This window comes from Antennarius striatus, chromosome 16 (assembly GCF_040054535.1).
Source record: "Antennarius striatus isolate MH-2024 chromosome 16, ASM4005453v1, whole genome shotgun sequence".
NCBI classification, from domain to species: domain Eukaryota; kingdom Metazoa; phylum Chordata; class Actinopteri; order Lophiiformes; family Antennariidae; genus Antennarius; species Antennarius striatus.
The window spans coordinates 17,849,418-17,992,290 of record NC_090791.1 but is presented as its reverse complement, the minus strand read 5'-3'; the positions used below and the strand labels follow the sequence as shown (position 1 = coordinate 17,992,290).

The 142,873-nt window shown below is 42.5% G+C and overlaps 9 protein-coding genes across 14 annotated transcripts in view; 7 read left to right on the top strand and 2 right to left on the bottom strand.

The window, feature by feature from the left end:
* The window catches only part of hspb9 (heat shock protein, alpha-crystallin-related, 9), a 1,525-nt gene extending 1,410 nt beyond the window's left edge, over positions 1-115 (top strand). Inside the window, exon 2 of the mRNA XM_068337971.1 lies at positions 1-115. This exon is cut by the window's left edge and continues 568 nt beyond it. The gene's annotated coding sequence lies outside the window, so the exon portion shown is untranslated.
* Positions 116-24,569: 24,454 nt separating this feature from the next.
* pyya (peptide YYa) lies at positions 24,570-31,769 on the top strand. Its single transcript, XM_068337895.1, has 4 exons — positions 24,570-24,688; positions 26,588-26,775; positions 31,233-31,313; positions 31,401-31,769. The coding sequence occupies exons 2-4, from the start codon at positions 26,588-26,590 to the stop codon at positions 31,423-31,425; spliced, it is 294 nt and encodes a 97-aa protein (XP_068193996.1). The 5' UTR covers positions 24,570-24,688; the 3' UTR covers positions 31,426-31,769.
* Positions 31,770-38,835: 7,066 nt separating this feature from the next.
* On the top strand, positions 38,836-49,848 carry LOC137610251 (MAGUK p55 subfamily member 2-like). Of its 2 annotated transcripts, none has more exons than XM_068337767.1 (14): positions 38,836-38,915; positions 41,329-41,375; positions 42,252-42,352; positions 42,449-42,598; positions 42,786-42,947; positions 43,177-43,284; positions 43,707-43,826; positions 43,908-44,039; positions 44,189-44,291; positions 45,240-45,308; positions 45,472-45,633; positions 45,794-45,996; positions 47,309-47,437; positions 47,519-49,848. In XM_068337767.1, exons 2-14 carry the CDS (start codon positions 41,345-41,347, stop codon positions 47,693-47,695), a joined length of 1,647 nt encoding a protein of 548 aa, XP_068193868.1. In that variant the 5' UTR covers positions 38,836-38,915; positions 41,329-41,344; the 3' UTR covers positions 47,696-49,848. The 2 variants fall into 2 exon arrangements, with proteins under 2 accessions (XP_068193868.1, XP_068193867.1); XM_068337766.1 differs by having other exon boundaries at positions 42,443-42,598.
* A 2,238-nt stretch (positions 49,849-52,086) lies between these two features.
* LOC137609927 (all-trans-retinol 13,14-reductase-like) lies at positions 52,087-59,758 on the top strand. The gene is made up of 12 exons (XM_068337288.1): positions 52,087-52,419; positions 54,402-54,584; positions 55,161-55,299; positions 55,407-55,509; positions 56,062-56,257; positions 56,342-56,539; positions 57,029-57,148; positions 57,239-57,377; positions 57,655-57,764; positions 57,948-58,114; positions 59,136-59,295; positions 59,487-59,758. Exons 1-12 carry the CDS (start codon positions 52,251-52,253, stop codon positions 59,633-59,635), a joined length of 1,833 nt encoding a protein of 610 aa, XP_068193389.1. The 5' UTR covers positions 52,087-52,250; the 3' UTR covers positions 59,636-59,758.
* Positions 59,759-67,119: 7,361 nt separating this feature from the next.
* LOC137609419 (suppressor of SWI4 1 homolog) lies at positions 67,120-75,791 on the top strand. The gene is made up of 14 exons (XM_068336430.1): positions 67,120-67,300; positions 67,483-67,653; positions 68,071-68,172; positions 68,259-68,309; positions 68,483-68,653; positions 68,869-68,945; positions 69,091-69,198; positions 69,279-69,402; positions 69,489-69,567; positions 69,741-69,870; positions 69,955-70,109; positions 70,196-70,570; positions 70,932-70,935; positions 74,217-75,791. The coding sequence occupies exons 1-14, from the start codon at positions 67,286-67,288 to the stop codon at positions 75,169-75,171; spliced, it is 2,517 nt and encodes an 838-aa protein (XP_068192531.1). The 5' UTR covers positions 67,120-67,285; the 3' UTR covers positions 75,172-75,791.
* Positions 75,792-76,295: 504 nt separating this feature from the next.
* Positions 76,296-79,136, top strand: eif3g (eukaryotic translation initiation factor 3, subunit G). Of its 2 annotated transcripts, none has more exons than XM_068336988.1 (10): positions 76,296-76,478; positions 76,563-76,609; positions 77,038-77,126; positions 77,575-77,634; positions 77,729-77,833; positions 77,945-78,140; positions 78,222-78,332; positions 78,433-78,569; positions 78,811-78,917; positions 78,998-79,136. In XM_068336988.1, exons 1-10 carry the CDS (start codon positions 76,456-76,458, stop codon positions 79,011-79,013), a joined length of 891 nt encoding a protein of 296 aa, XP_068193089.1. In that variant the 5' UTR covers positions 76,296-76,455; the 3' UTR covers positions 79,014-79,136. The 2 variants fall into 2 exon arrangements, with proteins under 2 accessions (XP_068193089.1, XP_068193088.1); XM_068336987.1 differs by having other exon boundaries at positions 78,222-78,338.
* Positions 79,137-80,542: 1,406 nt separating this feature from the next.
* Positions 80,543-93,403, bottom strand: dnmt1 (DNA (cytosine-5-)-methyltransferase 1). 2 transcript variants are annotated; one of them, XM_068337352.1, is made up of 35 exons: positions 93,194-93,403; positions 92,721-92,757; positions 92,053-92,160; positions 91,729-91,966; positions 91,566-91,638; positions 91,378-91,459; positions 91,247-91,287; positions 91,111-91,165; positions 90,937-91,020; positions 90,693-90,802; positions 90,497-90,615; positions 90,275-90,367; positions 90,035-90,186; positions 89,700-89,887; positions 89,232-89,246; positions 88,321-88,504; positions 88,144-88,241; positions 86,327-86,474; positions 86,123-86,238; positions 85,840-86,041; positions 85,633-85,766; positions 85,377-85,556; positions 85,065-85,289; positions 84,794-84,986; positions 84,378-84,468; positions 84,152-84,292; positions 83,788-84,070; positions 83,538-83,679; positions 83,225-83,391; positions 82,965-83,142; positions 82,320-82,515; positions 82,078-82,241; positions 81,238-81,354; positions 80,944-81,037; positions 80,543-80,861 (listed from the first exon to the last, which is right to left on the bottom strand). In XM_068337352.1, the coding sequence occupies exons 1-35, from the start codon at positions 93,238-93,240 to the stop codon at positions 80,824-80,826; spliced, it is 4,533 nt and encodes a 1,510-aa protein (XP_068193453.1). In that variant the 5' UTR covers positions 93,241-93,403; the 3' UTR covers positions 80,543-80,823. The 2 variants fall into 2 exon arrangements, with proteins under 2 accessions (XP_068193453.1, XP_068193454.1); XM_068337353.1 differs by lacking the exon at positions 89,232-89,246.
* A 1,858-nt stretch (positions 93,404-95,261) lies between these two features.
* s1pr2 (sphingosine-1-phosphate receptor 2) lies at positions 95,262-109,804 on the bottom strand. Its single transcript, XM_068337299.1, has 2 exons — positions 109,389-109,804; positions 95,262-98,281 (listed from the first exon to the last, which is right to left on the bottom strand). Exon 2 carries the CDS (start codon positions 98,136-98,138, stop codon positions 97,023-97,025), a length of 1,116 nt encoding a protein of 371 aa, XP_068193400.1. The 5' UTR covers positions 98,139-98,281; positions 109,389-109,804; the 3' UTR covers positions 95,262-97,022.
* Positions 109,805-134,345: 24,541 nt separating this feature from the next.
* The window catches only part of icam3 (intercellular adhesion molecule 3), an 11,821-nt gene continuing 3,293 nt past the window's right edge, over positions 134,346-142,873 (top strand). For 2 of the 3 annotated variants that reach the window (XM_068337324.1, XM_068337323.1), the window contains exons 1-8: positions 134,346-134,475; positions 135,425-135,700; positions 135,788-136,111; positions 136,265-136,486; positions 137,136-137,363; positions 137,476-137,739; positions 140,295-140,555; positions 140,653-140,814. In XM_068337324.1, the coding sequence (XP_068193425.1) occupies positions 134,418-134,475; positions 135,425-135,700; positions 135,788-136,111; positions 136,265-136,486; positions 137,136-137,363; positions 137,476-137,739; positions 140,295-140,555; positions 140,653-140,814 (1,795 nt within the window). In that variant the 5' untranslated portion in view covers positions 134,346-134,417. Of the gene's footprint in view, positions 134,476-135,424; positions 135,701-135,787; positions 136,112-136,264; positions 136,487-137,135; positions 137,364-137,475; positions 137,740-140,294; positions 140,556-140,652; positions 140,815-142,873 lie in introns of those variants that run through there. The other variant, XM_068337325.1, reaches the window with a different exon arrangement.

The window sequence follows — 142,873 nt, the reverse complement described above, 5'->3', positions numbered from 1 at the left end:
TCAATAATGAGTAACGTTTACTGTTATATTTTGAAAGGAATATTTATTTTGTAATGTTATTTGAAATTTGTATAATTTATATAAACTGTTAATTAAAGTTAATTAGGAGAATAAATTCTGTGCCTTATGCATGATATGATACAGGAATTTATTCAACAGAGTGTAATTATCGCTGTCACCACATGAGGGCGCCAGCATCCAGCTGGATACGAATAGAAGGAGGGGGAAAAAAGAGAACTACACGCTGGCATTACGTCTGATAGAAGTCATTCAGTCTTTCTCGAGGGTTCCAGTGACGTGTGGTCTTCTGGGGAGAAGATATTTACTGCTCGGTAGGAACACATGACAAACACAACCAGCAGCTTAATGTTTTATGAGTCCTGCCCTGAAGGTGCCACATCAGAGGAGAGGAAATAAAGACACCAGAAGAGAAGACAAAGAACATAAAAATCTTTCTCCAGAAAACAAAACATATGTTCACATTTCATACTATTTGCTGGTTTCCAGCCATGCAAATATGTTCATTTTACCAACTGGTGTACGTGTGGAGGTGAATGGATTGACGGATTTCTGTGTATCGAGCTTATAAAATGCTGTCTGTAGACCAGAGGCTTCAGCTGTCGCCACTGACCATGATGATGGTAGAACCTCGATATAAGGATTGTTCCCGTCAAACACAAACATATAACATTGCTTGCTGTGGGTTCTTATTGTAGTTGTTATTTCTTTGTTTGGTTTGTTAGACAACATTGCACAAAAACATTTTATATTTTCACAAACTTTGTAAAAGGGTGGGACACAGGGATTTTTTTTTAAATATCCAATGATGACATTTAATGAAGGCTGAGATAAGAATGCAGTCAGTCAAGGTGCTGATCCATCAACTCGATTAAACAGATGACAGGAATCAATTAGATTTTTAGTGCCTGGAGAAGGGTGAAATGTGCTGTAATAACCAGAGTCCAAACCAAATGTGTAGTGGATGAAGAAATCTCTGACTGGCAGCTCTTCCCATTAGGGTTTGTTTGAGTCTGGACCCAAAAGAGCAGACTGATAAAAGTAGGGAAAAATCAACAGTTTATTGCTCAGGCTGTAAACACAAGAGAGCAAAGGGAACCAAAAGTAGCAGAGCAAAAAACATGACAAAAATCCACAAACTAGAAAGAAGGACAAGCAGCAGAGAGACCACTAGGAACACTAACATCACAGAAACTGGACGGAATTATCTGGCACCTGCCATAGTAGCATAGTGGTTAGTACTGCTGCCGCACAGCAAGAAGGTCATGGGTTCAAACCCTAGCATTTCCACATGGCCTTTCTCTGAAGAGTTTGCTTGTTCTCTCCGTGTCTGAATGGGTTTTCTCCCGTTTCCCCCCCATCCTCAGGTAAAACATGCTTCTAAGAAATATTAGGTCATGGTGGCCCATAGTGGGGGTGCACCCGGGGTGCAGCAGCTCTGGACCAGCTCTCCATTTGACCTTCTAATTTTGTTGTACTATCTATATAATGAAAAAATAAAGATCTTTCTTTCCCTCTTAGGGGAAGGCCAGACCTTTTGAGAAGAGGCTGATGAGCAGAGTGGGAACTGGCGTGCCCTGTCAGCTGCTAGGAGCCAGCAGACCTCCTGCCACACCCTGACCTGTCAAGAGAAAATGAGCTAAAAAAAAAAATAAAATAAAAAACAGACTTGCCAAGCATACAAAAAGAACAGAACCATGACACTCCCAGCCTCTATGCCCAGGGAACTCTGGATCCAGTGAGGTCCACGCCACTGATGAACTCTTAATTGTTCTGGTGTCCTGGAGGACAAAGCACAGACATGACACCAACACAACAGACTCCTACCAGAACACCGTCGGAAAAACACACAGAAATACCCGAAATAAAATAGCCATCCATTTATTTTCAGCGCTGATTTTGACTGGGTTGTGATGGGACTTCAGTTAACACATCTGACGCTGTGTAAAGGATAAGATATGATATGACAAGACAAGATAAGATAAACCTTTATTTGTCCCACAGTGGGGAAGTTTACATGACTGCAGCAGAGAAGTTCAGTCAAACATACATACTTACAGATATACTGTACATATTAACAATGTGCAATTTACAACCTAAACTGGTCATAAAGATTGTGCAGTGATTGTGTGTGATCGATTGTGAGGTGGGGTGGGGTGTGTTTATTTTTACTTTTATAACTAAAAGTCAAACTGTGTGGTGTTCAGCACCAAGCCAAAACAGTGTCACACCTGGAGGTGCTCATTTAAGAGGTTGTAGACCCCTAGTCCTGGACATCCAAGATTATTTTAATTTTACAACATATCCCAGCATTCAACAATGAAATACATCTGTGTCATTCATTAATTTTCTGTACTGCTTTCTCCACTTTTGTGGGTTAGGGGGGTTCCTGGAACTTATACCAGCTGACTTATGGGCGGGGACCACACAAAAGACGAACAACCTCTCACACACACTATGGATAATTTGGAAACGACCAGTTGACATAAGGTACATGTGTTTGGAGGTGTGAAGAAAACGTTAAACCCGAAGAGAACCCACACAGCGTCGGGGAGAACATACAAACTCCACACAGAACAAGACTCGAACCTGGAACCTTCTTGCTGTGAGACAACAACGCTACCCACTGCAGCACTGTGAATATTGTAATTATTCATTTTCATGTACCACCGCTATATCCGCCGTAGCGGGTCACTGGGAGCTGGAGCCTATCCCAGCTGGCATAGGGCGTGAGGCGGGGGATACTCCGGGCACAACGCCAGTACACCGCAGAGCCACATACAAAGACATACAAAGACATACAAAGACGCACACACACTCTCACTCCTATGGGCAATGTGGGACCGGCCAATCAACCTGAAGCGCATGCTTTTGGAGGTGGGAGGAAGCCGGAGAACCCACGCGGACATGGGGAGAACATGCGAACTCCGCACAGAGCGGGACTCGAACCCGGACCTGCCGTGTTGTGAGGCGACAGCGCTAACCTCTGCGCCACCGTGCCGCCCGTGAATATTGTATTATGTTTTTCAAATATTTTTTTCTATTTTTAGTTATACAACAATCCACCAAAGTGACTTCCTTGTATTATGAAGCCAACTTGGCATTGAAACCAAATATGAGTCTGTCATGCTTCAGACGTTTCTTAATTGTTGTCCAGCCTTTAAATGTCTTCACAGACTCCGCGGGGGCCGTTGCATGACTGAATGTGACAGTGACTGTGCACGCAATAATTTGTTATGTGTTATTTATGTGAATTCTTGCATTGCTACAGTCATAAGGACACCATGTGCTCATGGATGTTTGTCCTGTTGGCTGAGGTCTTTGTGTGTGTGTGTGTGTGTGTGTGTGTGTGTGTGTGTGTGTGTGTGTGTGTGTGTGTGTGTGTGTGTGTGTGTGTGTGTGTGTGTGTGTGTGTGTGTGTGTGTGTGTGTGTGTGTGTGTGTGTGGAGAAAAGCATGTAGGACTTTGAGATGACGATCCCATGGCATCACAGAGATGATCTGATGCACACACACTTTGTGGGAAATGACTGCACATTTTCCGCGGCGACAGTTATGAGGTCATAACGATGATGGATTCTGCAGCTGGTGAGGTGGTAAACTTGGTTTCTCCAGGAGGCAGATTCTTCTCAGAGGAGGATGCTGTTGACACTGGCAGCTAGTTCACCCTGAACATTCTCTCATCTCAATAATGTGATTATTGCACGTGTGTGCCTCACTCTGAGCATCCCTTTGACTGATTTCCCATCTAGTAATAAAAAAACAGTGATTTAAGCATGAAAGGTGGTAGAAATAAGAGCACATCAATTTATTCCTGTTTCGCTCCAAGTAGGGAGGAATAAGAATAAATTGTCTTTCCTCTTGATTAATACCCACTGTTGATGTGGAAGTGTTTCGAAATGTTCATGAAGAATCACGATGAACTATTGTGAGGCATCAGCCAAAAAATAATTATTGTTCTATCGTTGTACTGGGAACTTACACTGGTTCTAAATCACTTTTACATCTGAAAAGAACCGTTCAATAGTTTCTTGGGTACTTGGGTAAAATTGATGAACAGAATGTGGCTCAATGTATTTCTCTTTGGATTAAGTTAATAAAAATGACTGAGCTTTACCCACACACTAAGCTCAAAATGATTAGCCACAGATGGATATACTCTACTTGCAAATATTGGACTACTTGGAATGTAGGGAAGTCAGGATTAGGAGTCTTTAAAGTCAAAGTTGACAGTAAAGTCACAACTTTCCAAAAGACATTCAGCTTTTTTAGCCTCAGGCTTTTGTCAATCATCATTTATGCAACCATCATGTGCACATTTTTATAGTTGTCATTTTAACCCTTAAATGAACATGTGGGGTCAGGATTACCCAATGGGTTGTTTTTCTTCAAAAGCTTCCAAATATAAGTAGGGATGAGTGAGTACACCACTATCTGTATCTGTATCTGTATCTGTTCAACCATTTAAATTATCTGTAGCTGTACTCGGAATGGGCGGGACTTAAACAAGAGGTGGGTGTGGTTTGACCGGAAATGGGTACGGCTTAAATTGGTACATTATTTTAAGTCTGAAATTGACATGGATTGATCAGAAGATGCTTATATTTATTGGGTTGTTTTTTTAAAGTATTTGCAAAACAGCCTCACAATTGAGATTCAAATCAATATTTTTGATCCCAAAAGTAAGAGAACTATTTACAGAACAAGTTTTTTATTAACTCAGAACATGAATATTCTTAAGTGTATGAATGTTTACAGAAGAGCCTCAGAATTGAGATTTAATGCTTTTCGTCACAAAAGTAAAGGCCCCTCCGAATACCACCGGAACAATCACACACATTCACACACCAGCGAGTGCCCCACTAGAGGCAAGGACGGTAAAGTGTCTTACCCAAGGATGCAACGACAAATGACTCGGCAGGAGCCAGAATCGAACCGCCGATCTAGAATCATTGGACGACCTGCAATACCACTGAGCCACAGTCTTCCCAAAAAGGCTTTCGATTTGTTCTATATCTAAAGCGTTTGAAAACCAAGGTTTGCTTGTATTCAGTTTAGGACTGTCTCCCTAATAGCTGCATGGAAGGGGTTCATGTCTGATGATATAATAGGTGGTAACATACACAAACAAGGAAGGAGAAAGAGCAGCCGCAGAGATGGGGAGAGAGTGGAGAAATGTAACCAAAGATGAGCTTGTGGCCTTCATTGGATTAACCATTCTTGCAGGAAGTGAGAAGAACTGAGATGTGCCAGTCTGTACGCTTTTTGGGAGTCCTCTGCACAACCCATTGTACAACGCCACTATGTCATTTCGAAGATTTGAAGACGTTCGCCGGTTCTTTTGCAATGATGACAAGTGGACCAAAGCCGGCCAACTGCAATCAGATCGCCTTGCCGCTTTTCTTCACATTTGGGACCTGGTCCTGGCCAACTGCAGGTACAAATTCGTCCCCAGTGATTGTGTGACGGTGGATGAACAACTCGTGCCTTTCAGAGGGAGGACCCAGCTTCTGCAGTAGATGCCGAGCAAACCCGCCAAGTATGGCATAAAGATGTTCTGGGTTTGTGATGCACATACCCCATATGCAATTGGTGGGATCGTGTACCTTGGGAGACAAAGAGGGGACATTGTCCAGAAGAACCTGGGGGAAAACATTGTCCATCAGTTGTGCAGTGGATTCAGACACACAGACACACAACATCACCACTAACAACTTATTCACCAGTGTGCCTCTTGCTGAACATCTCCTGGAGGAGGGTCTGACTATTGTGGGAACTTTGTGACAGAACAAGCCAGACAATCCTCCATTCATGAAGGCTTCCAGGTCCAGAGAGGTCCACAGCACCGAATTTGGGTTCAATGGCAACATGACCATGATCAGCTATGTAAGAAAGAAGGGAAAGGCTGTTCTGCTGCTTAGCACAATGCACCACAGCAGGACAGTGGATGAAAACAGCCCAAAGAAAAAACCAGAAGCGATCCTCTTCTACAATCAGAAGAAAAGAGGAGTGGATATAATTGACCAGATGGTTGGCAACTACACCTGCAAATGCCAGATGCAGAGATGGCCCATGGTGCTCTGGTATAACTTGACTGACGTCGCCACTCTGAATGCCTATTAACTTTTCAGGGCTCAGCACCCTGAAGTTTACACATTACCCATGGACGACGAGACGTCCTCACAGAGCTCTCAACGGAGCTTGTGACACTTCATATGAAAAGTCGACTGGAAGATACCTCAAACCTACCAGCTTACATGACAACAGCAATGGAAAGGGTTGGACTGATAAAGACTGCTGCAACCCGTCCACAGGGAAGAGATGCACGGTTTTTCTCCAGCAAAACCGCTAATTGCTGTGTCAAATGCGGTAACCCTGTGTGCATCGATCACAGCCGGAAGCAAGTAATTCGTGACAGATGCACACAGTGAGAGGAGATCTTTTTTTTATGTAGGTGTGTGCAGAAATACTGCACATTCTTCCAGTAAATGAAAAAATAAATAAATTATTCAAATGGTTTCATGTGACAAACATGTTTTATTGTGAATACCTGCAAAATGAATGTATTACAGCTTTTCCTTTTGAAGCTGTTGAAGAAAAACAATCCCTGAGGCCATGTTTAAACTATCCTGTGGAAGAGTGGATGTATTGGTAACTTGTGCATCCAAGGGTTAAAGTCCCCCTTGTAGCATTAACTTCTAGTCAGTGACTGTCAGTGTTATAACAGTGTTGCGCTGGAGGTGGATGTGTATTCACAGTACATAATGGGGATGTAGTTTATTAGAGAATCCAATGTATTCTATTTCCAGGGATGAATGTGTGCAGACACTTGTACCCAAAATCATATTAAATAAGAATCTACTGTGTCACAGAGACACAATAGATCTTCATAAGTGTGTGCCTTATGCCGCTTGGCTCTGAGCCCTTCTTTAAACCACTGCATACAGCTCCATACCCCCAACAAATGCACTAATGTCTCTACAGCTGTTGTGTGAGCAATTCATCCTGAAGGCTTCATTTTCTGACTGATAACTGAAATAAACGTTGGATGGTTGTACCTGACCTGAGGAATTGCTTCATGGCACACTCACTACAAGAAAGCCTAATTCAGACTAAATGTGTGCCCTGATCAATCATTCTGACAACTGATATTAATATCCCTTGTATATATTTGTCATGCTGCTCTGCAGAGACGTTTATGTGGTTTCAGTTCTGTGTAAAGAAGACATTTTTGCCAGGGGTTTGTACCTGTGTACTCACAAAGATAAACTTCTGTCAGCTTGAGTGAGTCATTTAAGATCAACATGTCCAACAAATGATGTGAGCATTACGAGGAGCTGGCAGCTGAATCAGCTGCACAAATGTAGCACCACCACAAATTAATGAACACAATATAAACCGAGTCGGTTTGGGCTGTCTCTGAAGCTGCAGCTCACTTTGTAGGGGGAGGTTTTTTTATAAAATGGATGGAAGTGAAGTGACGGATAGAGGTGATAAAGTGGGTGGAGCTGAAGTGATGGATAGAGGTGAAGTGATGGATAGAGGTGATAAGATGGGTGGAGCTGAAGTGATGGGTACAGGTGAAGTGCTGGATAGAGGTGAAGTGATACATAGAAGTGATAAGATGGGTGGAGGTAAAGTGATGGGTAGATGGGAAGTAATGGGTAAAAGTGATAAGATGAGTAGAGGTGATAAGATGGGTAGACGTGAAGTGATGGGTGGAGGTGAAATGATGGGTAGAGGTTAAGTGATGGTAGAGGTGAAGTAATGGGTAGAGGTGATAAGATGGGTAGAAGTGAAGTGATGGGTGGAAGGTTAGGGTAAGGGTTAGGGTTAGAAGGGATGGGTAGAGGTAATAAGATGAGTAGAGGTGAAGTGGTGGGTGGAGGTGAAGTGATTGGTAGAGGTGAAGTGATGGGAAGAGGTGATAAGATGGGTAGAGGGTTTTTGTTTTTTGTTTTTTATATTCTGATCTGATCCCCAAAGGAAAATTAAGAGCACACTCTGGGTAGTACATACTTCAAATACATGCATACTTGTTAGTTTGTACAGGTCCCTGTAGCACACACACACACACACACACACACACACACACACACACACACACACACACACACACACACACACACACACACACACACAATGGGGCCTGTAGGCATGCGGGGGGAGGTAGAGTGGTGGGCAGCCCCTTTGTGGAGTGCCCAAATGAGCAACTTGTTAAGGGGGATGGTGCCTTGCTCAAGGGTGCCTCGGTGGTGCTCCGGAGGTGCTGGCACCTCCCATTGTCAGCTCGCATTCCGGGTGTTCAGGAGCAATGGACAACCTGCTCTACTGCCCCCTCTACCACTGAGCCACTGCTGCCAGGTGAAGTGATGGGTGGAGGTGATAAGATGGGTGGAGTTTCAGTGATGGGTAGAGGTGAAGTGATGGGTGGAGGTGAAGTGATGGTAGAGGTAAAGTGATGGTAGAGGTGAAGTGATGCGTAGAGGTGAAGTGATGGGTGGAGGTGAAGTGATGAGTAGAGGTGAAGTGATGGGTGGAGGTGAAGTGATGGTAGAGGTGAAGTGATGGGTAGAGGTGAAGTGATGGTAGAGGTAAGGTGATGGTAGAGGTGAAGTGATGTGTAGAAGTGAAGTATTGTAGTGAGTATTTGATTGTTTGATTGATTGATCTGCATTTTACACCATTGATCCCCAGTGGTAAAGATGCAGGGACCTAAACCACCAGGAGCCCACTCTGCCCCTTTGACCCCATGCAGTTTTTTTGTACTCACTGTGCTGTGTGTAGTGCGATGGAGAAATTAATTTCCCTGACGGAACCTCCTTAAGGGATCAATAAAGTCCTACTCTACTCTACAAGCTCACAGACGAAAAAAAGATAGGGAGGCCCTTCCAGGCTCATCCTGGGTACAACCTTCCTCAACTAGTTTAGAGTTTAGGCTTGGGGTTATGGTTGATCTTTTAAATGGTGTCACATTTGTAAGGGACATGCTTTTGTGTGATTATTAGGGGCAGGGGACTTAAAACTGCTAGTACAGAGATTATTGGGAGGAGCACAAACTAACTCATTAACCTAGAAAGCCTGGTTGATTATTTCCGACAAATTATTATTTCTCTGTTTTCTATTTCCTGGGGAAATGACAAGTTTGGGATTGTAATTTTTATACCACTTGACACTATCTTTACCCTTTTTCCTGTCTGTCTGTTTCTTTTGCTATCATTTCTCTTTCTTGTGTTTTTCTTTTACATTTTTCTCCTATTTACAAACAGAGCAACAGGTGTAGAAGATCAATGGTTGAAATTAGCTTATTGATTGGTAGAAAGGCTGAGCCCTGGAGCTCCTCCTCCACCTCTTCACCCCAGTCATTTCTGTCTGATTCCTGATAGCCGCTATTCAACCTCCATTCTTTTCTACATCATTCTCTTTCTTTCAGTCCCTTTTTTTCTTTCAACATTCACGATGATGACAACCTTTTTTCAGATAAATGACAGCAGACCATGAGACACTGTTAAAGCTGTGCTTGTCTTGTCATAAATATCAGCAATAGCGTGTCATTGTTGGGTGGGGTTCCAACCCCAGGGGAAAAACCCAAGGCTATCCATTAAATCTGGTTGATCCCTCAGACCTCAATAACGCAGACAAACATTTCTGTCAGGTGTGGTAGGGATCTGCTGCAAACAAATGGAAAAAGGACACACACCTGGTCTCTATCCAATTTATAAATTGTCCTTCCTCTAGCTCCTCCCACTTCCTGATCCTTCAGCTCCTCCCTCAAACCTGCTCTTCACAGGTTTGGAGGAGTATGACTTGTGGAAGTGATGCATCCATGAAAAGTTAGGGGTCACTGGATCAGGATCAGAGAATGGCTGGGGCATGGACACAGGACCAGGCTGGGGTCCGGTTGCGGAGACGGGGACCAGGCTGGGTTGCCACCGCAGAGACAGGGACGCAGGCTGGGGTGCCGACGTGAAGACAGGGACGCAGGCTGGGGTGCTGACTTGGATGCAGGCTGGGATGAGGAAACAGGATTAGGCTCGGGTGTGGAGATAGGATTAAGCTCGGGTGTGGAGACAGGCGCAGGCTGTGCCCGGACTTGTGAAGTTTTAATCCGAGGTGGGGGGTTGTGTATCGGTTGATACCATCTACTGTGACATGCATTGCCTTGGAGGTACACTGATCCAGAGCTTCAAGGTCCTGCTTGGATCTAGTAGCAGGTTCACTGCTCTGAAAGGGAAGGACGTCAACTTGCCACAGATTCTCCACATTGTGGCAGGGATCGGACTGGACTGAGTGGCTCTCAAGAAACAGGAGTTGGACTACATTTACCGATTCTGTCTCAGCAGCAGTAGAGTCTTCAGGAGTCAGGGGAAGCATAGTTGGACCTTGAAGGGCCCAGCCCAGGAGGGCGTGTACAGCAGTGGGGCCCGTCACCAGGACCAAGAAGCACCCTCTCAATGGGGCAGAGAAGATGGGGATGGTCCGACCCAATAAGCATAACAGGCTGAACCCGGATGATGGCTGGATGGGTGGGCCTTGCGGATGTCTGAAGCGGCGGAAGATCTGAGCAGGGTAAGTCTGCTCAGCTAAGCCAAGATCAACAGATGTAAAGGCTTCCTTGGTTAAGAATTTCTTGAGGGGTTTGGAAGCAGAGGAGATGTTGAATGTGACTTTTTTCCCCTCAAGCATTTCAGTGCCTTGACGAACAGTTCTTAGAGCAAGGGACTCTGCCGCCCCATATAGCTCAAGGTAAAAAGCAGCTGTAGGCAGTAGCATTGTCCATTGGAAACCATCATCAAGCATGGCATAGGTTTCGAGCTCTTTTAATCTGTAACTTAAGATCACTTTCACAACCTTCAGGAGGACTTTGGAACTACAGCTGGAGCGGATCAGGTAAGATACTTCAGTGGGGGCTTTTCTCCTCTTAGGTTCATGCAGGATGCTAAGGTGCTTCCCATTACATTTTGTGCATGGCTTCTTGAGGTCATAGTCCAGTGCTCTATGCTCACGTGCACATCGCCTGCAGCGGTTACTGGTGATAATCCAATTCTTGATATCGTCAGGGTTCAGATGGCAGAATTCAGGGCATACACTTAGGTGATGGTCTTTGGTGCCACAATGTGGGTTTTGGTTTGCTGCCTGTTGACTGAGAGGTGGTAGGTCTCAAGGTCTATGGAGCCGGATGTGGCCGTACACTGCTTGTGCCATGTAGTATTGTGGCCATGGGATAATTGGCTTTGATTTGTGGCTTCCTCTCCTTCCAATATTGATTAGTTTACATCCGATGGTTGTAACTGACTTGTGATGTTAACATCTGGCACTATGCCTCAGTTTCCAGCCAGGTAGCAAAGTCGACAAGGTTGTATGGGTGGTACAGACACGACGAGCATAGTTGGTAATTAACTCTGGAAGCAACTTAGCCAGAAGGTTCTGCACATGGGAAGCACAAGCTAACTCTGCTTGTCCTTGAACACTACCTAGAGACTGTAGCATACCAACAAGTGCTCTAACTCTGCTGGCAAAATCACTGAAGCCTCTTGAGTCACCAGTTCGAAGGGAGGGGAGAGCTTGAATTGCACTTATCTCACTAAGTACCAGCTGATGGGGCTGGCCATAATGTTGCAGGGCAGCTAGTGAATGAGTGTAAGGATATGGGCTGTTTGCATAGGAGAGTGCAAGGTGGCGAGCAGAATCCAACTTTAGATGGTCATGCAGTATATTATATTTAAACTGTTCAGGTTCCTTTTGGGATAGAAGGTTATGGAGGGCCATCTTGAGCATAGAGAATTCCTGTGGGTCATCATGAACAAAATGAGGGAATGAAGGGGCTTCGTGGCGGGACCGGTAAGCAGTCGTCTGGTAAGCTGGCCATGTGACCACTGACCCTAAGGTTGCTGTAGCACATCAGGATGGAGGGGAGCAGCTGCCTGTGGGTGTGGAGGCTACGGAAGGGCACCAACTACAGCGGGTATGTGGTGACTCGAAGGAACAGCACTATAAGTATGCAGTTGAGGAAAAGGACAGACACCAGCGACGGCTTGTAATGGTTGAGGATGGAGAGCCCCAGTGGCAGGTTGAGTCGGTTGCAGAGCTGCCACAGTAGATTGAGACTGAGGGAAAGATGGAACATCAGCAGTAGCTGATCTAATTTGAACTGGAGGATACGGGGCTCTGGGGTAAGGAAGCTGCCAGTCGGAGGGCTCCATCACCACAGTCGGCTGTGGTGAAAGTTGTGTCAAACCAGGGGGTGCTACACAGGAGGCTAAGGAGGCATCATGTGGGAGAAGGCTTGATGCTAGAACTCCATATGAAGTAGGAGCAGAGATGGCGAGCCTCTGTAGCTGTGGTACCTCACAATGGGAGGGAGGCACATGCAGAGATGTATTACCCAGAGAGGAAATAGGAGATGCAGCCTCAACTAATCCCAATGGTATATGAGCTTGGGATTTAGGAATGGAGGTGCTTGGTACTGCAGGATGCATCAGGTTAAGTGAAGGTGCTACATTGGAGTCAGCAAGATATCCTAGGTGGGGGGCAGACTGGTTTAAACTCTGAATATGTAAGGAGCCCCAGGTAGGAGAGCAAGTCGGAGGTTCAGAAGGCTTGATGAGAGAGTGGGACCCGGATGATTGTGGTGGAGGCTCTGGTGGAGGCAACAAGGATCTAGTTGGTGGAGGGAGAGATGAGCGGCTTGGAGCAGGAGGAAACTGGAACCTATGGTGAGGATGTCTGGCTTGCAACTCATACTGCTCCAAACTATTGCAAATTTCCTCCACTAAAGACTGACCAACTTGACAAGAGCAATCATGCTTATGAGTAGGATGGTTGTTGGGGGCTTGAGAAGCATCTGTCAGGACCTCAGCTGAGGTTATAGAATTTAAGGGAGAGTCAATGGCATTCTGTCGATTTGTTAAAACTTGTACTGAGGCTGAAAGATGAATCATCATTCTACGAAGTTCTTCAACATCACATTGTATGTTTGCTAATTCAATTTGAGGAGGGTGAGCGGTTGTTAATTGGCTCTCCTTTGATTGGCTCTCCTTAATCTGGTAACGAGCTGGAGCTGCCCCAACTACTCCTTGGACTTGTGGATCTGCAGGTGGTTGGATAGCCCGGGATGTTGCATAACTATAACCAGTATACTGTGTGCTATAGTCAGCTAAATGAGAGGGGGGGTTGAGGATGTCTCCTTGATCTTCTTGGTGTTTCATCCATAGCATTTGTCGTATCCGGCCCAAGGACCATATAAAATACTTGTGTACGGAGATGTTGCAGGTGGGCTGATCACAGGGACTTTGACAGACACTATGGCTGTGCAGTCAGGCACATGGAAACACTCAAGAGTCCTTTTGTTGCAATTTATTATTACTTTAAGGGCAGCAGATACATCGATGGGGCTGACAGAATGAAGGCTGGTTTTTATATGATAGTGCAGACAAAAATTTCTGTCAGGTGTGGTAGGGATCTGCTGCAAACAAATGGAAAAAGGACACACACCTGTTCTCTATCCAATTTATAAATTGCCTTTCCTCTAGCTCCTCCCACTTCCTGATCCTTCAGCTCCTCCTCCAAACCTGCACTTCACAACAAGGTAGTCTCCAGGAGGCATCGGGCCCCTCCCTGTATTGGACTCCTGCTTAACCAAACTGTCTGAGCTGATTGCCCCAGCCAATGAAGGAGTACAGAAATCTGGTTCTCATGAATATCTGGTCTCCATAGCAACCCACAAGCAAAACCCATTTTTCTTCTTGTATCCCTGACGTCTGCATTACAGTTACCATCAAAGGTGACAAGGAAGATGAGTCGCCACACATTGATGTGTAAATTGGGATCTTCAGCTTAAGGTTCATCCCTTCACCCCGACAGCACAGCACAGCTTCCAGATCACACTGAAGACACACACATATTGATCCATGGCACTGTCACTGGAGACCCAGCAGCAGGATGATTATGTCTGAAGCTTTCAGACTTCAGACTTCAGACAGTTCAAGCTTTCATTGAACTGTTGTCTTTTAAAGCGTCTGCTGGATGGAGTGTGGAGATGGATCATCAGTTTGTTTGCTTTGTGAATAAGGATATAACTTGGTCACTCATCATTGGGGGAGGCTTCAGTAGGTTGAGAGGGGGTTGAATACAGATAAAGTGGTTTAGAAAAGAGCTCTTGGGTTGTGATGATTTGTTGTAATGATATCAGAGAAATAAAAAGACTTATTTTACTGCTTTTCTTGTGTGCATTTTTATATTCCTCCAATTGTATTATTTCGGAAGAAACTGCTTCAGTTTGACTCTGATTTTTGTAGATGCCAGAGAATCGAGTACGACATTAGCAGAAGGTATTTGGTAAATCTTATGTAGACATATCTGAATTTTGGATGTGATTATTAGAGGCTATGTTATTAGAATCACACTAGCTGATCTGAGCAGCTATAATGTCCTGTGTTCATTAAGGGATATTTCAGTCTCTTAAAATTGAGGTATTGGTATATTTAGTCAGATCCTCATGCCTACTTATGGAAAGTCAGAGAAATAGTTGTGGAAAAGAAGGGGGGGGCTTGATTGTTTTTTCTTACCTGAAAAAAATCTAATTCTCCCATTTTTGTTGTTCAAGTCTCACATAATAAAAAATAATAATTTCCTATAATAGTGTCGATGGAAAAGTTATTGCTCTTACACCAGGAGCCTGCTAATAATATAGTAATAATGCTAATTAAAACTAATAGTGACAACAATGTAAATAATAACAATAATACATCCTGATTCACCCACCTACACCGAAGCACAAGCCCCTGTTAATCACTACAGCATTTAATTTGGTCTAAATGAGTCTATAAGAGCCCTGAGATCCCCTCTGGAGCCGTGTGTGGGAGTGAACTCCAATCAGTATTTGACACTCTAAGCTGAAAAATTCTGATAAAACGGGACCTGAGTGGACCTACCATCAGGTCAGGGAGAGATATCGGACAGGTCTCTCTACCTCGATGACAGATAAAGATTGTTTCTTGTTGGAAACAGTTTCTGGAAGGATTGCATAAAAGCATAAATAACTTTATAAAAGGTAAGTAGCAAGACCAAACTCACAGCTTCTCAAAAAAAAAGAATTTTATATAAATGGCTTTCTTCAGTCAGATTCTTAACATTCCCTAACTACTAACTGGAGCATCAACCCTGCATTAAACCATAGATGTTGAGAATCCTCAACAAACAATATTTATTACTGTTTGAGGAACATTGTTAAGAATAATGTCTAGGTTTACCTGTTTCTAATAAATGGAGCCAGGGCTGTGTGTCACAGACAGAATAAGAAAGTCAGGCTTTATTCAAACGGGACTGAAATTTGTTTTTATCTTATTATCAGCTAACATTTGTCATTCATACATAATCGTGTGAATTAGGTCAGGCAAGTGTACACTCGTCTCATTTTCATTTTACTGTCATGCAGCATCCAGGGCTCAGAAAGTAGTTACTACATAGAGAAGATAGAGCGAAGTGGTTCTTGATTAATGTCTTTTCCAAAGTTCTCAAACTCACATTTTTCATTTTAAATGATTAGAGTTCATGACAAAAGTTTTTTTCCTCCCGTTTCTCTTATATTATTTTTCATTAAGAACTTTTGCTGCTAATTGTTCAGATGCTGATATTAAAGATGCTGTGAGAGACTGCACCAGCATCACATTGTTCATCAACAGGAAACGGTAATGTCATTAGCAGAGAGGTAGAATTTCATTTAGAGCATGGTAGGAAAGGAAAGAGAAAGTGTAATAATGCTGTCATGAAATCTGAGCTAATTCATCTCATCCATTATTATTATTATTTTGATTATTATCTGTTGTTCTATTGAATCAAAGACCTGAGACATGTTATTGTGGCATAAGATAAAAATTTGCTGTGATCTCACACACACACACACACACACACACACACACACACACACACACACACACACACACACACACACACACACACACACACACACACACACACACACACACACACACACATACATTAGCGTCCATTAGAGTGACATGTTGGTTTTGGTGTTGATATGAGTGTTATCAGTGAAGCCTGTCATCATTTTATTTCCATGACAGAGCGGAGATACAGATAGAAGAATCACAGACTTGAATAAACACCGAAAGGCTCCTGAACATCCACACAGGAGATGGGCGTTAAAAGTGTGTGTGTGTGTGTGTGTGTGTGTGTGTGTGTGTGTGTGTGTGTGTGTGTGTGTGTGTGTGTGTGTGTGTGTGTGTGTGTGTGTGTGTGTGTGTGTGTGTGTGTGTGTGTGTGTGTTTTCCTGTTTGTTTATGAATGCATACTCATGTTTTTATAGCAGCCGTTAGCTTTGTGTGTGATGAGCAGGGCGGTGAGGAGTGACATGTGGTGACAGTATCGTGGGTTTTATCATTTCTGGCTAAATGTTTCCTGCCACTCTTCCTCCTCGCTTCCAGTGACTCTAACCTTTACGAGGCTGCTGCTGATAGGATCAGGAGCAGATGTCGTCTATGTTTCTGTGTTGTTAATACATATGTTCACATTCGCAGCAGGAAGTGTTCTGGTAGGAGTTGCTCCTGCAGAAGGCCAGTATGGGGATTGTTGCGTGTACTTTAAATAGTTGAGGAAATATGGCTTAATGGTGATGTGAGGGTGTCAAAACAAACTAAGCAAGTTCAAAAATGTAGAAATGCCAGTTTTAAAATCATAAAGCTAATATATAGACCAGTGATTCTTGACCTTGTTGGAGGTACCAAACCCTGCACATTCACCAAACCCTTCTTTAGCGAAAAATTAAGGACTAAGTATATGTTTTACTGGTGCATTTAAAGAACTGTGCATTAAGATCACCTTTTTCAAAAGAACAAATACATGAACTCACATCAAATTACACAACTGCAAATCAGTGTGACTTCTGCTGTTGCCCTTGAGAGACCAATTCAGATATGAGTGGCTTCACCTTGGGAAGTGCTACTCTCATGTCATTTTCACTGCAAAGTCTGTTTCTTTTCTTTGTGTTTATGTCCAGCATCCTCAAACAGGATTGCACACAAAGATGTGTTGTAACAAATGGTATAAATGGTATAATGGAAGAATGGGATCTTCGCAATAACTGTGTACTTTTCCAAAAAGTTGTTGTTCTGAAGAGTTGCTGTTCAACCCTGCTCAGCTGAATTTCAATTTCGTCAAGGTATTCGTCATTGACATCTGCTGTCTCAATAGCAAACGTGAACGGCTGAAACTTAGAGCAGCAATCAATCCATCAATTAACCTTTATATACAGTATATAGCAATATCTATTACAGTTTATATCACATCATCAGACATTTCAAAGCGCTTTAATAGACAGAGAAACCCAACAGATCCCTCCAGAGCAAGCATAACTAACAGTGGCAGGGAAAAACTCCCTCATTGAGGAAGAAACTCTGGACAGGACCCAGACTCTGGAGGGCGGTTATCTGCCTTTACTGGTTTGGTGGGAAAAGAAATATACTGGGGATAGATAGTAATAGCATTATAGACTATATACTACCTGCAAGAAAACTCTGTTATAACCTGCCTGTTATTTCATATTTATTAATTATTGACAGGGTTATCTGACTGTAGGAACTAAATGATGTAGGCACCAATGTTTTCCAGTTAGGTTTCTGTCTAGAAGCATTAACCGACTGAACTCTGAATGTTTTGCTATTAGATGTTAACTATGGGTCGAGTTAACTGAGAAACTTATTGAAAATAAAACAGAGTAATCAAACATAAAGGGGCATGTCAGACTTTTGATGACCATGAAGTGTTAAAGTTACATTATGGTACTATATTATTTCATTTTATTACGTGTTGTTTTTATGTCCTGTAATGTTTTCTGGTAAGTCTTAAGGAATAGTACTTTAGTATTTAGAGTAGTACAGACATTTAAATTACCTCAAATGGTGATTATAGATTGGAGTTTAATGAATAATAACTTATGAACAATTCAACTTATGAACAACCTCTAGGAACTAATTGTGTTTGTAGGTTGAGGACTACCTGTACAAAGAGGCCAATTAAAAACAGGTGAAATAAGGTCAGCACATAGATAAGAGAACTAATATAACTCAAGGCTGATAAAATAAAACAGGAAGAGGCTAAAATCCCGGACCGTGAGGCTTCATTGGTTTCCGTGGGCCTGGAGTAACTAAATAATTTGGTTGCTTTTTTTTGTTTTTATTAATTTATTAAACCATAAGTTTATTCACAATCAAAAACTCATATATTTGAGTTTTTTAATTGTATACACACAGTGCACCCTCGGTGCACCCTCGCGATAACAATCTATTTATCTTACTGTTTACAGTAATTTAAACATTTATGAACCCTCCCCATACTGATATTAAACCACCTTCTATCTGTGTCACCTTTTCCCGAACTCTTATCTTAACTTTTAAAGCATGTTAAAACAGGGACATGATGACAGTTCAAATTTGAATTTCCAGCACTCACAAGCTACACTCCATACGCCTAAATCGTATCAGGGTGGAGAAGATGGATGTACAAAACCCAGAAAACAGGACTACACAATCATCCATAGGACTAGAAAAGCTACTTCACTCGTGCCTTTGAAGCTTTTAAAATGGGTTAAATTAATTTAGAATTAAAAGATAGTAAAAATAAATCTGTAATGTAAATCTATTACAGTGTATTTGTTTCTTCATCAAGCAGCATTACAGGTTTCTGATTAGATCATGTTAATGACAGGGCTATGTTCTTGATGTGTGTGTGTGTGTGTGTGTGTGTGTGTGTGTGTGTGTGTGTGTGTGTGTGTGTGTGTGTGTGTGTGTGTGTGTGTGTGTGTGTGTGTGTGTGTGTGTGTGTGTGTGTGTGTGTGTGTGTGTGTGTGTGTGTGTGTGTGTTTGTGTGTGTGTGTGTGCCTGGGGGCTAACCTCATAACCAGAATGCAAACAGACAGCCCAGGGCAATGAAAGAGAGATGAAGAAAGCTGTCACATTGAATCTGCAACCAGACCCACTAAAGACCACACTCTTCCTCACCCTCTGCTGTGAGAAAACACACCCTCATGAGGGTCATGGTCCCACGAACACTTGTTTCACTTGTTTCCACACCTGCAGTTTGGTTCATTGGATTTGGATCAAGAAAAAAAGTCAGTTATCGTTCCATTTTAGATCTGGTCTGCTTCTCCTTCACACAGATTTGTTTTGTGTATATTTTTACTCTACAGATTCATATCACCAGCTAAATTTGTAGAGATGGAATATCTTACATGATAAAATATGTGTATGCAGATTAATAGCCAAATATTTGAAGAATCTCAGAGGTGATTGGTCTTTAAATAACCTTCAGTTCAACTAAGAAATGAATCCTTATTGCCCCAGAAAACACTGATGTGGTGACAAACAGATGTTGCAGATGAGATCACACTGGTTGAGATGGTAAAAAATACATAGATTTTGAAAGTGGAAAAAATAATATTAATGAGATGAAACACTAATTAAAAAAATAAGAAATACACAATTTAGAGCGGAGGGAAGACACGTGGGGAGAAAGAGACAGGCAGAAGAATAATTCTAATGGTAAATGACTTTTGAGGATCTTTTATTCTTTTTTTGAAGTACACTCATTGATATTGTTTAGTTACTCCTGTGGAAATCAATTTTTTTTTAAAATAGACATGTTAGTGATTAAATGAGATTAAACAAGTGGTTTCACAAAGTTAAATATTAATGTATAATATTAAATAAGTTGTATTACTGAATTTGTACTCACCCCTCCTCTGTCTGACGCAGCCAGGTACAAAACAAAGACGTGATTCGATGGAAGAACTTGCCAATTGTCTGCATCACAGACGAGTAATCTGAAGCTTCTGATGGTCGTTTCACCCGACCAAAAAGGTTGATCTTCATAACTGGATCGATGTGGCGACCCAAGCAGGTAGATCTTGAGCACAGGATTGTGAGTCATCAGCAGTTTACTACTACTTATTATTGGTAATAATAGAAGTAATAGTATTAGTTCTACTACTACTATTACTACTACTACTAATATTACTACAAATAGTACTACTACTACCACTATTACTACTAGTTGCACGACTACTATTACTACTACTACTACTTTTACTACTACTTCTACTATTACTATTACTACTATTATTATTACTACTACTATTATTACTACTACTATTACTACTATTACTACTACTACTACTGCTGCTTTTACTAAAGCAAAGTGATGGGACCTGTGGTTGGACCAAAAACATACAGTATACACTGTCTTTTTTAAATAGATGAGCTGTATCTGTCAATGCCCACACACATCCAGGTGTCCTTTAAATTTATGCAAACACAAGAAGATGCTGAAGAGCTAACAACAAACAAAAATGGTGACAAACAGGAGAATGTAATAATATGCACTTGTTCCTCAAAAATAAAAACAGCTGTTCCTCAAGGATAATACACAGAAAAAGGATGTACTACAGCGTTAAGTCTGCATCAGTCAGCTTTCATAATACATATAAAACAAAACAGAATACTCTTTTTGTTCATATATCTATTTTCAACAGTGAGCATAAATGAGCTTAAAAGATTTAACGTAGAACTTAGCTCTTGATAGCCAATAGCTACATTTAGCCCATTCAATTTTAGTGTGTCAATCAATACTACATTATGACAGGTCATGAAGGTCATTCCAGTTTGATCAGCAGTTCATTTGCCTCTACATTACACTGGTCACACAGTGGGCTTTTCCACATCCTCTGTTTGGGGTGGATCTGTCTCTGTTCTCATCTCCTCACTATTTTCCAGTTCATTTGAGTTTCATTCCCTTGTCATTGGATTCTTCTCTCTTAACTGCCACTGATATCAAATCTCTTTCATACATCCAGCTGGATCCACGCAAAAAGGGTCACTGGCAGCAGAAATATTGTCTGATGAGTCAACACACACACACACACACATACGCACATGAACACCATTAGCAATTGCCCTATCGCTAAAGCATTATCTCAGGTAAAAGTATTTGTGGAAGGAACTATGGTGTGCTGGTTTTTTCAAACACACCAACATTCCCTGCCAAGAGGACACTCACACGCGCACACACACACACACACACACACACACACACACGCACACACACACACACATACACACAAATGTGCTTCTGTGTTTGGCTAGAGGATTCATTACGGTTGAGAGCTCATCTCTGACACGTTTCTACCACTTGAATTGACCTGTTGCATCGCTTGTTTCCACATCTGGTAAATCTTTTGCAGCAAAAGCTATGGCTCTTCCTTTTTATCCAGATATACTGAGCGGTCCCTTCTTTTGGATTATTTTCTCCCTACATAGTTTCAGAGCCATCTGTATTGTGGTTTAAGTCCAACGGACAAAAACCTAAAAGATACCATATGTTGAAATCCAAAGCTGTTTAAGTCAATCCACTGGACGTTAAGAAAGTTCTTGAAGACGTTTCGTCTCTCATCCAAGAGACTTCTTCGGTTCTGAAGTTCATGAAGCTGCCCTTAATGCAAATGAGTTGGAAAGAATGTCATACTTACACTTGCATGGAGGGCAGCAGGATGCTTTACTACGACTGGGGCCCCTAAATCTGTTCCTGGCATGTTAAATAGTATACAGTAATGTACTAGAATGAGTACCGACTGTAACACAGGTTTTACAGGTCAGCCTTTTTTTCCAGAAAGATGCATGTTTTGATCTTGTAAGTTCAAAATGCACTTTCTAAAGAGCATAACTGATACATGTCAGAACATACTAACAACATGGTTTACCCATCGCGAGAGCCAACCATCTTTTTTAATTTATTTTTTATTTCCAATAATATCTGTTTTGTTTTGTTCAACAAGATCTTAGAAGAGTGAGGTTACAGGGAGAAGAGATCAAGAAGGTGGAGGATTTTAAGTACTTAGGGTCAACAGTCCAGAGCAATGGAGAGTGTGGAAAAGAGGTGAAGAAGCGTGTCCAGGTTGGATGGAACGAGTGGAGAAAAGTGTCAGGTGTGATGTGTGATAGAAGAGTTTCAGATAAAATGAAAGGAAAGGTGTACAAAACTGTGGTGAGACCAGCGATGTTGTTTGGTCTAGAGACAGTGTCACTGAGGAAAAGACAGGAGACAGAGCTGGAGGTAGCAGAGATGAAGATGCTGAGGTTCTCTCTGGGAGTGACCAGGAAGGATAGGATCAGGAATGAGTACATCAGAGGGACAGCACATGTTAGAGGTTTTGGAGATAAAGTCAGAGAGGCCAGACTGAGATGGTTTGGACATGTCCAGAGGAGAGATAGTGAATATATTGGTAGAAGGATGCTGAGTTTTGAACTGCCAGGCAGGAGGCCTAGAGGAAGACCAAAGAGGAGGTTTATGGATGTAGTGAAGGAGGACATGAAGGTAGTTGGTGTGAGAGAAGAGGATGCAGAAGACAGGGTTAGATGGAGGCAGCTGATTCGCTGTGGCAACCCCTGAAAGGAAAAGCCGAAAGGAAAAGAAGAATCAAATCTGTTTTGTAATCCAGCCAAATAATTACATTTATAAGATTACATTACTTGATTTGTGATGGACACTAATATGTGATTGCTTTTTTCTCCACTGCTGTGATATTGCATTGCCCCTCCTACTAGATTTATTATGCAGTTATGCGATCCTTCTTTTACCAACAGTATCCTGATATAAGACTATGCTAACTAACTGAACCAGCCTTCGCTGCAGGAGACTGTTCATTACTTATAAGTGGAACATGATCCAACACTGAAATGATACATGAGAACAGCTAGTTCAACGCTGAATTTCAAGAATGAAACTGTATACAGATGTAAGTTAATGGATTGTCTTCGCTGGCCACCTTGTGCATGATGTTGTCCAAATACCACCAATTAAAACCAAACTAAGAGACTGAAGCTGACAGTAGTGCGTGTAGTTCTATCATTATCACAGTGTACATATGATTATTAGCTCTCAGAAGTTAACTGAAAATAAACAAGCAAAGAATTAGAAAGTATTGGATGAATTGAAATTTTACTAGATGGTGCAATCCTGATCTTGATGTAGATTATCACCAAATGTGTTCCATCTCTGGAATATGTTAGGGTCCATCTTTAGTGTAAAATTTATGTATAACTATTGATTAATACTATAAAACAAACATACCAACAAACCGAACCAATTAAAAGCCCCTTGGTGGAAAAATCTAGAGAGAAATCCAGAGAAAATCTACAAGAATGTTCAAAAGAATTCAAAAGAATCTTCTTTTAAATGGCAAAAGGGGGAGAGTTCAGATTGTCTCATTCATGTTGTGGTAATCAATCATGTGATAAGTAAACAGTTTTTAAAAGGGTTGTGGTGTCAGTCTGTGCATACATCAATGATCTATTTCAGACTAACATAGATCTAATATCTTTTGACTTATTATTATTTTGTATTGTTGCTCAGACAGTATCCGCCACCACCATGTGTTTCTGTGACATGTTGTCCCAACAAATCCAATATGACTACAGAAAAAAAAATCAGAGCTAAGGGTTAAATTTGAAAAACTTGGTATAATGTAAAAAATAATATTAGTTCAATTTAATCATAGACTTCCTTCGATTTTGCCTGAGCAATGGAGCAGTGTGGCTGATCTTCAAAGTCCAGGTTCATACAGTGAAACATCTACAGCATATTGTTGTGGTATAATAGTCTACCCAACCTGGCTCCCTAAGAACCTGGTGATAAAGTTACTGTCAAGATCACCACAAATCACAGCGTCTCTCCTGCTGGAAGGTGTTTTAGTTGATTTTCTTTTTCTTCTTTGAGATAGCTGTCAACTGTTATTGGCTGCTTTTCAGTCTCCTGGTTGAACTTTGCAGATTTATCAAACTCCTTTCTCTGTGGAATGACTGCATGACTGTGACTTTCTAGCATCTATATTGATCATCAAAGCGTAAGAGAAGTGGACCAGTCCCACCTTTTGATGATTTGTGTGAAAGGAGTTTCAGTTTTTCCATCTCGCTGCTGCAGCAGATCAGAGTTCTACCTAGTCGCAGAATCCGAAGCCTCCACTGAAAGGGTCAGAGGCTGAGACACTGGCTGGAACTCCAGCTTCTTCATTCAAATTGGTTTCACTATTTCTCCATATATCTATTACATGGAGTCACCCTGGCTCACATTCTCACGTTCTGGCTCACATTCTGTCTTCTTTAGTGGAGGTCATAGGTCAAGCTATAGCTAAGGTACTGTATGTTTGAGGACCCTGACAGCTGGAAACCAGTTAGGGCGTGGGCTTTTCACTCCGAGTATATGAAAACAAAGTAAAGAGTTTTTCCACTGATGAGTGTCACGGCCTGAAATGTCATCTTTTCACTCCACCACAAACACAAGCCTGACTGCGTGACCGGCGCGTCAGCAGCGTCTCCATCATGATGATGATGATGATCATCATCATCATCATCATCATCGTCACCGTCTGACGCACTCGGTCTGTTCACCCAACCCCACACGTAACACGCGCGCGCACGAACACGCGCATCGTGGCGTAGCCCCGCCCTCTCCCGCCGCTTCTTAACTATATAAATCAACGCTGTCGGAGTTTTGAAGACATGAGCAGCGACACGCAGAGCAAAAACTAACCGAAGAGAAGAAAACAAACACCTCTGCTGCTATCAGAAACCACGTGGGTCTCACATTTCTCACCTCTTCTCACAGTAAGTGTTTTTTCTTGAAGTTTATTCATTCATCGCAGGGTGGGACATCCGCACCTGATTCCATCAGAAATAAAATGTTTTATGCAAATTGTAGGCTTGAATGCATGTTAGATATTTGCAGAATATCTCAAGAGGCAAAATAAAAAAAACAAACACTTTTTTTTTCGACTTCTTGAAAACGTTGTTGAGTTTTTTTTCTTCTTCTTTTGAGCAGATGTTTTATTAGTTCAGAAATCTGTTGAGGCACAGCGCGCATTTAAAACTGATGCATAAAAAATGCCTCGGTTCGTGTGCTACTGCAGACGGACTTTTCTTCTGTGGGATGGCTTGAGTCAGATCACCTGTAGAAGGTGATGCGTTCACATCCACGGACAACACCCGCGCTTTTCATCCACATTCATCCATTCATGGCAAGCACTTTTTGCAGCCATAAGATTGTGGCGTGTTTTTGTTATATTTCAACATTAAATTACAGAGATATTCAACAGATGATTTGATCTAGCTTGAAATGTCTTAATCGGAAAAATTAAAGAAAATTAATTTACAGACCAAGTAAACTCAAAATTTTCATTTACCATTCTCTTTTGAATAGGGAGTCTTACATCCTATATAATTATTCAGTTTCATTGTTTTAGGATGCAGCTCAAGCATGACGTTTATATGATAAGCAATTTTGCTTCAGAGAGATTGAAACTATCTGATAATTAATTGTGATCTGTAACCGATCACCAATGGCTCCCGATGGCATCTGGTGACCTCACACGAATGACCCGAGGCACATGGTCCTGATACAGACTGAATCTCACAACACCAAGCAAAAAGTGTGAAAGAAAAATATGAGGGGAACCAATTTAAATATTTATTTTATTGGTGCTAGATGACAAAAATTTGCTTGTGACTATTAAGATTAACATAAGAACATTAAAATAGAATTAAGACAATAAAAACAAGATTGAAAAAAACACCGAAAGTAGCAGGTTGATGATGCAAATAGTGTGTGTGTGTGTGTGTGTGTGTATGTGTGTGTGTGTGTGTGTTTGTGTGTGTGTGTGTGTGTGTGTGTGTGTGTGTGTGTGTGTGTACGTGCATGTGTGTGTGCGTGTGTAATATATATATATGTGTGTGTGTGTGTGTGTGTGTGTGTGTGTACGTGCATGTGTGTGTGCGTGTGTAATATATAAATATACTGTATATGTATATATATATATATATATATATACTGTATATATATATTACACACGCACACACACATGCACATACACACACACGCACACACACACACACACACACACACACACACACACACACACACACACACACACAATTCATGGACCTGTGCCGTGCATACACAAGAAAATAATTCTAAAATGAATAGTTGTTACACTTGTATATGTCAGCAATCACACTTTATTAAATGAAAATAGTTTTTACACGACAGCTGTCAGAGAAATGATATTCACTGGAAAGCGTTTTTTTTTTCAGCTCTTCATTTTTGTTTTATTTGTTGTTGCACTGAACCCAGTTACTGTATTGTGAGATTCTCTTTTATTCTTAATGATGTTTATATTTTATTCCGGTTTGGTCATGATGTCTAGTGTTTAGACATCTAGAAGCTCTGCTCTCTTATATCTTTGCAGAGTGAACCCAGTCAGTCATAATAGTTATTATTGTCCATTCACTTCATCCAACCAAGCAGAATTCATACAGGTGAGTTAATAAATGAATTTACAGCCTGAAGACTTTTGTCTTATTTATAACGATGCACTAAATATTCCTGTGATTAGAAAACAAAGAATAAATGGCTTCAGCAGTTCTTGTGGCACCACCACTTTCTCGTTTGGTTATTTTGTCAGAGTATTAAAACTTCCTTTCTACTCCGCCCTCACTTCTCCTCCACAGATGGCCGTGATACTGAAGCCGTGGACGGTGCTGGTAGCCGTGGTACTGTGTGTGCTGGTGTGTCTGGGATCACTGGCAGATGCTTACCCCCCCAAACCTGAGAACCCCGGTGATGACGCCCCACCTGAGGAGCTGGCCAAGTACTATACTGCCCTGAGACACTACATCAACCTGATCACCAGGCAGAGGTGTGGACACACACGTACAGTACATGAACTACAGATTTAACAAATGTGTTGTCATCATCCAGATTTTAAACCCCACATCTCAAATGTCAATCTGTCTGTGAGGAGATCAGGAGGTTGAGCAGGTCATGACTCTGGCTCCCGGTTAGACTTCCAGGATTCCTGACTATAATGTCTATAAGGCATTCCTTCCAGTGTTTATCCACTTCTGTAAGAGTAAAATTTTTATCAGTGTATCAAAACTGTTTGGGTTTTTTTGTAATTAAAAAAAACAAAACGTGCAGCTGAGGTGAATTGATCGCTCCAATCTGTCAGTCGGTATGAGTGTCAGAGGGAATGCAGGACTCTTCAGGACTCTTTTCAGACTATTGTACCTTTGGACTAAAGAAAGACGGTGGTAACAGCATTTAGTTTGGTCACACGAGACAAAGACAGTTAAGCTAATAGACTAACTAGAATAGAGAGTAACTATTTTCTTCCATTATGTTTCACGCATGTTGAACATTAACAATAAAACATCTGCACACAATAAGATCATGTCAATAGCCTTTCCATTCAGATTTGACACCAAACTGAATCAGAAGTTTTAGCTACAATCTGATCTCAGATCAGTTTGACTCATTGTCAAAATCTCCTCATACTCAAGACATGCATGTTACATAATACTGCTAAAATTAAAAACATGTCCTACAACAACCTTTTACAGTCCCTGAGGATGAATTAAAAATTATGGCGGGTTGTCATGAAGCCACGAGGTCTTCTGACTCATCCTTCCTATATATTAAACCAACCCTTCCCCAAACTTATTTTGGTCTGTAAAACTGTAATCATAGCTAAGCTGGGTTTTGTCATGGATGCCTCTTTCCTTTCACATTGGTTTATGCAAGTCCCCATCGTGAATTTTATGAGTTTCCCGCTCATACTTAAGCTCGGAGCTCTCCTCCTCCTGCTCCTCAAACCTTGCGCCCACACGGGCGATTAGATTACCGCACTCTCCAAAACCTCCAGGCCCCAAAATCAACAAGAGCAGAGCAATAATCAACGCAGATGGACCCAAGAGAGAGTCCCAAATCCAGTTAGAGGGGCCTGAGCTGAGTCCTGCTGCTCTCAGGTATAAAAGTCGCTATGGAATTGTCAGAAGGGATATTTTTGATTTGAAGCAGTCTATCTCATCCGTTCTTATTCGTGAGAACCAAATAGGTCATTGATATTTAGATATTTGACTCCTAATGACATGAAAAGTCAATTTGTCTCAAGTTTAAAGTTTATACATCTCACCAGCTGATGCAAATGAAGACATATGTGATAAGAGAAGTCATGACTCTGTGAGGGTCTCTCTGTATTGGATTAAATGCTGGGGAAAGATGGCTGTGCTTCACTGATGGATCTGAGCTGTCAGCTGCCTCTGATCCATAACGTTAGACTCACAATATGGAAACCAGGACAAATAGAATGGAGTCTTTAATGGTTTGGTGCTGAATTTCACAATAGACTTCCAAGCTGAGCTGTGTGACAGTTCATCAGTTGATACCTCAAACCATTCAGTGCTTTAACCTTAATTTAACATTTAAACCCATTAGACATCCCAAACGTGAACAATTAAAAATATGACATTACAGTATTTGCTTCTGGATACTTAACATCTTACAATAAACCACAGTGTCACAGAAACTTAGAGATTAGTATAACATTTTCATACCAAATTCAAGTTTCAGTGGAGGTTTTCCTTAAAAGTTATGCTCAGAGTTTCAATAGAATTAGCTGAGAAAGAATTGAAGAGCTAATGATTAAAAATGCAAACAATTCTTACAATTTGAGATAAAATGAGGTATATGTGTGAACCGCTCCGTCAGAGGAGCAAAAACAATGGAGTTGGAATCAACATCAAAAATAAGTGTATGTCGTCGTTTACATTTACACAGCAAGTTGACAAGAGGGCTCTCGCCAAGATTACATTTTTATTTGAACCCTTTTTCAACTGGTCTCTTATCTAAATTTTACAACATATCACCAACTGAGTTTTTATTTGTCAAAAACTGTTTCCACCAACAATGCTGCCTGAACCTACTATCAACCACTTGTTGGATCAGCCAATCACTTCATAGTATTACTGGGTGGTAAACAAAACAAACAACTTGACAGCTGTGGTAGAACCAGTCAGAGGCGGATGTCAGTTATACCATTGGACTTCTTCCATGTGTCATGTTCCTAACTCCTGATGCCTGAGCCTCTCTCCCCACTGAAGAAAGGAGCTACTGTCACCCCATATATTTATTATTTAAATGTTGGAGACACTGAACTGGTGGCACAGCAGTGCAGTGGTTAGCGTTGTCACTGTCCAGGTCCCAGTCCTTTCTGTGTGGAGTTTATATGTTCACCCCATGTCTGCGTGGGTTCTCTTTGGGTTCTAAAGCTTGGATGAATGGATGGATGGAAGGATGGATGGATGGATGGATGGATTGATTGATGGGGGGATGGATCAAAGCAGTCATTCATTCAGTCTGGTTTTGTGACTGGATGTTGGACGGCTGCAACACTGGCAACTCTTACAAAGTTAACACAACTTTCCAAATAGATACTATATACTTATACTATATTATACTATATTTGCTTAACAAACCACAAATGCAGAATCTAAATTTTGCTTTTGTCACTTAACTAATATATTTAATCTTAGTGAAGTTTCACACGACATCCTACAGCTAAGATAATTGGACACACCCTTTAGAAAAACAGTGTTGTTAAATGGACCTCTATATTTTACAAATCCTGCCGGGTCTCCTTTAGCCGGTACACTAGAGATAGACAAGATGGAGAGGAAGACAGACACCGATAATAAGATAAGAGCTGGACCAAGAAATCAGCTGGATGAATGGGTGAAGATGGGCGATTGTCAGAGGGAAAAACATTTTTTATTCTAATGGGTCTCACTGTGTGACAGCTGAGACGGCGTGTATCCTACAGGCCAAACACAAACACACCTTCCTGTGTGTGCAATGAGCCATAAGATTGGGTGCTGGGGTGATATGGAGAGGTGGAACAGGTGGTTGATGGGAAAGCAGAGGAACTGCAGGTCACGTTGCAGGGGTTATGTTGGATGGCTGTTTCGTGCACACACACATTACAGCGTATGGAGTAAAGTTTGTGTTAACGCCTCTGTGGTTTTACATTTGTGGCTCACTTGGGGCTCTGGCTTCCTTATCAAGGGTGTCACAAGACCCCCCAGAGAGGCACACACAGTCTGACTGTGAAATGAAAGCATTAGAACAAAGTAGGGGAAGTGAACCAATGTGTCAATAGATAGAGAGAACAGTACAAGAGGGCGCAGATGACAGATGGAGACACAAAGAATATATAAGGGGGCTGCCACAACGTTCCAAACAAAACCCTTAAAGATTTGAGTTATGTTTTTTGAGGAAAAATGTGTTATATCTGCATTTGTTCCAAAAACAAACTTGTGACAACCTTGAATGTGTCAAAAAAAATCTCTAAGGGAGCGTCCAGCCATTCTACTGGGGAAACTCATTTCAGCCGCTTGTATATGGGATCTTGTCCTTTCGGTCATGACCCAGAGCTCATGACCATAGGTGAGAGTAGGAACGTAGATTGACCTGTAAATCGAGAGCTTCGTCTTGCGACTCAGCTCCTTCTTCACCACAACGGACCTATACAGCGACTGCATCACTGCAGAGGCTGCACCGATCTGTCTGTCAATCTCATGTTCCATCCTTCCCTCACTCATGAACACTCGTGAGGACATTTAACACATACATTATAGATGAAAATCTATCTGGTAGACTGAAAATATTTGTTGCCAAATATTGCACTCACTCTGTTAATTTACTACCCCAAGATAATTAAACTCCTCCACTTGGGGCAAAGACTCCCCACCGACCTGAGGAGGGCACACCACCCTTTTCCAATCAAGAACCATGGCCTCAGATTTAGAGGTGGTGATCTTCATCCCACTCGCTTCCCACTCAGCTGCAAACCACCCTAGTGCATGCTGAAGGCCCAGGTTTGATGAGCCCAACAGGACAACATCGTCCGCAAAAAGCAGAGATGAAATCTTTTGGTCCCCAAACCAGACTCCCTCCGGATCCTGGCTGCGCCTAGAAATTCTGTCCATAAAGATTATGAACAGAACCGGTCATAGAGGGCAGCCCTGCCGAAGTCCAACATGCACCTGGAACAAGTCTGGCTTACTGCCGGCAATGCGAACCAAGCTCTGGCTTCGGTCATACAGGGACCGGACATTAAACTCATGATTGCATTCATCCTCTGGGGCCCAAAAAGCACAAGTTCATGCCAATGCATCAGCAGGTTTTGAGGTATTTCATTGAATATCATTTAGCACACAAGTAGTGCAAGAGATTACCAGAATTCATTTTTTGTGTGCCAATCAATCCAGTGGTTTTGCTGCTGACGTGACTATATATGCTGTCGTCTCACTCTGGCAGGTATGGAAAGCGTTCAACTCAGGAGGACGTGGTTGCAGAGCTGCTGTTTGGTGGCGATAATAACAGAGACCAGAGATCAAGGTAAAGACTGTGACACGCGTACGATGAAAGACTGATCTGCAAGGACACGTAACACAGTCTCACATTCCTCCTTGTGTTCCTCCGTAGATTCGATGACTCCTACATGTGGTGACTCTGCCACCTCTCTCCATCCTCATTGGGCATTCCCTCTGGGTTCATCCCACAATGCACCTGGAGGGGCCGACATGTGCCTCTCACCTCTGACCCCTGAATCAATAACCATCACTGACTGGAACATAAGCTTTCTGCATCTCTCGTCACTGTCTCGCATCTCTTTCATCACAACAAAATTGTACATAATTTATTATTGAAATAAAATCTATATGTATAAGACCTGATCAGACGGTGGAACTGTGTCTGTGGATGTGAGCATTCATGTCCTCCTACTGTCCAACTCTGTTTAGAGCAGAAAAATCTTCTCTTATTGTTGCTTCTGTAAAAAGTATTGTCAGAATAAATGAATAAAAACTTTTCTCTGTCAATGAAATTTGTTGATTTTGAAAGTTTTTTCTTTTACTCAGAATGATTAAGCATCAATTCACAATGATGAGTGTTGATGTTTCAGAGTCATTCAAAGCTTTTTCTTGTCGATAATGTCAATGATAATTTTTACCACAGCATGACTGATACATTAGTTGTACATTTATTCAAAGAAATATAAAACCTGATTTGTCTTTTAATTGCTGATCAACCTGTTTGTGTGTGTGTGTGTGTGTGTGTGTGTGTGTGTGTGTGTGTGTGTGTGTGTGTGTGTGTGTGTGTGTGTGTGTGTGTGTGTTTCAATAAAATACATCCACTACAGTGTGTCACTCAGCTCAAAAACCCACACAGACTTACTTTTTTTAAAAGCTCTGGAATTCCATGAGTTTGTAGTTATTTAGTGAAAGTCACTCAAACTTTCAAACCTAGAATGCGGTTCATTAGTTGGGAATTGTTTTCAGCATTGAACTCATACAGAATTTCACAGCAGGACTGTGTATGTGGGACTGAGTCAGACAAACTAAATTACGACTGTTCACACTAGAGGAACATGTCACCCAGAGCTATAGTGTGACTCATGATGAGTTTGTAATAGTTCAGGACAACAACGGAGCTCTTTTGGGCTCAGATTAATAAGATAAATCAGGCTCTCAAGCTTGTCATCAAAGAGACAAATATATAAAGGAGGAATGCTCACTGTGCAAGTCTGTCAGCATTGCTTTTGTGGTTGATATTGATTTACAGTAAAAAATGTTAAATGTAAAGTTGAGGATTCCTCACCACCAGATTTTCACATTGAGACTCATTGGGATGCTTTTACGGAACATCTGCTGCACTGGTTTTCAGCACATAAAAAGAAAGCAAAGCTCTTCGTCCAAAGCAAACAGAGGAACAGTTGAGAGTGTTTAGGGTCAGGACAGACTGTAGAAGTCAGATGGAATTGAAATTGGAATCAGTTCCAGTACGTTTAGCCTCTTCAGGAAGAAAGTCTCATTGAACATAATGAGAAACCAGAAACACAAACATTACCACTAGTGTGAACTGGAAACTTCAAATGACATCACAGTTAATTAGATAAGCATGCTGAACCTGAATGCAGAGGTCTTTGGTCCTGGAGAACCTACGTCCTCTTCAGTAGCTCAGTCTAGGATCATCAGACAAGGAGGTAATCTTCAATGTTTATGAATTGTATAATTACCTGTAGCAGCAAAAACTGACACACAATGGAAACCTGATGGAGGTGTGCAATGTAGGCCAAGGAGACACCTGCTAAATTAATGAGTGTCAGCGGGAAGCAGAAATGATCTCTCACTTTTCTCAACACTAGGGTAAAATGTTTTGTTTTCACTGAAAATATCATACATCTATCTTAAAATTCTATAGGAGGTAATAAATATTAAAGACATGAAGGAGATGGGTGTTTTTATGGGAAAACACTGACAACTGGTAATATCATTAATGCAAAAAAACTCATTTCACTGTAATACACAACAAAACACAAATTACACAGGTAAAGTCTTATTATATGCTTTAAATACCTCACTAAAAAATATACAGTAGTTTATTTCACTGAGTGATTTGGCAAAAAATGGTTAAAAAATGTATTTGTTTATAAATTGTCATCATCCATACATCATTTCTAGTAGACAAGACAACCATGATTGTCTCACTTCTTCTGCGGGTCATGGGTGTTGCTGGGGTTTATTCCAGCTGACTGACGTACAGTACGCTTTGGAAGCATCTAAATGGTGAACACAGTAGATAAGACATGAAATGTCTTGGCCCACTACGTTTAGCCTCTTCAGGAAGAAAGTCACATTGAACATAATGAGAAACCAGAAACACAAACATCACCACCAGTGTGAACTCTAAACTTCAAATGACATTATAGTTAATTAGATAAGTAATCACTTTCATTAAATCATCATATGATCATACCCAGCTTACAGTGTAGCAAATTATATTACTGTATATCCTTTTTTGTAATTTCAACGATCATATATTATAATCATAAAATCATATATTTTTCATTTGTTCTTATTATTGTTATTCTAATTATTGATCTTAGTATTATAATATTGTAATGATTATAAATATAATCATCATCAACATGATCAGTCAGCATCATCATAATAATAGTCATAACGATAGAATCAAGTGTAAAAGTGGAGTCATTTTAGCAATGATAATCAGGTAAAAACTGAGTAATAATAATTTATTGGTATTGTCATGATTTAGTTTCTTCACCAGAAGAAATACCAGGGGAAATGTGAAATTATCTCTTCTTATCAATCTCTTCTTATTAAAATTACAGAAGGATTTTTTATCTTCATGTTTTTCATAATTAATTCACAAATATTGATGATTATCCAATGATTCCAGCATACACCTATCATTAAACTGTCTTGTTGTTATTTCCATATGAACTATTCTTACTGAGTAGTAACATCACCACGAGAGACAGGTTCGGATACATGTATGCCTGGTGTAATACACAAATGTCCCCACTGCATGATGCTGACGTGCTGATTTCACTGACAGGCTCATGTCTTGTGCTGCAGCAGCCTGCTGGATGAGGCTAAATGGTGACTGTAGATGTTCATGGTCAGTTTATTCAGGGTCTGTTCAAACAACTCCTGACTCTTTCAAGCATCGCACCTGTAAAATATGAGAATCTTCTCAGCACCACCAGTTTGATATATTTTTCAGAAGGTTGAATCAGAAACAAGTGAACTAACATGAGGAGTTTGAAGACATTTAATTCAGGAGAGCTCTTTAGTTCTGATTGACTGATTCAACCCTCAAGGATTGCCATGACATGGATAAATGAGAATCTACACACATTTACAATCAGGGACATTTCCAAATCGAGCCATTTCACTCAGGTCATTACAAGTGGAATAGACTGGACTAGGGATAAACCAGGATTAACATATTGGTTAAATATCTAGAACTCCCAATCAGTCATTATTACTTTAAGTTTCCTACAAGTCTGGTTAACTTTATTCAAGACAGAGACCTTGAAATTGATCAAGTCTACATGACAGATCACGCCTTACATTATCTACCTTGAGTTGAAATCACACATACATAAAGTTAACCAAAAGCTTATGGACATATCACTTACGTCCATCGACATGTAATGGAACTGTTTTTAAGTAGGAAGTCGGTTTTCTTGCTTACCCCTATTTCAAGAATAGACTGTGAAAATTTCTGAAGATATTAGTTGGAAGAGATGAGGGGGGATAACAGGAAAATTACACACACACACAAAAAAAGATTGGAAAGAGAGAGACTTTTACTAACGCAGTGATTGGCACTACAACTAAAATGGGTATTACTTGAATTTTATTTAAAACTGAATACTACTACTACTACTACTACTACTACTACGACTACTACTACTACTACTACTACTACTACTAATAATAATAATAATAATAATAATAATAATAATAATAATAATAATCTTCTTTTCCTTTCGGCTTTTCCCTTCAGGGGTCGCCACAGCGAATCAATTTCCTCCATCTAGCCCTGTCCTTTGAATCCTCTTCTCTCACACCAACTACCTTCATGTCTTCCCTCATTACATCCATAAACCTCCTCTTTGGTCTTCCTCTAGGCCTCCTGCCTGGCAGTTCAAAACTCAGCATCCTTCTACCAATATATTCACTATCTCTCCTCTGGACATGTCCAAACCATCTCAGTCTGGCCTCTCTGACTTTATCTCCAAGACCTCTAACATGTGCTGTCCCTCTGATGTACTCATTCCTGATCCTATCCTTCCTGGTCACTCCCAGAGAGAACCTCAGCATCTTCATCTCTGCTACCTCCAGCTCTGTCTCCTGTCTTTTCTTCAGTGACACTGTCTCTAGACCAAACAACATCGCTGGTCTAACCACAGTTTTGTACACCTTTCCCTTCATTTTATCTGAAACTCTTCTATCACACATCACACCTGACACTTTCCTCCACCCGTTCCATCCTGCCTGTACACGCTTCTTCACCTCTTTTCCACACTCTCCATTGCTCTGGACTGTTGAGCCTAAGTACTTAAAATCCTCCACCTTCTTGATCTCTTCTCCCTCTAACCTCACTATTCCACTTGGGTCCCTCTCATTCACACACATGTACTCTGTCTTACTGCGGCTAACCTTCATTCCTCTCCTTTCCAGGACAAACCTCCACCTCTCTAGCTTCTCCTCCACCTGTTCCCTGCTCTCACTACAGATCACAATGTCATCTGCAAACATCATAGTCCATGGAGATTCCTGTCTAACCTCGTCTGTCAGCCTGTCCATCACCATGGCAAACAAGAAGGGGCTCAGAGCTGATCCCTGATGCAGTCCCACCTCCACCTTGAACTCCTCTGTCACACCTACAGCACACCTCACCACTGTCTTACAGTCTTCATACATGTCCTGCACCGTTCTAACATACTTCTCTGCCACTCCAGACTTCCTCATACAATACCACAGTTCCTCTCTGGGCACCCTGTCATAAGCTTTCTCCAGATCTACAAAAACACAATGCAGCTCCCTCTGGCCTTCTCTGTACTTCTCTATCAGCATCCTCAAAGCAAATACTGCATCTGTAGTACTCTTTTTTGGCATGAAACCATACTGCTGCTCACAGATGTTCACTTCTGCCCTTAGTCTAGCTTCCACTACTCTCTCCCATAACTTCATTGTATGGCTCATCAGCTTTATTCCTCTGTAGTTGCCACAACTCTGCACATCTCCCTTGTTCTTAAAAATGGGCACCAGCACACTTCTCCTCCATTCCTCAGGCATCTTCTCACTATCTAAGATCCTGTTGAACAACCCAGTCAGAAACTCTACCGCCACCTCTCCTAGACACTTCCATACCTCTACAGGTATATCATCAGGACCGACTGCCTTTCCACTCTTCATCCTCTTCAATGCCCTCCTCACTTCATCCTGACTAATCTTTGCTACATCCTGGTCCACAACAGTCACCTCTTCTAGTCTTTGTTCCCTCTCATTTTCCACGTTCATCAACTCTTCAAAGTACTCTTTCCATCTTCCCATCACACTACTGGCACCTGTCAATAGACTTCCATCCCTATCCTTAATCACCCTAACCTGCTGCACGTCCTTCCCATCTCTATCTCTCTGTCTTGCCAACCGGTATAGATCAGTCTCTTCCTCCTTACTGTCCAACCTAGCATACAAGTCATCATAAGCTTCTTGTTTGGCCTTTGCTACCTCTACCTTCACCTTACGCTGCATCTCCCTGTACTCCTGTCTACTCTCCTCAGTCCTCTCAGTGTCCCACTTCCTCTTGGCTAACCTCTTTCTCTGTATACACTCCTGTACCTCCTCATTCCACCACCAAGTCTCCTTATCTACTTTCCTTCCAGATGACACACCAAGTACTCTCCTACCTGTCTCCCTGATCACATTAGCTGTAGTTGTCCAGTCATCTGGAAGCACCTCCTGACCACCCAGAGCCTGTCTTAACTCCTTCCTAAAAGTCATGCAACACTCTTCCTTTTTCAGCTTCCACCATTTTGTCTTCTGCTCTGCCTTTGCCCTCTTCATCTTCCTCACCACCAGAGTCATCCTACACACCACCATCCTATGCTGTTTGGCTACACTCTCACCTACCACTACTTTGCAGTCACTGATCTCTTTCAGGTTACACCGTCTACACAAGATGTAGTCTACCTGTGTGCTCCTACCGCCACTCTTATAGGTCACTCTATGTTCCTGCCTCTTCTGGAAGAAAGTATTCACTACAGCCATTTCCATCCTTTTTGCAAAATCAACTACCATCTGTCCTTCTGCGTTCCTCTCCTGGATACCAAACCTGCCCATCACCTCCTCATCACCTCTGTTTCCTGCATCAACATGTCCATTGAAGTCTGCTCCAATGACAACTCTCTCACTTCTAGGCATGCTCTGCATCACTTCATCAAGGTCCGACCAGAATTTCTCCTTCTCCTCCAGCTCACATCCTACCTGTGGAGAATACCCGCTAACAACATTGAGCATCACACCTTCTATTTCTAGCTTCAGACTCATCACTCTATCTGACACTCTTTTTACCTCCAGGACATTCCTAACAAACTCCTCCTTCAAGATAACTCCTACTCCATTTCTCTTCTCATCTACACCATGATAGAACAACTTGAACCCTGCTCCTAAACTTCTAGCCTTGCTACCTTTCCACCTGGTCTCCTGGACACACAGTATGTCTACCTTCCTCCTCTGCATCATGTCAACCAACTCTCTACCTTTTCCTGTCATAGTTCCAACATTCAACGTCCCTACTCTCAGTCCTATACTCTTGGTGTTCCTCTTCTCTTTCTTCGAGCGAACGCACTTTCCTCCTCTCCTTCTTCGACCAACAGTAATCCAATTTCCACCGGCGCCCTGTAGGTCAACAGCGCCGATGGCGGTCGTTGTTAACCCGGGCCTCGACCGATCCGGTATGGAAGTCATAGGTTTGATTCGCATCTTTGATTTGGCAAAAGTTTTACGTCGGATGCCCTTCCTGACGCAACCCTCTGTATTTATTATAATAATAATAATAATAATAATAATAATAATAATAATAATAATAATAATAATAATAATAATAATAATCTCAGATTTTATTCCATTTAACTCCAATTAAATTTGTGATTTTGTGTAAAAACTGTAAACCCGGGAAACGTGTCCACACTCTCCAACAAACCCAAACAACGCACTGCCCCTTTCAACACTCATAACAAAAGGTGCGGCAGCCAAGAGCGTCAAATTCGCACATTTATATAGAATTTTACCGGAAATATCACAAATTTGCCTTCAAAATAATATTCTTATCTTACACGTATTCAACTTCCTGACGCCTCATGAAGCTTATTTTTTGGAATGTGTCATGAAAGCGATTTGCTGTTTTATATGACATTAAAAATGTACTTTTAACTTTTTTTTTCATCATTGGAATGTCAATCAGTAGCTCACAATTATTTTAGTCTGAAATCTCAACGGAAGTGTGAGTCTATTCCCATGACGTACTTTGACTTCTCTGTCGCTGAAGACGAATAGCCAGACACCAACACGGGACGCACGCGTCAGCGCTGATAGCGGAGAGTCTACCTTCTTGTGCTCAAAGGTAGGTGAACGCTGTGTTATTCCGCTCAAACATGGCGGCTGTATTCACTGTAGTTACCGCTGAGCATCTTGTGCTTCTCCATCCTCGCTCGCCTACCGCTGAGGCTCGTTCCTGTTCTGGAGCGACGCGACAAAGGTGCGCGAAAGCCCGTCTTTGTAACGGATAGCTAACAGCGCTATCCCGACATCACTTAAGCTACACACACGAAATGTTTTGTTAGCGTTGTGCTTCTGAAGCACCCTTTGTTTGTGGTGTTCGTCACATTACTGTGTTTAATGTAACCCCTAAACGTACCATTAAGTGAGTGGCACACTTTGAGTAACACTAATTATTCAAAACCCAATATTAAAAAGGTTTAATAGCCTTAAATGCTTTACGTGACGTCACAAATCACCACGCATTTCACACCAACACGCAAACCCTGTGCGTTAAAGCCATGTCAGCGTTAGGATTGTGTCAAGCATAAATGTTGGATATTTACAGCTCAATGTATATAAAAATATTTGCCTCCTCAGCTCATATTTACAACAAATAGGTTCACTTGTAAATAATTGTTTACAAACTGAGAGGTCAGCAGATGGATGATGGTGTGAGATGAAGGGGGAGGAGCAGAGAAGGAGGGGGGGGCTGTGAGGAGCAAGGAGGCATCGGTGTGGATAAGGGCATCACAGAGGGAGAGAACAGGGAGAGGATGGGGCAACTGGGATGTTGGGGGAAAGTGAGGAGCGAGTGGAGGGGGGCCAAGGTGAGGAGGAAGAGATGGAGAGTAGCAGATGGAGCGGTGGGAGGTCAGCAGTGGCATCTGTGTATTTATGGGGCTTTGTAGTTTATTGCTCAGTTTCTAAATTCACATAAGCAACTTTTTTCTCCTTCATGAACCAAAAAAGTTCCTTTTGGTGCATATCAGATGATGTAATACAGCCACACCAATACATGCCAGTGTGGCGAATGGGCCAGGAACAGCCAATATATGTAATCGCTGTGGAAACCGTGATGTATGCTTGTAGGAACTACATGTATCTTAATTAAAAATGCACTAAAATACAGTATAATGTACTGTTAGATATCTCTTTATGACATATTCCAGTATGCAAAAAATGGAAATTCAGCATTTATTCACTGTATTTATTAGAAAAACAAATTTATATTATATCATGTGAATAAATTATCAAAAACTACAAAGGTTTTTGTCTGAAAGTCATGTGAGGCAGCAATAAACACCAAACAATAGTTCTATATACATAAAATTTTCATATAACCTTGTAACTCAATTCAGCTCAACAGTGGACATTATATATATATATATATATATATATATATATATATATATATATATATATAGTATTATACAGTATACATGTATTATATGTATATACACTATATACACTATATACACACACATGTACATATGTGTATATACAATATGTACATATATGTGTACATATATACAAATGTATATATGTACACACACATATGCTGTATATACAGTATATATATATATACCTGTATATGTGTGTGTACATATACAAATTGTCACCATCATATACAGTCATGTATATATACTGTATATATGTGTGTGTGTGTGTGTGTGTGTGTATATATATATATATATATATATAGTATAATACATACAGCAAAAATCGTCATCCATCCACCACTTTGACTTGCTGTCTTCAGTGGGATGTTGTGTAATGTCCACAACAACAGAAGGAAAAGAAAACCAAAGAAGAAGGATTTCCAGGTTTCCATGATGGATGGATGGATGGTTGGATGAATAAATAGATTTTGTTGAAGGTTTTGTGTGTATATTTCTTTGTTCTCTCTTTCTCATTGTATGGAGCCTGTCGTCATGGAAATGCATAGATTAGTCACGCCCCCACCCCATTTTCAAGTGTCTATTCTTCAATCGCTAGAGGTCCACCCTCCCTCACTGACGTCACTTGCTGCTCTGTATGTGTTGTAGTGGGAAAGGATGAGTTTGTATGTGATCGCTGTGACACGTACGTACCCACAGGGACTTTGTAATAGTAAACCAGCCATGAGAACGGTTTCCTTTCAGTCTTAACTCTCAAAGAAGGAACATTTTACATTCGATGCACTATTTCTTTACAAGAATTAATACGTCTAGAACTACAACTGGATCTTTAACTCTGGAATATTTAAATTACCTTCATTCTCAGTATCCTGTGTTATTGTCACTTAACCAATAATCCATGTGAAGCATGGATGAGCCACACCCTTGATAGTAACATGAAAGTTGAATTAATGATAAGGACAGCAAAATGCATAAAACACCCTCAGATTTTCTTGATGTTACTGATTAAACTCTGTTTCTTTAGCCTCAGCGTAAAACTTTTTTTTTCTTCATTCTCCCCTTCCTCTCCTTCTCCCTGTATCTGTCCCCTTCTCTCAGTGACTGAAGCTCTACCATGCCTGTGGCCTCCACCAGGACAGAGCCTGGTGAGACATTCCTCTCCGTTAGCTCCTACCAACCTCGTATTTATTGTGTGATTTATTCCCCATCAACTAATCTGCAGACAGACAACAGATATTTTTCTATGTGCACCACAAAGTTTTTTTTTGTTTTGATCTTCCATTGGAAAACTTGTGTGAGATTTGTTGTGTTCCTCCCTTCCTCCTGACAGGGAGCCCGAAGAGCTGAATTCAACACAAACTAAGAGTTTTTCTCCGGGACTCACTAGTCTCAGACTTCAGAAGGTTTAAAATAGTAATCAATTAATTCAGATTTCATCATGAACAAAAGCAAAAACACTGTTTCCTCTCTGCTTTCACGTGTTCACACGAGTTGTAAACAATGGGTGGTTTAGTAGTACACCACAGGATGTCAATCAGATGATCTTGGCAGAGGGAACGATGAGCCTCCTCATGATCTCGTAGAAATCTATCGTTGTGCAACAGCTAGCTTTACAGCTGTGCTTTACAAATGCAGAGTTGTAACACAGGTTGTCCCTCCTTCATCGACAACTGGAGGTTTGTATGTAGCAGCATTAGAATGCTAGCTAATATCAGTCTAAAGAGCCAAAGGAATGTTTACATCGTACTGAGTATGCCATTGGCTGATGTGGTCCACAGCAGGAAGTGCCAATGACTTTAAATCCAAAATATGCCATGTTATTAAAAAATGGACTGCAGCGGTGTTTTAATCTATAATAGTGTTGATCATAGTGTTAATGTCTCCTGTGAGATGATGAGCATTACATGGTTGCTGTTCATGCCAGCAGTGTGGTACTACCTCACTACCTCTCTACACTTGTTTGTCTGTCTTCCTGGCTGTAACTTACTCTTGTGTTTGTGCGTGTTGATGTGTGTCTTTAGCGCCCCAGGTGGTGGACGCCATGAGTGACAGCACTGCCAGCTCCACCACGGCCAATGACCTGGACCTCATCTACCTCAAAGGCATCATGGAGTGCCCTGCGGTGTGATAACCACACATTTACTCGCTTGCTTTTTATCATATATGAATTTGTGTTCATGTGAATGCATATGTGGAATGTCTACTGTGAAAGGAACAGGAGGAGAGCCTGAAGGAGCTACATCTGTCACCAGTAAGGGAGAACAATGTGGAGCTCCTGCAGGAGATCCTCAGAGACCTGGACCCCTTCACCCACCGCTCCAACACTGCTGCTGAGCTCGCACACATACTCACACAGCCTCACTTTCAGGTGTGCATCACGTGTATATGTGAAAGTCATTTTATTCTACCTTTGGGCTTGCGACTCTGTTAGAAACTCCATCTCAGATTATATGATTTTTTCTTTGTGTGGTTTAAACAACGAGCTGGAATATTTTCCAAAGCAAATTGGGTTGCATGGTTTAAACCTTTAGTATCTCCTTTTTTTTGGCTGCCAGTCTCTGCTGGAGACTCATGACTCTGTGGCATCCCAGACCTGTGACAGCTCACCCCCCAGCCCATGTGATTTTGTGGATCATGATGGTCCCAAACACAACCTCTGCCCTCCACCTGACACTATTCGTATGGTGGGAATACGCAAAGTGGCGGGAGAGCATCTGGTAGGTCATATGAAAGCATGGGCAAGAGTTCATTTAATGAGTTATAAATGTTCATTAGTGATCATAAGATACAGTCACAACTTTGATATTCTGGTGAGCTGCAAGTTGTCATTCCTGAATGCTGCTTGCTGACTTTAGATGAATTTAGTAATAAATAACTTAAAGCTGCAGATAATGAGTTCATCATTCTTCATCATGGGAACACTGATGTACATTAACTGTGTTTCAGGGTGTGACGTTCAAGGTAGAGGGGGGTGAGCTGATCATAGCCCGCATCCTCCATGGAGGGATGGTCGACCAGCAAGGACTGCTGCATGTTGGAGATGTCATCAAAGAGGTAAGGCTGAATATTAAGGAACCGTCACTGGAGTGTTGCATTCTTTTGAAGCGTCTCAGGATTCTTTATCTTTGGAAACCTCTGCAGAACCAGGTTGTCCTCAGCTTGTTAGTGTTATTAATACTATTAAATGATCGACTCCTCATTCATGTGATATTAACATGAAGCTGCTGCTGCTGCTTTGGATACTTCTGTATTTTATAGATGCTCTACGTTGTGACACTAATATCACTCAATTGTTTCTGTAGTGTGATCATGTCAAGCTTCAGTGACATTTGTAAACTCAGTGGTTTTATGTCATGTCCATTAATGTGTCAGGAGAGACATGCGCAATATTTATTAAAGAGATAATAAAAAAGAGACCATTCCATCAGTGCTGTGAAGTCCTGGGTGAAAACAGTTCTTCTCTTGTGTGTTGGCAGGTGAACGGGCGCGAGGTGGGCCAGGACCAGAGGGTGCTGCAGGAGGAGCTGCAAGCAGCCAGTGGAAGTGTGGTTCTCAAGATTCTGCCCAGCTACCATGAAGCCATAACCCCAACACAGGTGGCACAGTACTGCACAAATGGTTCACACACACAGACACTGGGAATTAAAAAAGTGTCATTAAAAAATGTGTTTCACCAGGTGTTCTTTAAGTGTCACTATGACTACGACCCAGCCAATGACAGCCTAATTCCCTGTAAGGAGGCGGGGCTAAGGTTTGAGACAGGGGACATCTTGCAAATAGTCAACCAAGATGACGTCAACTGGTGGCAGGTGCAGTGCCAAAGCATCATGCGTTCTCTTCCTCTTGAAGTTTCACATTTTATTCATTCATTCATATTAAATTTAATATTAAACTTATTAAATCATAAATGTTTTTGTGTTTTATCCCTCTATTGTCTCTGTGTGCTCGAACTATACAGGCCCGTCATGTGGAAGGCGGTAGTGCAGGATTGATTCCCAGTCAGATGCTGGAAGAGAAGAGGAAAGCGTTTGTCAAAAGAGATGTGGAGCTACCGCCTGCAGGTAACTGGAAATACACTCCAGGAAATAAGAAGACTAGGTTTTGATGATAGATGGGAGAAAGATTTTTAATGAACTATAATCAAATAAATAAAGTGAAGTTATTGTGTCCATATGTCTCTCCTAGAGTTACTGGTAATTCAGCTGTTATTACACCGATTGTTTTAGGCTAAGGCCCACCCACATTTTGACCCCCTCACTCTCCGCCTCATGCACTTAATTTTGTGTGTGTGTGTGTGTGTGTGTGTGTGTGTGTGTGTGTGTGTGTGTCATGTGTGATGTGTGATGTGTGTGTTTGTGTTTGTGTTGGTGTGTGTGTGAGAGGAGGAGGAAATACTCCCTGCATACGCTCTAGTAATTACAGTTAGTGGTGGGTTACGTGTAGATGTGAATACGCCATTGGCACCTACTGTGTCAGATGTGCAATCATACTTTATTCTGAAGTGTCAATGAAAAAGCAAACGGTAACTATACCTTAAACATTTCCTGGGGTCACACACCCCCCTATGCACCTCATCGTACCACACCTTTGCCCCCCCCAGGAGTGCACTCCTCACTATGTGAGAATCACTGCTGTAATGTAGGACTTGCATATACGGAAAAGTTAAAAAGTTTGGTTACTAGTGTTAATTAACAAACAAGTATTAATTTAACCACTTATAAATCTATAAATCCACCCAGATGACTCGTGCAATTTAGACATTAAATGACGTGAGTCGTCTTCTCACACTTCATTTAACTAATAAATTTGAAGTTTGGGGTCGGGCCACTGTATCTCTGATTTGTACAGACCAGGACTTCTGACCCCCCTCCCCCATATAAAACATGCATTTCTAGGGTTGGACGTTTAGAGCCAAGAAGAACTGATCTGCTCCTTGAGGGTAATCTTAAAATCATCTGATTCTTGGACAAATTGCATTCTACTGTTATTGTTGTACATTTCTGTGACAGGGAATCTCTGTACTGGTGTTGGTGTGAAGAAGAAGAAGAAAATGATGTATGTCACCACCAAAAATGCAGGTAAGGTCATCTGTCCTATGAAATGTTTTATCACCTGTTCGGTACTAAACTCTGACTCTCTTAACATGATTGTGGTTTTTTGCAACCATTTATGTTCTTTATTCAAATCTGCGTTCCCCTCCTCCCTTCTGTCCATCCTTTTTTATTTCCCTTTCTGGTTCAGAGTTTGACAGACATGAGATATTGCTCTATGAGGAAGTGGCAAAGGTCCCACCTTTCAACAGGAAAACCCTGATTTTGATTGGTGCCCATGGTGTGGGGCGGCGGAGACTGAAGAACAAGCTGCTGCTGAGGGATCCTCTTCTCTTCGGCACCACTATTCCATGTATGAAGTTTCTGTGGAAATAGCTAGCTATGATTAGGACTAGGAAGACGCTGGTGTTGGGTGTGAGAGTCTGTCAAAAATGATTTGAAGGTTTTGAGGGAAATAAAGGGGAAGGGATATGAGCCGTGTATAGAAATGACAGGGTTGTGTATCTGTCCAGACACCTCCAGAAAACCCAAAAAGGGTGATCAAGAGAGTCGGATGTACGCATTCACCAGCCGCAGCAAGATGGAAACCGACATCAAGAACGGCCGCTATCTCGAACATGGAGAGTATGACGGCAACCTGTATGGAATCAAAACTGACTCCATACATGAGGTGGTGGAGGCTGGACGCGTCTGCATCCTGGATGCCAACCCTCAGGTATTCACACAGACCACAAACACACCATGAAGCAAAGGTCAAAGAAGACCATAGAGGAAAACTAAGTACTGTGGACACGGAAAAAGCTACCATTCAGTAGGTTTGCACTGAAGACCCTTCTCCACACTGCCCTAGTGTGTGACTTTAGATAGCATCATAATATGTAAGTCAAATAATACATAATAATTATAACAATAATAATAGTAACAACAATAACAATGTTTTATTTATAAGAGCTGGAGGGAGGGACAAAGAATTGCGAGGGGGCACAGCTAGGTTTCCATATATCCTGCTGTGATCCGATATCTGAGGTGGCAAATGGAATCACTGGAGAGTCGGTGTGATCTAGTGTTCTAGACAGACGACAGCCTTTTTTATCCCAGAGGAGGTTATTCCTTCAGGAGGCCATTACAGTCCAGTCGAGTCCTTAATGTCTGGAGTATCGTCTCTGCTGCTGCATGAGAGACAGGATCTGTAGCCTAGAAAAATACTTTAAATGGAAAAAAGGATGACTGATATTATTCACATGTGGGTCAAAATAGATTAACCAATTTAATTAAATTTTCTTCAGACAATATACAATGTCCAACCTGAAGACAAACTTCAAACTTTTTTTGTAGAGACTCAACAATGTTTCACAGGAAACATTTTAACATGCTATAGATAAAGAAAATAAATTCAGTATCAAAATACAGAACTGCATAAGAGAAGAAAAATACAGCATATAATTTTCAATCCTGTATTATGAAACACGTCCTTTTCATGGATAAAATTTACTCAAGCACTCGTTACAGATGTAATAAACAAGGCAGAGAACAACCAAGCCTTTGTCAGGACCTCACCAATGTTTTTAACATAGTCACTTGATTCATTGTTAATTAATGTCTTAATTAAATTCATTTTTATTGCTCATTTATTTTTTGCCATGAAATTTTCTTCAGACTTTTCACTTACATGAAGTAGCGTCTGCCCGATAAAAACCACCAAAGCGAAGCTGTGAACTGTCATTCAGAGGCTGTGGTCATGTTCGTCAGTAATACTTCCTACCATTCCACATGTTTAGCCTGTTTATGTTATTTAGTCTTTATCATAAAGCTCTCCTGTGAGATCGGCCCATGCTGTGTGAACTGCAGTCACTTGAGCGTCATGTGCCTCGATCCAGAGCTTTTTACTTCAATGAGCGTTTGGGGAAAGCACAGCGTTAGTCATTCGGTGTGACCTATCAGGAATCTCCAGCTTGTTGCTTTATCTGATCTCTGACGTTGAAATTCTGCTTCTGATGTGTTCATGTGTTTGTGTTTCGTGACTGCAGTCTCTCAAAGTGCTGAGGACATCTGAGTTCCTGCCTTATGTGGTGTTCCTTCAGTCTCCAGAGTTCGAGGTGCTCAAGGCAATAAACCACTCGGCTGTAGAAGCAGGGGTGGTTACCAAGACGCTGACAGTAAGAAACAAACAGAAAACACATCCTGTGATCGAAGGAAAAATCCAGTGAGCTCACTGAATACCATCCTGTCTGTCTTAGGATGAAGAGCTGCATCGGACCTGCGACGAGAGCGCTAAGTTACAGGCCGCTTACGGTCACTACTTTGACCTCAGCATCATCAACGACAACCTGGATGAGACCTACCGCACCGTCAAGGCTGCCTTGGAAACAGTTTCGAAAAACCCCCAGTGGGTCCCCGTCACCTGGGTTTTCTAGAAATGCTGCGGAAGGGGGAGGAAGAGCAGGGGGAACGTAGGGAAAAGGAGTGTGAATTTGTAGCGCTAACAGAGATAAATTATTCAGATCTCACACAGGTCTCCTGGATAAATTAGAGGATTTTAGAAAACAGAACCCAAAATGTCAAACAGGTTTGTCCTCAACATGTCCAGAACCGTCACACAGACTGTTCTAACTCACAATACACCCTTAACTAAGACACCTGTTTGTTTACACTCAGAAAAACTATGAATGAGTCACTGGTGCACGGGCAAAGTAGTAGTGACGTATGACACCCCCCACCCACACACACACACAAACACAGACACATATAACCCCGTTATGCCTTTGTCACATTTACACAGAGCGGGAAATGGAATAAACACTGCATTTGTGTGTTTTGTATGGTCTTTTACATTAATTGTGCCATTCCTGATAAACATCAGCAGACATCATTGTTTACATGTCATGATCCGTCCTGATGGCTGGACTTAAGGTGTCCGCTGGACGACGAGCCAAAACTACTGGCAAAACTTGATCTACTGGTTAGTTCTTCGTTCAGCTGACCAGAAAGCTAAAAATGTGTGTGTGTGTGTGTGTGTGTGCGCCCATGTGAATTCCGCCTTTCATATTTTTCTTTTATTGTAGTCACACACACTCCTATGGATTCACAATGCAAGCAATTGCACAACCAATGAAAGAGCAGAACAACAACACAAGCTATTCATTGATTTTGAATCGATTTTTTTACAAATCTGGGATCTTCCCAGACAACCATTGATTTTTCAATTACATGCTAGTTGAACAACTTCAGACCACATTTTCAATACTAACTAAAAGGGTCAACGTTCTCTGTCTTTTGAAGCCTGCTCACACTCAGATTAGTCTAAGGTTGTGCCACATTAAATTGATCAAATCTTTTTAAGCTGTGTCTAACCATCCGCCATCATTTCTGACTGTTGCTAAAAGTTGTTCAAAAGAGACATTGTTCCTATTAAATGCCTAGCTAAATAAACATTCAATTTTGCTAGCTGACTGTTAGCAGCTTCTCTAAACCATTCTATGTCCCCATCAAACAGCATTTATGGTTTCATTAAGTAATTGGTGTGAAAGCAGAAACACCTAATTTAATGGGTTTGACACGTGATTGGTGCATCTCACCTTCAATTAGATGCAGCGGTTGAACTCGTAACTTTCACAAGTTCCTGTGATACAGGTTATGATCAGGACACATTCCTGCGTTCTTGAACACGTTTTTTTAGATTGAACAATTTAAAGGTGCACAATAGAACAGTAGAAACAGATGGTTAGTGAATTTGTAGTTAGTAACTTGTTTGGCGAATGTTTACAGATATACTCACCATGGAAATTTGCAAATACTCTACAGATGTTCACAAAGCTACTTCCTGGTGTACCACAGAAATGTACAGAAGCTCTCTTTCATTCAGTTGTGTATATTTTTCCAAGTATTAATTGTATCATTCATTATTTCAATCTTTTATTTTGTGGTATTTATATTTCTAAACACATTGTTTTAATGAACTCAATTGTAAATAGTTTGTAGATAGCTTGTAAATGCACATGGTAGAAGTAGCCACCGACAGCAGGTATCAGTATTTACCGTGACATTTTGTGATAATGTTCAGAATGTCATCAGTAAAGATGTTAACCACAGCCAACAGGTGAACAACAAAACACAAAGGTTAGAAAACAATAAGGACTTCAAAATAAAGTCGTGAAAGATGACAATTTCAATACAAGATGTGTCATCTTTGTCTTTCAAGTGTTGTGTCGAGCATTCCTGGTTACTGTACCCTTCATGTAACGCTGTCCATTGTAAACAACTGCAGAAAGCTTGTTTAGCAGCGTGTTTGTACTCAGATCATTAATTGTGGCAGCTACTGACAACTTTTGATGTACACTGAAATGTTTAGCGATAAATGAGCAACACAGTAATAAGACATGTTTTTAGTGGCTCAATCTTTGTAATATTACATTTGAATTTATGCTCTAGTTTTTCAAAGTGTTATGTGTCTGGCAGCTATATTTGAATCTCCTGGAGTGAGATCCTGTGTTGCTCTCAAGGAAATCTTTGGCTCCTCTGTCCCTTTTCAATGAAATTTAATGAATGCAATAAAAACACTTAATCATGATTCATTACTTACTGATGTACATTTTTAAGTACAGTAACAGCAAGTAGTTTGGCCTTATACATTTTTATTCAGTAATATCGCATACTGAAAACTTTCAAACATTTGTGCAAGTTTAAACTATCTAAAAGAAGTGGTATTTTATTGAGATTTTAAAAGTTAACATTAAGACGTGCTGTAATGAGTATCATGATTTGTTGGCTGTTTGTGGTTAAAATTAGACCATAAAACATGTTTTTGCAAATGTCACAGTTGGAGTAAAATGCATCCATTCATTAAAAACTACAGTTACACATACAGTAGCTCAGAGGTAGACAATATATTGAGCTTGAACTACTTAATATTGTCGAATTGAAGATTGTAGTCAGTTCATGTTTCTATCTATATTTAATAAATTATTGATTTGACTAAAACAATTTGTGATTGATTTTTTGTCCTGCACACCAGTAATTCTGTTGTGTATACCTGTATGTCGTTATGGTTGACATGACACACTATGAGCATGTGCAATGACAGGTGCCAATAGTGTGATGGAAAAAGTACTTTGGAAAATGAGAGAGAAAATGAGAGAGAACAAAGACTAGTCAATGAAGTTATGGGAAAGACTATTGAAGCTAGATTAAAGGCAGAAGTGAGCATTTGTGAGCAGCAGTATGGTTTCATGCCAAAAAAGAGTACTACAGATGCAGTATTTGCTTTGAGGATGCTGATAGAGAAGTACAGAGAAGGCCAGAGGGAGCTGCATTGTGTTTTTGTAGATCTGGAGAAAGCTGATGACAGGGTGTCCAGAGAGGAACTGTGGTATTGTATGAGGAAGTCTGGAGTGGCAGAGAAGTATGTTAGAGCGGTGCAGGACATGTATGAGGACTGTAAGACAGTGGTGAGGTGTGCTGTAGGTGTGACAGAGGAGTTCAAGGTGGAGGTGGGACTGCATCAGGGATCAGCTCTGAGCCCCTTCTTGTTGCTATGGTGATGGACAGGCTGACAGACGAGGTTAGACAGGAATCTCCATGGACTATGATGTTTGCAGATGACATTGTGATCTGCAGTGAGAGCAGGGAACAGGTGGAGGAGAAGCTAGAGAGGTGGAGGTTTGTCCTGGAAAGGAGAGGAATGAAGGTTAGCCGCAGTAAGACAGAGTACATGTGTGTGAATGAGAGGGACCCAAGTGGAAGAGTGAGGTTACAGGGAGAAGAGATCAAGAAGGTGGAGGATTTGAAGTACTTGGGGTCAATAGTCCAGAGGAATGGAGAGTGTGGAAAAGAGGTGAAGAAGAGTGTACAGGCAGGATGGAACGGGTGGAGGAAAGTGTCAGGTGTGATGTGTGATAGAAGAGTTTCAGCTAAAATGAAAGGAAAGGTGTACAAAACTGTGGTGAGACCAGCGATGTTGTTTGGTCTAGAGACAGTGTCACTGAGGAAAAGACAGGAGACAGAGCTGGAGGTAGCAGAGATGAAGATGCTGAGGTTCTCTTTGGGAGTGACCAGGAAGGATAGGATCAGGAATGAGTACATCAGAGGGACAGCACATGTTAGAGGTTTTGGAGATAAAGTCGGAGAGGCCAGACTGAGATGGTTTGGACATGTCCAGAGGAGAGATAGTGAATATATTGGTAGAAGGATGCTGAGTTTTGAACTGCCAGGCAGGAGGCCTAGAGGAAGACCAAAGAGGAGGTTTATGGATGTAGTGAAAGAGGACATGAATGTAGTTGTTGTGAGAGAAGAGGATGCAGAAGACAGGGTTAGATGGAGGCAATTGATTCGCTGTGGCAACCCCTGAAGGAAAAAGCCAAAAGGAGAAGAAGAAGATATGTATGAAAGTAAAGTAGAACCTTTGATTTGTTTCCATGTAGGATGGCTACCCACCCTCATGGTTTTTGGAAAGCACAAGAAAACTCTCCTGAACATGCGCCTGTTCCACTTGGAGCCAGGTTGTCTATAAATACTCCTTTTACCTCACGTCAACTTAGAGGGAGTCTATGTTCTTATTGATGCTCTGGAACTAGAGTGATATCAGATATACAGATACGTCTGTGGAGATAATATCCTCAGGCGTTTCTGTCCATGAACCACAGTGTGGCAGGAGTGTGACAAACATGTACAGCTGCTTCTCTCTTCTCTTCCAGTCCCATGCCTTGTGTGGAGATTGCATTATCTCCACTGTTTTTGGAAATTTGACAAAACTTCCAAAATGTCATGTGTTGCATGGATTTTCCTTTCCAGCCTTCATTTAAGTAGCCCCTTCCTCTGCAGTTTAGTTGTGTTGAAGGACAATTCTTCACTTTTCTCCTTTTCCACATTTGATCTCTGACTCTCACCGTTTCCTCCACCCACCGTTTTTGAGGACAGTGCACTTTTTGTTTCAGCTTCGTCCTTTTGTCTGTCTTTTTTTGTCACCAACTGGACATGATGTGGTGGTGGCTGTTGGGTGCACTCAGCTGTCTGTTGCTCATGGTGATCATCACTTACTTCCTGACCATTGGACAACGCTACAAAGTGTTCGATGAGAAGTGTGTGAAGGAACCGAAACCCCTGGTCACTGACAGCAGACAGAGGGATGAGAGGTTGAAGAGAGGTAAGAGATTGTTTCTCTCCACATGTATTCACACATTTCCACACACACAGGTTTTCATTCAAACATCAACAGAAATCTAGAAGCTATATGAACATTCCTTCTGAGACAGTGGCAGGGATTGCTCGCCCAATCAATAGGGAAGAAAAACATATTGTATTTGTTAAAGCAATAAGGTATCAGCATAGCATACACAGTACCAGTGAATTTCCATCCAATTGGGTGACAGCCTTCCTCCAAAGTCACTGCTTGTTCTATCATCACAGAGCTCATTAATTATGATCAGTTCTGTATCGATTTTGTAAGCTTGTCTATGGGTCACTCCATTCAATGTGTTAAGATTCAACCTTGGAATTTTTTCAGAATGTGATGGGCTGGAAAATCTTAATCAATATGGGAGAAATTCTGCATGTGCTAAACAAAAACACCAGAGTTAGCATGAAATTACATGAAGAAAAAACAGTATCAAAAATGTATTTTGCGTGATGGAGGTGTTATGCTTAACAGAAGTTTAAGAAGGATTTGAAGAGAAAATCTACTAAAAATGTTATACAAGAAAAATCAAAACTCACCATTGTTTGAATCTCTCTTTTGCTATTGTATTTTGGCACAAAATTAGATTAGTGTGATGGGGTGGAACATCAAATTTATGTGCACAGATAAATTGTGCTATTTTAAGCAAAATTGGGCTATTTTAATAAAATTAACACATTTTCTATTAAGAGGAAAGTAAGTAAAGTATGACTGACAGCTTTATTATGTTTCCCATTCCTCTTTGAGACCTTAAAGAGCATGCTGATATATTTTGACAATATAATAGCATGTGAAACTGTTATGCAACTTACTTGTTAATTCTCGTATAAACACTGTCTGCTGAAATAGGTGAATATGATCATTATATTGTTGTTGAGAACACTGGCAAGGTCAACTTCCGTTCTGAATATGTATGATGTCAACAAACCCTGTGTTCCTAGGACGAATGTAAACACGGTTTATGCTCTAGGTTAAAAGGCTAATATCTGGAATTGGATAAGAGTATGAACATTTGTCAAAATACAATGGATGACGTAATGTAATGAGAGAGATGTTTGTTGATTCTGGGGGACGGGAATATCACAAGCCTATTGGCTGCTACCCGTCAGACCTTTTTTTTTTTCGGATGTTGTTGATGATGTAAATGTGACGAAGGTTTGAAGTCTGTTATATTAACATGTCTCAAAAAGAATAAACTAAAAAAAATGTTGGGGACCCATTTAAGCCTTGTGCTTAATTTAGGAATGCCTGCCCCACCTCCTTCTGTTGTTAGGCAATTGAATGATGGTGAACTCTCTCAGTGCAGTCTAGTTACTAGTCTAGCTCCCCTCTTCCTTCAGTGTCAATCAATCAATCAACTTTTATTTATAAAGCGCGTAATCACATTAGCAGACATTTCAAAGCCCTTTAACAGATAGAGAAACACAACAAGATCCTCCAGAGCAGGCATAAGCAACAGAGGTGGGGAAAAACTTCCTCACGGAGGAAGAAACTCCGGGCAGGACCCAGACTCCGGAGGGCGGTCATCCACCTTGACTGGCCGGGTGGGAAAGGAAATACGATGGTGATAGAGACAGGACAAGGAAAAGAGAGAGAGATAGAGAATACTTCACAATATCTAGCCACATATGGCCACACTTATTTCATTAATTCAGAAACTGTCTCAATATGAGAGCAAAGTAAAGTGGAACATGGATATTACTCAAAGGGTAGGAACCTTTGACATTTTAGTCTTACTTCCTGTTAATTTCAATGAATGTATTCTCCTTCAGTACAACTTAATTTCCATAAATACAGTTCAGATGACAGAATCTCACACTTATATAACCAAGACATTATTACCATCTTGTCAGTTCAGTTGCTGCAGATGGTGTGAGTTCTGATCTGACTATGTCCCAGTGCACTCAAGTTCATCATCAGAGTGACAGAATCCAACATATGCCACGCTGCAGGTTTTCGCTTGGACCGTGTTCCCCCTGCTCTGGATGCGGTGGTGATTGGCAGCGGTGTAGGAGGTTTGACAGCAGCGGCGCTTCTGTCAAAAGCCGGGAAAAGGGTTGTGGTTCTGGAACAGCATGATCAGGCCGGCGGCTGCACACACACCTTTGAGAATAAGGGATTCGAGTTTGACGTTGGTAAGAATGTCCGGAGCGTGTAAGACCATCATAGCTTACTTCCCTGAGGATGTATAAACAGCAAATTTGCAAATGAACTGTAACTATGACGACGACAGGTCCAGTGTCTAAACACTGTAGACATGCTCCCACTACCATGTCAGTTATTCTAACCTATTTGTAACCTATCACTCTGTTCCTATTAAAGCCATATCCCACTGAGCTGTAACACAAGACACACAGTGAAAACACAAGAGCAGGTTTTAATCCAGTCATCTGGATATGGATGTGTATATACTTCTTGTTCCGCAGTTGAAGGATGCAGGACATCGATCAGTTAAATTTTGCACACGCCGATCATTAATCAAAAATATTACCAGCCCTTTAGTTAATTACCAGTTAATATTGATTCACACCAATATTAATGGGTTTTGTCCTCATCCTCTCAATAAGATGTGCAAAATTTCACAAAGTGTTCTCTGTTGAGTTGCAAAACTACTTAGGAATTACAGTATTTTAACAAAAGGGAAAGTTCATTCATTAGCCCATTGTGTAAAAGTATTGATTTTATATTCAACACTTCACTTCTGTTACCAGGTATTCACTACCTGGGCCAGCTTCATGAGAACAGCTTGCTGAGGGTTGCTCTCGATCAGATCACAGAAGGACAGCTGCAGTTCACACAGCTGGAGCAACACTTTGACACAGTGCTTCTGGGCCAGCCGGACCAGCGCAGGTAGAGCTTGCAGTCCTTTTCATCCGTGTCTCCGTTTTTACATACTGTAGCTACACCTCTGGTCTATTGACAGTATTTTCCCACCATCACAATACTTCCCTTTTCAGGGAGTATCACATCCACTCAGGGAAGACAGAGATGGCAGCTGGCCTGAAGAAGCAGTTCCCAGGAGAGGAGAAAGCCATCGATGAATTCATGAGATTGATGAAGGTAGAGAAAGAGAAAAAACATAAGGCAGATGACTTAAGTCAGGTTTTAATAAACTGTCTTTGGCACACTACAAGACTCATACCTGAGACCACTACTAAAGCTTTTCACAAAATAGATATAGGTATATAGGTATATAGAACATATATGGGTTCATTTGCATGCTAAACACTTTTTTTTAATGTGGATATCCACCTAAGTGCCACTTGCTTCTGCAATTTGAATGAATGAGTTTGAGTGTTCTGTCTTTCTCTGATGTGTTCAGCCTGATCACCACAGGCTGCAGTAACCTTTAACCTCACAGCTAAAAAGTTGCTTAAAACTGATCAAATGGTTAGCATTTCACTCTTTACCTGTAATCATGCCCCATACTGCCATGCTCACATGACAAGCCTCTGTCAAAAGATGAAAAAGGTGGTTTATCAAAAAAGAATGATCAAAGGGATATGCATTAAGTTACAAAAGATGACGTAGAGATGACTAAACAGTCATTAACATTTTTGACTGTCATTAAAAGATAGTTATGTATGTAAGCATCTTTTTATCCTTTAACAGCAAGCTGCAAGGAAAACGCCATTAGTAGCCATCTTGAAAATGATGCCGTACTGGCTGGTTAACTTCCTGATCCAGACAGGCCTATTAGATCGAATATCTTCAATCTTCAGACTAGCAACAACCAACCATTCGGAGATGATGGCGCGCCTCACACAGAACAAGGACCTGCAGGCGCTGTCTGCTTACCTGTTTTATGGTAATTAAAATACACACTTGCCTGTATCATAGATCACAAATGCTCTGCAACTCCTGTTGGTCAGTCTTTGTCATGTGATCACAGGTGTCCCTCCGAAGGAGTCCAGCTTTCTCATCAATGCACTCCTTCTTCACCACTACAAACGTGGTGCATATTACCCACGTGGTGGGGCCAGTGAGTTTGCATTTCACATCATCCCTGTCATCCAGCAGGCGGGCGGTGCTGTGCTGGTCAGGGCCCCCGTCCAACGCATCCTACTCAACCAACAGGGGAAGGCCTACGGTGAGAAGGGAAGGGGGAGAAAGATCATGATGTGGCTGTATTTTTGTATCAAGTGGGCGCCTTTACTGCAAAAAAAAGTAGTTATGTATGAAGTGGGCGCCTTTACTGCAAAAAAAAAAAAAGAGTAGCTAAAATACAAGAAATAACCACTGAAATTTAAGAGGAAATAGATTAAGACTGGTGGATTTATCTGTCCAAGAAGCAAGAATTTTAATTTAATCGTAAATTTCTCCACTGTGGGACAAATAAAGTAATATTGTATCTTATCTTATTTGCTAAAATAATCTAAGTTGATTGCATTCTGGAATTAAGTAAACTGTTAATTTTTTATATTTGATTGTTATAACGATTCCAAATCGTGTGTGTGTGTGTGTGTGTGTGTGTGTGTGTGTGTGTGTGTGTGTGTGTGTGTGTGTGTGTGTGTGTGTGTGTGTGTGTGTGTGTGTGTGTGTGTGTGTGTGTGTGTGTGTGTGTGTGTGTGTGTCTTAGGTGTGACAGTGCTTAAAGGACAAGAAGAGGTCGAGGTCCTTGCCCCAGTTGTCATTTCCAATGCTGGGATCTTTAACACTTTCCAGAAGTTTCTTCCCAAGCACATTCAGGACCAACCAGGTAACACAGATTTGTAGATCATTCGACTGCAGCTAGTTGACAGTTACTTTCTTTTACTGAATATGTCCTGTAATGGGTTTGCTGGCACAGAGATCCGGTCACTGCTGGGTATGGTGCGTCATGGTATGGGTTCCTTCTTGGTGTTTGTTGGGCTGGATGGATCAAAAGAGGAATTGGGTATTCCTTCCACAAATTTCTGGATGTATAAAGACAACGATCTGGACTCACTGTAAGAATGTTTTACTGTTTATGTTCCCTATATGTAAATCTCCATTCATACTTTGTATTATTGTTTTCCTCAATTCCATTTTCACCACCACTCACTCTGATTTTGAGTGGATTTTTACAGTGAAATTTAAGTTTTAAAATTTTTGTTCATAACCCCCCCACCATATAAACTCTATAAAGGTCCTTATCCAGTTAACACATTCAATATACATTTAAACATCCATGTTCTATAGCATTGGGAGCTAATGTTCTGCATGTGTGTCTATGTATGTGGAAAGCATGCAGCAATACTCATCCCTGAGCCGAGATGAGGTACTGGGGAACATTCCCATGATGTTTATCACCTTCCCGTCTGCAAAAGATCCTACATCCAACATCAGACACCCAGGTAACAGCGTGACATGAAGACAGATGGTTTATCCAGTATGTATAGAACTTGCTGACACCGAGGTCCCGTTCATCTTTGCTAGTGCTGATCTATCATCCCGTCACCGTGTTCATGAATATCTGTGGTTGAAGTGAAATGATTACCTGACTTATTTCTACAACTTCCCTTCATGTCTCTCTGCAGGTAAGTCCTGTATGACGCTGCTAACCATGGCTCGCTACGAGTGGTTTGAGGAATGGGAGGGAACAAAGCTTGGAAAGAGGGGAGAGGACTACCTGGATCTGAAAAACTCCATGGCCCAAGAACTGGTGGACTGGGCAATAAAGATCTTCCCTCAACTACGAGATAAGGTTCGAGCGAATGTTACTCATTATTACAGAACACCGATATAAGCAAACAAAGATATGAAGTTGTCAGAATGAATCTCAGTGAATGAAAACATGCTGGAAATCTTCTCTGTATTGTCATACATTATATTGACGCGAACATGATTCTATGAATCAGTAGAGCAGCAGATTAAGATTAGGTACAGCAATCCCACAGGCATTCACCTCATCGTAGATTTTTAGTAGCTAGTCACGTGATACCGTACCCGCATTCTATTGGCTGACGACATCCGGAAGTCCGCTGCGTTCCCTGAGTCTCGGAACGCAGCGGACTTTGTTAGATTGTCTTTGGCTGGATTTGATGTGACTTCATTTATGAGTGAATTGAGTTCAGTTAAGTCGACTGTTTGATCAGATAAAGAAACTGTTTAGGTTTTCCATTTAGATGACGTTAAACTGCTGCTTATGGGAATAGAAGACATTAGTATAGAGAGGAGACAAACCTGAGGTGCAGTTCATTGGTTTAATGGCAAAAAGCAGTTAACAGTCGAGAAGACTAACCATAGATCGGTCGAAAAAGTGATAAAGTAGGAGAATAGAAGCAGGAGGACATGTAGAGGAGCAGAGCAGCTCAGCTGGTCATGAGAAATCACCCAGCAGTCTAGTTTATAGCAGCATCGCTATGAGCAGGACCAAACTGTAAGCTTCATCAGATGGAGCTCAACAATCCACAAAACTTTAATGGAACTCTACAGCAAAAAATTCATCTGAAGTCTGAACCATCTGTGGAACACACTCTTAAATTGTAGTTTCAGTTTTTGTTTTTTTTGTTTGAGACAGTTCAGACCTCATCTCGTCCTTTTCTTTATTGGATGGAACTGAAAAAAGCAATGAGATACAATCTAAAGTTCCTTTGTGTGTGTGTGTGTGTGTGTGTGTGTGTGTGTGTGTGTGTGTGTGTGTGTGTGTGTGTGTGTGTGTGTGTGTGTGTGTGTGTGTGTGTGTGTGTGTGTGTGTGTGTGTGTGCGTGTGTGTGTGTGTACAGGTGGTGATGGTGGATGCTGCCACCCCTCTAACCAACTGCCACTATTTGGGGGCTCCGAGAGGTGAGATGTACGGCGCTGAACACAACCTGGAGCGCTTCACTCCAGAAACGATTGCTCGGACGAGATCCCAAACAGCCGTCAAGGGGCTGTACCTGACAGGTGATGGGGCCGACAGACAGTCACGTGTGATCTGGATTGTTCCACCGCTGACGGTGTGTGTGTGTGTGTGTGGGTGTGTGTGTGTGTGTGTGTGTGTGTGTGTGTGTGTGTGTGTGTGTGTGTGTGTGTGTGTGTGTGTGTGTGTGTGTGTGTGTGTGTGTGTGTGTGTGTGTGTGTGTGTGTGTGTGCAGGTCAGGATGTGTTCTGTAATGGCATGGCCGGGGCGCTGCACGGGGGAATGCTCTGCGCCTCCGCCGTGCTCAATCAGATCCTCTACATCGACCTTCTCGCCCTGAAGATCCGCCTCAAACACAAATGGACCAATCACAAGCTGACCTGAGAGAGAGACAGGGTTGCAGTGGAGATGATACGCTTTATCCCATTGAATGTAAAGATAATGTTTTATTCATTGATAAAAACTACTTTAACATGTCCACTCTACTGTAACAAATTAACCAGCCATTCAAAGAGATTTAATAAATCGTTGGTCTGGAAAGCTTTCTGAGTTGTTGTTTTTTTCTATAGGAATATATTTAATCTGTTGCCACCTGCTTCAAGTAATAGTTATTTAAAACATCACAAAAATAATGATCAGATATACATAAAGACAAGTAACAGCTTGAAGTTCTGATTTACATTCAGGAACACTTAAGTTGCTTCATGAACTGTAAGTAATTATTTTTAATCAATCACAACTCAGATGTAACCCATATGTAATGAAGAAGACTCCTCACTCCGGTGAAACACATTTATTTTGTTTTCAAGGTAAGGGGGGGGGTATCTGTGAAACACAGTAGGAACACATATTCAGTATTTCAGTTTACGTTCAGTAGTTCGTGGCTGATGTCTTGACTAGAACGATCAGAACTGAACTCTACTTTCTGTTTCACTTCAGTGAAGCGCATGTTGCTCACTCAGCGTGAAGCGCCCTCTGCTGTCCTTTTACAGTCACAGGCACAAAACAGGTTTTGGATGCTGGCAGAAATAAGCAACGAGCAAAAATAAGGTTAACTGTATACAGTATATGTTTTTACATGGGGACAATGTGTTAAATGAGGGGCAGTGTTTTTAGCAGTGTTTTAGCGTATATTATTTTAACTATAACTTTAGTCTTTGTGACCCAAATAAACCCTTAGGGGCCACACTCTCCCCCACAAAATCAAATGTCTCCTGACATTTCCTGGAATTCAATACTGTCCCTCAACAATCCATGGTCGCCATAAGGGTTTCCATTCATTATTCTGAGTGTCTCTGGCAATTAAAGAAGGCTGACCCAATGTGTCGTAACTCAGCACCACCGGACGTTGCCTGTGTCTTTGTGGGTGTTGTCTTGCCGGCTATGACTGCTCTGCTTCTAACTCAACTCCCCCATGACTGTCCAGCCCTGGTTCAGGTCTCTGAGACTGTAGTGGCATTTCGCTCTGTAGTGGCACATCCTCTTCGCAGTGTAGTGGCACATCCTCTTCGCTCTGTAGTGGCACATCCTCTTCGCTATGTAATGGCACATCCTCTTCGCTATGTAGTGGCACATCCTCTTCGCTATGTAGTGGCACATCCTCTTCGCTATGTAGTGGCACATCCTCTTCTAGGTGGAGGTGCTGAGGACTCTGGTGTGGCTTGAATGGCTCTGCCCGAGGATTCAGCAACTGTTGACTCGGCTGGTTTCTGCTGCTGGATCTGAGACGCCACTTGTTGGTATCACCAGAGTCGTGTGTGAACCCTGGATGCCTGAGAGGTTCTTCAGTCTGGTCATCAGCTTGTGCTCAAACTCTCCTCCCATGTCGTGATGTAAACGGTGGCAAAAACCAAACTTTAGAGAAAAGTCATTGAAGAGTATCTCTGCCACTGTTTTCGCACATTTATTTCTTGTAGCATAGGCTTGGGTAAACCTTGTAAAATGATCCATGACTACCAAGAAGTACTCATAGCCATGCTCACATTTATCCAAATAGAGAAAGTCTATTGAGACTAGCTCAAACGGATAGGTGGTATGGATAGGGGTCAAAGGTGCACATGTGGCTTCTTCTTTTCAAGACAGTCACACACACTGGTAACAAAATGCTCTACCTCTTTGTACATATGCGGCCAGTAGAACCTTTCTCGGATGAGGTCAGCATTCTCTCCACTCCTAAGTGGCCCATGTCCTCATGCAGTTCTTTGAAAACCAGTGGACAGTAGGCTTTGGGAAGCACCAGCTGTTCTCGGTAGGAGGTTCTATGGCGCAGGACACCATCTTCATCTACCTGGATCTTTAGCCATTGTTTCAGAAGTGTCGCAGCAGCAGGGTGTTCTGTTCTCATCTCAGTCTTACTTGGCCTCCTATTCTGTGATTTATACCAAAGGATTCTGGATATCGTTTTATCTTCTTCCTGAGCTTTCCGTATTTGTGAGGGAGTGAGAGTCTGGCCAGTATCCCAGTCTTTCACAAGGCTCAGTGCATTCATGTGGACCACCCCAATCCCTTGGCAGGGGTTTCTGCTTTCCACCATCATGCTTTCCGCGATCGCATTGATTGCCTCTTGACTTGACTCAGTAGTACAGCTTCTCATGTAGTCTTCATTGTCCAAAGGTGTTCGAGACAGCCCATCAGCATCTGAGCTGTTTTTCCCAGGGCGATAACGTATGGTGAAGTTGTAATCTGCTAACTCCGCCACCCATCTGTGCCCCGTAGCATTGAGCTTTGCAGTAGTGAGCACACATGTCAAGGGATTGTTGTCTGTGTAAACAACAAACGACAAAGCATGGAATGAGTAGTCACGGAAGCGTTCACAAATGGCCCACTTTAACGCTAAAACTCCAGCTTCCCGAAATGCAGATGGTATCTCTTCTCAGACGGGCTCAGGGTGCGGGAGCCATACGCTACCACTCTCATCTTCCCTTGCTGGCGCTGATACAATAGAGCACCCAAACCAATCTGTGATGCATCACAATGTAACACAAAGGGCTGAGTGAAGTCAGGATACCCAAGGACAGGAGGCTTTGTGAGGGTGTCAATGAGCTGGTTCAACACTTCCTGGTGAGAGGTGGTCCATTGTATGGGTGCCAGTGATGGCAACTGACCTTTCTTTTTCTTTACTGTTTTCTTGTGTCTTCCCGCTGGTGGTTCAGAGGTGTGATATTCAGAGTTTGGAACAGACAGTAGGCTGTACAGTGGAAGGGCCACACGGGAGAAGTTGGGGATATAAGGCCTATAATAACATAGGAACCCTAGCACATGGCATAGCTCACCAACAGTGTCAATTGTTCTTTCCTTCAGATTCATTACCGGTGCCAACTCCTCAGGGTCCATGGTGTAACCTTCCCCTGTCACCAACCTACCAAGAAAACGCACACTGGATTTAAACAGCTCACACTTCTTTGGAGTTAACTTAACACCATGCTCCTTGTAGAGCTGGAGCACTAAGCGGACATGCTCCAGGTGTTTTTCAAAGCTGCTCCTGTGTACTAGGTTGTCATCAAGGTACGGGAGACAGACCGTGTCTCTCAGGCCAGCCAGGCAATGTTCCATGCTCCTCTGGAATTCTGCAGGGGCGGAGCTCAGGCCAAATGGTACGCGGACCCATTCATAGAGCCCCCAGGGCGTGATGAAGGCTGTCAGTGGGCGGCTCGCTTCATCCAAGGAGCCCTGGTGGTAAGCCTTCCCCTGGTCTAACACTGAGAACCATGAGCTTCCCCCCAGTGCATCTAGCATGTCCTGGATCCTTGGTATGGGATGCTGGTCTTTTCTGGGGTGGTTTGTTTGGTGAGACGTATTCCTCCTCCAGCCCCTTCATTGTGGAAGGCTTCACTGGAGTTTGCTCTTTTTCTGGATGAAGGCATTCTTTATTTCCTTTTTCGATATGTTTTAGTACATCAGTTAGATACTGACAAATCTCACTCTCCTCTTGATCTTTCTCGATCTGGTCCATCACGCTCTCTGCCATCCTGATGAGTGCCCTTCTGGGCTTACTTTGGGGATCCCCACTGTCCAGGCCATCGCACTTCATGTACCTTCAGACATCCACGAGAAGCTCCTCCTTCAGCTGCCATAGGGCTGCGCTCACTTGATCACGCAAGAACTGGCTGTTATCCATCTCAGAGAAGATTGATGAAGGTTTGGTTATTTATGTGACCTCTGGTGTCTCCTGGCTGGCTGGCTCGCCAAAATATGTTACACATATGTAATGAAGAAGACTCCTCACTCCGGTGCAACACATTTATTTTGTTTTCAGGGTAAGGGGGGGTATCTGTGAAACACAGTAGGAACACATATTCAGTACTGTATTTCAGTTTACGTTCAGTAGTTCGTGGCTGATGTCTTGACTGGAACGATCAGAACTGAACTCTACTTTCTGTTTCACTTCAGTGAAGTGCATGTTACTCACTCAGCCTGAAGCGCCCTCTGCTGTCCTTTTACAGTCACAGGCACAAAACAGTTTTTGGATGCTGGCAGAAATGAACAACGAGCAAAAATAAGGTTAACTGTATATATGTTTTTAAATGGGGAAAGTGCTTTAAATGGGGGGCAGTGTTTTTAGCAGTGTTTAGCGTATATTAGAGTATTTTAACTAACTTAAGTCTTTGTGACCCAAATAAACCCTTAGGGGCCATGCAGACGGGGTCGTGGTAAAGTCACTTTAAGATATCTCTAGAACTAAAGAACCTTTTAATACACTGTGGTGGAAAGTTTTTAATGCAATAAAATAATACAATAATATAACAAAATAATATCATTTAATTGAACCAAAGATCTGGGTTGTTGTGTGTGTCATATTATTCAGCTCTTGTGAAGGTGGCCTCAGGATGTCTCGAAGTCATGAAGACGCTGCATGAAAATAATTGCTCTTAGACCATATTTGGAAATGCTTGCATGACTGTGGGTATCCTTGGAAGAAGTTAGACACTGACAGAAGCAGCTAGCCAGATCATTTCATACACTACACTTGAAATTAGAATGTATGTTTCTGCACAGGGTCATCCGAAGAATGTCTGCAGCAGATCCTCACAGGGTTCGCATGACTAATTATATTATGTCATCAAATAGTTTTGTGAAACTGTCGACTTGATATTTTTGGTAACGTCTGGAGGTCATGACGTACCAACTGAAAGCCTGTAAAGAACTGGTTGAAAGCAGATGGGCCGAGGTTAATACCTCCCCCTAGTCACACCTTTAGGGGTATAAAAACATATGTGATCCATTTTCTAGTTTGTACTTGAAGTTTTTTCCTGTACCCAGAATGTTCTGCAACAACACACCGGAGGACTTTTTCGTCTCCAGAGCTCTCATCATGCTTAGATAAGTATTTGTTGAACTTGTCTGTTTGTTGAACCTGTCTGTCAATATCATCGATATTATTATTGGACTCATACTCAACCTGTGGATATTATTGTACTGCTACTCAACCTGTACATGATTTGAATTGGCAAATAAATATCTTGTATTTTACACTGTCTCCTGTCCTTACAAAAAACGAAAACCCCACCATTACACTAAAAATGAATTAAAATCGTCATGAAATGCAAAAAAAAAGTTTTTCTGTGAGTGTTTTGAGTTCCAAAGGGAAACTTGGTTGTTTCGGGAGATGGAAAGCATCAATTGCCAAGTTGACTGATGAACAGTTTATGATGAAACTGGTGCATCTCTGATGTGTTTGGAGCACTGAATGACTGAATGACTTGGCTGCTTCAAAGCAGAGACGTGCATATGTAACTGCTGTGTACCCGTCCTGCCAAGAATACACACACACACGGGCTGGTTAGATGATGTGGTTTTACTTAGGGTAGCCTACAATGAGTGGTCAACAACAGACACATACAATGTGATAAGCACCTCCACTGTTATGGCGTCGGAGCAGGGTGCTGGGCAGAACTGACGCCAGTATAGGACATATTAATATTTTTACAATTACCTTAACTGCATATAAAATGTCTCAATATAATGAATTTTAACAAGTGATCGTATAGTGGTGAATGTTGTTTGTTTTTTTTTACAATTAATTGCATACAACATGTTTTAACTTATTTTAACCAACATCATCCTTTTTTAAAAATATATTTTATGAATTACAAATATGAAATAGAAAATATAAACGTACAATCCAAGACTCAATATAAAATAAATAAAGAAGTAGCGTAATGGCGCTCTTTAGAGGTAGCCAACAGATAAAACAGACTTCGCCTAAAAAGGCGGGCAACGCAACACATGTACGTTTTGAATATTAAACTTCACGCATAGTGCAACAACATTTACCTGCAATGAGTGGTCAACAACAGACACATACAATGTGGTAAGCACCTCCACTGGTATGGCGTCTATATGGGGGGAAATAATATTGACTTCAATACAAAATATAGCATGCTAACGTGAGCAACAACAAAGCGATACAAAACGTAAATGCACAGAGATACCATGGCAAGTGCTGTTACTTCTCTGTTAATCTTGTAACAAATCTCACGTTAGCTTTTGTGTAATTTGTATATTTTGCGGAGCACAACCTCCGACCATCTTACCGGAGCAGGGTGCTGGGCAGAACTGACACCAGACATCTGCTTCCGATCTGTTCTATATAGACTCCAGTAGAGGGCGCTGTTGAACCTCTCAAAGCAGGGTGAACTATATGCATACTGTAGCAGGAATTTCACAAAAATAAATAAAGTATTTCTTATACACGTTACACATATTCCTCATTTTGCAGACAAAATCAGTTCCTTCTCTAGAAAGCTAGAGATGTACCACAAATGCCTGGAGAGGGGAGCTTCTGACTCCGGTTATTGGAGTGAATTTGTGGAAAACAATGACTTGAATGCCACTACAGTTACTCCATGTTCCAAGCAGCAAATCTCCCTCATGAGAGAATTCTTTCCATTTCCCTTGGGATCATTAAAGTATCTATCTATCTATCTATCTATCTATCTATCTATCTATCTATCTATCTATCTATCTATCTATCTATCTATCTATCTATCTATCTATCTATCTATCTATCTATCTATCTATCTATCTATCTATCTATCTATCTATCTATCTATCTATCTATCTATCTACTTCTCAGACAACAGTCCTCAGAATAGGTGGATGGGAGATCCTTTCATTGCAAAGCCAACGGCTGATTTCATTTGTGATGAAGAGGAACACCTTATTAAAAAAGGACATCTGATTCCTCCCTAAAATTGATGTTTGCATCACAGACATTGGTGTAGTTCTGGACTAGTGTAGAGAGACAAGATTCTCTCATTGGACAGAGGGCTGTGAGTTTTCTCTTTCTCTTAACAACTCCCTACCTCTGTGATACTGGATTTTCTACTGTCTCTCAGTAAACCAAGTACAGATGTACATTCTGAACAAGGTAAAGCTTTGGTAAACCTATGAGGTAATTGAATAAAATGTTACTAGCTGTTCCCAGCAAAAAAAAAATTAGGCTGAAAACCAGTACAGTAGTCATCTTGCCTTTGCTGTGGCTTTGCCAAATTTCAGGAAAATTTTACCATTTCTTTACCTTCGTACCTCAGGGGTGCAATATGTGTGTATTTATAGAAATTAAAATGGGAGAGTGGTATGATGTCAGAAAGTATGGAATTCAGTTCAATCAGTCATCATCAGTTTATTGTAGGGGAAGACAGAGAGAATAGACAGCAAATAGATAGCATGACATTGGATTTCAGTCATTCAACCCCAAAACGTGAAATATGAACAGCAGGCAAACTGTAAAACTTTAATAACTTGTAGGTAAAATATAATAATCCGCTTGATTGAGAACGGAGTCTTTTCGTCTTTCGTTAAGGCGGACCAGTTTTTCTGGGAACCATTGGAAGACAAGTGAGCAACACGGACACGTTATTTTGTGACACAGCACGGATGAACCATGTGGAAAGTCACGTAGCTCCTGTAGTTTAACTGCGTTGTTGCGTTTTAGCTTTTGATGAAATTATGTAGATATTTTGTCTGACAGTATATGACATAGTAGAAACAATAACTTTAGTCGTTGACTGAAGCCGTTTGCATCCGTTCATCATGGGGAAGTCGAAGGTAAGACAGCGGCCTTTGCTAGCAGCGTTACGGGAAAGTCGGTTTGTTGAAACAACGCTGCTACTCATGAAACCTGTCGTTTATCTCCAGTGTCTGACGTTAACGTACAATAACGCGTTTGGTGTATTGTTCATTTAGCTGTCCTGATCTGATAGTTAATATATGGATTTTCCTGTTTTCAGACAAAGAACCAAAAGAAATCCAGGGCAACCGCCAACCATGTGGCCGAGGAGGCGTATGGCAGCGTCCCGCACTCCTTCGTGTTTCATCGGGGTCAGATTGGGAAGAACGTCGGTCAGCTCGTCCTGGACATGCGGAAAGTCATGGAGCCTTACACTGCAGAGTCTTTGAAGGTTCGTCTGTAATAATCAGCACCAGTTGTCCTCAGTATGTTCTTGCTTCCCGTAAGCAGAAAGGGGTTTCTGATCTCTTTTGGGTGCATTACATTGCATCACTCATCTGTTTGCCCAAAATGGGAGTTACTGATTTCTTATTTCTGGCCAGCTGTGTTACGTGAATCTAATTCTCGGTGAAATGATGATGGTCGGGCTCAAATGATGACACTCTGTGACTTGACTTTTCAGTGATGTATGTTCAAAGTAAACGCACTGATGAGCCCCCACACGACAACCGGATTTACTTCATTAATAGATTTAGACGTTAAAATGACCCACATGACTGTGTTCCACCCTGCAGGTCATTGTTGTGGCCCAAAAGGGCTGTTTTCCACACACTAATGAATGAAACTCTGCTTTTTTTGGGTGGGCCAGATGAGGAAAAAAAATGTGCTGAAAGACTTTGTGGCGATTGCAGGACCACTGGGAGTTTCACACTTCATGATCTTCAGTAAAACTCCCAGCAGTCTCAACATGGTGAGCTCATGTCACACCAGCAGCATCACTTTTTGGGTGTTTTTAATCTATGTTCTCTGTAACATTCATCTAATAATTCTTTTCAGAGACTTGCCCGCCTTCCTAAAGGTCCCATGCTTCATTTCAGAGTCCTAAAGGTAAATATAAAATAAAGCAAGAGTTTTATATTAAGATGGGCTCAGATGATGATGGCATTAAATTTGACTGTCAGTGATTTTTTTAAGTAAACGCACTGATGTGCCCCAACTAAAACATTTTTACAGTTTTCCCCATATTATATCAATTTTTATGAGTCATTGTCTTTTCTCAGTACTGCCTTGTCAAAGATGTGGTGTCATCTTTGAAGAAACACAGGATGCACGAACAACAGTTCACCCATCACCCACTGCTCATCCTCAACAACTTTGGATCTGATGGAATGCACATCAAACTCATGGCTACCATGTTTCAAAACATGTTTCCTTCTATTAACGTGCACAAGGTAATGTGTTTGCAGGGAAACTGTTGCATCATCTCTGCATGACTCAAGATTTTAAAGCCTTTTTGGCGTGATGAGAGTATAGTCTTCTGAGATTGTCTGAAGATTTTTGAAAAAGTAAACGCTTTCTGATTTTGAAATCTTTTGAGCCATCTAGTCGCGTGTACGTTAAACTCTGTGAGCTTTAGAAGAGGAATCAGGACGCTGTTGTCTTACAGGTGAACCTCAACAACATCAAGAGGTGCGTGCTGCTGAATTACAACCCAGCATCCGCCGAAATAGAACTGCGCCATTAGTAAGTAAAAGTTACTCGTCCAACGTTTAATGTGTGACGGTACTCAGCAGAGGGCATCGCAGCTGCAGGCCGCTGTAGCTGATCTTTAATAACAAACTAATGACGATTCCACACTGACCCGTGTCGATGTGTCCCTGCCGTGCAGCAGCCTAAAGGTCGTCCCTGTGGGAATGAGCCGTGGCGTCAAGAAGCTGATGCAGGAGAAGTTCCCGAACATGAACAAGTTGGAGGATATCAGCGAGCTGCTGATGAAGTAGGGTTTTTGTTAAAAGTGCAATTGTAGCTGTAGTAGCATAGCTGTAGTAGCTCATGAAGTGTTTTGTGCCGCCCCAGGGGGGCAAACCTTTCAGAAAGCGAAGCAGAACAAGATGGGGAGCACAACATAACCGAACTGCCACAGGCCTACTCCGGCAGAGGCAACATGGCGTCCCAGCAGAGCGCCGTCCGTCTGACCGAGGTGAGTGTCCTCACAAAGGGATTTTTTGATTTTTTCATGACGATGCACGAATGGCATCTGTATTTTTTCCATTGTATTTACCTCAGATTGGTCCTCGATTAACTCTGCAACTGATGAAGATACAAGAAGGCATGGGAGAGGGAAACATCCTCTATCACGCCGTCAGTGAGTGTCCCTCTGTCGTTTGTTCTGTCCTGCTTCTGGTGTACATGATGAAGAAACAGATCTGAATCAAATGATTACTCTTAAAAGTAAACGCTTACTGATGCATCTAAAAGCTGCATAGTTTGTTATACAGATTGTCTTTTATGGGCAGCTAATGTTTTTATGTTTGCTAGTCTCTAAGACAGAGGAGGAAATCCAGGAAATCCTTGACAGGAAGGAGGCCCAGCTAAAAGAGAAAGTAAGTCGCCGGAAAAAGCAGGAGCAGAATGTTGCTGAGAAGAAAGTGAAACGAGACGAGAACAAGTAAGCTGGTCCCGTGTTTAATTACATGTTTTTACCATGTTTTATTTAGATGGTATGTAAAAGATTTTTACCCCCACATTAAAGGAAAAGAAGCATTGAAGGCATGAAGAAGCTCGCTGGGGCTGAAGAGGACAGCGAGGTGGAGGATCCTGGGTCGCAGCACGAACAGGCAGCCGCCGCTGAATCTGATGATGATGCTGAGTACTACAGACAGGCTGTAGGGCAGGAGCCAGATGAAGGTGAGTCTAACTTGTGTGCTGTATATCCTGAGCTTCATCCTTCTTCTGAGTTTGGTTACTGATCCAGTGCTTTTGTTTTTGTGAAGACATGTTCGTTACCAAGAAGCGAAAGAGTACGGAAAAGACTCATGGACTTGTCAAGAAGAGAAAGGTGTCGCCTGGAAAACCTCCAAAAGCAGACAGAAACACCCAATTGCCGAAGAGAAGAGGCCCAGACAGACGGCAGCACAAAGCAGGGAGAGGACAGAAGAAATTTAAGGAAGACAAGAAACCATTTGGAAAGAAAAAGACATTTGGAGCAAAGAAATCAGGTGATGGCGAGAAGTTTGGTGGGAAGAGGAAATTTGGTGGGAAGAGAGATAAAGAGAAATCGTTCAAGCCTAAAGGTCAGAAAACCAAGCTGGGCTTGAAGAAGAAAGGTGCAGGAGCTAAGCAAGGATTCAAAAAGAGGAAGGGGAAAGGCTGAAGATGAGCTGTCCTCCCTGGACGTGGACAGTGACTGTGTTCTGTTGGACCAGCAGAAGGCAGGAAGCTCCCATCCTCCACTTGAAGAACCCAGGAAGGCTCCATCAAGAGTGATGGGGTTGGCAAAACTGTTTTCCTGAATATCAGCGAAAGGACAAATTTCTATTCTTACACTGTGATTTTAATATTGAAAATGAACTTGTGTATATTAAAAACATTGTCCTCCAAATTTATATGACTTTTTCCCAGCAGTGCAGAGCTGTTCTCCCTTCAACGACTTTGTATGTGAGGATTACATACAAAAAAAAGCTACCAAGTGTCGGTGATAATTTTGTAAAAGCAAATGTTCCTGTCTAGCAAGGTAGGAATTTTTAAAATCTGGAACAAGATCACAGCTCAGATGAGAGAATTAAAAAAATATGCATCAACACGAAAACCTCTTGTCCTCATTCAAACTTAAAAGTAAAGGGACAAAGCTGGTTAATATATCACGGGTATTAGCAGTCTTGAGCTACTAAATTAGTCGTGTGAAATTAAAACCAGAAATATGATAAAAATGCATTACAGAGAAGCTGCCAAGACTTTGCCTCGGGTCAGTTTATCTGTACTGTAATTTATATTTACAATACTCACAAAAATGCATGTCATTTATAAACTATATTGGTGGAAATATTCAAATTCAGACAGCTGATAAACACTTCAAAATGGGGATAAAAACATGGAACATATAATGTTTATAACCAATCCTCGAGGTTGGACGAAGGGAAATTACAAACAGTTTTGGAGAAGTTATAAAGTAAGCCCTGGAAGAAAAGAAACTAGTGTGTATAAATCACAGATACATGGGTAAATATAACAATTAGTAGAACGATAGATTTAAATTAATCATTACAGTCTTGTTTGGGAGAATTATTTTAGAAGTACAGTACACATGTAACATATAATGAATGTAGTTGGTGATAAATAGCCACAAAAGAATTGGATGGGACATGTTTTAAATTCTAATTTAAAACAGTTCTTTATGCTGACAGTCTAATGGACTATAGAAGAAGCTGTTTGGGTGTAATGGGAACAAAACCAGAGAAAAAGGCAAAAATTATACTGATGGGTGATACGAAAGAACATAAATTTAAATGTAATGAACTGTTTTTTTACATTAATATTAATTTTCCACTCAGTCCATTCCCACAAATACAAAAACAGTAGAAGAACAGGAAACGGAAGAACTAAAGTGATAACTTGTAGAGGAAGAAGAACCAACAATCACTCTTTGTCAAAATGAGGCTTCATGATCCCTTCTGGATAAATGTGCTTCATCAACAAGCTTCATTAATTGACCACGTTGGTGCCCTCTAGTGGCAGGATATCTGTACTGCAGCAACACAACAGTCGATGACCCCGGAAAGCAGCGCTTTGAGGTTTCCTGTACTGTATATTTTTTCTGAATAACACTGAATATAATTTTATTTGTTGATCATTTCTTGCTCTCTCGTAGCCACACATTATGGGAAATTGATTAATGATTTTTGATTCTTGCAAGGTTCAATAAAAGCAATAAGATGTAAATTACGATATGTTAATGCATGTATACATAAGATAAACATACATTTTTTTGTTTATGTGCGTGAATTAGATCTGAGGATTAGGACCACTGGAAGAAAACAAGGACTATATTGTGAGATACAAGTCAGAATTTTGAGTAGAACTGACTTTGCGCACACTTGCTCTTTATTCTAATGTCATTCTTTACTCCTGGTCATTGTCACATCATGTTGGGACACTCGTCTCTGTTCCTGTGTAATGTCATCCAGTGGACACGACGGCTGCGTTCGAACAGGCGGACGACGCGTCAGACGGGCGGGGCAGGAAGATTTGAATTCGAGACGTGTTTGGGCTGCGACTGATGGTGAGATTACGAGTACAGGCAGGTAGATGTGTTTAGAGAAGCATCTGCCGGGCGTGGGGGTCGACCTTCCACGGCTCGACCAGCAGCAGCAGTCCGTGGAACGCTTTGGTTTAGGGGGGTCTGCTCCAGCAGGACATTTAACCACATCCACATCATCCTGTTTCTACCGGAGGTCAACACGTCTGCAGGTCTGCTGTTAAACTCTGGGTAACATATTTAGTCATTTGTGTCACCACTTTTTTTTTTCTGAACTGTTTACCACAGGGGTGTCAAACTGATTTTCACCGAGGGCCACATCAGTATCACGGATGCCCTCAAAGGGCCAGATGTAACTTATAAGTGTAACTCGATGTAATGCAAAATAAATATAAATACTTCTAAATGTTAAATAACTCTGAATTTATCACTTATGCAAGTTACAAACATTATAGTTAGACAGAACAACCATGTTTGTTTGTTGTTCTGTTATAACACATCCTTTTTATTTGTCAGGTAATGAAACTGTCTGATCTTTTACGCTCTATAGCGGGCCACATAAAATGATGTTGCGGGCCACATTTGGCCCCCAGGCCATGAGTTTGACACATGTGGTTTACATGCCTTTTAACTTTGCAGCTGAATATCTTTGTCATGAAACCTTGACATGATCTCTGTGTTCTACCCCAATGGGCTCCAGGATGTCTGTTCTGTTATCAGATGACTCACGTCCGTGTTAGCGGACACGGTTAACAAAATTATATATATTATTATGTTATATGTATCTAAAACATTTTTTTCAGTCATGTTCAGATACTTCAGCACTGATGACAGACAGGAACTCTCACTGTGATGCTTAACAAGTCTCAGCCAGTTCCTTTTCTATAGGTAATAACACGAACATGACAGACCATCAGGTCAGGAGAACAAACAGTGATGACAGATTCGGTGCTTTCCATTGCATCATCTTCACCGTTGTGTTGAAAGGACGAGAAAAGATGAGGAGTAAGAGGATCACAAGATGCATTCTTGTTTTCCTCCTCACCCCTCACCTTACCAGGGCCCAGGTGGATGAATGGGTGGATGCTGACATGTTAAGGGCTTTGAGTGATCACCCAGACTAGAAAAGACTTACATAAGCCCATTTACAAACCTAGAACGTTCAGAACTATCACATCGGTTAACCAGTGCACTGATGGATATACAAGTAATGTTAAAAAAGAGAGAAGTCTTCCTTGAAGTGGTCCAAAAATGTAATTATGTAAGGCTTGCACTGGCGCTTTCCACACTCTGAAAAACACACAGTTTTTAGGAATAAGCTGCAGTAGCACCATCGTGCCGATGGGGCCTGCAGACCTAACATGAGCAGCTTTGACTGTTCACAGACAAAACTCTGTAGGCTGTCTTCAAATTTTCACTTCTTCAAATTGTGAAATGTCCCAAATATAGATCAGAAGTGTCTTTCAAGGTTCTGCAAATCCTCAGCGTCTCCTTTGGATCTGCTGCTGCCAGAGTAATGACAGAACAGACTAAGTAACCACAGACAGATAACTGGTATCGCCTCCTTGACAGATACCACACATGAAATCTCCGATCACTTCTCTGCAAATCAACATTTTGGTAAGAGGATTTAAATCTTAACATTTTACTTTTTTATTGTGAAAAAAAATGTCGTAAGAATTAATAATGCATTACATGTGTGTTTGATTAAATGCGGCTTTAATTCAGAGAATGGATTTTTAATGAATAAACATTTACAGGTTTAGGATGATGCACAATTTTTCTGACTGTGAGAGTTTCCAAATGACGCTGCTTCCCTCGGTGTACGGAGTTGAGTTCATCGTGGCCCTGGCAGGAAATGTGTTCGCCCTGTGGCTGCTGGTGGTCAGAGAGAAGAGGAACTGGCACACCGGCGTCATCCTGTCGTGTAACCTGGCCATCAGTGACCTGCTGTACGTCCTGACCCTGCCTTTACTCATCGTCTACTACTCGCAGGGAAAACACTGGATGTTTGGTGACTTTGTTTGCAAAATGGAGAAGTTCCTTTTTACCTGTAACCTTTATGTGAGCATCTTCTTCATCATGGCCATAAGCGTGAACCGATGCGTGGCACTCGCATGTCCCTTCTTTACCCGATCCCATGTAGAGCCTGCCCACGCCAAAGTCTGCAGTGGCATCATCTGGTTTGTAGTCACAGTCATTTCCTGCCCTGTGTTGAAATTTGCATCTGTTTGTGTGTATTATAACAAGACTCTGTGTGTGTCCTTCTGTGACAAGACTGATGAAGGGCCGTACCTCAAGTACAAAATCTTTCTGTCTGTGTTTGGGTGTCTTGTTCCTTTCTTGGTTACTTTCACTTCTTATTGTGTGGTGATTTGGGTAGTGTGGAAAAATACTAATATAACCACACTGGAGAAACGCAAAGTAGCCCTGTTAGTTGCATCAGTGGTTGTGCTTTATGCAATTTCCTTTATTCCATACCACGTGTTTCAGATATACCACTTGTATTTGAAGACCCACGGGAACGAGTCTGTCTGTTGGGTCTACAACATGTACCAGGTGTCCAAGGGGCTGGCAGCTCTGAACATGTGCATCCACCCCATCCTGTACATGGCCGTGTTTGACAGCATCAGAGTGGCTTGTTGTGGGAAGAGCTCAGAGGACAACAGGAGAGACATGGCGAAGAAGGCCTGCACCTCCACAACTGTTCTGTAAACTGTTATTATATGTCGATCGGTATTAAGCAGATTTTAGTCCTACAAACTATTTTACACAGGATATTTAATTTCTTTGTTGTCAACATCTGTGACAAAGATTTATTTGTTGATGGTACGTTCACTTCCTGTCTGTCCTGGTCTGCAGCAAATGAGGGAGGAATGAGACTAGAATTGTTGTTCGATGTCCGCTGACCTTCTGAACGCCAGTGCGGTCGGTGTCTAATCAAGAACACTAAGTCGTCTTCACTGCAACGATTATTCCATATTGAGGATTTTGTCTGTTGCAAGAAAGAAAGTAAAGAAATGCTATTTGTAGAAAGATAATACTTCTGGTCTCCAAAATCACTGATCGAGCAACATGGACTGGTGATGATCTGTGAATTCAGTAGCTGCAAAGTTTACATGAGTATTTCTTTTTATTTAATCTAAAATTATACTTATACCCCATTGCATTTTCAAGCCCAATAACAGTGTTTGGGTGATTAACACATTGGGTTCAGAAATCAAATATCAGATGGAATCTGCTTGGTGAGGTGGTTGTATGAAATGCCATAAGATTTTTTTTTAAAAAAAAAAGCACTCCACACACACAGCATGTCTCTTGAATCCAGACTTTATTTCATTTTAAAATGAAAATGTTGTTATATGTTTTTAGTTCTTTTCTGTCAGCAAATTTTATACATCTAACACATCCATCCATCCATCTTCAACCGCTTCTCCGGGGCCGGGTCACGGGGGCAACAGTCTCAAGAGGGATGCCCATACTTTCCTCTCACCACAGCTCCTCCCGGGGGGAGCCCGAGGCATTCCCAGGCCAGCTGAGAGACATAGTCCCTCCAGCATGTCCTAGGTCTTCCTCGAGGTCTCCTCCCGGTAGGACATGCCGGGAGGAGATGTCCTACCAGGGAGGCGTCCCGGAGGCATCCGGAACAGACGCTCATGTGGGCATCTAACACATATAGGATGAAAATCTATCTGGTAGACTGAAAATCTCCGTTGCCAAATATTGCACTCACTCTATTAATTTTATTTCAGAAAGGAGAAAATAATAACAATGGTGCTATACCATAATTTGTCCTGTTTTCTTTCGTCATATTAAATTTTTGCTCAAAACATGCATGTTTATGCAGTTCTGCCATGACGATATATGACTCTTATTTTGAAATCCAACAGACGTTGTGCTTTTACTGTGAAGTTTACTTTCCGGAAGTCATTCCCCTCGCGGCTTTGAACTCGTCACAGTCTCCACTCAGTGTCGTCCTGAAGCCGTGGTGCCGAGAAGATGCCGTCTATTGACTATGACGAGTGAGTTCTGTTATAAACATTTAATTGCTGTTGTTGGTGGTGTTCAATTGATCTAATATTGTCTATCGATCTATCGCCTTTCAGCTCCAAGCCCAGCTGGGCAGACCAAGTAGAGGAAGAAGGAGATGAAGGTAAATAGCCAGTAGCTAATGGTAGCATTTCTTTGCTAGTTTGGTTTCCCCGCGGAGGAGGCCGGTTAGACGGCTCCACTTCCACGTGTCGGTCGGGCTTCATAGTTCAGAATTGACATACTCTCGACATTTTGGTGATAATATAATATATTAGAATACAGTTATAGAATGGAGATATTTAAAATGATAATTTTGACGATATGTTATCTACATATGCTGAGGCCCGTGGACATTGCTGTACTGTAGAGTTAGCATCCTTAGCAGTAGCACGTTAGCAGCCTGTGGGGTGAGGTAGAGCGTAAGGGTCTGTACATCCAATTTAACACGGTTTAAGACTGATTGTGTAATTGTCAGTGTGTTAGGGGCTGAAATATTATGGGTACGTTTTTATTTTGGACTACTGTACATATTAATTCTTTTCTTGTCAGGTACGCTACCATCCCCGAAGGAATCCATTAAAGGAAATATAAAAACAGTGACAGAATACAAAATAGATGATGACGGAAAGAAATTCAAGGTAATTTGTGTGGTTTTTGTTCTATTTTGCATCTTTAGTTTCTGCATTGGTTTGTCTGATATTCCTATTGCCTGGCAAATACCGTTCTTAAGTCTACATTTTCTATTGCTGTGAGACCAACATATGGCTGTTGCTATTGCATTTAGTTATCTGAATGATAAAGTTCTCAGATGTTACTGTCATTCAGAATCCCAAACCATTTACGATTTGGAGTGTGAAATGGAATAAAATAACAGCAATAGTTCCAACTAGTCACCACCTGGTTACTCTGAACAGCTGAATACCTCATCAGCATTCATAGAGAGGCTTCATTTCATTTCTACATGGTAATCAGTGGTATAGTAGTATTTAAATACAACAGATGTTTGGGCATTTTGAACACAGTAGGTGAAAAGACCTCATTTAAAATGATGTAAAGTTTATTTGCGGCCTTGTCTCTGACCCTTAGATCGTGCGAACCTTCAAGATTGAGACAAGAAAAGCTTCAAAAGCTGTTGCCAGGAGAAAGGTTTGCTTTTTGGCTAAATCAAAGAAGCATTTTTATTTTAATGAGCAGCAGTTCGGTAAACTCTGTTGTCTTTGATTATATCTTTTCATTTCAGAACTGGAAAAAATTTGGTAACTCAGAGTTTGATGCTCCAGGACCAAATGTTGCCACCACCACAGTGAGCGATGATGTCTTCATGACTTTCATCTCCAGCAAAGAGGTGAGCGTTGACATTGAGTTTTACTCATGTGTGCTGCTGCTTATCTGTGCAATACGTATAAACATTCTTTAATGGTGGTATTGACTGTGTACCTCTTTTTAACCCTTGCAGGACCTGAACGCCCAGGACCAGGACGAGGATCCCATGAGCAAACTGAAAGGACAGAAAATAGTGTCTTGTCGTATTTGCAAAGGTGACCACTGGACCACCCGCTGTCCATACAAGGACACCCTGGGACCCATGCAGAAGGAGCTGGCTGAACAGCTTGGGCTGTCCACTGCAGACAAGGAGAAACCTGCTGGCTCTGGTAACATCAGCCCTCCAATCCCATCTTTAGGATTATTAATTTGTCGTAGTCTGATCTTCAACTTTCTTCTCTTTCCACCAGCGGAACCTGAGCCTGCACAGCCTGCACAGAGCAAGACTGGGAAGTACGTACCTCCAAGCTTGAGGGATGGTGGCACGCGTAGAGGGGAGTCCATGCAGCCCAACCGCAGAGGTGGGTGTAAGTGCAAGCTAATCAGATCGTCTCCATTGACATCAATAGGCCGCTGTGAAATCCTTTGCCAGTAAAAGCATTGTATGTTTGTTCCACACAGCTGATGACAACGCCACGATTCGTGTGACCAATCTGTCTGAGGATACCCGTGAGACAGACTTGCAGGAGCTTTTCAGACCCTTTGGCTCCATTTCAAGGATCTACCTGGCCAAGGACAAGAACACCGGGCAGTCAAAGGTCCGTGTCCCGCAAATAATAAAGGAATTAAAAATAAAACGGGAAGGAGGAATTTTTATCAGGGTCTGTGGCTTGTAGACGTCTTTGGAATGGATCCCATGCTTGGAGATTTCTTCAGTTGCAGTTTGCATTTAATAAACAATAGTTATATTTCAGCCAATTTCTAACTGGTTATATTTGTATTTATTGTGTTATATTTGACTGATGTCCACTTGTGTCGTTAAACCTCTGTTTCCTGCAGGGATTTGCCTTCATCAGTTTCCACCGACGGGAGGATGCATCCAGAGCCATCGCTGGAGTGTCAGGATTTGGATATGATCATCTTATTCTCAATGTTGAATGGGCCAAGTAAGTGATTGTCATTTTAATCAGTCAAGTGTCAAAGAATGTCAATTATTGTTTTTAACTTTATCCAACCCTCTTTGCAGGCCATCAAACAACTGAGGAAATCATCAGAATATATTTGAGGCCAGGTTTTGTGGTAAAAGTGGCTGCTATCCAAATAAAAATCATTATGGTCACAAATTTTTTTGGCATTGTTGTCCCCCTAATTTGTGGTTTTATATTTCAAGTCAGTTTATTTCAGAGTGGTTTGTTTACTGAGGCTGTAGGTGTTGGTGCTGGACTGTTGGTCTAAGGTCAGCTTCTTTCTCCTCTTTAGGATTTAGGTCATATAGGCCACTTCAGAATAGTCCAGTGTTTAGCTCTTAGACATCTTGGGGTGTTTTTAACTGTACTTAGTGTTATTACCCTGCTGGAAGACCCATGACCTGCAACTTAAACCAAGGTTTGTGACACTAGGCATCACATTTCTTTCCAGAATGTCTTGATAGTATTACGATTCCATTGAACCTGTACAGATTCAAGACACCCAGATGCAGCAAAGCAGTCCCAGAACATAATGAAGCTCCTCCGTGATTCGCAGTAGGAAGTGTTATTTTCTTAGTGTGAACACAGACCTGATGTGTCTCAACAACAAGCTCTAGTTTTGTCTCAGAACCTTTGTGGCTTGTCAGAATGCTTTGTGGAAAAGTCAAGTCCTCCATCTCCCATGAAGTCCGCTTTGGCTCAAACTGACATAGGGTGTCATCAAACACTGATGTACCTTGACCTTGAGTTGACCATTTCTCTGGAAGTTGTTCTGGTCTGGAAACCATTATTATTATCCATCCAGCGATGGTAGCCAGTCCTGTGGACCTTAAACCTCTGAATGAGACTAATCACAGGGACATCAAGCTGCTGGGAGACTGCCTTACAACCTTTACTTTTAACATGTTTGCCTTTAATTTTCTTTCAACTCTCCTACACTTCCTGTGGTCTATGTTCAGTGTGTTAAACACATCAATAAACAGCACAGGGACTAATTGTCACCGTTAAATCAGACGTAAGACAAGTTTCAGGACAGCAGTGATGTTAATGAGGGGACATTTGGACACTTGTAGGGGTACCATCATTTTTGTTCGGGTCTGTTTCATTAGTTTTTTAAAATGATTGTTGATCCAGTCAAAAGTAATGTTGGAGTTGCAGTAATTTTCAGCAAATTCTTACTTATTACATATTTTCTATCATGTACCGAGGAGTACCAACAATTTTGTACCTGTATATACAATATAAAAAAACAGGATGAATGAATTCCGTTGGATCGTTAACTTTTGGAACAACAGGGATGAAGCACCCGACTCACTAGTTTCTGAACTGTCAGAAGTGAATCCTGTTGGTAAATACCAGCAACAATACACATTAAAGATGGAATAAAAAACTAGCTCTAATAGCCAACGTCTCCTGTGTATATTCATCATCCCACTTCCTGTAGACTTCACGTAAATGTTACTTAAACCCATCAGATGATCACTAGATACAGATTTTATCTCATATCTGGAATTAAACATATCAAAAAGAAGCCCTCTTGCACCCAAACATGCAGTTCTCAAAGAATTTAAAATCGACTTTAGGTTTGTTTTTTTAATATCAGCATTTTTATTTTAACTGTTGAAAACATTAATACGCAACCATTTCATAGGAGCTTTATTTGAAACATTACACATATAAAAACTACATACAATATAACCCACAGCGGGTGACCATTTTCTAACATGATTAAAAGCACATTTAAAAACAAAATAACAGAAGGGCACTGCACAGAATGTCCATAGTGGCCACGTAATGACACAAATGAAAGCCAGCTTCTTTACAGGAATGATTGCCTGACACCAGGATCTGTGGAGTTGATTGCTGCTGTGAGAGAAGCCCCGTTCTAATCAGAGACCTCCATCTTCTCCTGCTTGATATTCTCTGGAGGGGAGAAAGAAACGTGTAAATCTTTCTGCATGTAGAGCAAACATACTTCACATGTGGCATCAGACTGATGTGTCACCTGATGCTTGTTCTTCCTTCATTCTTGCCACAATGCATTTCTTAATCTCCAGCCCGATGGCCCTGGACAGCGGAGGGGGCACGGCATTTCCAACCTGACAGAAACGGGAAGACATCATTCATGTAGACTTCACATCACGTCACTGACCACCATGCAAACATGACTGCATTTGTGGCCCACATCAGTAAATATAACTGCATGATGGACTTTGCTTGCACGCACGACACATTTCTACAGCGTGTGCACCCGTTCATTTTTACTCTCAAGTAAACTTTAAATAGAAGAGGATTTTACCTGTCTATGTTTGTCAAGGATGTTTCCAAAAAAGCGGTAGGTGTCGGGGAATCCCTGAGAGCGCGCACACTCCCTCACGCTGACCACTCTGTGCTGCTCTGGATGCAGAACACGGCCCTGAAATTAAGTTGGACGGAGTTAGATGCTCACATTCTACAGTTCCAGAGGGAATTGATGGTAACAGTTTAGATTGTTCCACATCAAAACCAGGAGACACATGTTTGACAGAATCATCTCCTTACTGAAAACCAATCTGTCAATAACATGTTTATGGCCTGCTGTCCTTAGTTTAGCCCAGTGGTCTCAAACCTTTTATGCTCCACAGACTGATTCAATGTCAGACAGTATTTTCACAGACCGTCAGACTTTTCTTTAATACAGAAGTGTTTTAAACAGAAGACTGTAATAAAGATACAAAAGTGGTTTAATGTCAGTGTGGGGAGGGTTCATAAATGTTTAAATTACTGTAAATAATAAAAATGGTTTGACACTATCGCGGAATTTCATTTTTCACGGGTGGTTCTGAATTCATTAACCGCGAGTAATGAAGGATTACTGTAATGTATTCTGTAATAGTGACTAGAGCGGTCATGTGACCAAGGCAAGCATCGTGACAAGGGTCAAGAGTGACTCATGGACAGATGTGGAGGAGAGAATCCACTCATTTAAAACCAAACATCGTTCAGAATCAGATATTAAACAGAAATAATGTAACTTGTTTTCTTTCTGTATGGCCCGGTACCGACTGACCCACAGACAGGTACCGGTCCACAGCCCGGGTGTTGGGGACCACTGGTTTAGATCATTCTTATGTTGACAGTCTACATATCATTTAATGACCTGCTTGCCCATTGGCTCAGGGTTGGTGACAGTCGTGCTGAAGAAGCCGTCCCACTCCAGCCTGCCGTAGAGTCCCGCCCAGTGATTGTGGCGGTTTCCAGTGTGGGGCAGGCACCACGGGATCAGGGTGTTAAATTGCCGGTCTGCGGGGTCACACGGTTTCCCTAAAACCACAGAAATCATCAAAATTTCTTCCAACTAGAAATAGAGATTCATTGAGAAATCTTCACCTCACTACACACCTCCTGCACAAGTACAAACGCCTCTGAGCGCCCCGGTGCCGCTGCGCCCGTTCTTTTTGTCAGAGTGAGTGTAACGCAGTTTCTTGGTCATTGTTCCGTCTCTCAGTCGAACCTCAAGGTTTGGGAGGTCCCTCCAGTCAGACCCAGGAGCCAAGGGGATGTGACGCATACGACCTTCAACCAGAGCACTCATATCCTGGAAACAAAACGACACGATGGCATTAGAAACACCCTGCATACTACAAAATTAAAACCCACTGGTTATTTGGTTCTATTCTAAGGACCTGGTGATTTAAAGGCCTTTGAATGAGACACTTTTCCTTCTTTTTCTGACACCCAGAAATGTCCAACACAGTGGAAACTAACATAATTAGAAAAAAGCTGGCACGGGTATACCTCTACTTTATAGGATCATTTATTAATGATCCATTCCATCGATGATCCTACAGTAGAGGGACAACTGGAAAATTATCTTTCCATAAAAAACTCCAAATCGAGTATCTACAAAACGCAGCACTACTTACCAAAGTTAAGTTATGTGTGATGTTTGGTGAACATTAGAGTGTAAAGTGGTTTAAATTTGCATTGATCGTGCCCTTTGTGCCCCAAGGCCATACACAAATGTGTGTGTTTGAGTGAGCTCACCTTGCAGATGTGATCTCTGAGGATCGGCTGGTACTGCGTCCCTCTGATCTGCCTCTGAAACCACGACTGAGGCTCCCCGTTGTAGGAAATTTCCAATGAAGAAGCACCATTACGAATCTCTGGCAGGTCAGACATGGTGTCTCTAACAGTGATGGTTCTGTAGATTCCTCCGTTACCTCTGTGTGTGTGTGGGGGGCAAACATTTATGTTGCTTTGCGATATAGATACAAAACAATGACAGTAGGGAATGCTGGCCTCACCTTGTAACGTTACTGACGTATTTCTTTTCATCCACCACCACGTTCAGAGAGCAAGCTCTGGGAGCGAACACGTGCAAAGGCTCGGGGTAGCGAGGCAGCTCCTCTCCAGGAGCGGCGGCCAGGATGATGGCCCTGCGGCGGGTCTGGGCCACACCGTACTGACCGGCCTGGTGAGGAGGGCAGCACAGATAATACAGTCAAAAACACTGGGATGTATGATAGTGGAGGAAGATCCAACCGGGATCCCCAGCCAAAAAAAGTTTTAAAAAATAAGATGCTCCTGGAAACCGTAAAATCACACTGTCAGACCCACCTGAAGGACACCAAAGGTACACTGGTATCCCATTCGCACGAGACAGCGGAGAGTCAGTTTGAGGACCATGGAGCTTTTGAACGAGACAAAGTTCCTCACATTCTCAAGCAGGAAGAATTTAGGTCTGTAGTAATCACAGTAGCTGCAAGGAAAGAAAAGGGATTTCAGATGTGCAGCTAAACAGGTTAAGTCTCTACTGTCTCTAATTAAAATAACTACCTAAGGGCTCAAGATGTTAATTTGCACTGACCTTAAATACGAGACCACGAGTGAGTTCTTAAATGCGGAATAAGTACGAGAGTTGAAGCGGTTCATTCCGCTGAACCCTTGGCAGGGAGGTCCTCCACACAGCATCTCCACGTCTCCTTTCTGAGGCAGCTTCTGGCCGAGGGAATTGGTCTTCTCTCCGGACATGACCAGCTTCAGCAAGATGTTACAGTCCTCAGTGAACACTGTGCTGCCAGGGTTGTTGAGCCTGAAGGCCTGTGCTGCAGGCTCCCACATCTCGATGGCCCAGAGAGTCTCAGAGGTACCTAAAGGAGTCATTTCATCAGGATTAAGGGGGAAATGAAACCTGCAGTCGTCCAGAGAATCTGAGAAGTGGAGGCATTTACCAGCCTGATGGAAGCCTTCAGACAGTCCACCACAGCCAGAAAACACATCCAGGGTGCGATACTTGGGTGCTTTAAGTGTCTGGGATTCGTTCTGCAAGTCCTGGGGTTCCTGTGCAGGGGATGACTTTCCTTTTCCTTTCCCTTCAGACGAGGAGAGAGTGATTAGGAATTCAGTGAGGCTAAAACCAGTGGAGATTAAAGGAGCTTTAAATCTGCAATCTGTCACCTTTTCCTTTGCCCTTTCCTTTGCCTTTATGAACAGCTGAGCGAGCGTGATTTGGTGGGTCTTCAAAGCTTTTTGATTTTGCATTATAGGCCTGTGATGGAAATATACATTTACAAATTAAACGTTTGCTCAATACAGGAATAATGTGTCTTATTTTCCAACAGTCTTTCCACTTTGGGTCAACATTCAATCTTTGGTTGAATATGATCACTTTAAATTTCAGCACAGACCCTTTGAGCATATATCCAGAACCAACGCAGTGCTGAATGCATTTCAAAGCTTTAAGTAGCTTCTGATACGCTCTTCTTCATGTCGAGGTTTAAATCAAAGTCAATCTTCTAGCAGTGATGGAGATATTTAAAGATTGGCCTCTTTGCTGATCAGTTACCGTATTTAAAAAGTATTGACAACTATACCTCGAGGAAATAGAAGCGGTCGGGCCCACTGCTGGAATAGTCCTGGACGGATTCATTCAAGTCCTCTGCATATTCCACCTGACATCGCCCAAGTGTTTCGTTCATGGCGACAGTCACTTCCTCGTCGCTCCAGTACAGCTGATTGATGTCTGTGTGGTAACTAGCTTTGACACCTTTGTGTGTGTTCTCAGGCCTGGTTGATGAGACAAGTCTGTTGAGTTCAAACTAGAAATCTCTTTCTGAACACCTTTTGATACCAACAAATCTTTACCTGTAGAACTTATAGAGACGCAGTTTGACCTCGGACGTGTCGGCTTTCCCGTTGCTACGCTTGTGACAGAAGATCTCCTTGATACGGCCGATGCGGAAAGGCTCCGGAGCGTCCAGGTTTGAGCCCTTGATGTAGTCTGAGGACTTCCTGTAATATTCTGGATACAGGTCTTCATCCACATCATCTTTCTTATGGGACCGTTTCTGTGGACTAGCTGGTTTCACACTGGAAGCCAGGAAGAAGACAGCGAGTCAGTGATTTCTGTTTTTCCATAGACAAGTTTGAGTAAATTCCACCTTTCACTTCCCTCACCTGAAATTGAACGCCTCTGGAGGCAGGTAGACGCTGTCTCCCACCTTGAACTGCTCCCCCTTGAAGCAAGCCACAGCATACAGAACCTTGGAGTCGTTCTCTCTGTCCACTAGGGGTTCCATCACATGAGGCGTTTCCTGTTCCTTCTTTTCATTAGTCCTGATGCAGCTGCCACAAAACCTGATTTGGAAGTCCACACAGTTAAAAAACGAAAGGTCAAACAAGCAGGACAGATTACTGTGTGAAAGGTGCTTACTTGAACTCGCAGTCTTCGGATATAGTGGTCTTGGGGGGCGACTCAAAGCGGGCGATGTCCGTGTCGTACCAGAACTGATAGAAGAAACTCTTCCCATCGTCTTCAATCACCTTAATGTCAACATCCATGCCCCCCTGAAGCACAAAAGTCACCAAGGATTCAAGAAAACCTCCTTTAGAAACGTAACCTGCTGTGTTGTTCACTGACCTCCATAAACCAGTTGTTGGACGGAGCTTTGTAGGTGACGTTGACTTTTCCCTGCACATAATTGAGCTGCATGTCTTCGCACTCGTCCACAAGGACGAGCTCGAGTGGATCGGAACACTCCCCCAGCACCGTGTGAATGCCACGGAGGAACCAGTGGGCGTGGAACATCTTCCCGTGGCCGTCCTCCCAAAGTGAAGTAATTCTGAGAGAGAGCGCATTATGACATTTATGCCAACTGGTGCGCACAAATGTCGCCTGAGAGTCGAAAAAAATAAATACACACCTTGCCAGATACAGAGGGATCGATGGATCCTCTGAGGAAACGGAGACACAGTCCCCCACCTCCAGAACTTCATCATTCAGAGAGACTTTGCTGTAGTACTGCCTTTTGCCCTCAGCCTAGCGAGGGTTTGAAAGAAAACGTTGCTCATCACACACATTCTGCTGAACCCTCACCTACAAAAGCTGAAAGTATAAAAACAAATACCTGAACAGATTCTCCGATCCACGTCAGCTTGCACTGGGTCTGCTTCTTCCTCTTAGCGTGCGAAACCTTTTTGGCCTTCTCCACTTGAACGTCATCCTCTTCTACGTTTTCATCATCTTCAGCCTCCTTTACTGCAAGATTTGGGCATCTAAAGATCACACAAGGGATTACCTCAGACTATTTACCAAACCCTGAGGACTGTTCAGTCACATGCACTCGTCATGTTAGTATTTTCTTATGTTATATGGGACATATTATGCTTTCTTTAATTCATGTCATTCAGCTGCCAGATGTCCACCTACACTGCGTTTGAAATGTCTTGCCCCAAGAAACGCTCCATGTTAATGGCCGTGGCTCCGGGCTCCCTCCATCACCACCCACCCCCCTGAGGTTCCTCTATCAACACCTCCCTCCCGCTTGCATTCACGTGCGTTTTGTTTACATGCACCACATGAACACGTGAGCCCCCGCTATGATCATACACTGTTTAAAACTTAAACTCTCAGCAACTTTGTTACGACGTACTGTATTTCACTCTTTGGCGTTCCTTGTTTTCCATGATATAACTTGATTTTAAGCATGGATCTGCTTTCTCAGTCTGCTGAACGTAACTCGTGTCTCATTGTGTAAATGGGACAAGACCGGCCACACAATGTTAGCACATGGAATAGAAATCAGTGGAGACGAGAGATGTTACGAGTAAGATGTAATAATGTTTTGCGAATGAGAGATTGCGTGCTAGCAACACCAGGGAGCAAAGCTAACGCAGACTAATGAAAATTAAGAGAAAGTATATTGAACTTTTGGCTGTTCCCTATTTTCTCTCCGTCCACTAACCTATGTCGCAGTGACAAGGAGGATGAAAAGTTTCAATATAGCACTTTAGTCATATTCATAACCAACTAAATAATATAAAAATGTGCTTGCTCTGTGTGTGTGTGTGTGTGTGTGTGTGTGTACACTTTGTTTCTCACAAAGCTGGGAATGAGTGATGAATTTCACATGTAGGGTTTAGGTCAGATGAACGTAATCCTTGACTGGTGACAGTGAATATTTATTAGGCTGTAATAGAAATTCACTATTACAGCCTAATAGTGAATAACTGAGGCTGTTTGTTAATGAGCGTCGTCGTCGCTTTGGATACAAGCAGCTCTCAGATCACTTAGAAGAACAAAAGCTGCTTTTATTCATCAAAAAACAGACAATAGTTCTGAATTAGTAATTAATGTGTAACTGGTTATGTATTTACTATGACGCTGGGGATAGCATTACATGGACAAACACACACACCTGACTGAAGCTGAGCTAACTAGTTAACCAAATGCTAGCTGACTTCAACAGCTTATGAGGACCTTTCAGTGTGTAGCTCTGAGCCAGGTCATTACCACACACTGCTACTGTAGCCTGAACGAACTCCCCCTCGGGAATGATCACGGCCATATCCGGGTGGACAATCAAATATGACTCAGGATAGCTCAATTTCTCTATCAATCACCCCAGAGATGATGTAAGGTTCGACGTTGTGGTCAATCCTATTGTTTCTGATTCTGTCCAGCCACGAATCAAAAGGATGCCAAATATCTTTTGATGCAGGAAGAGTCCCCCCCCCCCCGATTCTAGGATTTGGTCGGGTTAGGGAGGACCACTACGTATATGTAGAGACCTGAAAAAATGTGTTTTTCATAATAGGACCCCTTTAAAAGTTTATTTAGAAGATGCAGGCGGTCATAAAACACCAATCATGAGTCAGAGGATTGAGATGACAAACCCATCGAGAACAAAACAGGAGGAAGAAAAATAAAATGTATTATTCTCACCGTCTTTGCTTACACGCCTGCTTGCTTTTGCCACTTCCTCCAAATTTGATCATATCTTTGCAAGCGGCACACTTTCCACAATCAGGGGATTGACAAACCTGAAGAAGGTGCATGAATTTCAGCAGTGGAAACAAACACACATGTTGCATTAGGGGTTTGACTTTCGTGACCACTCACCTCACAGACCCCACAGCGGTGTCTTTTGACCCCGGTGCTCTCTTTATCATTCTGCTCTATCTGATCAGAGAAGAAGGTATCAAAGATCTGATACACCAACTTGGTCGTGGTCGCTTTAGTCGGTCCTTTACTGTCCTTCTCGATCTTCGTCGGGTGACGAATGGCCTGCCGTCGAGCAGCTCTCCTGTCAAAGAAATAAAGTTCACGTTCAGAGGAGATCCATACTTCCTAGCATAAATACAGAAGTATGTGGTGAAATGGTGTTATGAAGGCCCTGGCCATCAACACACACAGCGTAAGGCCATGCAATATGAGAAGAAATAAAAGCAAACAAAAACAAACACAATTAGGGTGTATAATGGAGAGTCATCATTGGATGCAAGCAACCAGTTACGTATGTCCAATGTTCTAGGGAGCGCAGTTAGCTCTGCTCCCGTCTGGTAGCCAAAGTGTGAGCTTGAGTTGAATTGAAACATTAAGAATCGTGAGACTTAAGGTTTTTCTAAAGTCTGACTTCAGTTTTTAATTTAATAAATTTTTTTAGTTTAGTTTTAGTTTAGAAGTTTAACTTCAAGAAATTTTGCTTATTTGAATTATAATTAAATTTCAAGACCAAGTTGACCGAATGAAGTTGCTGAGATGAGTCATCATGTGCAAACACTTCAAAACACAAATACTCTTGAGTTTCTTTGACTGGTTTTCCTGAATCCTACCCGATATTCTTTAAATTCATTTTCAAGTGTGATCACTCATGAACACTGGCCCACAAAAAAACACGGAAAGCCAAATAGAAAAGAACTACAAATCAAGTGTGAACTTTGGTATAATCGTTTTCTACACAACTTTCAAACGCTTGACACTAACACACCACCATACAAGCTACAGATGCATTCACAACAAGATCCACCTACCAGTACAGCAGCATGCTGCGTTAGGAAGTGTCAAAGGAATGTTAGACATTAGGGAGAATAAGGAGCGACAAGCACAAATACAATGAGCAAAATAAAGAAATAAAATAAACAACAAAAACATCAAAATCTGAACATTTGTGTTGCAAAGGGGTCATTGCTAGAAAACGTGGACAGCACTGAAGATGCAACGTACACACTGCTCACGTTCCATCTACACATCCTACTTGTAGGTTGCATTAATTCAGTTTCAGGTATTTAAAGACGTGCTGCAAACTCTGAAGGGACGAGAGTCGTCACAACACAAAAACGCACATCCTCCTCCTCCTGTTCTGTGTTGATTCATGGAAAGAAGCTGTGTGACGTTTATGCAATTCCATGCCAGTGTTTCAAGAATCTTTGAATACTTCAGCTGCGATCGCGCCGCGATAAGACCGACCCGTATCACAACCAGCATTCGGTCGTACGTACCTCTTCCCAAGAGTGACCCCTGCCAGCTTTATCAGGTCCCTCATGCAGGGGGTTACAATGATAGGCTGCTCGTCAGAGTCGCCGGCCTCATCGTAACTCTCTACCTGTTCCACCACAAACTGGGCGTGGCGCAGGAGCGTGTCCTCAGTGAAGCAGTTGAAATTCAGCCCTGCAGGCGGCACGGTTGTCTGGGGGGGCAAACGTTAGACACTCTCTAAACAGTAAGAGATTTACTCAAAACTGACTGTGAAAGTTGAGTACTAAACTGTTTGTTATTACTGAGGCCATTCAGGCACCATTCACGCTGACATTCCATCTCTGTTTAAAGTCCTAACCTCAATCTTGTTGAGAAGGTCCTCATAAGTAGCATCACGATTCTTCTGGAGGAATTCCACCACAATCTTGCTCATGTAGATCTTCTCCTGCATCAGCGCAAAGATGGGTGCATACTCCTCACTCGGCTGCATCAGGATGTAGTCAGCGAAAGCTACAACATGACGATGGACATCCATCGTTAAAGCACCATGCTCGGTTAAAGACATTTAAATCCAAAGAAGAATAACTACATTTACTACCTGTGGTAAATCCTATTAAAGCCTTTTCTCCGCCATCAAAACCAGTGATCCACCAGGCATTGATTGGTCCAAGCTTTTTGGCAGGAACACCGCCTGATGAAACCACACGCACACACAGAAAAAAAGCTGTTTGTATGAGTGGCGAAGAAATCAGTTTTCCACAAAATTACAAATGACATCAAGCTTCCTTTCTTCTTTTTTTGAAAGTGTGGGATTTCATACCGTCCAAACAGGGGCTGTCATCATAAATGGGTTTGACAACACAGCTAAAGTGGAGCTCCACGTTCTTCTCAATCAGTCCAGAATCAAAAGGACAGAGGTGGCCGCGCTTGTCATAAACACTGCCAGACAGAACAGTTAGTACTATCAGTCACAAACACCACAAGCAAGACTGTTGTGAACCAAAGGAATCCCTCACCTGAAGTTTGTAATCTTGTGTTGCGGCAAATCCTCGTAGCTCTCAAATCCGTCCTCGTTTGAGTCAAACAGAGAGAGGCGCTCATCCGTCAACATTTCTGGCTCATCCAGCTGAAGATAACAGCAGACAAGTTTCCAGTTCACAAAAATAAAACAACACAAAAATAAAGTTATACAGAATGCAAAATCCATTCAAAATATCAAGTTCAAAGAATAACACGGATAAATGCTATCAACAGCCTCACCGCATTATCAGGATCCCCCTGAAAAAACTTAAGATCAGTGTCATCCAAGTATTGTCGACAATCTTGACATTTGAGGGGTGGTGTCTAAAAAAAAAAAAAAAAAGAATTTGAGTCACTACAAAACATGAATAATTTTTTTAAAAGAAAAAAAATCATACAATTCATTCTTCAAACCTTTGCAGCAGATGTTGGTTTAGTAATCTCACTCTTCACTTCTTCTGGGGGAGAACTGTATGAACACAACAATATGTACGTTCACTCTTGTGTGACCTCAATCAACGACATTACACTTCTTTTTCAAAATACTTACATTTCATCTGAGTCCACTTTGAGACGCTTCTCTTCCCGAAACTACAACAGAGTTCAAAGCATCAGTAGTGTTATATGTTGAAAACTGCACAAACAAAATTAACATGTAAATCAAGCATAAAACTGCTTCACCTCTTCAACATCTTCCTCTTTCTTCAGTTCATTTTGTCTGTTTGTAGTTTCTCCATTCGAATCTTCAGACTTACGCTTTTGACTACAAGACACATTTACATTTAAAACAATACAGTTCTTAATAAAGTGAACTTCTATTTGCTCAAAAAGACTAAGAAAAAGGCACAAGACAAAGTCATTGTACGCACACTTTTGAGAACATTGACATGATGGTTGGCTGCTTCCCATTGTTTCTTGTAACCCTGGCGCTGGCTGGAGACTCTATAAAGACGAAGCAAAATTTGGGTTTTCTATACCAATTTTTATTTTCAGTGACATTTCTAACTTTCATGAAGGAAGTCTCAAACTTACTTTTCATGTCAGAGTTCACCTTGCTCCTGCGCCCACCTTTCTCTTTGGGTGCCGTTGGTGACTTGGCAGCCTCCTCTTCCTCCATTACATCCATGTTCGCATCTTCGCTGTTTTCCTTGTGGGAACCATTTGTTAAACCATTTGCCGTTCCATTCTGCTCCGTGCCATCGACATGAGAGCCATTTTCAAGATGAAGCTCTTTCCCCAGCAAAGTCTTGACTTTAGAGATGTAGACCTCCTGAAGATGGTGCACAGCCAACATTATGTATCAAAGGGTCGGTAAAAAGAGAATCGGAAATCATTCTAATATTGTAAATCACAAACCATGGAGATCTCTGAACTTGTCATCTTCTCCTTCAGACTGGTAAGCTGGTCCTGTGTGTCAACATGCAGGAATTCCTGCACCAGCTTCAGCTTCTCTTTGACGTGATCCTGAAACAAGAATTTCGGACAAAATGTCAGAAGTCAGCTTTAGTTAAGTTTATTTACAGTACATAGCAAGTTGAGAATTAAATCCCCCACAATATTAAAACTTTGACACTATTACTAAAATAATATAAGGTTATTTGCTGCCATAAGACACTTTAAAGTTGATGTTTCAGATTTGTTTTTCTCATGCAGGATTGAGACGATAGAACATGTTTGATGATATGTTACAAATAATCAAACATACTCCATTTGTTGAGGAATACAAACGAGAATATTTTCACACTTTACAGAATAATTTGAAATCTAAATAACAAAAATCACTTCCACTGTAATAAAATTCTGCTCTCTGGTTGGAGCCTTGTTTCATTTTATTTAGAATCATTTCATTCAGCACTAATACAAAGTGAAATCCATATGACTTGAAGTGCTTGTCTTTACAGTATATGAACCTAGAACAATGATTCATACGAGCCTCAAAACAACAGGAATAACCCTGATTGAGGTTCCATGCATGCGTTAATGTGCAACACACACACACACACACACACACACACATCACCCACCTCGTCAGAAACTCCATCCTCATCCAGCATCTGCAGCCTGTGAACAACAGACATGTCAATACGATGCAACGACAATGTTAAGTGTGACAGAGTGCAGCCAACGTGTGAGCTGGTGTCTCGCCGCAGCTCGTCAGCCACCATTGAAACTGTTGTGTTGGCGAGCAAACCTGAGAAAAACTTCCTGAGTGGCGCCAAATCCTACACGTTGCCTCATCCATTGACAGACTGGGATGCTAACTGGCTAACGTCTACAGGGGCTAACATGGTATCAGCCTTGAATGTCGTGTGGCAACAAGCTAACGCTAGTTGAAGCTGGTAGTAAAAGCAAAGCATACTGTTTGTTCCTACTAATGAAAATCAGGGAAAGGCGAAAGCATCGAATGGTTTGATTGTTGCTGTGACGTATGAACTAAAACAAGACGTTTGCATGCTACATCATGATGATATTAGCCTTCACGTTCATGCTGTCTTACCTTTTCCTGACATCCTCTGGCAGACACAGGGAAGTCCTGGATGGCATGACCAACAGCTAGCTAAACGTGTAAGACCAAAAGAAAGAAACGCGTTAAGATCCGTTAAAACAATGTCTGAGCCCGGCGCTAACATCCACGGGACGTCTCCACTGTGACTGCCTATTGTGAGCTTCTGCCTGCAATGGATGCTATAGGCGAGTCGGGCGCGCGGGCCGTCTTTTCGCGCGGAAACCCGGGCGTTGTGGAATGTACCACTGCGATGATCTGTAGGGGAAACAGTCCAAAATGGGAGCTAGTGTAGTCCAGATAAATGCAACGTTTGAATGCAAAACAGATTTTTTTTTTGTATGTATAAATTATAAACGATTATCCAGGGTTTAATGTGTTTTATTTACAAATATTTAATTATCTTGTCAGAAACAACTAACTCGATGTACCCCTTCTGTATTTTTGTAGACGGCCGGCAAAGCGGAAGCAATCTAAACGCTGTTCACCGACGAACAATATTAGAATACATTTTTGAGTTTGAGTTGGCGAATGTTTATTTTTGAACGTGTGCACTCACTAATGATTGATTTATGAAAACAGTAGTAGTTAATGCTAGGGCAGCATAACAGCTGTTGATTTACGTGTCACATGTCATTGATTTGCGTCCTTGTGTTACTGGAATGGATGTTGTTGGTGTAAATCCATCCAGATCGTGGTCATATTTTCCGCTTTAATCCAGGAGTTCAGTACTGTCAGTACAGTACTGAACTTTTATTTAAGGTATGAAGACATTTCCCCTCTAATCCAAAACGTTTATCGCTTCTAGCTGACCGGTGCTGAGTTTCATATATATTACACTATTTTCAATCACAGTACAGTATAACCTTAACGACTCTCAGATGAGTATAAATGAAACTTCCCACCAGTCAGAAGCATTTTGGAAAAGATTAGACCTGCATAGAGATTCAGTTCATCATTGAAGGATCGATTAAATGTTCGTTAAGTTACAGGCTGGCTACGTTTCTTTTTTTCCCCCTTCTCTATATATGTTTCATGTATGATGTCAAAGTTAGCTAATTTGAAAAAAATAAACAAAAAACAACTCACAGGAAAAAGGAGAAAATATTCTTGAGTTGCTATTCACCTCTTTCACCAGTAGATGTCACCATATCAGCGCAGAAGACTTCTCTGGGCCCCTTCCAGTGACTAATCATGCTACGTTTCACACACATCCAGCCTGACCACACCCAAAAGCAGTTTCCCCGTGTGAAATAAATTGAACATAAAAATGTATTTTTATTGAGCATTGATCAATCTTCTAAACGAACGCTTTGTGTGTGTGTAACTACTGTGGCAAAATGATTCAGCACTAGAAAAAGTTCGTTATGACAGTTTGCCCAGTATTCCAAACGTTTCTAATTTGTATAGAAATCCCCCATTTTAGTATTGTATACTTTGTGTGGGTATGCATGTGTGTGTATGTCAGCATACAACTACACCTACAGGTTTGATGTCATATCCTGCAGGGCACTGCAGAGACTTGGCAGACATCCCAGCAGCGCTGCCTCCTGGGGCTGATTCAGCCAATGTTCCCACCCAGGAATCCTGGATGTCTGACAGGAAACAGCCCCAACTCTCCCAAGGCCACTAGAAGTTAGCCTGCTCACTCACCCTACCCTCGAGTCTCCCCCCTCCTTACCCAAAGATCTCCCTCGGGGCCTTTCTTATGCTTCTCTCAGACAAACTATCTTTCAAATAGACATTCTTGTTCACCACACCCCAGTTTCAGCCCCTCTGCCCAGCTTCCCATCGAAGCCCCATCTTGCTTCATCCTCCCAAGTAACAAAATAAATTTTTTAGTTGAGTGGGTCACGATTAATAGCTAAGAAGTATTTGTGTGTGTCGTTTTCAGGCTTTCATGTTGAAGCTAGTGTTTTCCTGACCTTGTCAGAGCATGTTTGGATTAAATGCTGCATTTTGAATACTTCTCATATGAAGGCACAAAAGGAAGGCATCTCGGGACCTGCAGACATAATACAGCTGTAATTACAATTAAAACAAAACTACAAAAGGATTTCTTTCAGTATTTCATTTATTTTATTAAAAAAAGGAATGCACTTAACAAAAAGTTTATGTACCTACATTAGTGTTTCAGATTGTACCAATTAACAGAGGCAGCGTGCTACTGGACACACAAGGCTATTGCACACAGGACATTTCATACAAGACAAATCATACAAATCATACAAATATACATACATACATAATTACAAACATACAGTTATTCATGTATTTATCATTAAAAAAAAATCATTAAGTCAGGCAACACAATGAAGTGACGTGTACACAGATCAAAACACCTCTCAATCAGAAAAAATGTGGGGAAAGCAAACATCAATGAAGCTGCCAAAGTGCTTTTCACCATTTTTACTTGGTCAACTGAATGCGTATGTCAATTAAAAATACTGAAAGAGTGAAGTTTTAATTGTGTGTTGACAGGAAGAGGGTTCATCTAACCCCAACAACAGGAACTGTACTATGAAAAACAGGACTTCCTGTGGCTAAAGGAAGTTGTGTGTCGTAGGATGCAAAAGAATAAAGATGAATCTGACCTCCCAGGAGGGCTGATCTCTCCTGTGCATCTGAAACCCTAAGCCTGTTTTCTAGTGGGCGGAGGGGTCCTCAGGAAAGATGAGACACACCTACATCCCTTTATGGCTTGTAAATTCACCTAAATCCTCTCCACAAAGTCTTGTTCATGGTGCTATTTAAGACTTCACAGTGAGAGTAACAAACCTGTTCATCCCACTCTGTGCCCCTCAATGACTTGGTAACTCAAAATAATGGTCAAATAATACTGTCAAAAATGGAGCATCTGCCCCAAAACACTTCATACATACATTCAGCCTAATTCTCCCAGAGGAAGGCTCAAATAGAGTCAGCACACTGCTGCTATGTTGCTACAACACTGTCAGGACACCGATGCCATTCATCAAAGATGCTGAACAGCTGTCACTGAGATTCATCAGTGCCAACTGGCTTTTCAGGAAACGTGCTTTCTGTTTAGGCCTTCCCCCACGGAAACCGTTAAGATACAAAAAAGACAACAGTAAAAGCAAAAGGGGGGACAGATTATGAAGACAAATTGGGGAAGGGGTGTTAGTGATGGAAGCTGGAATATATCATACACATCATCACATACAAATTACAAGTTAAAATTTCATGCATTAAGTGTATGCAGATTATGTAAGTTTTTGTAGTTAATCAAATGGGTTAAGCGAGGTTAAATAGGGAATATACTGTGTAGCCCCGATTGTGTGGAGTGAGCGCTCAGCTCTGATACAGAGCTGAGCGCCGCTGCAGGTCTTGAAAGGCTTAAACAATTCACCTTAACTGTGATAGTATGCATGTTATATTTCTAGTTTGGATCTTTAATAGGGGTTTACATTTTTGAGAAACAAAAACAAGATGACAGGCTTACATGACAATGTGTGGCACTCCATTTGAATGATTGAGTACCTATGAAATAGCTATTTTCACATTTTTAAAAGTTCTCACATATAAAAGTGGTTCAAACGTTGTGTTTTTTTTTTTACATCTGCTGCACGGCGGACTAGTTTGAAAGCTGATTGTGAATTCACAGAAGTTGGATTCTAACAGGAAGTCTGCACTGTAGATGAATGTGTCGCAACCTTGCTAGAAATGTCAGTCCAAAGTGGGCTAGCTTGTGTTTGAACATCTCTATGTGTCATCACAGCCGCTTTACATAAACTTTCACACACACACTCGCTCGCTCACACACACACACACACACACAAGCATCCTACGTGTTAGCACCGTATCAGACGCAGGTGGTACAGTCTTGCATGATCGGTGTGGTCTGGTGTTCGTTCTTGTTGGTGCAGTGCTCCAGAGAGCTGGAGCTTCTTAGAGGCACCAGACAGCGGTCAGAGGGCTGCCCGCTCTGCAGCACCCCCCAGCAGCACAGCACACGCAGGAATTCCTTCCTCATGTCCTTGCTGCGGAGCGTGTAGATCACCGGGTTGAGTGCCGAGTTCAGAGTGGCAAAGCCAAAAAAGATGTCTGCTTTGGAGAGGATTGGGCAGAACTGTATCCTGCAGGCTGAATCTAGGAGGAGGATGGTAAAAGCAGGCAGCCAGCACATGATGAAGACACCCAGTACAATAGTGACAGTTTTCAAAAGAGCGTAGGCTGCTGAATTGGTGGCTTCCTGGTGACTGGAACGTACAATCAAATAGATTTTCACATAGAGAATGACGATAGAGAGGAGTATGATGCTGAAAATGGTGACGACAAAGAGGATGTACTTCTTGGAGTAGAGTGGCAAAACAGCAGAACATTCAAGGAGGTTGTTGATGCAGTTCCAGCCAATGATGGGAAGTCCTCCCAGCAAAATGGAGGTCACCCAACAAGCTCCTATCAAAAGGAACATGCGGCATGTTTTAGTGGAGCCGTACACCTTGACCTTGGTGATAGCAAGATAGCGTTCCATGGCTATCGCCAGCAAGCTGAAGACCGAAGCAGCCAGAGCGATGAAAGCCGTACCCTCCCGGATGAACCACTGTATTGGCATCAGATCGAATGTCCTTGACCCTGACAGAAAAATGTTGGCTATGTAGGCTGAGCCTGCCAGCAGGTCAGAAAACGCCAGATTACCGATGAAGAAAAACATGGCGGAGTGGAACTTTTTGTTGCGGCAGACGGCGATTAGGACCAGCAGATTCTCCAGGATGATGATGGTGCAGAGGACGATGATCACAATGTTGAGGGTCGTGAGCTGTTTTTTATTCTCTATGTGTTTATCCAGATCCTGGGGGGTCATGTTCTTAGCAAAGGCATAGTAGGGGTGGATTAGACTCTTGTTGTGGTACTGGGAATACTTGCTCTTCATGGTGACGGGGTGGCAGAGCACTGTGGCTTTGCGGCAGAGATTCATTCACACAACCGTTAATTGTGTTTGTTGTGCGGAGCGTCTTAGTCAATAATCATTTCCTTTTAGTAAAGGACAGGAAGAGGGCCTGGGCCAGGGGGGAGCATGCCCGTCCCACTGTCACGTCGAAGCAGCTCTTTGTGGATCACCTGCAGACAGACAGACAGACAGACACAGACATCCTGGGTTACTGGCAACGCTAGAGACGGAATGGCGACAAAGCAAATTTACATTTTTTTCATAACATAGCTCTCGGCAAAATTTAAGTCCTCTGGCAAAATAACTAGACGACGACCTGTTTTTCAGTGTCTGCAGCTGAAATGTGTTCTGAATCAAACTTGAAGAAGTCTGGATCGTATTAAGAGAAATACAAAGAGAGGAAGAACAGCAGCAGCAGTAGAGTGAAGCTTCAAGGCAAAAACCAATCAAATGGCTGTGAGGTGATCTTATAGATAAACACGGCATAATGAATTGTTTCATTCTGTCACATCCTAATCTAAACACCCACAAAGGCAACAGTTCCAGTCTAAAAGGGATAGGACGTAATAATTTACAATACACAATCTCAAAGATGTGCCTTTTTCTGGAAGGTGAACTTAGATCATCTGCAGGTGGAGGAGGGACGAGTCTGACACAAAGAGTTCCACTCACAATCTGGAGGAGACATTCCACTAACCCCGTCAGAGCACACCGCTGTCAACACATGGGTTTGGTCCAGGGAGAAAACCTTTCCACTCCGGCGAGCTATCCATTGAAAATTCAGAATAGCTTCTAGACGTCTTCACTCTTCCAACCAAGTCACAAACGCAGACAACAGACCAAACAGAAGCTTGAGAAGAAAAGGTGAGAGCTTCTCTCTTCAGGTAAAGACTTGATAAACCACTTGTCTGTGGCATAAAGCAAGTTTAGGCTCTCAACACAGTAAAGCTTTTCCACATTAAGCGTCTTACGGTGAGACAATGTCAATATAATTAACAAACAGCTTTATGTATAATGGTGGAGAAAAGAGTCATGTTATGGTCTGATGCACGCACGACGTAAAGACTAAACAACCCTAGTTAAAACCAAAATGAAAAAAAAAAAAAAGTTTGACCTCCTAAGGGTTAAAGTTTTATAAGAGCACACCCAAACCAATTAACAAAAACCTTGTGAACCACTAATGTGGTTTTAAATTGCTCAGAGAACCCTTTTCAAGGAAAACCTATAAACAAACCAAAACAACATGAAGTGGACTGTAGCTACGGGGGCTGAAAACAAAATGAAATAGGAACTCTGGAAATCTAATTAAAGGTGGAACCGGTGTCTTAAAACCTGTCCAAAGTAACAAGATCCCCTGACGGGCGAGCTCCAGCGGTAACTGGACGCTGATGCTTGCAGTGATTGCAGCTCTTAACTGAAGGGGGAAACTGGGAGCAAACTTTTGACTCCAAACCCAGGAGACTGAAAGATGGAGGGGGGAACGGCACAAAGCCATGTGAGAGGGCATGCATGTGGAACGGCATCTGGATACAAAGGCTGGGATCCTGGACTACACTGTGACGTCCACACACACACACACACACACGCACACACACACACACACACATTCATGTGACATGTTACACAGCACACAATTCTGCTCAGCATGCGGACAGAAATATATCTTCACACACACACAAGGCTGACTGTGACGGACATTCCCCTGCATTCATGCAGCTTTCGGCACACAGCCGCTGTTGGCTGACGATAATAACCGGCATACTGTTTCCTTGAGCAGGAACAAAGAAAAGCCTCTTTTCTGTGTGCAGAGTGTTGCCCTTCAGCCTCAATAATAGGAGAGCACACTTCCATTTGGCTGCAGCAGCAGCTGTATCATAACTGTATCTGTTCCAATCCAGAAATGTATTTATGGTTGAGTGCTCCCTTATCAGAAATGCTCTATCCACTCCTCGTGCCTTTTAAGCTCATTAATAGACAAATAAAAGGATTGAGTGTGAGCACGTGTGCCGCCTGCACCAGCATAATTCCATTTGGTTACGTTACTGCAGCCTGTAATGATTCTATGACTGTAAAAGCAACCCGACACAAACCCGTCTCACAGACTCCAGTCTGCTTGAGCAAAACCAGTCGCTTCAGCTGGGCCTGAACCGGGACTTCCTCTCAGCTCAGCCAGGACTGTTCTCATGTGCCTCTCTGGTCTTGACAGCTCAAGGTCCTCACCTGCAGTCCTTTGGCGTCTGTCATCAAGGGGTTTCACTGTGTGGGAAACCTGATAGGCTGGTTTGCCCACAGCACCATCTAATTGCAAGCCAGGCCCCGCCCCTCTACCTGCCATGTGCCTTTCAGACGTTTCCACTGTGATTGGCTGACTGGGAGTTCAGACTTCCTGCAATGCAACCCTTCCCTCTGAAGCCTTTGTCAAAGCTGTGCCCTGTGTTCAACCCAGACGTCGCTGTCACTTCCACAATAAGAACAACACGCTGTAAAAACATCAGTGCACCATGTCAACCGAAGACTCCTTTCCAAACAAATGCAGGAGAATAGCAACAAGGACGCATTTCAGTAGTCCAACATTATTTAAGATTTAAAAAGATTGTTGTTAGTACATGTTAAGTGTTAAGTACTGTAAGGATTACATAATGTTTTAGCAAATAATTTAAAAAGTGAAAGACTTTTAAAAACTTATTTTAAATATTTTTGAAAAAGCTGGACACCGAGACAGAAAACCTCTCGCCACCAAAACTCCATCCGGGTCTTACCAGTTGGAAAGGATGCAGAGACACTCCTGCGGTGTGACACACATTTTTCTAACAAAGTGTAATTAGGATTGTCACAGTGATGTTTACTTTGCAAAACCACACACATCGGTGACTTTTGAAGAACTACAGCCGTACTCAGGTGCAAACCGTATACAGCCCGGATTTCCAAACGCTCAAGAGGAAGTGATGCCTCGTTGCTGAAAGCTGACTCTTGTTTTCTCCTAACCCTGACAAGAAGAAAAGAGCTCCCCTCTCCATCATGGGACTGACAGTTGCACAAAGACTCAGGTGTTTTTCCCCAGAAACACCTGATAAGCCCCAATTAGCAGAGGGTCTTCTCACCAAAAAACCATGGCAACGCCGCCCATTTACACCAGCTGCTACCTGTAACACCCCAAACCACCAAACCCTCTTTCTTTGTAGGGAAGGTGAACAAAAGCCATGGAAACGACATTTCCGTACAGACACACTTGTGTACGATTTCACACAAACAGTTTAGTCTAGATAAGATGGACTGAAACTGAAAATGGACAGTTTACATTTCCAGCTTATCTATTTATGTTTTCCTGTTTGTTTACGTGGAAGAATGACAGAGATTCTTTGTGGTCTGAAATATCCGGTAACAGCTTTCTTCATCTGCTCGTCACGCTCTGAGCTCACAGGCGTGTGTCCACTTGTCTAAATGTCCAACAGCATTATGGCAGCAGTTATTGTTTCATTATGGATTAATTTGCTCATTATTTCCACAACATTTACTAAATAAAATGTAAAAACAGAAATGATCCATTGAACTGATTCTTTAAAGATCTTCTTTTGTCCAAATAGCTCTGTAAAAACCCTCAAATAACAAAAGAATTTAGAATAACTTCAACAGTTAAACAATTAGCAGTTTGATAGGAATCAATCCTTCAAAAGAAATCAATGGATTGATTAAGCGTTAGAACTCTATGACACCTGGAACTATTTTTAAAAAAATGGTATTCATTTGAAAAATGTTATTTAAAAAAAGCAATTCAACTTTTTCCATTTTAAGGAAATTTAATGACTTCCTGCAACGTATGAGAGACAACAGGAACGGCCTTAATCGTCTTTCCATTTTAAGAACAGCCCCAAATCCATCACGGACACACAGAACACATCTGCTGATGTGATTTGCTCTTTCCTGTTCCATTTTTACAGCCATTAATGAGGATAAAGGTCCACGTCTTATCTTTGCATTTTGGGAAACTGTAAACAGAGACACTCCACACCTTTCCTCTACCATATGCTCTTGTTACTCATCCACAGATTGAAGGACGGTGTGTGTGTGTGTGTGTGGGGGGGGGGCTGCAGCCACGATAATCAGCATGTGATCTAACTGTCAGTGAAGCTGAGAGCGACACGCTAAAGCAGAACATGCAAAAATCTGTTTCGACAGAAAATCGTTGAGCAGAAACAGGATATCATGATGTAAGAAAGTGTGCCAGGGGTATTTCAGCAGAAGTAAAATAAAAGGTGTGAATGTGACTTCATAGAGTGTAGGAGCTGCTGCTACTGGGAGGAAAGTCTGTGTGCAAAGCACAGCAATGTAGTCAAGTGTTGACATGTCAGACACACAGGAGCTAACTCAGCCTAACCTCCACCACAAGCTTTCACTGCTTCCAAGGAAGCCTCAATCCTTAGTAAATGACAACACTGAACACCCATGGTTGTTTTGTACACTTTCCTCTTTCTTAAACTTTATGAATATAAGTCCTTGTCTTCACGCTGACGGCCATCACAAGTCCCTTCACCCATGGTTCATTAACGCAGGCCTGTGTTAGTTGTTGCTGTTGAATCAGGCAGCCCTATGCGATCACGCTGCGCCACCACAGGATGGATCATGTCTGCTGACAGGTGGCTGCAGCGGTTCTACGCTGCTCCATCCATCACGGACCCCCAGGGCTCCACGTGTGAAATCTTTTCACATTAGCACAGGCCTATTGACTATTTGCAGTCAATTTGTGGCATCACTCCAGCTGCAACGGAGCGGACTGGAGCAATTTTTGAGCGGTTGTTGAGAGACATCCGATTCTCCGGCCTTGATGATGGGACGGAAAAAAATTGTCAACTTCAAGCCCATCAAATCTGTGTCATACATCAGCACTTCTCTGTAATCGTTCTGCGTGTGATAAATAAGGAACACAAGAAATGTCTACAACTTCACAAGCATACTGCAAGAGAGAGCTAAATGATGATAAGTGCGGTCATTTCTCTCACTGGTCTTGTAATCAAGGGGAAGACAGTGGCCTACGCTGACGGACGAGTGACGTACAAACAATAAGTCATCATTCGTTATTCTGATGCAATATTGACTCATAAAAACAATTGAATAAAGACTGGAAGTTTTAAGAAGAAGTAAGAACGCAAACAGACACAGTGGATTACAACAGTGTGTTTGCATCAGCAGCAAGAAACCTTCAGCAGTCGACATGCAAAGAGCAGAAGAGTTCCGACTGACTCGACGCTCCCTTTTGTGTTTTTCAATGTCGAATCGTGACTCCAAAGGCCAAAGTAACCCTTCCTCTCTCTTTGTTTGATATTCTGTTAACTCCATGATGCTCCACACACAGGCTGCTACATATTGGGAGCGTGTGTGCCCCCAAATTAGTAGGGGTGTATCAGTTAATTAGGGATTCCCCTTCTGCTTCACAGACAATCTAAGGCTTCAGTTTCAGCCACTTCAGACGGGTCCAGTCTGGCAGCTAAATTTAGTCAGAAATAAAAGCTGCACTTCTGTGTTTCACAATGATTCACATGGGTTTTTTTATTCTTCACTTCAGTCGTTTCGTCTTTGAAACTTTGTTCCATTTTATGTAATCACAATTTTTCTTGTAATACTGTAATACTTTCACCGCTTACCACTCCTGTCAACTTTAGCCACCAGCTTCAAAATTCTCCTTTTTATAACGTTCTATTTTGCATATCACCCCCCCCTTTCATACGTCTCCCTGATTTGCAAGGCTACATCGTCCTCGCTGTAACACCCCCATCTCTTCGCTTAATATATTTTAAACTTCACCACAGAGATCAAAAAAACGAACCCACAAAGAGGTGATTAAACACACATCAAGAAGGATTTATTTAGCACACATCTGGGGCAGACATGTTCTTACAGTCCCCTATTAAAGACTTCATTACAGCACCGACTCTGAAAACGGCTCCCAATTTAGGAAAAGCAGAAGCCCCACACAACTAGATTGCTTTCTCAGAAATGTGAATACATCCTGAATCTTATTTGTGAGAAATATTTTGCAAAGCCTCAATAATGATAATTCTAAAACAGCAGCTATAAAAGCCTTGAGTGAATTTTCCACGGCATGCATGTGCAGTTGTCCTGAGATTTTGTAAGTGCATAAAATCTATTGTCAGTCTTCACACTTTGCACGGAACAGTGGTACACCGCAGTTAAAAATGTTTAGCAGCAGGTTTCTGTGCGTGTACTAAAGTGTCAAAACCAGACTGCGTCTTTTCAGACAGACTCAGGACACACACACACACACACACACACACACACACACACACACACACACACACACACACACACACACACACACACACACACACACCAGCTGCTGTGATATCTGTTATAAGATATGCTGTAGATATCGGGCCTGTCTGGCCTGCGTCAGACACTCAGGTGTGAACGCATGATTCAGGTTTCAGTCACTCTACCCTTTTGCACACCTTCCCATGTTCTTCTTGTAACAATGAGGTCTCCCCTAATGAATGGCTTTGAACCCTCTTTTTGAGACATCTTTTGTCCTGCTGCCTCTGTCCTCTCCTACTCCATTGGTATACTTTGAACTCCACCCCGTCTCATGTTCTTGTGGGTCACTATGCATGTGGGAGTTGTGCTGCGAGAAAGAGCTTAGTTTATTTGTAGCATGGCGTGCCGACAAACACGAGATATGACAAACAAATATCGCGGTTTGTGCACCTCCGTAACAAAGTGGGGGTTTGCCGTGACACTCATGTTTGTTCCACTGATGTCAGAGTGATTTTGTGATGCATAGAACATCATTACTGGTACACAGCATGCCAAAAAGAAAAAAAGAAAAGAAGAAAAGTCAGAGTGGACGTGACAGGAGAAGCTCCGGCGACTCAGCATAGCACGACACAATGGAAAATGATACCATCTTTACAGGCTGACACAAAGCTGCCCTGATTGCTTCTGCCTCGTGCCCACAGATAAGGTGATGTAGTGATGGAGGCCCTCCATCACTACATCACGGTCCAGCATAAGAAAACAACCCCAGACTCCTCTGGCAAACACGGATCCATTAAACACAGCTCTGTTGTGGGAGGAAAAACACGGGTTGCCTAGAGAGGGAACACTGCTGTGTCCACATGCTTCACAGTTGTGCCTTAGTATTTTATACAGCTGAAATGTCTTCCTTTCAGGAAAAAAAAAAAAAAAAATCTAATTCCTCAAAAAGCTCTTTGGACTCCCTGGCACAAGGAGAGCCCTTCTTAAAATTGTGGAAAAACAGATGTGGAAGAGCAGAAACAAGGAGGTATTTAATGTATTGTCTGTTTTTCTTCATGGCAACATGACAAACGTTAAAAAAAGAAAAGACTCATTTTAGACTACTTGGCTTTTTATGCAGCTGTTCCAGGACTTATGCAAGGTTTTGGGTGGAGCGTCTTGCCAGGGAATCTTTTTCAACCAACAGCTCAGAAAGCAGCGCTGCTGCGTCGATCTTTATGAGAAAGGCCACTTGACCTCGGGACCCAGACGAAGCTCATCTCAAATGCACATATTGGACAAGCTGTCCTATTCATTTGAAATAAACTCACTCCAACTGTATCTTGTTGCTGCAGTGGAGTGTTCTGGCCTCTGACATGACCCCGTTTGTGCTCGAATGGAGGTTAATGTCAACCCTTCAACCCTGGAGAGACTTACAGGATAATCAATCTTAATAGCTTTTCCTAACAAAACAAGCGTCACAGTTTTGCTGTTTTGTTTTATTTTTAAAGTCTGTCAGTCATTAAAAAAGCTGATTAGAGAGCCAGACCAAGTAGACTCCGTTCCATTCACAATTAATGTCTTCAGCAGGCTCTGACTGGCTGCACGGGGCAATTTTAAAATCCAAGAATCCTGCATACTTATAGACTTGGGGAGCTGGGGTGTTGAAGTAATGCTGTTGAGTTTTCCAGCTGCACAAATAAAGCTTCCAGGAGAGAAGACGACAGCAGGAGGAGGAGGAGGAGGAAGAGGAAGAGGTCTCCAAAACCACAGCATCTTCATGTGTACCTGCTCCATGATTCTGGTCATTCTCAGAGCTGCAGGAGCACCGAAACAGACCAGAACAGGGAAACCACGACACAACCACACCAATTTGGGCTGCCACTAGAACAGAGTGTAAGATTGTTCCCATACTGTTAAAAAAATACCCCACTGTGTATCACCTAATGCACTGATTCCATCCAAACCCAGAGGAATAACCACAAACCTTGTATTCAATCTACTTCTCATTGTCACACAGAGGCGTGCTGCGTTCCTATACGACACCAGGAAGTATTCCTGCTCGCGTTCTACAAAACAATTAGCAGCATCACGTCTAACCCACGCCGTTCTCCTGTGGAACGTGGACCGGTCCGAGCTTGAAATGTGACATGAGGAAGAAGCTTGATCCCCACCCTAGAACGCATCACAAACCGCAGCATGCTGCTACAAGCATCAGCACCTGGTCATGTTTGGGGGGGTGGGGAGGGGGGTTCGAGAGTTTGTCCAAGTCTCTCAAGTGGAATAGGAATGTAACAGGATACTCTAAAGCTAATGGATTCTTTCAGTGGTTGAAGCACCATCCCAGAAATAGTCAGCGACACTTCTTTCTCTTAGCAAATATCAGCTAACGTAAATGTTTATGTAATAATCAGACGAGCATGACGGAATCCTCTCGCAACTCGGAAGGGTTGTTTTGAAAAGACGAGACAGATGGAGAGTAAGTGTGCATGTGTTACGTCTCTACCTGCCAACAAAATGCAGACGTGATGTTTAAGTGACCACCTATTTCCAATTACGCTCACGAAAAAGGGGCCAAACGTGGTGGACGTCCTACTTTATTTATCCTGATCCAAAGTCGCTGCCAGGGTTTGGCCGTGAATCATAACGCCACACGCTGTCAGCTGTGTGTTGTGACTTGTGCGCTTGAGAAGCTTGCGAGCAGAAGGCGTTTATTTTGCTCCGGCTGCCACACCCAAGGAAAAGTGTTTTCAGGCGAAGAGGGAGTACCAGCAAGAAGTCGTCACGTTACTACGACTATCTCAAAGTCCTAAAGCCACACATCAGGACCAGCCAGGTCTTCTTGATGTGACAGTGGGGTAGGGGGCGGGGGGGGGGTCTGTTCTGATGAAACACATGCTGACATGAGCGGTTTCTTTTATAACCAGGTAAAGGCCCAGGGGGGGGGGGGGGGGTTCAGGAGCACTCTGATCTCTCGGTGTTGTTACCCACCCAATCTGCCCTGAATAAAGTGGTGATTGCAGGCAACAAAAGATGACTCAGTCTCACAAAGGGGGGGGGGGGGACAAACCTTCTCGCTATTTCCTATAAGCAGACCGCTCTCAGGCCTGAGCTGAAACCCGAGCATCCATCAGGGATCAACACCACCCACCCACCCACCCACCGCCCGTCCCACCATCAACCCCCTAGTGGGCTGAGAAAAGTGCTGCAAATCCAGTTCCCACCACCGAATTACCATTCATTTATTTATTTATCCAGCGATGCACTCATACATGTATTTATTTGTTTGGCTCATCCTTTTGGCTTCATTTCTCACGCTGTCCCCCCCGGCAGTCCCCATTGAGATGGGGGTCCAATTACACACAGCCACAGAGCCGGATCAGTAACCTACAGATCCTGAACTCATGATGTCATAGGTTGCTGGACTGAAAAGAAAAATACTATGTGTGTGTCGAGTCTGAAGCCGTCCAGCCAATCAGATCGCACCGGTCACAGAAACGGGGGTTAGGTTCTCCGAAGCCAAGGATGGTGGATCTGTGAAGGAGCCTGGCAGCAGTCACACATGGAGGGGCGGTGGGGGGGTGTTGTGGTACAGATGGCTCGCCAACTGTACCATAACTAGTCTTCAGTCAGTGCAAGGCATGCTGGGAGAAGCACCTTGGTCCATTAACGCATGCCTCAAACAAACCGAGCTGGTCTTGCAGAACGCCAGCATCAATGGAACCTGCTGACAGGCCATCAGCGCTCACTGCCCCCCCCCCCCCGGCTAATGCTGCTGAGCCAGTTTCCTCCTCTCCCCCCACCACAGATGTTATCACTGGAAGACGTTTACTTGATTCTACCATCCTCATCTATTAGAGAGTTTTTTGCTTCTCAAACTGACAACTTCAGCTTTGGTGTTGAGATAAAACCACCGACCAGTGAGCATGACGCGTGCTGACTGAACCAGACCAACCACAGGGTGGGAGGTGATGGATTGGGGGGGGGGTGTTATCTGGGTAATAAACGTTAGTTCCTCCACCTTATCATCTTATCTCACGGTGATTTGAGGATTCACCCACAACAGGACGCCTCAGGACTGGACTGCTGACACCTGCGTATCCTCCTGTGCTGGGCTAACAACAAGCTGTGTAGTCAGCCTGATTTTAGTATGGGGGGGGGGGTTATGATGACCAGTAACTACCAGGACCGCAAACAATGACGCAAACTCAAATCCTGCAAATATTCCATTTACAATCTAATTCCAATACACAACCACAATCATTATGTTTGATTGTGTATAAAGTGATGTTCTGCACAAACTTTATCCTGCAGTCTGTTAAGATCTTTCTCTGTGCTGCTTTTCTCTGGGGGGGGGGGGCACATCTCCAGCCCCTGTGAGATTAACTCCGGTGCGTGGGGATAATGGGGGCTTTTGTCTTATTAATACATCTTTACAACACAATGCCGTCTTTAGTGTGACGGATGAACAAGCCCCAACAACATTAGAGGGGTCAGACTGGGGGGGGGGGGGGTGCGTTGGGCACAGCAGGCTGCAACGGCTCCGAGGAACCCCCCCCCCCCCGTGTGTGTGTGTGTGTGTGTGTGTGTGTGTGTGTTAGGACCCCTGTGAGGACACGCCTGGGGTGCGCGCAGCTCATCTCAGCCTCCAACACACACACAAAAAAAACTATACAGACAAAATATGATGCACAACCCCCCCCCCAACCCCCCCCATGTATGATCGACAGCTGTATCCCGGTTCATTAACGCGGGCGGCTGCGGGCTGAGCCCGTTTCTGTCTGCGGTGGGAGAAGCGTGTCGCTTCATGCGAGCGATCCTTCTGTCACCAAACATTTGCAGATCGATGCAGACGTTCACCTGATAATAAACGCGTCCGAGGTGTTTTTTTGTTGTTGTTTTTGTTGTTGATCGAAAGTTTAGATCCGCACAAGCACGAAGATGTACACTTTTAAAGCGAAGCCTACACAAGCGGGTTAAAAATAGATCCTATTGTTTGATTATTACTTGGACAGGGTGTCACTGACTTACCCCATGAGAGATCCAGAGGGCTTGGAGAGCAGCGAAAAGACTAATATTTTGTCTCCAAATGTCTTCACATGTGGCCACCAGCTTCCACCAAAATTCTGCGTCAAAGTTCAGCGCTTTTCTTCTCCGGCAAAGAATGACAATCAGAACTTTGGGTTTTGAGACTAGACAGCGTCCTGGATGGGCATTGGTAAATCCATACCGGTTTTGTGCGCCAGCGCGGAAAACGTGAAACACACCGGAGCGATTTTTCCCCACCAAAAAAAATAAATAAATAAAAAACCAGACTTAAGAAGAAACGAGCAAAACGCAAAGAAGACTTTAAAAACAATGAGCGCACTTTCTCTTTTGTCGCAGTAATCCAACTGTTCGTCTGATTGTCCTCAAGCTTCTGTGGGAACAACAGCTCCACGGGGCTGTGAAGCGTCACGGAGGCGCGCACACAATACGCGCTCACACACGCAAAACACACACACACACACACACACACACACACACACACACACACACACACACACACACACACACACACACACACACACACACACACACACACACACACACACACACACACACAGGAGAGACAGACCGTCACGTCATGTGCCCATCAAGAGTTGCGATTGTAGCGATGAAAAAAGTAATAGATATAGAAAGAAATCTGAAAAAAAAATATTTTTTTTTATAAAAGTATTTTGAAGCTTATTTGTGGAGTGAGCAAATGAAGTCCAGATGTCCCACCTCTTCACTTCCTCTCTCCGAGCAGATCCCAGCAGGAGTCCCACTCTGTCAACTCATCCTGCTAGGAGAGGGTCAGCTCTGCCCCCATCATGGGACAGTTTCACAGAATCTTCCTTTTTTTTTTTTTACATTAAGATGAAAAGAGAACAGAAGCACTTCACCTCTTTCTCCTCGTGATACATGTGTTTGTTGTTTCTGTGAGTCATGGCAAGTAGTTTTCTCATCCCCCCACCCCCAGGTCTGGGTATAGGTGTGTGTGTGATGAGGAGGGTGAGGTGAAGGTAAGTCAGGGCTTGTTGGTAACCAAGACTGTGCCCAGACAGACATAGAGAGGGGCAGGTGCTGCTACCAGTGAGACAGTCCCTATCCAACCCCTGAGGGGGGCAACGTCCGGAGAGTCATTCCGCTGAGGGTTGAAGTAATCTCAGGGGCTATGACGTCACGTCTGTGATGGGGGAAGGAGCTGCACATCGCTGCTACAGTACTGATGAATTATATTACAAAATATCCCAGGCGATCAGTGACTCCTGTGGGAGATACATTAGCTTTTACCTCAGAGGCCGAGTGTCATTTTGGTTAAATGTCCACATGGATGGAAAATAAAAGACTTGCACGAAACATAATGGTCCAGACTGATGATTCAGAGTTTAACTTGACGATACACATCTGATGATTAAATGACAGCACGTCAGCCAGCAGGTGGTACTTATTCAGAGTCATGCCCACATAGATTACATCACAACACCCCGGACAAGAAAACACCTCACTGTTCATCATACATTCTAGTTAAGGGAGGGAATGAAACAAGCCCATTACTGAAACACACCAGCAGCTTCAAATGAGCCTTGAGGTACATCTGGTCTCTACCAAACGGTCTCAACAACTTTGACTCATGTCGTGTCTGCTGATGGTTTACTGGTGGAGGAAGGATCAAGATTGTGCAACCATTCTCACCACACTCATCCCTGCCGCCCCCGCAGGAGCAGCTACTATTTGGAAAGAACTGCTTTAAAGAGAAAAGAGAACAACTGGTGAAAAAAAAAAGCATCAGCTTTGCTATAACTCTGAGGCAAGTTAAACAGCTTTAATGGTAAAGACACGTGTCTCAGATCCTTTTGTTATTCGCAGTCTGCGCCCCAACCTCAAGTGTTCCGTGGGCTGGACCAACAGCCCGCCTTTATGGACTCACTTCTCATCATCACTGGGTTTATGATGGGACCCTTTCAAAAGCTGCTCCACCGCTGAAGCTCCCTCTAAAGCTTTTAGGGGAGGGGTCAAGAGCCCTGACCTCACTTCCTGTTGGGGCTCCTCACAAGCATTCCATTGTCTGTGAGAATGTGCACAGACCCACGGGACGCTGCACATCTGGCAGCTGTTATTAGCAGCCTCCTGTACCACCACCCCCCCACCCCCCGAGGAAGATGACTTCATGGAGCTGCTAGATGTGCACCTTGAAACACGCTCTCAGAGGTCACATTGTTTCACACGCCGGCGCCGCGCCGTCAAAACTTGAATGAAAAGTTGGACCTTTTCATGATGGTTCCAAAGTCAACATTTTTTTGGCTGCTCCGTGTTATAATGAGGAACAATAAGACATTTGGTGAAACACACCCCTTCATTTTACAACACTAACAGCACTTAAGAAGCAGAATGTTGCTTCGTCTAATGCTAATGATAATGCTACTGCCAAATTCACACCAACCTGATTAATCTTTGCATTCGTGCACAGATTACTCTTGTTACATTTATACTTACAGACAGACATGTAAATGTGAGTAACAAACAAAGAGGCAATTTCAACTTTAGTTTTTTTGTTGGTTTGCCTGTAGGATATTTCGTGTCAATGTGTGATTTTTTTTTTTTTTTTTACATTTCACTTACATCATGATGAATAATAAATACAGAATTTATAAAGAAATTTAAAATGAACATTTAGTGGGGATGAAAGGTAATCGAGCCACAGGACAACAACAGACCGGGTTGGAGACGAGAAACAGTGCCTGACACTGTTCAGCTTTTACCAGCAATGGGTTGTTTTTTTTTATTATGTATGAACTTTGTGAGCACTTTCTAGATGGCCAGAAATGCTCAGGTATATTATGATCACCTGACCTTAATTTAATATTGCATGAAGCGGGAAACGTAATCAGTTTATGAGTCAGAGAAGGAGATGAGGGCTGAGTCAGAAAGGACGCCATGCATTAGACCAACGGAGGAAAAACACCACAGTGTAGTTTCACTCATTCACACACGGCCCAAAGAGGACAAGCTGCTGAATACCCTCTGCTCCTACTTTTAGATGCAGGATTCCACCGGGGATGTCGCTAACAGTAAACTCTAACCGTTCTCAGGCTTTGCGATGGGGACTTTCCATCTATTGTTTATCCCTAGTTTGTAACACACAATGCTGAGCGACACACACAGCTGTCTTATATAATGGGTAGCATGAAGGGAAGCATGGTGGATCGCAGCAGGTGTGCTTATCATTTCTGGTACATGTTCTATTTAAGCCACTGTTATGTGTCCTTTAGGTTCGCTTGTACACGCAATCGATCCAAACAGAACGACAGTGTCAAATAAAAATGTGGAAATATCCCCTGTCGATTTTTCATGACATAAAAGATTACCAGACACACAAAAAAAAAATGTAAGAAAAACCTTCCTCTTTTTGAACGTTGGGTATTTTTGGTGTGTTAAATATACTCCAGGTCATGTGCATCAGCTTACTTTCTCAAACTGAATTGTTTCAGGTGATGAGACATCGCTCACTTCAGAAGAGGGGGACGTGAACACTGCCTGCATTCAAATGGCGGCGGGGAGGGGGGGGGACTGTTGTCACCATTGCTTTTAATAAAATAGCCTAAATGCATACTGGTGACAGATCCTCTTCACACTTTAAATTAGACCTACACAAAAATGTTTTGCACCAGGTGTGATGGCTTTTGTTTCTTAAATCCCTGCTTGAAAATGGATCCATTCATTCATCTGAGAGGATGTAGCATAAAACCGCTAACTGCTGCTAAAGTTAAAGCTCTGCTGCTTCATTTACATAATTAAAACATGTATCTAAGGGAATGTACAGTAATCCACACAGACAGGGATTATGGGTGCAGAGGTTTGGTTCCTACTCTCCCCCGAGTTGGGGGGGGACTTATCTCCTCTGTACTCCAAACAGCCGGTTTAAGTGCTGCGTGCGTCGCATGTCTCTGCCCCTCACAGGTCTGCTGAAGAAATCCATCCAGCCTGCATTCGCGCCTGCTCGACCTACAGTCTTATTTTACCACTTTATCACTTGAGAATCTAGCAAGTTTTCTTTGTCCTGCATCAAAGAACCCAAATCCTTTATGATTTGATCTGCAGGGATAACGTCACGCCCCATATTTGTGGCGTTTACGTCCAAACGCGATGGAAATATAGGCCTCATGTGTCAGTTATACAAATCGACATTTTTTGCAATCAGTGGATCTTATATACGTTACATTGTGGTTTGTGATTTTACTTCCTTTCTTTAGGCCTATCTGAAGTGTAACGGTGTCAACAACAAAACATTAACATTTATTACTCTCACAGGAGTCTAGAGTTACCCAGTTTTTACAGGCCGGCCTGAAAGACTTATCCACTCCTCCCAGTGCAGGTTACCATGCTTTGCAGTTTATATCTGGTGTCTGTTGTGTTCACTGGGCTATGGTCCACTTCACAAGAGTGTTAGTGGATAGTAAAGTAGGAACCGGGGGGGGGGGGGGGGGGTCGTGGTTCGAGACGGGGGGTGAGTCAAGGCTTTTGTGGCTTCCTGCAGATTTGGGCGATGTTGATAGAGCCTTGCTGAAGTACCCTTAGGAAAACACATTTAAATCCACACGTCCATTATTAGTGTTTTCCATTATCATAATAACGGAGAGTGGATGTTTCATGCTCTAACAGCAGTCAGAGGAGAAGTGATGCACCCCCCACCCCCAGCTTTGTGGGCAAACGGTAATTGTGAGAGGTGTCTTTTGGTAAAGGCCTCTGTTTGTAGTTTAGAAGAGCAGCAGATTGATTCCCTGTCATTTAATCTTCAGAGGAAGCACCAAATGCACGGCTGAAGACCTGTTGTTCTGACCTGCAACCATATGGCAGCCATCAGGGCTCTTCTCGCATTGGCACCGTAACCCAACACTGACATTTCTCACTAATCCATTGACCAGACTAAGTTCAAAGGTTTGTGTGTGTGTGTGTGTGTGCGCGCGCGCGCGTGCGTTAACTAATTGTCAAGAATCAGTCATGTTTTCTCAGTTTACGTTGCTGCATGCTCCTCGCTGACAGCATTAGTTTGCTATGCTGTCACATCCGTGGCAGCTATTTAACATCTGCTCTCATACCGTGACCTTGGAGCTGTTTAGTTCCAGACACTCATGGAAGTACGCGAGGGATTTGGTGCTCTGATGTTTCACAGAAGACGCTCAGCAGGCCAAAAAAGCCCAGGCTTGTTCGTCCTTGTTCGTTTCGTGCATTTCCACTCGAGTTGATGAAGAAAAGAATTGTGAGAACAGTGTGGTAAACAGTTGAAAAGAAAACAGAGTAAGGGATAGACGTGCGTAAGCAGAGGAGGGAAGGAAATGACGAGAAGGTGGTCAATAGAGGGTAAAATAAGCTTTCCCTAACCAGGTCAAGCGTGCACCTATTGGAATCTTGCCTGGAGATGCTTGCATGGAGTAAGGCTGAAACAGAGAGGATGGATGGGATGGATTTGTTCTCTGCGTGTTTTTGCTAGAGGCAGGGAGCTCAGCATTCGCCTGTAAAAGTGTTTACAAAAGAGCACTTGTGCTAACACAGGCATCAAAAAGTGCACATTTCTCTCCTCAAGCAAAGCTTATCAGCTGTTTCCTGGCACTTGACTGCTGGGGTCAATGTTGGGGGTCATCAGATAAGGATCAAGCCCAGGCCATTACTTTAATCCAGGGATTCGTACCAGAACCTCTCGTGACCCGCAGTCCTCCCCATTGAAATGCCATTGTTCAGTACGAGGCCGACGTGATAGAATGGATTAAAAAATGAAGACCGTAAGTGTGAGGAGACGACACCGGGGGTGGTGGGGGTTTAGACCTCACACTCTCCTGATACAGCCAGAAACACGTCTGGCTTTAAAGTACATACACACACACACACACACACACACACACACACACACACACACACACACACACACACACACACACACACACACACACACACACACACACACACACACACACACACACACACAATTAGCATGACCTCGACCTGTCCTGGATGTGGACCAGACAATGACATAGACCTGAGATGTCCACTTACTCTGTCAGAAACTGGTGAAAACAGAATTTAATATTTGGATTTATTGTTGTTTAGATCAGACATTAAATTTTTAATCTGACCAACTTTAATGTTTACTGTAAATAGACATTAATTCTGAATTTAACTTAATCACCTTTTGTTCGAGAAACATTCAATAAGCTTTTGGAAAATGAGGGTAATAATTGGTTTGGAAGTGATAATTATCTTCGATAATGCTGCAGGGTCTCCATTTTATATGTATTGTACCACATGTTTTCAGCGGGAGACAAGTCTGAACTGCAGGCAGACCAGTCTAGTGCCCTGGAGTCAAACACTGGTGTGTATACTGTTGGAACACGCTGAGCGTTGCTTGGCTTGGTCTTTCTGGAATAAGGAGGGAAAGAGAGATGCTCCTGAAAAACAATTCACCTGGACGGCACTTGAAAAGACATGGGTTCCCCTCCCAGGGGTAACACGTCCATCACAGACGCTGACTTTTGAACTTTTTGGTACCATTTCAGGGATTTTTGTCTATTTTTTTCCCAGTATTAAAAAACTTTTCACATATTCAATGTAGGTTTTATTTTGTTGTTGCACCTTTCATGAGTAGATCTCTCCAGAATGAGGAAACGTCACGTACAACGATGTCCTAATTTTGTTTTATAGTGGATTTTATTGCCCTTCCAAGACACCATTGAACTACACTGAAAGCCTCCCAGGTTTATGGGCTGCATGATGTTGCCCCCCCCTGTGGTCAAGCACCACATCCCACCTGGAAAGCGGTGAGCGGGAGAGCTTTGATCAACTCGCTGCACACAAGTCTTGCCATCATCATCATCATCTCACTTCCCTCCCCAGCGTTTATTATTGGCTGCAGCTGGAACACCTCCAGTTGCTCCAACCTCACCCTGCTAAGGTCAAACTAACAAGATCCCACTGCAAACTCAATTCAGCTCAATTCAAACTGCATGAAACAAAAAAAGTTACAGTGAATTCAGATCCTTCCGTCTCTGAGTTATTCTTTGTGTCTGCTGAATGGTCATCGTTGTCATAACGCAAGTCACGTACGATGATTTCATCCCCTTCTTCCTCTTTCTGTCCATCTGCTCTATTTTTAATAACCTCTGGTTCCTTTATGAAACTAAGGAGAATCACTTCTTATGTAACATAATGGTAGACTTTTAATTTGTGCAAAATAAAGTAAAAAGAAGATCTCCACCGAGTTTTACATTTTTAGTACATGAATAATTCACCACCCACCCTAATCACCCGAATAAGTTTGTATATATTTTCTGTCTTGGACGTCAGGGTGGGCAGTGCTTCACGTAAGATAAAATGAACCTAAATTCTATAGCAGCCTTTCTTTTAAATTTAATCAAGCTTTATCCAAATCAAACTTATAGCCTGATTTTGGTTACTCAGATCATAGAGAAATTCAAAAAAATATTGTAAAATATTGTGAAGTTAAAGCAAATTAAAGAAAAATCTGCCCCTTTCACCAGACCTCATGAAAGTTTATTTGCTGGCTTTGGTATAATCCTGCTGACCAATCAACCAAATGGTTATGGGTGGAAGCTTAAAGCAGCAGTTCTGTCTGCTACCTCCATGTGCCGGTCCTGCTCCGTGATGACAAAGACGAAGGCTTTCCAGCACCGTCTTTGTTTTAGTATAAATACGTTAAACACACATGCAGCGCTGCAGCGTCTTTCACCTTGACACCTAACCCACGCGTCTGCTGTTTTAACAGCAGCCTTCTGCTACCGTCCAGCATCATTAGACCCCGAGGATCCGGTACGACACAAAACACTGGATCATTAACCAGCACTTCCTGAACCACTACTGACCTCTAACCTACTGCAGCTTTTAGCTCGTTCTTCAAATATATCATCAAGTTAATGAGTTTTACTATAAATTTTATTTTAAAGTGAAGTGTTTATCAGTTGACTCGGGTGAACACACGCTGTGACACACCTAGCTTTAAAAGAAAAACGGTACATTTTTCTGACATAATGCAGCGCACCTTCTTGACTAACTTCTAGTCCATTTTTAACGTGGCTAACTTGATTGTGGCAATTGGAGTAGAGATTACTAATGAAACAATGTTTTCTAACATCGCAAAAATAAGACAGTCATTGGGGTTTAAGTTGGGAAAAAAGAAGGGACCAAAAAGTGATGAAATTTCCCAAACAGAATGAAACTAGGACTGGCCATGTGACTGTTGTACCGTTAGTTTGCATGTCTTTACATGGCACGCTACAAATGCTTATAAGTTAGGGTTAATGGTGCGTTAGCTTTACATGTGACTGATGTGGTAATTGTCCTCTGAGATACTTGCTTGTTTAGAGGTGATGTAATCTATATTTAGCCTGTCACATGTTACTGGTGACCTTTCGTCTAATGCTTGTTTGTTGAGAGGGAAGTTCCTCTGTCACTTTCTCTGACAGAAGAACATTTTTTTTAAAAATTTAAAATATATATACTGATTTTAATCCCCACAGGCGCACTCTAGTGAGTTGAAACATCTTGTTTTAAGTCAAGAAATATTGAATTACCGGTAAGTTTTTTTCCCCCGCTCTTGGTAATCCATTCTACATCACTGTGCTGTCTTGTAAGTAAGGACTTGAAGAGGTAAGGGGTTTTTTTTTTGTTTCCGACCAAAAACGACATTTTAAGGACAGCCTGTATGCCATCTAAGTGTTGGTGTTCTTGGGCTGTGGGTTGGGGTCACATTTTTCTGACAGCAGCTGTTTGCACGGGGTTAGTGGGTTACTGAAAACTGCTTTTAAAGCAAGAAACAAAGAAAAATTTTGTTAGCTGGTGCAACTTTCCTACTGCTGTCAGTCTGCAGACCAGAGCAGAAGCAGAACCGCATGCTGGCCTTCAGAAACCGGTGATACAGCTGCAATCCATTTGCAGGATGACCTCACTGGCCACAAGTTCAAAATTATTATCACCCACAGCAAAATATGGAATAGCAACTGCAAATAAAAGAAAGCCACCAGACCCCGTAAACAAGGAAACCCATTGCAGGTTAATCCTGTCATACACAATAAAAGCACTGCAATAGAAGAACAATACAAACAAACCTGAAAAATTTAATTGGTCAAAACCTGGCAACCAATCCGACAGACAGCATCTCATCATTAAATAATCGCTATGGTTACTAATGTTGACCAGCTGGGGCTTTTTTTTTTCCCACCATGAGCCTGAGATGACTAAAATGTGCTCTCTATTAGATTATGTCAAATAGCCCCGACATCAGTGGAGTAGCTGACCCTGGATACACACAATGGTGAGTGTGGTTTTCACATTACCAAGACTCTTTGTTCATGCTGCTGCGTGTTCCACTTGGAGATTTGCCATTTGAGTTTATGGAATAAAAAACAACCTAAAAAAAAAATCCTACAGTCTGTATCACTGTCTAATCCCACTGAAGACCTGTCAGAAATAACATCCACGGTAAAAAAAATAAAATAAATCATCCTCCTAGGCAGCTTGGGTGGATTATGGGAAAAGCAAAGTCAGAGAAGTGCAAGTTTATGAGCCTATGTGTTTTATTGCGTGTCCACGTTCAAGCATTTACCCCTAAAATGCAGAAGTTGGCAGCGCTGCCACACAGCCTCATAAAATTGACAAATATCACTGCTGAATAAAGAAAAGAAATGTGGAATGAATTCTTCCATGACTGGTAGTAAAATCACTAAACTAAAACAGACTGAATTAGACATTCTTCTTTAAAGTAAAGCCGTGAGCGAGCAACAGATTGCACTAAACTCAAGCAGTGGGGGGGGGGGGGGGTTGTTATTCCGGACCCAAGCTTGCTGTCTGTCGTTTTATCCTCACACGAACACAGACACACATTAATATAATCGTTTTCATGCATATTTTTAGAAGGCGAATCCATTCCATAGATGTATCAGTTGTTTTGCCAAGACTTTCAGTGATTTATAAGCCTTTGAAAATATATTATAATATGGTTTCATTTTGTGTTGTTGAATATTTAGGGAGTACAATTGTTGCTTTTATTATCTCATTTTTCACAGGCTCCCTTCCGCTAACTGATTTGTAATATTTTAATTCCAGCTTTCTTCTTCAATGTCTTGAACGTAAGTTACCCAACGAGCCAGACCACTGACCTCAACCACCTCCAATAAGAAGGCAAAATCCAAGCTGTCCGGCTTGGACCGACCGCCCTTTGACCTCTGGACCTCCACAGACTTCAAGCAAAGTGCCGAGGGAAGACAGATTGTTCCTCGTCTCTCTCACTTGGCTCCTACTGGAGGTAAATTGATTTAATGGTCTCAGTGAAACATTGCTCTTATCCTGGCCTCGGACTGCTTTTGCCCCCTTTAACCCCTTCTTCAGCCAAACCCCCCTTTCAGAAAATCCCCGAATTCCAGGAAAAGTTCCTGTGAAATTCTGGCTTCCATAAATCACAACTCCACTCCCCTGCCGCTCCCTACAAAAATCGTCCTTCTTCCCCTTTCTCTCACCCCCTACAGCTCCACCGTACTCCTCTTACTATTGTAGAACTTCCTCTCTGTTTTACCACAACCTCAACAAGCCTCGCTTTGACTCACTAACTGTGCACTCTGATCTTTACGGCTCCGTCTGTCGCACCACGGTGGCGTCAAGTCAGTCGCCCCCCCTGCTTTATTTACCTGTTAGTGTTTCTGTATGTGGTCTTGGTGTTGTTAGGTCTTTATTACCCACAATCCACATTGACGGTGCCGGTCAGGTTCTGACAGACTGACTGTCTTTGTGGAGAAGAGCCACAAACAACAACAACAAAAACAACAACCCCCCCCCCCCCACCCCCGACCATTACTTCCTGCAGGGAGACAGCTTTAGGGACGCTCACATTGCAAACATTTCACAAATGCGACGACTGACGAAAGCTGCAGCGCTCACGCCGTGACAAATGTTCCATGACATAACACACGCTAATGGAAAAAAACGTGTTGCACAAGTGTTGCTGTAACAGTATGAGTGGAAAAGAGTTTTTTTTATTGATCGGCAGCATGAGACTGCAGATCTGTGGCCCCACCCATGTGAGAGCAGCGAGAGGCCTGTCTCTGCTTGCCCATCATGAGGCAGGAGTGCTGATCAACACGACGAGGGCTGGGCTCACAGCAGACTGACAGCTCCATCACACATCCCAGGGACGGTAGGGCCGACAGGAACTCACCACGCAGCTCTCATGAATTGCACATAAACAAAGAACATCCGTAAACAGTGCAGAGGACTCGTTTGGACTTTGTTCCATTGGGGAAGGAGATGTGGGGGGAGGAAGGGGGGGGTTAGAAGGATGCAGATGAAGGACGAGGAGGGGCGGGAGAATGAAGTGCCGCATCTGATATTCCCTCTATGGAAGTGGTGCTGGGAGGAGCAACACCAGGCTGCCTCTGTTCTCCTCTGGGACGTTCTGCCTGTACAAACAAACCGACCCCCGGGCCGCCGGTCTAATGGGAACCAGACCTGCTCAAGAATCAAATCCCCTCTTCCTCTTCCCCTCCTCTTCTTCTCCCACTCCCCCTCCCCCCCATGTATGACCAAAGCTCCATGACACACACTCCAGCTGAAGGACGCACTTCAATTATCCCAAACAGACCTGAAAATATTCCCCCGCTCCTTTCCCTGGTTTTCCCACACAGCGGCGGCTCACGACGTTCTCCACATCCAGCGGTGACCTTCTTGACCCCCCCAGCAGACAGATTCCAGTGACCAGCACTTATCTCCACAGACACCCACTCTCTCTCTCTCTCTCTCTCTCTCTCTCTCTCTCTCTCTCTCTCTCTCTCTCTCTCTCTCTCTCTCTCTCTCTCTCTCTCTCTCTCTCTCTCTCTCTCATTTTCACATGCTTTCTCAATCAGTCGTCTCCGTCTAGCACTCCCCACAGATACCACACACGTACACACAAAGCGTTCCGCTGCCAAAGGTTCGCAGTAATGATCTTTTCTTTTGCCAATTTTTCTATCTCTGATGATGCAATCAGACATTTGCCACCTCAGTAACAGAACAATTAGATAGCAGGATGAAGGAGTTTGTACGTCTTTCACTTCCTCAGCTCTTTAGCTGTTAGGCTTCAGATAATACTTATTTCAACTCATTTGTAAGACGTGTATTTCCTGCTTTTTATCAGTTACCTTTACAGTACCTTGTCCCTCCTGCTGTCCTACACTTCTTTATCTGTAACCCCTGATATTTAATTAGAACTTGTTGTCTATTGAGTTTGAAAGATTGGTTGAAACCTGTGATTTCCACGATGATACGTCATCCCATCATCTCACTAAGATCTCATCCCCGGCTTCAGACGCTGAACATTCTTGTTGTGGAGGTTCAGAGTTTATCAGTGAACATCCTCCCAGTCTATTCGTCTCTATCTGAATGTTCTGTTTCTTTAAAGTATGAATATTGGCACCGAGTCAAACCGAGGGGAAAGCTTTTACAACGCACACAGAACCTCCACACCAGACAGGCCTGATTGCGATATGACTTGGTGACAACGGGCCTCACATACATGTGGTCCTATTTAAATTGCATAACTTTAGCCGTGCATTCTTTTTCCTGCAAACTCTGAGATAAAAATACACGTTAACACTTCCTCCTGTTATTCTTTTCTTTGCTAAGCCATGCTGGTGTCTGGAAGTTTTGCAGCAATCCTGAAAGCTCCTCTGAAAATTGTCTTCATTTGTGCACCATAGAATGTGTAGTTCACTAACCAACGCCAACTGTAGATTTATTGAGAACCACGTCTGAAGCGTTGGAACAAATTCACCAACACTTGATATGACTGGTGGGCTCTGTCTCCCACCCACACATCTGGGCACAAACTCGTCAATGTTCCCCTCGGCAAATATCTGTGATGGACTGAGTTGGGTTGCCGGCCAGCTCACAGTCATTTCACATTAACCCCCCCCCCCCCCCACACACACACACACACTTCATGTGCGTCTCTTGGGATTTCTACATTTCTTTTTTTTTTTTGGGCTTTCTGGCGTTGCTCGTATCTTTGTGCATGCCAGGAGAGGCCAAGCCCAGACGCAGCCCTCTGGAAATGAAGTCAATTTCTGCAGAGTCAGCGCAAAGTGAGGCCTGCCGGTAACAAACGTGTTGCAACTCACTCTTTTCTGGCTCCTCTGAAGATGTCAGGACTGGGAGGTGTGTGTGTGTGTGTGTGTGTGTGTGTGTGTGTGTGTGTGTGTGTGTGTGTGTGTGTGTGTGTGTGTGTGTGTGTGTGTGTGTGTGTGGCTGCAAGAAGCGGCAGAGTGTTTACGTCTTATTGGAAATACGTACAAATGTGCAAGTTATATTTAGAATGTGTTCGTTGTTTTTTGGGGGGTGGGGTGGGGTGCATTTGCGTCATGTAGCTCCAGGATACATTTAATTTGTGTGCGATTGATCCGCTTGCGATCACGCACTCACACGCCACAGTTTTGACAGATGGAATGAGAATGGATCGATCACACAGCAGATGGGCAGAAAGCACGGCCCTGCCTGTGTTAACACTGGGAGACTGGCTGTTTAAATACGGCAACAACACCACATAGAAATAGGCTGTGCTGTGCTGTCCTCCATGAGGCCAGACAGACACGTCCACGACCGGAGTCGGCGCTGGTTTATATTCCCACTGATGTCATTTGTTGAAGCAATAGAACTTTGGCAGGAAGGGACTGACAAACAGTCAAGGTCATCGACCCACTTCAGGGAAAAAGCCACCAATCATTTTGTGTGTCCCTGATGCTGCAAATTAATGATTATCTCCTGACGTGAGGGAAACAGAGCAGTCTTTGTCTAAAAATGGCCATAAACACATTACATCTTTGTCCGGTACATGTAGTTTTGCTAAGGTTTGCACGTAACTGCTAAGTTAGCTCACAACAAGATAACAAGACTCCAGCTTCTTAGTGTAGCCTGTTGCCTCCAGGTGACGACAAAAGAAATGACGTTCCTTCACGGGAGAAGAGGACCTACATCCACGATGGACAACATAGCTACTGTTACACACAGTCACATTTTAATCTCACCAGAAGAAGAAGATTTGATTTTTAAAATCACATTTATTCGTAAAAGTCAAAAGAAGAAGATTTTTTGATTTTTGCAAAAACACTTTAATCGCATTAAAACATTTTACAATTTTACATTAGATGAAAGCACTAAAGTGCTTCAAAAACACTATAAACCAATAAATAAAAGAAAATACAATTTAAAAATTAGTGCATTATATCAGGAAGTTTGCAAAAGTGAGGTGATCATCAACTAAAGTACACAGGACATTTTTGTGACACCAGATGTTCCTAAAGTTATTCAGGTCTTTTGTCAATTTATAGAAACTAAATTCTAGTTTTAAGCGACATCTGATGTTACAGCAAAAAACAGTAGCTGCTTCTTGAACGGTATTGTTTTCAATTCTCCTCTTCCTGGTCACATCAATTGTGAGTTTTGCCTCTCCAGAGATAAAATTTAAAAGCTGCCACTTTCTCTGATTCGATCTATTGTACCCAGCACCGTAGATGAATTTCCTGACACTAAAATTTTCACTGAACAAATTAAAAACAGTCGTTAGACGAGTGAAGAGCACCGCAGGTCTCCCACACTCACTGAAAGCATGAAAGACTGTCTCACGAAGGGGACAGAAGGGACACTGGCTGGACACCGCAGGGGTGAAAAACAGAGATAATAGCATTGGAACCGATGGCACCATGTAAAATCCTCCACTGGAGGTCGGCTGTTTTTTTCTTGAGGGGAGGTTTGTACAGAAGTCTCCACTGTGGGTCAGGTCCATTTCCCATCATCCTGTTGGCCCAGGTAGTGGGTGCTCTGTTACGCAGGCTTCTCTTGTTGATTACTTTTACACATTGTTTGTACAGTATTTTTTTGTTGGCCGTGTGCAGGCTGATCTGTCGTTCATCTCCGAGGAGAGGACCCTCCAGTTCTTCAAACAGGGGACTGATGTGGACCTCAGGGAAAGGATCTTTGCTGTCCGGCACAGTCCCTGTACTATAGTCCAGGAGGAGGCTTCTCTCCTTCCCGGAGAGTCTTTGCCTCCACAGTTGTAGCACCCTCTGAGCCACCCTGGTGGACTGGATGTTCAGCAGCGAGCTCACAGCCTGGGCATCCACCAACGCAGGCCCGGCGTTGTCCACCAGCTGCTGGAGGGTCATGGTCCTGGTTCTGCAAAGCGCTGCAGACAGCCCAGGTGTGGCTCCACTGCAGACATCCAGCCTGGCTCCATGCACAAGTGGTTCCTTCAGTAACCAGAACAGAGAGTCAGAGCTTTTTCCTGGGCTGCTTTTAAATAGGGCCCATGACTTAAAAACACCATGATAAAACGGAGGCAAACCGTTTAACTTTAGAAACTTAGAGTCCTATAAAAACAGTGCAGCATCCAGGTCCAAGTTGCTCACACGTTTGAATATACAGCTGGCCACCTCTCTCCACGTCAGATCTGCTGGTCCGGTCAGAAATCGCGGGATGAACTGTAATCTGAACGTGGCTGTTCTACGAGCCAGGTGGATGAGGCCCTGTCCCCCCTCCTCTCTTGATAAAAACAACACTCCTTGAGGCACCCAATGCAGCCCATCCCAAAAAAAAATAACAAATTTGGTCTGGATTTGGGCTACAAACCCTGATGGGGGTCCATACAGGCCAAGCGGTGCCACAGCTGTGAGGCCACCAGGTTATTTATCACTAAAACTCGACCTATGTACGACATTCTGGGGAGCAACCATTTCCATTTTTTAAGTTTCCCTTCTATTTTTTCAATGACGCCCTCCCAGTTCTTCCTGGTTGTTGTCTCATTTCCCAGGTACACACCGAGATATTTGAGACCATCAGTCTTCCAACACAAGTTTTGAGGAAGAACCAGGAGGTTGTCATGCCACTCGCCAACAGCAAGGGCTTCACTTTTGTTCCAGTTTATTTTTGCAGCAGTTAAAACATTGAATTAGTTTGTTAAACCCACCAAAACATCAAGATCCCTTTGGTTTTTGATAAGAACAACAACATCATCAGCATAGGTAGATAAAAGAATGCTCTCTCTAACACCAGGTAAAATCAAACTATCAATGCTTTTGCGGATTTTACAGAGAAGGGGTTCCAGAGAGAGTGCATAGAGCATCCCAGACAGAGCACAGCCCTGCCAGATGCCCCGGTGCACCCTGAAGGGGGCACACAAACTGCCGTCAAACTTCAGTATACTCTCAACATCACTGTACAACACCCGGATCTTGGCAATAAAATCGGCGCTGAACCCAAACTTCTCCATAATTTTCCAGAGGAAGCTGTGCTCAACACGGTCAAATGCCTTTTCCTGATCCAATGAAACGAGACCAGCATTTATACCCAAGAAGAAGAAGAAGACGTAGTAGTAGATGTATGTATGGTGTATGTAGTATGGTGCCTTGCTCAAGGGCACCTCAGCAGTGCTCAGGGGTGAACGCTTTGGTCCACCTGGGTTTTGAATCGGCGACCCTCTGGCCCCCAGCGGACTGAGCTACTTGTGATGAAGTCGGGCCCCCCGTCCACTCGCGTCAGATCTGATCTACGTTTAGCCGCTAAACGTCTTTTGTCATCTGACACGAGATCCTTCCTCTGTCTTTTTTTAACGTGACCCCTTCCTCCACATTGTTCCGCTGCCGCGATGCTGGGGGGAAGTAGAGACACCTGGATGCAGCTCTTTTTCCCGCTGATATTGTCCCCCCATCCAGAGGAGCTCCAGCCCAGGAAGGCGATGATGGTGGCAGTAAGAAACTAGTCAGCGACGGGGCTCCACGCCCCTGTGGCCCCCTCGGAGCCCCTCCCTTCTGCTGAAGGGAACACGCAGAGATGTGTGGGATCACTCTCACAGGACGAACTTGAACCCTCTGACTTCCTGCCTGCTGATGAGGTCAGTGGTCTCAGTGGGAGCGTTTGTGAAATGCCTGCTCAATAACAGCCGACTGAGGCGGGGGGGGGGAAAGTGACGCGTGGAGGGGTAGAGGACAGGTTGGTGGTGGTGGTGGGGGGGGGTCGTCTACTGTGCCTCAGGCAGCTGGCAGAGCACAGCATGCGTTCGTGTTGTGGAGACGGACTCAGCTCTCTTGAAAAAAAAAAAAAGATATAAAAAGGGGGTGGGGGGGGTGTGAACGCTCCACAGCCAGGAAAATCTCACCAAATGGCTGAGAATGTTCCCATCTGACAAAACTCTCTGCTTTTTATTAATCGCAGATGCGCCGGTTTGTAATTGCTATTCAAGGCAGGGGTATTGACCCAAAACCAGATTTGATGTGTTCATCTGGAGCAGGACATCAACTCACAACGCCCCGGGGGGGGGGGGTCTCCGTTATGCCTGACAACACAAGCCCCAAACGAACCCAGAGGATTGTCTGTAGATGTCTGAGCTGCTGTGATTTTGCAGTCGTGTATTTTTACTCAGAACATGTACTTTTACTCAGAACCGGGCTCTGGTGGTCTTTGTCAAAGTCTTCCTGATTGAAGGGCAGGTTGTCTGCAGGCAGCTGTCTGCTCCCTAAACGCAGCACCGAGCTGCTGTGGAGCCAGCGAGGGGGGGGGGGGCACCTGGTGCACGTTGCCCGAGGTCAAGGGCCTATAGGTAGGGGATGTAGGAAGGAAGGGAGGGGCAGGATGGACCACGGTTCTCACAAAGCCATCTTGTTTGAGGCCGGGCTCAGATGGAGCAGCTCTGCTGCCAAGGGTCCAGCGCTCCACATCCTGCCCCCCAGTTTAAAACAAGATGTTTGAACAAAGAGCCATACAGGCCCGATGCACCACGACACACATACACACGCATGCACGCACGCACGCACACACACACACACACACGCACGCACGCACACACACACACACACACACACACACACACACACACACACAGAAAGAGTACTGTATTTACTATCTACCATCAGCTACTTTTCTTTACCACCCTCATTCAACTTGTAGTTTTTCTCAAGGGGTCACAATTTAATAGCCTGAATCTCATACAATGACATAATAGCTTCATTCTCTCCTCTCACACACAGCTACACACACAGCTACACACACAGCTACACACACACACACCACTGCATCATACATTAAATGCATTTCAAACTCAGGAAGTGATAGCAAATACCTTCCAGATGTCGAGATGCTGAACTCTCCAGTCTTACGAAATCTTGGAAGTGGGTGCCTTTCTCTTCTCTGGTGGACACACACACACTCACACACAACCACTCACACACACACACACACACTCACACACACACACACACACACACACACACACACACACACACACACACACACACACACACACACACACACACACACACACACACACACACACACACACACACACACACACACACAAGACCTTTCAAGCTCCTGCTGAGTATAGACAAAGAACTTAGCATCCTTTTCCTTTCACAAGGTAATTGCTGATCTGTCTTCTCTATGGGACTCACAAGACGCATGGGGTGTGGTGTGGTTACCATGGTTACACTTGATAAAAGAAGGTGTGCTTACAAACAGCACAACAAAGTCCTCAGCAGCTGTTTGGTGCAGTGGTGGTTCTGAATACGATTAGGTTTCACATCTCGGCATCCTGCAGTCGAGTGTTCGGTGTCGTGTGTTGATCCTGTCAGCCGTTTGTTTTTTCTTTCTCAATTTAGTTCAATTAGCTTGGAGCAAAAAAAAAAAAGAAAAAAAAAAGATCAATATCTACTCTTTAAGTGCTCGCTACCGTCTTCCCTCCTCGCCTCCTCGTGACCCCCACTAAATGATCTTGTTTCACGCTTTCAGATTTATGTTTCATAGACTGCTGCACGCTGTGCTGTACTAATCTGTGAGAAGTCGATCACCAGGAGCGTATCTGTTTCTAATGCTCCACAGCACGGCCATCAGTCCCTCAGGCCTGTTTTAAAATGGATAATGCAGATCTTTAAAGCCGGTGATGGGGCTGGTCTGCTTGTTGTAGGAACTGTTCTTTATCCACGGAAATTTGCAGAGGAATTCTGCGGCGATTGGACACTGGGATTCAAACCCGAGTCACACAGAACTGTTTCTGTTGTTCTGGCAACTTTAAACACAACAAGGACGGACTGTACCACATTTTCTAGCACAGCTGGGCCAAAAAGGACGAGAAGCAAAAACAACACAAACGTTTTAGCTGGTGAGTGGATGCACAGAGGCCATGGGTGAGCTCCAGACTCAAACCCAAAAAAGAGAGAGTGAACCACTGGAGGAGTCAGAAGGAGCCCCCGGGCCGTGGAGCTGTGTGAGAAAGAGTCCATGTGCAGCATGTTGGACACAGCCCAAAACAAACAAGTTAAATTTAAACCGCAGAAAGACAGCCAACCTCCATGTTTAGAGTTCTTACAAACAGAGGATTACTGTGTTACCATTTCAAAGGTCTGAAGAATTGTCACTTTTGTAGATTATCCCACCACAACACAACCAATAGTGTGTAGAAAATTCACACACTCTTGGCCATCGCACGACTGGATGACACGTCAGGGAGGCAGGTCGTGCAGTGAAGGAATAAATGTGACATCAATAATGAGTCACGGGTAGGATATTTGACAATTTTTAAGTTTTGCATTAATTTCCCTTTAAAAATGAAATACTGTTCATTTTTACTTAAAAAATGTTGTCAAAATATTTGTTTTTAACTATTTTAATAATGTAAAGAGTGACGTTTGGTGCAAAAGTTTCTATCATGTTGAGTTAAAGAGAATAAGTCCAATAACAATAAATTAATTTACTTTAATCATATACATATAAGCACCACACATAATTTAATGTACACACAATGTATACAATGTATACACATTGTATGAGTCAATGTATATACATTGACTCATACAATGTATACAATTTTATGTCAGTGTATACAATTGACTCTCATTAAATTAAATGTAATGAGATGTTTTATCATTGATCTTATGTATTGAAAATCTGAAAAACTTGAAAAAATACTTTTATGTCTAAGGTTTAATTACGTTTGTGAGTACATATTAATATATAAATATAAGGTCCATTTTAGATTGGACAAGAGCTCCCTGCTGTATTTTACAAAGACAACTGTTTAAATTGTGCAGTAAAACATTAATAATAATAATCCAACTGAAGCTGTATTTACACTTTAAGAACTAATCCAGTGATTTGCTCTAATGACAAAATTACCCCCAAAAAATGAATAAAAATAAAATTCTGTGCATATTGTATATGAGGGGATTGAATATACAGTACATCTAATGATTAGACATAAAAATGAAACCAAAGCTTGTATAATATTTACCTGAAATCATGAAACCTGAACTGAATCTCATTCCTCACTTCAACTGTTAAATTGCTTTAACGTTTAACTGTTTGAAAATTTCTCACTTTAACATCAGCACTTTGATTTTCATCAATTTATTCCATCACAAATATGTCAGAGCTCATGGTAGATGATCCATGCGTACCAAGCGATGATTAAGTCCCGTTAAGTTTGGAGTCACACTTTTAGCCCATACTGATTACAGCTGTGTTAGAGTTAGTTCGTGTCTTGCTGAGGTTTTTCCGTAACCAAATGGCATCCAGCTGCAGCTGCCCTCTCCTCCACCTTCACCAGCAGCCCTGTCTCCACTCCAGAACCCTCTGCTCAGCCAGAGGACATCAGATCAGTGTTGAGATTTGGGTCCAGGCGGATGGTGGCGTCTGATGACGCTCTGCTGCCATCTAGCGGTGACCGTCAGTAGAGCGGCGTTCTGGGAACAGTTTCTCTAAATTCTAAAGCAAAGTAAAACTGCATGATTTTTTAAAAGCCAGCTTAAAGAATATAGGTATTTTAAAGGTTCATATCAAAGTTTACGAGGTAGATCATTTGTATGATCACCTCATTAACTCCAACACACGAGGGAGCCAAATATCAGCAGCTTCCAGAAGTGGTTCCTATTGTGGAAAAACTGAACCCCTGAACAGAATAAAGAAGAATCAGATCAAATGCCTGCTTCCTCCTTCTTGAGAAAGAAACATTTAAACTTCACAAGCAGATGCTGGTGGACCGGCTCATGCACTGGAGATAAAGAAGAACATCTCACCGAAACAATCAATGTCTTAAAATACGAGAATCCCCATCATTCATTTGGAAGAATATTTAAGGATAATAATTTCCAACATGCATGATGTTATCATACACCATCTCATCAAGCTGTGTATGCTGCTCCTAAATCCTTTACTAACCATTTTAAGAACAGAACACATTACATCAATGCTGTTTTAAATACAAATGATCACATTTCAACATGTGTCTCTTATTCTGTCTCTGGAATAGAGGAAGCCCTTAAACATTCCCTTAAGGCTGTGATGTCAAGTTTTATGTTGTAAAGCACGGGTTCACTCCTGGGGGTGTTAAATTCGGATGTTTTCTCATAACGTTGTGCAACAAAACACTGTTTTATCTCCTTTATTGTGACAGTGAAATGATAGATCCTCTGACTCAGTACCACCAACTGGGAGCTTATAAGAGGGGGAACGAAAGACACAGAAGATGTTTTCTCCTCCGCTGTGACCCAGCTGGACATGAGTGAGGCAACAGAACAAACAATGTGATTACCGTGGCCACCAGGATCAACCTGCTTCGTTTCCATCTGAAAAGACGTGTTGCATGAAAAAGAAGACAGAGAAATGAGACGATGGGATGTTTAACAGGGGAAAGAATGACCAAATGCATCTAAATGCATTCTCTCCACACTGAAAGCAGGGGATGAATTGGTTTTGTTGGTCAGTAAAGGTGAGGGTTAAACAGCAGCTACTTCAAACAAACTGATTTACTGTATGTCATCAGGAACTGATGCAAATAAGAGACACGGCTTTATAGAGAAACAAATCCACTGCATGCTGCAAAAGCAGGACAGGAGGTCATCGGATAAGGAATAAGATCAGGAAAAGAGACTTCCAGTGTGTGGTGAACTTTGACTTTACCCCCCACCCCCACCAACCCAACACCAGCTTTGAGGGTGCTTCCTGCCTGTGTGAATGCCAAATGATTGTCTGTAATAAGCTGATATTTCCTGTTTGTTATCTGGTTCCTGCACACGTTATACGCACCCCTCTGATTAAATCAATTATTCAATCGTATCTCAGTTGAGGCTCAGGTGTGTTTTGGAAGATAAATGAGGAGAAAATTGCTAAATTATAATCAGGAATTTTGTTGCTACTTAGCGGTTAGCTTTTACATTGGAAGCATGGATCCAGGGATGTTGCTGCTCCTGTGTGAGTCAGTCAGCCTATTACTGTATTGTGATCTAGATTGAAGGGATTACCACATTCTTTGGGATTATTGATGCCTGGAGAATAAATCCAACTGATTTTGGAGAAGCTACAAAGCTTCCTGCCGTTCCACCAGCAGGCACAAGTTGTCATTTAGCCTGTTAATAAATTTAATAAGATATTTTATGGGTAACAGATTTACATCCATCCATTACCTGTAACTGCAAGGAAAGAATCTAATCCCTTGCAGGAGAATTAATTGCTAATCATACTGTGTGAGAGTTGAACTGAAATTAAGGGAAGGGTGCTGTGACAAACAAACAAATATAAAAAATTAAAAACCAATAGGATGTTAATACCAAGAGAAATTACTTTCCTTATAAAACAGTGAGTTAAATGTGGAATCCAGGCTCTAGTTTAGAAATTTCTTTGGGATTATGAACCCCAGCAGAATAAATTTAAACTGTAATGTTTGACTTTTTTTGACATACAGTGGTTTTAACAGAAAGTCAGATAAAATTTTGCCGTATACAAATTAAAATCTACTACCACCTATAATCCTGTATGTATTAGATAAAGACGTGGCTTGAATACGAGTGGACGCACAAGGAATCTGTGGACACAGAGGGATCTCTGTTAGACTGGTGCATGTTCTGTGATCACATTACAGTGAGCTGTGCTTCAGTGAGCACCGCTTATGTGAGCATCTCTCCTCTTATTCTCTGGTCAATCATTCTTTACAGAGGGAAACAGGGTGAGAAAATAAAGCATCTGGTCACCGAAGCTGATGTTTGTCTAAAAATACAAGGTCGCCCTATCGCCGCCGGTCACGAGTCTCAGGATGGCTGTGTTCTGTTTTTACACAAACAGTCACACTCACACACACACACACACACACACACACACACGCAGTCAAGTGTTTCCCTGGCCTTCTTGCTGGAATATTTTCACACCCATTTCCTTTTTGTCACAGGAAAAGATTATCAAAGTGGCATCTTTACCTCCTGGAACCTTTACGACAATGTATTTTGCTCCCACTCATTTTTTGGTGGGTCCAAACGCAGCATGTAGATAAATATCTGGTTTACTGTAAGTGATTTCAAAGCGTTTATAGGAAACTTTTAATTTTCTCTTTGTTCGTTTCACCTTTTGCCCCTTCACTTTCAGCTTTCTTTCTCCCCCCAGGGAACACCTGGGATTTTTAGGGTTGCCAGGAAGCACGGATGTCATGCCAAGAGATTAAAGCTTAGAATTTGGCACATCTTATTGAAATTCACCGGTCATCTTTTGTGTCATGTTTTGTTAAATATCCTGCAAACCAAGTGGAGACAAGTTTACATAATGGCTGTTTTGCTTTCTGTCTGCAGGGAGTATTTCAGTAACATGCCTGGAATCTCAATGCTTGTTTTCCCAAACGAAGCTCCCTGCTTGTCTTTCAGGGCCTCCCCTGCTTATCAACTGCTTTTATCCCCCCTGCCTCCATCTGATGGATCGCTGAAACAACCTTTGACACTAATGGATTAAATAAGTCTTGCTGTGTGCAGCTGTTTATTCTCAGCATCCTCATTGTGGTGATTTTAACTAGAAACACATTGTTCTGTTTTCTATTTAGCTTCTCTTGGTTCACAAGAGCTCAGGGAGGATGCAATTATGGTATGAGCTCTACACCCCCCCCCCCGGCGATATCTCTACTTCAGCTTCCAAGAATTGGAATTTGCGCTGGAGATACACTGCTCTTATTTAAACCTAAAGTGATTCAACATTCCATTAGTTCCTGATGAGGAGGCCTCCCCCATTTAAAAAAAAAATCATATCCCTCCTTTCTTTGAATACACCCTTCTTCTGAAATCTGTAACAAACCAAAAACAGGATGTGACTGCAATGTGGAAATTCCACACACCATGCTTGCTTTTTCCTGAAAGTGAAAGGGTCAGCATTAAAAACTAATGTTCTCAGGAAATAAGTCAATATGTTTATTGGATAGGAGTGTGATGTAATTATTTTTGAGAAGCTGTATCTGATTTCTGAACACATCAATTATTACATCAGTGATAAACTGACTGTGTCATATTAGTAACATACAGAGTTGCTGGGACTCAATTTTTAGGCACCAAAACTGACAACAACAAAAAAATTGGATGCAACATGTTCTTCATTTTCTTTCTTTCATTAAATTCTATTTTGGATTAATAGTCTGATATCTCGGGCCATATTTGCTCTTTGCTGCTCGTTTAAAGGTCTTTCATATTTACAGTTTAATATTTGTTAACGGCATGGTCAAAAACACACATATTTTCAGTTACAAGCAGATAAAACTGATACAGAAATATGCAAATGTATCTCAAATTCATACAACCAGGAAAAGAAACATTAAAACTTCAAAACAAAACTTTCAAAACAACAGTTATTGAGAATAAAGAGAATGTAGAGAGGCTTAACACGAACTTTCTCATGCATGTCTGCACAATATACCTTGTCTACATTTTTTCCCACTCATTTTTATTCTATAAATAAAAAACATTATTCATCAGAAACACGTCAGATTCCAATGGACCAGATATTAAATATATTCAACCAACAGTACCTATAAAAATCAGAGTAATGAGAGCGAGAAAGACAGAGGAGGAGGAGGGAGAAGGAGAGAGAGGGCACCATTGTGTTGGTTGTGCTCCTCTCTCTCTGTACTTCACTGGTGCGTTCGGACAGCGAAGCCTCAGAGGAGAAGCTGAGCGGAGCGGCTGGAAGCAACAAAGGAGACGTTGTTCCATTCAAATGAGTCGAAGCACAGCGTTTGTTTCTCTCTTCCTGGGATTCTTCCTCCTTGAGACAGGTGGGCATTTTCACTTTTCTGGTTGATTATTATGGTCTATAGGCTGTATATGTATAGAACATACACATTTGTTGCTTTATGTCACAGATGGGACAGTTATAGTCTCTGTTATAATGACAGTCCATAATGAAATACAGCAGCTTCTGCCTGATTACAGTATTTTCCACACTATAAGGTGCACCTAAAAGCCCTTAATATTCTCAAAAGCCGATGGTGCGCTTTGTAATCCAGTGTGCCTTATATATGAAAAAAGCTTTAAAATAGGCCATTCATTGAAGGTGCGCCTTATAGTCCAGTGCGCCTAATAGTGCGGAAAATATTGTACTCACAAGTAAAACTTGCAGTCCATTGGACTCAATTGCAGGACTCTGTTTCTACCACAAGAGGGCAGCATGTTGAGGATGTTACCGTTGACAGGACAGAGTTTAGGCACTAAACAGTAGTAAGAGTCCTCAAAGACCATTTTCTACGAATTTTATGACAATCAAACAACAGCATTTGAAAATATTTTGTGGAGTTTGAGGTGAGACTGCTAAAATAATATGGTTTAAGAATAAACATGGAATTCTTAAAGACCTGGTTAATCTAATCATGTTTTTGCTGAATTCCACACATACCTTTAAACATCTATTTGTTTTAGTAGTTTTTGCAGCTTTTGCAGTATTTTTTGAAAGAAGCAACCTGATCAAAGATGGCACTAAAACATATGGCCAAATATATTACCGTATTCTGACAGATAAAATGCTTTTGTTTCATATTCAAAGCTATTTGTTGTTATGTTATGCTAAAAAAGAATGCATATAGAAAGATGGTGGGAAATAGACGTGAAGACAGTCAGCTGTCTTTAGTGTGATTAAATTTCATGTGTATTTTTGTCAGTGTGATTCTAACGTGAATGCTCAAAAACAAAAACGCTGACAACACATGGAACTGCACTGCCATACTACAGGTGTGTGTGCCTCCTGTCCCATTGAGTTGAGCTCCCAAAGAGTGGTGGTGAGACATGGAGACCCTGTGTCGGTCAACTGCAGCACCTCAGAAAGCGAGTTTCAAGGAATCGGCTGGGAGGCGACACAAGGAGGCACAGGTCTGAGACGGGTTAGCCATTTGACCTGGACGGTGGAAAGCCTGACAGACTGGGACACGTCTCCCTTATGCTACTTCAACCCGGCTCCAACCAGTGGGCTCGAGCAGTGCTCAAAAACGGTAGACGTTGTAGTTTACTGTAAGTCTGACTTCCTTTTGCACTGGGCAGAATGGATTGAAAGCATGTCTGATGTCTAATGTCCAACAACTTTTACTTCCTTTCCAGCATTCCCAGACACCCTCAGCATGTCCATCAATGACTCCGATGGAATCATGGAGGAAAATCGGGAATATGACTTGACGTGTGGAGTGAAAAACGTGGCCCCTATTCGGCTCCTCACCTTAACATGGTACATTGGAGGTGCCCAGTATGAAACTAAGAGTGTCCAAAGGCCCTCTGGGAACAAGCCAGAGGATCTGTTTCGTAATCTCACCTTTATAGCAGATAGATCTTATGACGGAATCACCATAAGATGTGAGGCACATTTGTTCCTGGGGGTTGAAGGGCCACAACTTGTAAACTCAGTAGAGCATCTTATTACAGTTTACTGTAAGTATATCACTTGTACTCACCTTTTGAAAATTCCATTCATGTGTTTAGATTTTTTAGGTCATCTGAAATAAAGACGTTTTATTACCTGCGATAATTTTATCAAAGTGGCATAAAATACTTAAAGTTGTGAATGTGTTTCCTTCTGATTAGATGGACCAAATGTTGAATGTGCTGCTTCTGAATTACTGGAAGGAGAAACTTTGGAGATGCATTGCTCTGTGACAGGAAATCCCACCCCGTTTGTCAGATGGATGAAGGATGGACAGCCCACAGACCCGACCGCCCCACTGAGCAGGACCGACACAGGCCTGTACACCATTACAGCAGAGGGCTTTTCCTTTAATGAAAGGGAGTTCTGGATTGAAGTATCCTGTGAGTCTCGCATCCGGTCAGGAATACAATCAAGGACATTATTATTATATATACACACTATATACACTATATGTATATATACACACTACATATATATACTCTCTCTCTCTCTCTCTCTCCCTCCCTCCCTCTCTCTCTCTCTCTCTCGCTATATATATATATATATATATATAGACACACACACACACACACACATACATTCCATGACAACCACATAGAGGTCCATTGGAGTAGACAGTGGGGTGCTATGATGGGTACATGGTGGAAGAATTACTGAAATCTTTCCTTATAAATGAAAAAGTGACTTCATTTATAAAATATCCAAGATTAAAAAAACAACAACAAAATAACAGTATAAAAGGTTAATTTTCAAACTCCTTCCTTTGCTGTCGCAGGTGCGAAACTAATTTAAAATACAAAATTCAAAATGATTTATTATACAGAATGTGTCAAATGAATTGTTATTACCAATTTGTCTGTGTAGGTATTTAACAGTTGAAATAGCTGAGATGTAATAATGTGTGTTTTATAGTTTCATTTGTAAAAAAGAACAATTTTAAAGACACATGAGTATATATATCAACCTGATTAAAGTACCAGCTAGGTGGCGTGAAGTAACTCCACCCCAATTTTGTCTCCATTTTTTCAGATGGACCAGAGCTGTGGTGTCCGCACAGGTACACTGCACCAGAATTCAGTCTTAACAGTCTCGCCTGCACTGCTGAGGGTAACCCCCAACCTGAAGTCATCTGGTATAAAGATGGCAAGGAGGTGATACTGCCAGAGAACCTGACTAGAAACGATGCTGGGAAATATTTTATCACTGCTTCAAACACATTGTCAGCTGTAAACGTGACATATGAGGTTATTATCACATGTAAGTCAACTTGAGGAAAATCCTGAACAGGAAGTCAGCCATTTGTCATTCTTTGTTACACCGTCATGTGTTCTTTCTGTCTGATTTCCACCCCTTACACTGCTCTCTCCAGATCCACCATCCCAGATAGAGGAACTTGAAGACTCTGAAGTAGACGCTGGTTCTGCCGTGGTGCTGACGTGCTCCTCCACGGGCAACCCACAACCAACGTATTTCTGGAAGTATTACCCGACAGACAACGTGGCAGAAGAAAATGAAGATGGAGTGTCTCGTCTGATCATTTCCAACGCTACAGTTCAGAACATGGGAACCTACATGTGTCACGCCTGGAATGAACTAGGAAATGTCTCTAAGACGGCCACAATCACTGTAAATGGTGAGTCATTGTAAAAGGCTGTCAGTACATTGAAAATTGTTCCATGACAAAATCTGTCATGTTGAGGAGAGACAGATTTTTGTGGAGCTATTGGGAGCTAGTGGAACGGGTTTATTGATGCTGGGGACAACTGGACAGGCTTGACTTTCTTCAACTGTAGCAAAATTGAAGCAATTGTTAAGTCTTCTCTTCCTTTGGGCGTGTCCCGTTTAGGGGTCTCCACAGCATGTGATCCTTTTCCACATCAGCCTGTCTTCTCCATCCTCCTCTCCTCTCTAACACCAACTGCCCTCATGTCTTCCTCACTCTACCTGTCCACCTTGTCTTTGGTCTTCCTCTTGTCCTCTTGCCCTTAATGATCAGCCAAATAAGAACAAGAATGTTGTTCTATCATTAACATACTATTTCTAGTGGACGACTCATGAAATCAATCTTAAATGTAATTTTAAATTGGGAGATTAAATTATGAAAGTTTTGTGGAAAAAAAACAACTACTGAGACACCTGGCTCTTAGACCTCCAGGAACATTCAAGACATCCAGTTCTCAACTCTTGGACGTTGATTTGGAGAATTTCTGAGAAGGTTCTACTGGATTCTCTTAATCTCTGGCCCAGTTTAATCCCAGAGGTGTGTGATGAGGTTGAGGTTCTGTCCAGGCCGGTCCGGTCGGTAAGGACCCATCGGTGTGCTCTGAGGTAGTCACGACGGGACCGGACCTCACCCAAACCTCAGGGCTGTCCTCAGCGTGAAGGTATGCAGCTCCTTCACGTGAACGGATGGACCGTACCATTATCCCTCCTCCACGGTCAGGGGGGTGGCCGAACACGTCTGTTAGGTGGTGTGTGTGTCCAGGGGGGCAGAGAAGATTACTGACGGGGTATCAACTCCTCTCTTTATGCGCCTTGTTACTTTTTTATTTATTGATCAAAAGGGTACAAAGAGCCATAAATCGTTCCATCTGTCTTCAGACCAACATTCGCCACCACTTGTACCATTTATAGCCTCGGTGGGTGTGAAGCCTGCCCTCCGTGGGGGAGGGCTGAGTCTCGGTTTCCTCCCCGGTGATGCGGAGCGGAGCGGCCGGGAGTCGGACGGGCAGTGAACGCAGCTTAGCTTAGCCCCGCTAGCGTCCAACTAAAGTCCCGCTTTCCCGTCCCTTTGGGCTGGGGAGGGGCTCGGAGGAGCAGAACAGAGCCGGCGGCTGTTGGTTCAAACCCCGAAGTCTTCATTCGATGGAGGAGTTCAAGTGTTTTCACCTCCTTTCCGTCCTCCTCTCCCTGGAGCTGCTGGCGCTGCCTAACGGGACTCTGTCGAGTAAGAGCCGCTTTCAGCCGGGCTTCAAGGGGCTCCGCTGGGTACAGGACTGGGTCTACTGGTTCACAGACTGGGTCTACTGGTTCACAGACTGGGTCTACTGGTTCACAGACTGGGTCTACTGGTTCACAGACTGGGTCTACTGGTTCACAGACTGGGTTCTACTGGTTCACAGACTGGGTCTACTGGTTCACAGACTGGGTTCTACTGGTTAAAGGACTGGGTTCACAGACTGGGTCTACTGGTTCACAGACTGGGTTCTATTGGTTAAAGGACTGGGTTCACAGACTGGGTTCTACTGGTTAACATACTGGGTTCTACTGGTTAACATACTGGGTTCTACTGGTTAACATACTGAGTTCTACTGATTCACAGACTGGGTTCTACTGGTTAACATACCGGGTTCTACTGACTATGTAGATGCCGATAGAGCAGCAGTAACTCAGACATTAGACTGACTCCAAAAGTTGAATTTTTTGTGCTAGTTGGTGTAAAATCGCTGATATCTGTTGTTGTCAGGAAGTTTTCTTTATCTGACTTTTTATAGACAATCTAATGTCTAATGGCTCCTGTCACATACTGTAAATGAATAGTTCTCTAAATACAACGGAGTCTTCATAGTTTGGTTGAATTGGACTAACATGGGGGACTGGTTGGTTGAGTTGGACTAACATGACGGACTGGTTGGTTGAGTTGGATTAACATGGGGGACTGGTTGGTTGAGTTGGACTAACATGGGGGACTGGTTGGTTGAGTTGGACTAACATGGGGGACTGGTTGGTTGAGTTGGACTAACATGGGGGACTGGTTGGTTGAGTTGGACTAACATGACGGACTGGTTGGTTGAGTTGGATTAACATGGGGGACTGGTTGGTTGAGTTGGACTAACATGGGGGACTGGTTGGTTGAGTTGGACTAACTAGGGGAACTGGTTGGTTAAGTTGGACTAACATGTGGGAGTGTTTGGTTGAGTTGGACTAATATGGGGAAGTGGTTGGTTAAGTTGGCCTAATATGGGGGACTATTTTGTTAAGCTGGAGGTCCAGGACAAAGATTAGTGAGCAGCGAGTGCAGACTTTCCTGAGGGAGGGGTATGTCCTTCCTGATTCGTTCCTTGTTACTTCCTGAGACACAGTGTTTCACCACCATGCTGGATGTGGACCTGTTATGTTAACATAACGGATGTGTGTGGATGACGTGGACTGGAATAACATTTCCCTCACCCACTCTTTGTTCCACAGCTGCCAATCTGGAATGCCCTCTTGAAATGTCTCCAGACAGGATGGTGGTAGAGTACCAGAGCACTGTGCAGGCTGCAGTATGCGTGTCCCAACTGGTGGACTCCAGATTTGTCGTACAGTGGGAGGTTCAATACGGACACGGAACCAACGGATCCCTGTGGAAAGTGGACACCCAGAGGGACTGGGACCCGAGGCCTGTGTGCACTGCAACTTTGAATGGAGTGGGAATATGCCAGAAACATTTGAACTTCACACTCTACAGTACGTATGAATTTCTTCCGTATCTTCACAGCGACTCAGGTGAATCTCGTGTCTGATGGATTTTATTTATTATTATCCACTAAACTCGTGTCCCCAGAAAGCCCAGACAGTGTGTCCATCCAGCTTGTGGGTTCATCAAACACTGTGACAGAGGAGAGGGAGTTCCACCTGCGGTGTGATGTCACAAATGTTGCTCCTACACAAAATCTGGCTGTGTTGTGGTACCGTGGAAACAACACCTTCCATCCACAAATCACAGGTGAGGAATCGTTGTTTCCTCGTTTTCTCTGTATTATGTTTGTCTAGAAAGAACTTACATGTGCTAATAATCTAATAACAGTACAAATCCGAACAGCTTCAACAGAATGCTCTTAGTGAGAGAAAGTATTTTGTCCTTTCATATGAACTATTATTGAATATTAATTCTAAGGTAGTTGTTTGTGATCAAGGAGTCAAATTATGAGGGTCAATCTTGTCGCAATGGCTTTTAGATGTGATGACATCATGGGAAAGGGCCCTGTTTGTACTGTCTAGTTGATTTTTCTCATTTAAAAGCCATCATTGTTATTACAAAATTGATTTCTGTAGTACAGTGTGCTGTTATTTCTATTTCACACCAAATCAAATTAAAATAGTTTCTAATTGTATATTTTTGAAGTAACAGACTCCTGATCATGTAGACGAGAAATTCATGGCATTATTATGTAAAATTAATAAAAGTTTTTTTTTTAAAAAGCCTTGGGCACACTAGAGCTCTACAACCAATTTCAGTTTATTTAGGAGAAAGAGTCCAAAAATGTGTTTACATTTCAAATGAAGAGAAGAGTTTATGTTGAGGAGCTGAGAGAAATACAGACTCTGGAGTAAAGAAGATTCATCCTTGACTCTTGTCATCTTTATCGCTGAATGTTAACAAGGAATACGTGAAGTTTAACGTTTAAGCTTAACGTCAGACGAGTAATTGTCATTAGCCATAATAAACATCTCAAACATCTGCAAGAGCAAAAAAATGATGAACTTGCTGAGGTCACTGAACTGGAGGCAGGCTCTGCAGAAATCACATGAACTCCTGAGGTTCTACTTGGTTGACCCTTCTCTACATCAGTAAGACCATCTCTCATCTTTGTCACATCTGGTGAAAGCATCAAACTATTACCCAGTCAGTTTCTTACTTGGGTTCCATTTAAAATAAGCTGTGATAAGTATCTGTAGGAGTACGTAGGACTGTAGTACTGGTGAGCAGCTGCTGGTCTTTGCCACCTCCAGTGAGAATGGCTTTGAGAGTGAACTGGGGAAAGGTAGTCCCTCCTTGGGGAACGAGAAACAATCTAAAGCCAAATAACCAGACATTCAGATTTCTCTCTCACAACATAGAAGTACGGACAAATGTACGCCCTCAATCCAAACATCCCTAAGCTCTAGATAAGCAAGGTTACCAACACTAAATCGATCTAATTCTTGCACACCATTGATATCTGCTGAGCACCAACTTTTGAATAATTGGAGCATGTGCTTCAGCGACACTCAACCAATACCGCAGCTTTTAGTGCCTAAAACCAAAACCTGCTAAAACAGTTTCCATACCCCGTCTTCTTGTACACCAGTTTGCTGTGCCCTTGTCTGGTCTAGGTCATCATATGTGTGCAGGATGACACATGAATGTCAGGCTAAACACAACCATTATTCACGGGACAGCCACTCCCCTCAACCAACGACGTTGTGATCTGTAGTGAGAGCAGGGAACAGGTAGAGGAGAAGCTAGAGAGGTGGAGGTTTGTCCTAGAAAGGAGAGGAATGAAGGTTAGCCGCAGTAAGACAGAGTACATATGTGTGAATGAGAGGGACCCAAGTAAAGAGTGAGGTTAGAGGGAGAAGAGATCAAGAAGGTGGAGGATTTTAAGTACTTAGGGTCCACAGTCCAGAGCAATGGAGAGTGTGGAAAAGAGGTGAAGAAGAGTGTCCAGGCAGGATGGAACGGGTGGAGGAAAGTGTCAGGTGTGATGTGTGATAGAAGAGTTTCAGCTAAAATGAAAGGAAAGGTGTACAAAACTGTGGTGAGACCAGCGATGTTGTTTGGTCTAGAGACAGTGTCACTGAGGAAAAGACAGGAGACAGAGCTGGAGGTAGCAGAGATGAAGATGCTGAGGTTCTCTTTGGGAGTGACCAGGAAGGATAGGATCAGGAATGAGTACATCAGAGGGACAGCACATGTTAGAGGTTTTGGAGATAAAGTCAGAGAGACCAGGCTGAGATGGTTTGGACATGTCCTGAGGAGAGATAGTGAATATATTGGTAGAAGAACGTTGAGTTTTGAACTG

What these genes read in the sequence shown, in the direction of transcription:
- pyya (XM_068337895.1), top strand. Translation starts at nt 26,588, where the DNA reads ATGGCCGTGATACTGAAGCCGTGGACGGTGCTGGTAGCCGTGGTACTG. An exon ending in AACCTGATCACCAGGCAGAG is followed by an intron (nt 26,776 to 31,232) that starts GTGTGGACACAC and finishes TCACTCTGGCAG; the next exon opens with GTATGGAAAGCGTTCAACTC. An exon ending in AACAGAGACCAGAGATCAAG is followed by an intron (nt 31,314 to 31,400) that starts GTAAAGACTGTG and finishes GTTCCTCCGTAG; the next exon opens with ATTCGATGACTCCTACATGT.
- LOC137610251 (XM_068337766.1), top strand. Translation starts at nt 41,345, where the DNA reads ATGCCTGTGGCCTCCACCAGGACAGAGCCTG. An exon ending in AAGCCATAACCCCAACACAG is followed by an intron (nt 43,827 to 43,907) that starts GTGGCACAGTAC and finishes GTGTTTCACCAG; the next exon opens with GTGTTCTTTAAGTGTCACTA. An exon ending in TGTGGAGCTACCGCCTGCAG is followed by an intron (nt 44,292 to 45,239) that starts GTAACTGGAAAT and finishes TTTCTGTGACAG; the next exon opens with GGAATCTCTGTACTGGTGTT.
- LOC137609927 (XM_068337288.1), top strand. Translation starts at nt 52,251, where the DNA reads ATGATGTGGTGGTGGCTGTTGGGTGCACTCAGCTGTCTGTTGCTCATG. An exon ending in GGATGAGAGGTTGAAGAGAG is followed by an intron (nt 52,420 to 54,401) that starts GTAAGAGATTGT and finishes GCCACGCTGCAG; the next exon opens with GTTTTCGCTTGGACCGTGTT. An exon ending in GACAACGATCTGGACTCACT is followed by an intron (nt 57,378 to 57,654) that starts GTAAGAATGTTT and finishes GTATGTGGAAAG; the next exon opens with CATGCAGCAATACTCATCCC.
- LOC137609419 (XM_068336430.1), top strand. An exon ending in GCGCCGTCCGTCTGACCGAG is followed by an intron (nt 69,403 to 69,488) that starts GTGAGTGTCCTC and finishes TATTTACCTCAG; the next exon opens with ATTGGTCCTCGATTAACTCT. An exon ending in AGGGCAGGAGCCAGATGAAG is followed by an intron (nt 70,110 to 70,195) that starts GTGAGTCTAACT and finishes GTTTTTGTGAAG; the next exon opens with ACATGTTCGTTACCAAGAAG.
- eif3g (XM_068336987.1), top strand. Translation starts at nt 76,456, where the DNA reads ATGCCGTCTATTGACTATGACGA. An exon ending in CCGTCTATTGACTATGACGA is followed by an intron (nt 76,479 to 76,562) that starts GTGAGTTCTGTT and finishes ATCGCCTTTCAG; the next exon opens with CTCCAAGCCCAGCTGGGCAG. An exon ending in CTTTCATCTCCAGCAAAGAG is followed by an intron (nt 77,834 to 77,944) that starts GTGAGCGTTGAC and finishes TAACCCTTGCAG; the next exon opens with GACCTGAACGCCCAGGACCA.
- dnmt1 (XM_068337352.1), bottom strand. Translation starts at nt 93,240, where the DNA reads ATGCCATCCAGGACTTCCCTGTGTCTGCCAGAGGATGTCAGGAAAAG. An exon ending in AGGATGGAGTTTCTGACGAG is followed by an intron (nt 92,161 to 92,720) that starts GTGGGTGATGTG and finishes TTCTTGTTTCAG; the next exon opens with GATCACGTCAAAGAGAAGCT. An exon ending in CCAGAGGCGTTCAATTTCAG is followed by an intron (nt 85,290 to 85,376) that starts GTGAGGGAAGTG and finishes CCTGGCTTCCAG; the next exon opens with TGTGAAACCAGCTAGTCCAC.
- s1pr2 (XM_068337299.1), bottom strand. Translation starts at nt 98,138, where the DNA reads ATGAATCTCTGCCGCAAAGCCACAGTGCTCTGCCACCCCGTCACCATG.